This window comes from Protopterus annectens, chromosome 4.part1 (genome assembly GCF_019279795.1).
Source record: "Protopterus annectens isolate FY-2018-M chromosome 4.part1, PAN1.0, whole genome shotgun sequence".
NCBI lineage: Eukaryota > Metazoa > Chordata > Ceratodontiformes > Protopteridae > Protopterus > Protopterus annectens.
Window position 1 is genome coordinate 55897533 of NC_056734.1, and position 144179 is coordinate 56041711.

The following is a 144179-nucleotide window of genomic DNA, read 5'->3' on the forward strand; positions in this document are numbered from 1 at the left end:
TGGGCAGTCTATTCCAGAGTCTGGGGAGTTTCTGGGTCAGGAACCTATCCCTCCAGCATGTTTTGTTTATTGTGATGACAAGGTTTAGATCCCTGGAGTGTGTGGCTCTGAGGGATTGGGATTTCTTTAAGTGTAGCATGTCCAACAGCTCTGGGTTTGACATGGCCTTGTATGTTAAGCAGAGATCGCCTCTGAGTAGATGATATGTGACAGAGTATAACTGGAGTTTTTTAAGGCAGTCAGCATAGGGCATCTGCTTTAGGCCTGTGATTCTTTTAGTGAGGTATTTCTGTGGCCTTTCCAGTTGTTGCAGGTTTCTTGAGAGGTACATACCAAATGGGGCGCTGTATTCTATAATGGGTCTAATGAGGGATGAGTACAGTGGGAAAGTGACCTCCTTTTTTCTGGATGGAAAACCCCTAGTGATGAAGTGTGCCACATAGAAGGATTTCCTGAATGTTGTGGTGATGTGGTTATCAAAGGTGATAACACTGTCCACCTGTGTCCCTAAGTCTCTTATCACACTTTTGGTGTTTATTCTACTGCCGTCTATGTGGTAATTCATGGGTACATGTTTTTTTCCCAAAGGGGATAACTATACATTTCTTGGCATTGAGCTGGAGCCCATGACTCTGGCACCATGCATCTGTTTCTGTAATTCCCATTTGTGGAGTATCCACATCATTTGGAGATTCAATAATGGCTCCCAGTTTGCAGTCATCTGCGAACTTTGTTAGCCAGAGTCCAAATCCTTTAGTATTGACCTGTACTTCAGAGAAGTAGACGCCAAACAAGAATGGTCCCAGGACTGACCCCTGAGGTACTCCACTTGTCACATGCCTAGAGCTGGATTTGGAGTCAGCTACTTTTACAGTGTGGGTTCTGCCAGTAAGCCAGTTGGCAACCCATTGAGTGACACAAGGATCAATGCCCAACTTAGTAAGATTATCTATGATTCCAGAGTGGGGATGATGTCAAAGGCCTTGGTGAGGCCAGATAGGCTGTGTGGACAGCCTTACCCTCACCCACGGCTCTGGAGACTGATTCAAAGAAGTCAGTCAGGTTCAGGAGACAAGATCGGCCATTCATGAACCAAAACTGGGTGGGGTCCAGTGTTTGAAGCTTGCCAAGGTCTTTGTTTATAAGTTCCATGATAATACATTCCATGGCCTTGCAGATTAGGCTCGTCAGACTGATGGGGTCATAGTTCCTGGGATCCAAGGTGGCTTCCCCCTTGTGGAGTGGGATAACTGTAGCTGTGCACCACTCAGTGGGCATGAAGCCTGAGGTGAGGCTATGATTAAACATGACACTTAGGTGAGGTGCCAGTTCATCTTGTACTTCATGTAGTACACAGCCTGGGATGTCACCTGGTCCCATGGATGCTGTATTCGTAGCTTAAGAGAGTGTTTTTTTACCTGTGTGGCCATTATTATCGGAATTTGGCAATCTTCCGGTATTGAGATGGGCCATTTGGGGGGTGAGGGGGGGGTGAAGTTTGCACTGAATCGATCTGCCAGGATATTGGCAATATCCTTGGGATCAGTATATGTAATGCTATTCTGTTGTAGCTCAGAGCAGATCTGAGTATTGCTATTTAGATTCTTGACATAGTTATAGAAAGCCTTGTGGTTGTCTTTGGAATCTTTGGAGGATTTTATGAGGGATCTCAGCTTCTTACTGAGGCTGGTAAGGGACTTTTTTTCATCCTGGGATTTTCCTCTTTTCTGCAACAGTTTCTTCCTTTTGTTGTAACATTTGTTTCTGGCAGGGGACCACCAGATTGGTTTCATTGTTTTTGAGGAGAGCATTTTGGTTCTATTTGGGATGGCACGATTCATGCATGAGTGGATGTGCTCGTACAATGTCTTAGTGTAGGACTCAGCAGTTGAACTTTCAGTTCCCGTCTGCAGTCGTGTCATGAAGTTTGTCACTTCTGACTTGGGTAGCATGAAGTTGGCTTTGGAGAAGTCTTTTATGGAGGTTTCCTTACTGGGGTGGGGGGATGGGGGAGGGATGTGGATGTTAAGGATGATTAGCTTATGGCCTGACCTGACCAACGAGGGGGTGATCATAGGTGTGGAGCATCAATTTCCCATGTTGGTAATGACCAGGTATAGGATATTGGAGCCCCTGGTGGGACAATGGATTAGTTTATCCAGGGCATTGGAATTTATGAATTCCAAGAACCGTTGGGCAAAGGTGTTGGTACACGAGTATTTTTCCCAGTTAATGGCAGGGTAGTTGGTCACCTAGTATTAGGGTGTTTGGTTGTGTTTTAATATTTTCCAGTATGTTTAGAAAGGTGTAGTGAGAATCTTGGGGCATGGTGGTGGATCTATAAACATCTGGTGTAAATATTAAATCCAAGCTAAATGAAGCACAGTGATAAATAATGTAACGGATTGCATATAATGAAAACATAATGTACAGCACCAGTGTGTGTAATTGGACCACCACTGTGCACTTTTCTTATAGTAAGACATACAGCAAACACTTGCTGTACAGTAAAATAACACAGCAATTAAACACAGCTAAGTATAGTAGCACCACACAATATTCAGTAAACCAGTGATTGATGTTCTTTTGCATCATGATGTTGTATAGATGCAAGGGGTAATACACTTCATATAGATATATGTATAACATTGTTATTTCTACAGCATGATGTGGTATACACATGGAAGGTAACGGACTGAACATAGAATATGTGACATAGTTACTTCAAGATTTTATTTTATTTATTTACTTTTCCTTTGGTGGCTGGGTTAGTACCACTAGGTTAGTAACCTCTTTTCATGGGAGAACTGAGGAGGCATTGAAACTAATGATGGTATAGATGCAGAGAGTAATACACAGTTTCTCGTGTACCAGGATATGGTATAGGCATATGTAACATGGTTATTTTTCCATCATGATGATCAAAGAACCAGATAGAGAACTACTGTATACTGCACTGTGCAAGTATTAGTGACTTTAATATAAATGAGTTACTGTACATGGCAATAGTGCAAAACAATCTTTTAAGCTATAAGTCACATGTGCACACTTATGCACTTTGGAATTTTGGCATTGTTCATATACATTTATGAGTTAACTCTTAGCAGTAATATGAATAATATATTATGCCATAAGTTTAACACGTACACAACTCTCGCTGTATTTTATTTCTGTGCAGAAGAATGAAGCAGAACATTACAATATTTTTGGCTACTTGGTAGAATGATGAATTCTTTCAAAAAGCTATTCAATTGAAAGTGGCATGCATTATGAATCCTTCTGGACTAATCCAGCCTTTGCATCCTGGCACATAGCGCTATAATCATATTTTTAATAATTAAGGTGCAAGGCAAAGCAATGCCATTTCAACATAAGCATTGTTTCACTAGTTACAACATTCATCCAAACACGAAAGTTACTCTGTATAATATTCTGCATATACATACAAATGGGAACATCCTGCTGACAGAGATCATTCATTTTCAATATTTCAGTGACACCTCACATGCTTCTAAAATATCCGTAAACCATCTTTTTTTAATAAACTTGTGTTCTAGAGGCAAACTTCAGTAGAATGCAAATTTTGACATTGTATTCACTTGGATCACAAAATTATTGTCATGCACTTCAGAAAAATATATTTCTGAAAAAGAAATAGCAAGAAGTTCAATTGAATAGCATTACTGCATCAGTTATTAACAATTACTGTCAAGAAATAGTAACCTGCCTCCTCCATACTCTACAAAATGGGAAGATTTTATGACAGTGGTTTTCAGTGAGGCAATTAGATTTCAAACTTATACAATGAAAACAAGAAACTAATAATTTAGGTAATCAAATTTATATAGCATCAGGTAGGAAGATTCAAAATCTTGATACAGAATACAGCTCCATACCAAGGTGGAGCCGAGACCCATTAATATGAGGCAGATAATGTGCACATATCATGATCACTTTAATATGAGGCAGATAATATGCACATGTCATGATAACTAACATGCTATGTGACTGGCACTTTGCACATATTCATGAGCCATGCATAATAACCAACATGTAATAGAAAGTCTGTATTCACTGACACAACTGCCTAGTGTATGTGCTGCATTCTTAAAACATATTTTGCATGTTATCATCTGTATTGTCAAGAACTATTGCAAAAGCCTAAACATATCAAGCATATCTCTGATTGCACTGACATATTTTCTAGGTGCCATTTGACTTTCAATGAGATAAAAGGACTATGAACAGTGCATGATTACATAGCACTTAATAAATATCAGTCATGCATAGTGCTCTGTTCATAGATATAGCCAACATATGAGTGAATGAAATCCTGTTAAAATACAACACATATTAACAATTGTCACCACATCCTTTGCTAGAGTGGCCAACATCAGAGCATGTGATATATCCACACAGACAGATGGACAAACACATACACACACCCACGCACACACACGCATGCACACATGCACACATGCACCCACGCACCCCCCCCCACACACACACACACACAAAGAAATACACAAACACACTAGCGCAAAGCCATAAAATCCATGCCTGCACTTGCTATAAAACAAAGCAGATAAAAGAAAAGTTAACGAATGACAGACATTTGAACAGTAGTTGCTTTAGGTATAAAATAAACATTATTTAAACTAAATTATATGTATTCACAGCAAAAAAAAAACCTCAGTCTTCAGGGTAAAGTGCCTCTGCAGTACAAGAGGAAAATTATAGAGCATAAACCCAAAGGCACACCACTGGCTCGGATAGCAAATGAAGCTCTTTATTATTCGTTTGCTATCCAAGCCAGTGGTGTGCCTTTGGGTTTATGCTCTATAAATTATATGTATAACAAAACTCAAACTGCAGAAACATTTTAAGAATCTATACAAAAATATCTTTAAGCCCTCATCTGTAAGGTCTGGAAACATCATGCATCGGTGCTGTCTAGTTAGGCAGTAGTCACTAGTTACAGAGGAGCAGTAGTGAGGTGTTATTGTCACACTTACCACCCCTCAAATGAATAAAGTCCTGATACAGCTAACACAGGTACACAGTATGGGAAAGTGAATGCTGAATAGACACACATGACCCAGTAGATGTTGGGATGCTAAGTCTAGTGAGTGGCAATGGTACAGCTTCTGTGAAAGAGGAGGAGGAGGAGGAGGAGGATAGTGTAGGTGAGAAACCTTTCATTAATATCATGTGAACCAAGATATATGACCTTCACACAGGGTGCAAAGATCATGCATCTCTTGATGCCATAGCTCTGCCATGAAATCACAAAGCCCCTTTTCCATCCCCCTGTGGTTTTTGAAATAGGATGGGTCCTCAAGATGGGAAAGGTAGCAATGGAAAGACAGCATACTTTAATTTATCTTCTGCTGCACTGACACAACCACAATCTCTCTTATTACATACATTCATTTGCCTTTTTCTCTAAAGCTTGATCTGAAAGACATCAGTGAGTAACCTCATCAGAACATGTGCATATTCTGTCTATGGCTGTGGTCATGCTGTGCTATATAAATGTACACCAGCGTATGCTACTAATATTTGACACGTGTTACCTATAGTATGCTCACCAATATTACAATTTGCAAAATGGTATTAGAAATCAATTTTTCTTAGCCTGCAATTATATAATGTGGCCAAAGCATACCATTTCATTATATTTGTATATTCCTGAATTAATGAAAGACAACATCATGCTAAAGTAAATGTACTGCACTGTTTGGTGAGTAACAGTGACCTGTCAGTCATGACAATGTCATTGTTGCTTGAATTATAGTATATTAATTATGAAAAGGAGGACCAGGCAGCTTTTAGCAAAGACTAAAGTCCACAAAATGCTGAAACTGTTTTAATGTATGACTAGTTTATTAAAAACAAGACACATTTTCATCTTTCTAAAAAGAAAAAAAGAAAAAACAATCTTGAACGTTTTAAAAGTTCCGCTTAAAAACAATTAGAACTTTGGTCCAATCAGCAGGTCTCGTTTAGTTAAATGAGGCTTAATGTTTAAAGTGGTATCAACAACAAAGGATATGTGCTGAAAGTATCAGTTAAAAGATGATAAATATAAATATAAATATAAAAGTATAAATATAAAAGATGCATCTCTGAAAATCCAAACACAAGTCCAGTGTTCAAAAGACAAGACAAATATTTTGTCAACTTTGACAACCATAATCAAACCAGCTACTATAATCCATAATAAAACAATGGAAGCTAGTTTGTAACAATGTTCCTATTTTACACAAAATGAAAGAAGGAACAAGTAATTATCTGCTGTGTGTGGAGATTTTTTTTTTCGTTTATTTTTCCTAGTATATCAATTATGTGCATATGTATAAAAACACTAAGTCTGATATAGGTAGTCTCAATCAGTGAGCATAGAAGTGTGGGTATAGGAGTTAAAAAAACTAGGTAGATAATATATTCAAATGTTCTGGTAATTCTCCTCTGACTCCTGCATCATGAGTACAGACAGGAAAGTGGCTTACAACTTAGCATATAACAAATGTTTTTGTTAAATGGATAAAATAAAATATGCAGATTGCACTCGCTTCCTGCATCAGCAAAAATAACAATAGGACTGTATGGCATTCATGCAAAATCAAACATATGAAGTCTGCATATCTACTTAGCTAATCCTTGAAGTGAATATGTTAAAAGCTGGAGAAATCTACGCATTTGTACCATTCCCATAGAAGGCCTACAATATTCTGCTATAGTCCCATATGTCTTTGAGTCTGATAATCTAAGGCCTGGTATGTAGCAGCAGTATGGCAGCTCCAACAAACATTCGTTACGATGTGCATCCAAATCCAAAAGGAACAGTGCAGCAATGCATATTTCTGCATCTGCACAAGTTTCTTTGTGGCAATTATAATGCATCACTTATATGATGATGAATTAAGCAACATACCAGACATAATGCATTATACTATGTATGTGTCACTGCATATCCCCAACAAAGCAAAGTTATGTTGTAAACCGTTGCCACATCTGTGACAATGTCATTGATAGGGATCTGCATCCAGTAGATTCACCTGCCATTGTTATTTAGTGATACAACTACTGTATATCTGTACAATGATTTCTCAAAGGTCACCAATATAACTTTATGTACACTTTTAAAGAACCATCTATACATGGCTCCAAAGTCAAATGACACCTGGAAAATGTGTGCATACAGGTCAATACAACTGACAATACAGATGATATCATGCAAAATTTGTTTTAAGCATGCAGTTGTGTCAGTGAAGAAAACTCAAGGCATATTCTAGCAAGATTGCATGTCCAACAGTTGTATCCCATTTAAATTATCTTGAATACACAGCCTCTCCAGGGGAGACCTCAAGCAATACAGATGCCTTGGCAAAGTATTCCAGACTGGAGGCAGTCAGTGGTGGTCTACCCTTCCTCTTCTTCCTCCTGTCTTTCTGAAAAACCATCACCACTGATAGCTATAGAGTGACAGTAGTATGCAGAGACTAGAATATTGCCTGCCTGCTACAACAAATAAAATTTCAACAACCCTTGGCTGTTCCACTCAATTAAAAAACGGTGCATATTAGGAATTATGCAAACTCATGTCAAATACATCCTTTTAACATCTCCCATTAAACATAAGAGCTCAAAGGTATTGTTGCAGACTATTTCATTTTCAAGGCAAAAAATAGCAACTTGCAAAACAGTATAAGGAAACATTAAATATGGTCATGGAGAGTTCTTTCATTTTCTGTGCATCATGAGGAAAGTTTATCAATACTGCTAGTGAGTCAAGGAAGTATGCATAGGTCTGTGTAGGATACAGTCATTATCAGTTACAGAAGATCCCTTTCTGTCTTATTTTTGCCATAGGAAGTTCACCATATGAATGCCCACAGCTGAAGGCCATTAGCGACTGCAGAGACTTGGGACTGTCACATCTGTAATAATGTATCCAAGTTTTTTTTGCTGGTTTGCTGTAAATCATTCTATGAAGCCCCTCCTCTTGACAGTACACTGAATTGCTATTTTGATTATCAGCCACCTTTAGGTACATCACAATGAAGATTTTTAGATACCTGTCATCTTGGGCCATAATGTAATATGAGGAGTGTTAAACACCATCACAGGAAAACTCTCTATAAAATTCTCATAATGACCTAGACATAAGGCATATTGTTACATATGTATGAGTAGCTCATAAACAATTAAGTATTGTGTTTACACATTTTGCTTAAAGCAACTAAAATCGAATTATAAACTAATCTGGTGTGTGCTGTATAGATAAGCTACAGTGTAAATGTTGCTGCTGGTGGCTCGTGTTGTGACGTTTTCAAAATATGCAAATGGCAAGAGTCCCTAGTTTCTCCATTTTCATAATATAACAGCTATATGTCTTCAAGACAGCTGTCAATGAAACTTGCATTGTGTGATGTTTATGTATTGTGGTATAACAGCAATACTAAGGCAAGATACATTGCAATTTATGTGTGTACCACCAAAGCCAGATCATGGTCAAACGGGGCCCTAGGCAGGGTGATGGATCAGGGCCCACCTATACAGGCCCCCCTGCAGTTATTCCAGAGTCACATTACTTGGTTATTTCTCCCCAGTTACCTTAAACACTGTTCATTCCTCTCAGTGTGCCTACTGTTTTCTGCTTTGCTTTCACAATGATTATTTGGATTTAATTTAAAACTTTTATTTCACAGTTTATATTCCAAACACTGATAAGACCTTTGCTAAACAAAGCAATATTGTGTCACAATGAAAACAGACTTAGCATTAAAACTTCTCTGCCCTTGAAACTCACATTCACTGAAAGAGCATTTAAACCCACATTCAAAGAAAGTGCATCTGGCCAGTGGCAGATAGTTTAGCTTTGGGTTGTATTCACATCATAGGCCTCTTGCACAGATTTTTAGAACCATGCATACATGCATGTGTTCTTTGATTCACCTTCCTGATTGTATTAAATTATATTCCTTGTATAACAGAACACCACTTGTTAGAGCGTGTTTTAAATTTGTTGTTTTGAACATTTTTCCAGTAAGCAATGAAAATGAATGTATGAACCAATGATGATAAAACTGCTCAGTTCAGAACATTTCATCAATACACGTCTACTCAAACTTCTGTCATTACAATCCACCAATCTCAGTCAATATGCACAATCTCTATAGAGGTAAAAGTAATCTGAATAATTCCACATTACAGATCTGTAACTAATGAAGAGGTTGCTGCTAGCAAACAACTTTATATTTCAGTGTTTCATCTACAAATTTAGTGCCTGCTTCACTTTAAAAATAAATTGCTTATGTTACATTAAATAAACGGAAAGCTGGTAATATTACAATAAGGAATGGATGGCAAACTGACAACAGGTTCATATTTACTAGGCATCTCATCCAAAAGAGGACACATTCAGGAATACAGCACCACACTCCCCTTAATTACAACACAGTTTCAGCAATCCAGATACATGTCATGAGAATAGAACCCGCACCCTTTCTGCATCAAAAGCAAGTAAGCTACCTGTTGTGCTATTAACAATGCTTTTAAACTTTTTAGCACAATAGTAATACCATTTGTTAAACATCAGTTGCATGTTGTAAACAGACTTAGCATGAGCAGCACTAAACTTCTCTTCCATTAAAGCATTAATTTCCTTATCAAATGCACTTGACACTTGATTTCTTGTAAAATGCACTTGACTCTGAACCATACCTCTGAACCTTGCAGCACAAGAAATCTGGACAAAGCCAAAACTAATAGAGGGACAAAGGCCCAAAACTAGGAACACATTTTAAATATTGCTTGTATAAGTTTAGAAAGTTTATAGAATAAAAGATTTTGTGTTGCATGCTTTTTCTCTAGGATATAAAGATGGAATCTTAATTGGCTGTCATTTTATGAATTCAGTCCTCACTGATTTGCCTGAAAACCACATTTTATGAGGAACAGACCTAAAATCTGAGGCAATAATCTAGACAGTTGAGAGCCAGGTAGTCGGCTCCTTGAAACTCAAGGTTTTTAACACCTTGGTAATTGGGTTAAAAGACTCAGGTTTTTGCTTCCTGTATCTAAGGTTCAGGGTGTGAGCTTGCATAATTAACCACCAGTTATCCCTATTTGGGGCATTACACACACACACACACACACACACACACACACACACACACACACGCACACACACACACACGCGCGCACACACACACACACACACACACACACACACACACACACACACACACACACAAAACTTACTTGCTGAAAATGAAGCTTCCTTTCATGGAAGCAGCAGAAATCCATACATGCATTCCATGGTAGCAGTATTACATAAATGAAATGTTACATTCCACCTATGAAAAGGAAGAACAGTCTGTGAGACGATGCATGCACAGACACAACAGGTGTGTGTAACGGGATGCAGAGAATAACACCCTCAAAAACACATATGATTTAAAACAGTAAGTCTGACAGTCCCTCAGCAAGCAGGTCCCCTCCCAGTCAGCAGGGACCCCCTCTAAGCCAGTGGACCCTGGGCGACTGCCTTGGTCACCTAGTGCTGGATCCAGCTCTGTGTACCACACCTAACATAGACACTCCTTGAGATTCAGTAAACTCTGTGTGGGCTTAGCATGAAGCCTACTCAGAGCTTAGACTCTTGCAAGATGAGCAGCAGTGCTAATTCCATATGCTTGACATCTGAGACTTCAATAATGAACAGTAACGGGCCTATCACAGAGCCCTAAGGTATGGACCTGATCACTGAACTCTAGCTATAGGTCAGTTTACACACTTCAACATATTTATCTGTCACATATGCCATCCAGTGATATACCTACTTGGTGATGTAGGGGGTTATGGCCACTTGTGACAGTTTCTCACTAATACCTCAGTTTGGATTTGTGCCAAATGCCTTGGTCAGTTAAGTTACTCAGAATGATAGTGTTGTCATCATGCATGCTCGTGTTAACCTTTTTGAAGACATGGAACAGATGTAACATGAAGTAGCATGAACAAATCATACATGCATTTAGTACACAGTTGGGATATTACCTGTGTCCTTTTAGAGATGGTCCATGATGACTTATTGGTCTACCTCACAGATGAGGAGAGTCAGGATGGGTCTTTACATGCATGCATGCATCAGGTGATGTTCTCCCCTAGTCAGAATTATGCATGTTGATGTACACCCTTCTATGAGAACATAGGCTGTCTTGATGTATGGATCCAACTATGTCTGGTAGGTCCATGTTTTGATTCACATGATTGGCAACCTGTGATATTGTCAGAGACCACAAATTCTGTCTAACTGACCATAGGGAATTCACAGATGAGCTGCCCGGCATAGAATAAAAACTGAGTAACATTTTCATGTATACTTTGGCTGATGGCCAGTGGCGACAGGGGAGGTGATCTGGGAGACAAACCGTCAGCTAGTAGACTGCCTGTTTCCTCCAGTTGGGTATGTTTGGTGGCATCCACATACAGATCCATGCTTAGTTGTGTATTCCCCTTAACATTTTCACATTTATAGGAATAAATGATTTGTTTAAAGACCTCCAAATATAGCACTGGTCATTTATCACATTCCACACACTGCTACTGTGCACATAATCATACAACTGTACCAAAGTCATGTGCTTACATCAGTTGTACAACATATGCCTATATGTGTTTCATGGGCAAGCTGTGTCTGAGCGGCCTGATACCATATCAAGACAATTAGAGATCAGTGGTTTGGGGCTCATTCTGAACATTTCCTAACACAAATGGTAATAGTCACACAATGGTGCTGCTGACCACCTCAACAATCCTTGGGAATAGCAACAGAACTGCACATATAATGAATTGGACAAGGTTGCAAGTGAATCAAAACATGTGATACATTGGTTGTGTATATAATAGCACAACATCATGTGTATGAGACAAGACTTATGTGACTATGTAATCAATATGAATTTATATTGACATCTATCACAGAACATTTCATGATGGTATGTAGACACATGTACACCTGTGCTATACTGCAGGTGTCACTGTAATGGTGGAATGTGAACTATGTCAAAGGCTGATCTGCTCCACTGCAACAACACATGTCCTAATACACCAACAATATATGTAAAAGTATCATACCATGTCAACAGTTCTCATGAGGCATATCACTGAAGCTCTTATAGAAGGAGCATGTATTGCAAGGGCAGCAATGGCCATAAAGACATTAGCTCACATCATAGATTACAATACCTTCTTGTAGCCAAACTGTACATTCACACCTCAACACATCATATGTGAAAGACAGTAACATTGATATTATGATGCTAATGGCCAACATCACATGAGATCCTAGCCATTTTTATACCATGTAAAAACAAGTCCCTGTATCTACAGCATATTATGGAAGATAATATGACAATTGTGTGCATGTGTATATTTCTTGGATTTCATTACAGTTTTCCACTATCCATATGGGACATGTGCACCACACCATGACAGAATTAGCAGTCACACATACATTGGTCTGGAGATGGCTTGCAGAGCTTCATGGCAGACTTCTGCTTCATGATGTGTGTATGCATATTTGACATGAGGACATCTTCCACTCCTCTGCAGAAAAAAATGTCATGTAGCCAGAGGAAAAAGGAGGATGCTGAATGCACAGAGCTATGTGAAAGGTTCCCCAAGTGGTATTGAAATGAAGATCAATTTCAAAGATCATACAATGATCATAATGTACCACCAACCACACACACACACAGCAGCAGCAGACTGGGCCTGATTTTAACATTACACATGTGTAGGTATAGAATATGAATGCCATGCAATGTCACAGTACCAACACCACATATGTCAGACTGCAAGACTGTCATGTTGCACTTTATGGAGCATGATAGAATCATTGTATGCTGAGGAGAACATGTTGTGAGGAGTGTAGGACATGGCTGTGGAGTCACATCCCTGTGGAAATTTGTCTCAAAAGAGATAGCTGTATGCATAGACAAGCAAGTTGCCTGCTGTTAGATTAGAACAGCTGTATGTGTAGGTAAAGTAGCTTGCAGACACCACAGTTAATATGGGGTCTATATTACAACGATGAACTAAAACAAGTTCAAACGTTATAATATTGAACCCTAAAGTCCGAAAGTGGAAAATAGCGAAGCCACGGCACATCGACTTTTTTCCCAGGGAAAGAAATCGGTGGGCCATTTTCAGGGCTTTGCTATTTACTCCACTGTGTTGCGATCTCAGAGTTGGTATATTTAAGTAGGGGTGTGTGGGAGGGACAGCCCCTCATGTTGGGGTGTGTGGGGGGCAAAGCCCCCCACTTCAGTTTAAGTTTAAGGTTAAGTTTTTTTTTTGTCATGGAACAGAGATTTTTTTCCCTGGGGAAAAAATCCCTGTTCTGTGCTTTCGGTTTTGTTGGCTTTCGGACATAAGGGTTCAATATTACAACTATCGAACTTTTGTAAGTCTGACGTTGTGATATAGACCCAGTTAATATTATTACCACATTACAAGTTTGTCTTGAATACCATCAGAGTGTATGTAATACATGATGACATAATCACTGTGATCTAAGACAAGATGTTCGAAGGAGGGTTTGATATAGCTGTGGACCCAGATATTATTCTAATATTGTCACCATAGTGATTGTTGAATGCACACACACACAGTTGACTGCAGTGAGAATGAAACCCCTACCTACCTATTTACAAAGCTCAGTAGTTAACAAAAGCACCACACCACAAGTCAGGGGTTTATTGTGTCAAACTACACTTTATAACTGATGAAATCAGCAGGGCCTGTTGAGAAAGGATGATAATAGCAGTGTCCCACATGCTGGTGTAAAATGGTCTCTTGAATGTCAACCAAGTGAACATATACACACACCAGTTGACCAGAGTAAGATTAAAATCCCTACCTAATTATTTACAGAGCATAGTATTTAACACAAGTGCCACAGCACATATCTGTTTTTCATAGTGTCAGAAAACACTTTATATCTAATGTCATCAGCAGTATCTGGTGAGAAGAAGATGGTGATAGCAGTGTCCCACATACTGATGTAAAATGGCTTCTTGAATGTCACCCAAATAAACACAAACACCAGTTTACTGGAGTAGGTTTAGAACCTCTACTAACTAAGTATACCAACTAGAAAACTCAGTATTTAATGCAAGTGCCACAGCACAATTCTGACAGTTGCAATGCTGCTGGAAAATTTATAGTGGATGACATTATCATTGGATGTTTGAGAGAAGATGTTGGGAGGCCTGAATGATGTGGATGTGTAGTCATATACAACTGCCAATGCATTTTATTCCATGGGACTGCATTGATGACTGTAGGATACACAGTTAAGCTCTTCTGACTAGACACACACAGTAGTTGACCAGAGTGAGATTAGAACCATAACTAAGTACACCTACCAGAGTTCTCAGAATTTTACAAAAGTGTCACAACACAGGTTTGATTTTTACAAGGCTGCTGGACAATTTATAGTGGGTGACATCATCACTGGATGTTTGAGAGAAGATGTTGGCGGGCTTGAATTAAATAGATGTGTAGTCATGTACAACTGACAAAATATTTGTAATGTATGAAACTGTATTGATGACTTCAGGATCCACAGTTATGCTCTTCTAACTAGACACACACATACACATGCACACACACACACACACACACACACACACACACACACACACACACACACACACACCAGTTGACTGGCGTGAGATTAGAAACCTTACTTAACTAAGTACACCGACTAGAGAACTCACTATTTAAAGCAAGTGCCATGGCACAAATCTGACTATTATAATGCTGTTAGACAATTTGTATTGGATGACATCATCATTGCATGCTCAACAGATAATATTGGGAGGCCTGACATGGATATGCAGCCATCTACAACTGACAAAATGTTGTACTCCATAGGTCTGTATGATACACAGTTATGTTCTAACTAGACACACAAACACATACATCAGTTGACTAGACTGAGATTAAAATTCCTGTCTAATTATGTACATTGACTAGATAACTCAGTATTTAATGCAAGCAACATGGCACACGTTTGACTTTTAAAATGCTGCTGGATAATTTATAGTGGATGATATCATCACTGGATGTTTCAGAGATGATGTTGGGAGGCCTGAATTAAATGGATGTTTAGTCATGTATATTTGTACTCTATGGGATGGTACTGATGACTGTAGGATACACAGTTATGTTCCTCCAAATAGACACAGACACACATACAAGTAAACCATAGTGAGATTAGAATCCCTACCTAACTATGTACACCAGCTACAGAACTCAATACTTAATTTAAGTGCCACAGCACAAGTCTGACTTTTGTAATGGTATCAGACAATTTATACTGGATGACATCATCATCAGATGTTTGCAAGAAGATGTTGGGGAGCCTGTATGAAATGGATGGGTAGCCATGTAAGACTGTCCAGATATTAAAGTTCTGCATGTTACCAGATTTATGAGTATGCAAAGTGTAGTATTTGCTGTTTTGCTTCCAATGTGTAGGTATACTTTAAGAGACAGTTTTACAATCTATATCCAAACCGCTGTCCACATTACTACAATTATTAGACAATTGGAATATGTATTATCAGTATAAAAATGCATATGGTATTTTTTATTTCTGTAGTGTAGTTGGTATATTTGGGAACAAGTACTGAGATACAAAGTTGCAAGTGTATGGGTGCAGGTAACACATGATTACAGTGTAAATACGTGTGTAGTCATTAAACAGTGCCTTCCCTTTGATTGTGCTTTTGCATAGAATTTAATGGTCTGAAGATCAGCTATGCAGTAAAGATAAATAACACATGCTAATCAGAACTTTTCATATATACCACCAAGCAGCTGGTTTGGGCAATGGATGGCAAAGTATTTGTGCATGCCAGACATACACTTAAAGACTCCTACTTGAAACTAGAGAATTACTTATCCATACTGGCTATGTTAGACACATCTAAAGGATACTATAGTGTTCATAAATAGTTCATATCAGAAATGTGTCATAAATTGTCTAACCATAAAAAAATATTCATACTGCTTTTCCCATTTGTGCGTAGTTTAGTGACAAGCAAATGGGAGTTGTTTCTGCTTCATTGCTAACATTTTGACAGTTCTTTAGGTTTGCTTTAATTCCATGCAGCGCGTTAAGTGGAGAGATGTGGCAGTCAGAACCTTGGTTAGTACTGAGTGTAAGAAACTGAGCTGTTGCTTAGCTGACTCTGTGGCAGCAGGTGTAAGTGCACTGAGATATTTTTTTCTTTTTTTTTTTTGAGTCCAGATGATATAGGATTTAAATTCAGCAGCATCTAATAATTTTAAGTATGTTTTCATAATGCAAATAATTAATTCTGAGTGTGTTCTTAGTGCAGTGGAATTAAGCAATATTGCACAGAGATAACCATGCCATGTCACAGGACAGGAAGAGGCATTGACTGTTGCTTGCCATTGGTACATGATACCAAACTCCATGCAAATGCAGAGGACAAAAAGTGAAAGGCTTCATTAGGAGATTTTTGTATTTATGTGTGCGGTGTATGATTTTATTTTTGGCCAGATTAAAAGTGTTAAAATTGGTAGATAGGAAATTGGTGAAATGGGGGGGTAGGCAAGTAGGGGGAAGAAGAAAGGGAAAGCAATATAGGAATGCGCAGGAGGGAGGTAGGAAGAACCATAGCTATCCATTTCTTAACAGTGTAAAATGAAAATATGTATAGAATATTGACTGAATTTGGACTGTCTCCTCAACAAAGAGAGGTGACAACAACACAATAATATTGTATAGCCATTTGGACCAAATACAGTGTGTCAAGAAGACACATGTGTAAAGTGGAGAGCTATGTATGGGACAATATTATTTTGTTGGTACAGGTGTCCATTTGTGATTTTTTTTATTTTAGTAAGAGAGGAATGTTGGGTAAGAGACATAGGTATTTCTGGGTCAAGTAAGTAGGGTAGGTGAGGATGTGGATGCAGACAAACAGCACAAACAAGACAAGTGTCAGGAATGGTGAGGGACACAACAGCTTGGGGGACACCATGATTGAGAATAGGGAGGGGACATTGGATGCCTATGCCCATCAAACATGGGGCAGTAAGAGTTTAGTCCTCACCCACAGAAATGTCATCACTGCCCTCTTATTCCACTGGGTGTTGGGGTGCTTGATGTCTTTGTTTATAGACCATAATACAGAGCATCATCTCCATTCGGCAGAGGCATGCACCACTGGTAATCGCCATGACCTCATGCACCAATCCTGGCATCTCCTGTTGGGTGAAAAAACTCCCAAGGTGATTAACAGACTGAGCTACTGAGTCACTACCCACCTCTGCCAATACTTCTGGAGGGTACTGCTGCACTAGCTGCCAGCATAATGCTACCTGATGTGGAGGGCCAAAGTAGTGTAGGGGCAGCGGAGGCAGTAATGTCAGGTTGGGTCCCAGATATGCGGGGCATCAGTTCAGAAGCCCGTGTATCAGTGACAGGCTGAGCAACAGTGGTTGGCCTACCTCCCTTTGCTGTAAAGCATTTTGTGAGTTGTCAGAAATTGCTGACATCATTGTGACCACACATACAAAAAAAAAAAGATAAGGGGTGGGGTAAGAGAAAAATCAAAGAGATAATTAGTACTATCATATGTGAAATACAATAAATTAATACAATATAAACAATTTATTTCTACTTTTATGTTTAAGTATAGTTTTAGCAACTACAAATTATAACTGATGATTGCTCCAAGTACTCCTGTCAATATGCATATATTGCACATATACTTGATTGAATTATGGGCGGCCATGGTTGTGCAGCAGTTAGCGTTGTCCTCTCTGTGGTCATGTGGGTTTCTTCCGGGTGCTCCAGTTTCCTCCCACATCCCAAAGACATGCTTTGGGTGGATTGGACGCTCTAAATTGGCCCTAGGCATGAGTGCGTATATATGTGTGTGTGTGTGTGTGTGTGTGTGTGTGTGTGTGTGTGTGTGTGTCTTCCATGGAAGGTTGGGGGCTGAGCTGGCAACTCGACACTGTAAAACTCTACTGCCAATCATGAGCAGACGCGTGATCCGCTGAGGCAACCCCTAACCTGGAAAAGCCGAAAGAAAAAGAAGAAGAATATGCTTGATTGAATAATGCAGATTAAGTTAACAGCAAGGGATGTATGCCACTTCTGTTAAAATTATTATGTAATATTTTTAATGATTTTACAATACATTTCTTACTTGTGGAATTTGAAGCCACAATGTCTGACTACAGTATTACAATTGACTCCTACAGTTGGCTTGTGCTATCAACTGAAGGATACATGTTTAATTTTCTACTACTGTATAGTAGAGCAATATTTTAGATAAAATAATAGTTATAATAATAAAACTGCAGAATAAACTTGTAAAAAAGAATAAGTAAAACAAAACAAGTAAAAAACAGCAAAAAATGTTTATTAATGATTAAACCAAAAAAACAAACAGTGGTAAGTGCTTTCATGGATAAAACCACTTCATCCGACCATATTTAAAATGTATCAACACTAAATAGTATATATATCTCTCCAGAACACAGTGTTTCCACCAATAGAAACAGTTTATCACCATCACATGTTTAAATCACATTATTGAGTATATGAGGTCTCCTACTCTTCAATTTAAGTCTTAAAGGGACCCTATCATCAAAATAATAGTTATGTTGTGCTGCATAGATACCCCTTGCTTCTCTTAGTCTTTCTAAACATCCAGCATGGGCTTCCCTGTTCGCTATTATGTCTTGGTTGGCTATAGAATGAAAGGGAAATAACAAGAGAAGAGCATTATGCATACAAGTCTTGCCTACATGCAGCTTTCTATCTAATTCAAATTCTCTTTATCTGTATACTTACTCAACTGTGGGATGCTAGCACTCCTGAAATCATCCAGCCACTAGTTGAGTGTATCTCATCTGTGCCATTTCAGGTCAATAAGGTGGTGTCTGCACTGATCTCCAGTACCTGGAATGGCAGTCACACTGGAGACATCCTTGACCAGATTATTCCATGTCTCAGATTTGCAATGAGACCTGGTAAAAATCCCCTGTAGCAGACTTCAGATGTGGCATTTTACAAGGAGTCCAATAAAAATTCTGGACTCCTCCACACTTCATCTTTGATCCCTAAATTGGGCACCTTCCCTTCTACCTCCAGACATGCCTGTTCTCCCAATTTGTGTTATCACATTTAATGCTAGTGCACAGACCAAAACAACCATGCCTGCTAAGTTTGTGTGAAGCTAAGTGGAGAGCAACTGTGCCAGAAAGGAAAGCAGTTCATGAACTAAGAAATATAATGTGACAATTGGCATTAGTTTTTGATTTGGATGCTATCGTGACTGTTAGCTGATTTAACTTTGCAGATATGTATTGGAAGTATAAATTATATGACCTGACATTTTTTTGTGTGGCTTTACATATTGATAAAATTAATTTGTACAATGTGGGACTCAAACCTATGCAATATAGACAAAACATATTTTTACACAATGGTGATTTTTATTCTTGCCACAGAAAAAGTTCTTGTCAGGCATGCTCATTAATTATATATAAATACACATGACAGAGTGAGGGGTTAACCATATGTGTGTATGACTTGACATGGTCTGGTTTATACATTCATGATTGCGTGACTATCATTGAAGTTTGAAGTCCATCGAAGACCAGAAAAGACAATTATAATTACAGAAAAAATAATTGTCAGTATATCCTCAATCACACATTAATTCATATGAGCTCCAGTGCTATACATATTTGTTGTTATTTATAATTATGTTTACATGGTTTTATATTTTATAAAAGTGAGTGGTCAAGTGTTATTCTGGCTCTGTAACTGAGCAATTGTCCAACCATAATTGTACTGATACCCACATTTACATGCATAATATATCTCTGTTATCCTGTGTATGCTTAATGCACATGTTACAGACAGTTATTCCTATGTGTAAGAGTTTTCTACTGTTAATTTTATATAAAGTAAAGTGGTACATCAGTAAGAAAAGATTGGGCTTAGCTGGATTAGAACCCTGGGTCACCTATACAATAACACTTAAGTTACAACTGCTGCCACAGGAACAACTAGCCAGCAGCTGTATCTTTTCACATTCATTTATCTTTATGTCTGCTGACTGCCGCACAATGCAGCTTAGCATGTTTGAACGGTGGCAAACCATACCAGATACAATGTATCCATTTTGAAATTGTCTATTATCTGCTTGTTGTCTACAGGTGTTCTGGACCTGCAGGTGTTGTCGCAGATCTGACCATCTCACAATGTTGCTTAGTAGGTTTGCATGATGGTATGCATAAAATGCAACAATGTGTCCTTTTTGAAACTGACTACTGTCTCCTTCCTTCTGCTTCTTGTCTGAGCTATTAAACTGTGTTTGCGGGAAGTAAGTGACATGCAAATGTGACAGGCAAAGCTCACCTTGTTTTATCCTTCTAAGCATTGTTTATTAAGTTCATCCTTAAAAGACAAGTGTGGGACATGAACCATGTTCTACAGATAGTATACACTGTGTGGTTCATTGTGTTTATCAGATGTGCTATGCACACACTTTATTAACTGCTTTAATGGTTCTATATTATAAACTCAAACACTTACCTTATCGAATCCCTAAACGTCGACCCATCCTCATCGAACCGCATAAACACCGAATGCCCTGAACCGCGAAATTCAAAAAGTCAAACTGTCATACTTGTCCCACCCCACTGCCCACTACATACTGCCTACACAAACTAAATAAACCACATACATACACTAACCAAAACCCTACCTCTAACCCTAAACTAAACCCTACTTCTAACTCTAGACTAAATCTTACATATACCACCATGTATGCACTTAACTTAACCCGCACCCTAACCCTAAGGTCCATAACTATCACACACTTACCTTACAGAGCTATACCGCAGAAGGCCAACCATGACAATTCAACATTTCCAGTTTTGTTCTTCTGGACAATCAATGTTTTCGCAGTTCGATGAGGAAGGGTTGACGTTTAGGGATTCGATAATGTAAGCATTTGACTTTACAATATAGACTCACTTTAATTTATGCAGTATTTATCATGCAAGTAAATGAACATTACATTTAATGTATTTATCAGCTTCACTGTGTTTGCACTAAGCAGCCCGCTGAGCAAATATTACTATTAAAAAAAAAACATAAACAGTACAAAATAAATTGTAGCATATATTATAGATTTTTTACACAAGTCTGGCTTTGAACAGTTACAACAATGAACCTACAAAATGCAGTAAATGTGTCTTATCCCTCTTTGCCACAGAAACACCTTTGATGTAATAATGCAAATCATTGTGCATACAAGCAAGTCCCATTTCATCCACAGTATTAACAAGACATATAACACGTGTACACTCTCAGTTGTTTGTACATGTATTAATTACATATTTAGTGCAATGACTGATCACACAACCATTTATGAGTATCGTTTGCACCAATGCAGCTCTGTTTTCTCTCTGAATTGTGTTCATTCTTCTCTTTTCTGAGCAGTAATCACAGGCATGCAGTCTGTAAGGCATTTTGTATTGTTGTCCTTAAAATGTATGAGAATATTAAATGACAGTAATATATGGTTTTCAACAAAGGAAGGGGGGTTTGGATATTACTGAACAGAAACTGAGAAATGTGTGCTCCATTAAAAACCTTGACACAAAAACTTCTACACTTTGTAAGTGCAGCCTGAGTGACACACCCACAGCATGTAAGGGAGTCTGAATTGCTGTTGTGTTTTCCTTCTAACCATCAGTAATCCTTCACAGTTAAAGTGCTTTAGCAACTAACACTGAGGCAGTGCTTGCACTATGTTTACATCTAATACATGGAGCTAAATGTTTAGGATTCAGCAATTTTAATGAGTTCACACCTCATGTGCATCTTCACCATGCTCACAGGACTGAATCTACACTATAGAATGATGACCATGTAACTAGGGAACCTGAAGGTGAGGAGTGTTGTATATGTGGAAAACACAGAAGAAGACTGCTATTACTTTAGCTTTATCTGCACAGAAGAATTCTGATCTTGATAAGGTATAACTGAATTTTTCAATTATATAATAATTCTGCTCACATTGCTAGGAATCTCTCTATACATACATATAAATATATATATATATATATATATATATATATATATATATATATATATATATATTAGCAAATGCCGCTTTGATCTGCATCCACTTATTAGAAGTTTCCTGATGGATGCGGGAGCCAAGATCCATTTGTGTGTGTTGTCACAACAAAAAACTTTTTTAAGTAGGTTTGTTTTTGTTAGTCCTTGTTTTGGATCAAACCTTTGTTTGTGTGTGGCTGTCATATGTTAGAACCACATAGACTTTTTTATTTTAGCACCTGAATTTTGTGTTTCTCCGGTGGGCAATATTGAAAAAATAATAATAGGTGTATATATAAGCAGGGCTTGTATTTATGTGATATTTATGTGTAGTATCCTTCTTTTTTCATTTTCTGTCACCTAGGATTATGGCACTCGAGCATCCCAATTCCCACAACCCCCTCCCCCTTCAGTGAACCTGAGAATGATGTAATTGTCCACACATTTAGGTGTCATGGTGTCTTTCTGCTTGACAGAGGAAGTGAGGATATGCCTGGAAGAATGTAGATTTTGAACCAGATAGTGAACAACATCAATCCATGGGGGTTACAGCAGGACTTATGATCAGGTGCATCATAGAGCCACTGATATGATTTCATCAGCCCAGAGGAAAGCAGCTGCAGTGGCCCATAGACAGTTGGCTGCCAAGGGGGGGTACCTGAAATGGAGCCACCACTGACACAAAATGATGAGTTCCTGTCCACTGTTAGGAATCTAGAGAGCTCAGTGGAAGGTGCAGAACAGCATATTTATGTTGGTGCTGCTGTTTCAGCGAGGACAATTATGTCCCAGGAGGAACTTCCAGGTAAGTTTACATATGTCAATTTTTAACAAATTTCCTGTTTAGTGAAATATTGAAAATAATAGTTAAGTTAGTTTAATTAAACTCGTTTTTTGGAGTGGGGAACCTATTTAAAATTGATACAGTTAAAAACACATTCTGGGTCATTATACATGGGCTTGTGGTGGGTGTGTCAGCCAAGTTTAAGTGAAAAGTATTGTTGATGGATATATAATGGCAAATAATCGGTCCCCTTGTGTTATTGGTATTGTGAGGATGGTGTCCTTATCTTTTGCTTACCTTCTTCCAAAACCATCTTCCCTAGTAAGTATGGAGTCATTTGCACATGGTAAGCCAAACATTATTATTGGAGTACTGATGAGCATTTGACAGAAATATCAATTATCAGTATGTGTGAGGTGGGTGTTAGGAGTGTGTGTGTGTGTGTGTGTGTGTGTGTGTGTGTGTGTGTGTGTGTGTGTGTGTGTGTGTGTGTGTGTGTGTGTGTGTGTGTGTGTGTGTGTGTGTGTGTGTGTGTGTGTGTGTGTGTGTGTGTGTGTGTGTGTGTGTGTGTGTGTGTGTATATAGTGTCTTTGATAGTGGCACATGTGTTAGTTTGGTAGCATGTATTAAATTGTAGTAGTTTAGGTATTCATTTATTTCCTGTGTTTGTTGTTTATTATCATGGTGATCCTGACAGTGGAAGTGTAGGACTCTTAGCACCTGATATCAGAGTATTGGAAGACTCTGATAATGATGGTGGCTAAACACAAGCACAGTTGGGGGGTTCAGAGGTTGAGTTTGACACTGAGGTTGTCATTTGGCCATCCTGTGTATTTCCATCAGACACAGCTTGTAGGTCTACACATACCTATCCCAGTCAGCCCTCAGATATTGGACAGGTGGAGGGTGAGACACTTGATCAGGGTAGTATGGTTATTGAGGCTTCAGAGCCTGTTGACTCTTGTCATAGCCAAAGTGTGGGTGAGGTGCCATGCAGAAGTGTTGTTATGGGTGCTTGAAGGAGGCCTACTGTACAACCTCCAGTGGATCCTGGTGTGTCTTTCCATGCCACATGATGTATGCTTAGAGCCATCATGGAGGCACAAACACATTCCAATCAGCCTTCCAAGGAAATATGTAGGGTTGTAGATGTGCACAGGCTGATGTGTGACTGCCTCCACCTTATTGCTGATTCAATGGAAAGGATGAATGACACACTGGAACGAGTGGCTTACTATCATTTTCTTGATCACACTTCATGCGAACTATCATTTCTACAAACCATAGAAATGAAAAACAACATCAGTGAACAGCAAAAAAGTTGAATGCGGAACTGATGAATGCTCGAATTTGACACAATTGAAACATTCACCACACTTCTGCAAATGGAATTACTGTCCAACACATCCAATGCTACTTATATATACAAACTCCAAGATCGCACTACATTGAAGGAAAGGGTATAATTTCCAGTCCCCACTATAGTGCTATCTGCATGAAAATGTAGGAAGTCACAACATTGCATTCTCTGTTGTACATTTCTACATTTCATCATTCGTTCTTTCATTACTATCGAATGGGTCATTTCGGACTAATGTAAATCGAACAAAGTCCGATCACCCATTTGATAGTAAACCGGAATGAACAGTGCCGGTTATGGAGCATCTGCTGGGAGAGGGATGGCATCCATGGGGACGTAGGTCAGCCATATCATCTGATGTTAGCTGACATGGCTATGCCTGATCACCCTCCCATTATGGCAGGCCATGGGGTTGTGGTCCTGAGCATACTCATGAGGAGAACTCATCCAGCATCCACAAGTCACATTCAAGTAATAGCAGTGCATCTGACTGTGGGCATGGCATGCCAGTACAACTCCTAGCATAGCCAATTTTAATGGTTGGGGATGACGATGATGAACTGTCACCTCTACCATGCATGGCTCACAGCTGTCCTACATATCAGGATGTAGAGCTAGCACAGAGATTGACAGTGTTCATGAAGACCCTCACACACCCATTTTGCCTTGAGTGCCCATACAGACAAACACACACATGACAGTTATATGGGTCAGTCATTCGGCTTACAGCTCATTCTATTCTTTCTCAGTGGCTATTTGCTATTTTATCCAAATGTATTCCTGTCTGTCTTTCTTACTAAGATACACTCACTATCTTTTGAATCAACCTAGGTCTCCTGCTCACCCCCCCCCCCCACATGCAACACCTTGTGCAAATGATGATAACTGTGCCATATCCTTGATTTGATATTGTTTGGATTTAGGGATACATAAGTCTTTTGTCTGATACTCAGGGTGCATAGCTGACTTACTGCTTAGTATATCTATGTTTGTGATGCTGTTTTGCAAATTATAATGATTTCTTACAGGTTTTTGTATTATGTGCATCACTCTTAGCCTCTTAGACCAACAAATCTAGACCAAGACATAAACAAAAGTGTGACAAAGGCCCCAACAATAGGTAACATTTTGAAATATTTTGGCCTTACAAACTTAGAAAGGTGAAAGAATAACAGGTTTTACATTGCCATAAGATTTGTCTTCTAGCATATGAAGTCTAAAACTGAATGTATGTCATTATTTTCTAACATCAATCTTTAATGATTTGCCAGCACAAAACTATGAGGCAAAACTGTGGACATTTTGTAAAAATCTGTGCATCCGTGAGGTATGAATGTGTGAATCTTTGATGCATGATTCCTATTAGTTGATTGAGGACACATGTATTAACATAAGTTAGTGCTGCCTCATATTGATGTCATTTCTGTAAAAATCACCCACTTTATATTTACTTACATTAGCAAGTAACAGTATGTGAGAACATACCATTTATTTGCATTCTTAAGAGATTTATTTTTCTCTTCCAGGTTCAGCACTTACCTTGGAAGTCCGGCAGTTGCAAGAGTTTTAATTTTGGGCTGACTCTGTCTGATGCTAGCAGTATACAGCCATTATATGGGTAAGTAAAGGTTGTGAGCATTGCCTGGCATCAATGTTACTCTATATATGTGCATAGAAGGAAGGTTTTAGCCCCTTAGCTGGTGAGCGTGTATGTTATCCTTTGGTTCTTGGCCAGTACAAGGGCATATTGTGCACACTTATGTCTACCTACTTCCACAGTGGCTGCTGGTTCCCCACCTCACCTGCATGTAGCCATGGTGATCTTATCATTGGTGGTGGAATGTGTAGCCCTTCCCCTTGGTGTTCCTGCTGAAGCTGTTTTCTCAAGATAATACTGTGAAGGATGGCACAGACTGAAACATTCAGCACATGTGTGGGAACTGTACTGCAGAGCTCCCCCAGATGTTTCAAGGTACTGGAACCATGACTTCAGCAACCCAAACACATGCCCTGTGATATTTCTTGTTTGACCATGTGCCTCATTATAGCATTTTTCATTTGGTGTGTGTGCATTTCTGATGGGCATCATCAGTTACTGTTAAGGTATATAACCTACACCCCCTCCCAGTAGATGACCCTGTGGGATATCCCCCTAGAAAATATCTGATACATTTGAGAGCTGTACCAGATATGTGAGTCATGGTAACTGGATGGTTTGCCAGCACACACATTCAGGATGATTCCCTTAGCATTTCACACAACCTGGCAGTTAATCGAGTAGAAGACCTTTCTATTTATGCACACCCTAACCTGTTTCCCAGGTGGTGCTTTCATTTCAAGGTGTGCACAGCCTATGGACCCAAGATTTCAGGGTAGTGTGCTACAGGGTAGAACTCTTGCATAGCTTTGGCTATGTCCTAAGGTGTACATTGATAATATATGGAGACACTACTATATTCTAGCATAGCATTCAGGAATTGATGTAGGATCGTGGATGCTGATGTCTGTGACACTCACAGCATATCCCTTGTTGGTCTTTGGAAGGTTCCTGTAGCTAATATTCTACATGATACACATACCTTAGACTCCACAGTATTGGTTCCCCTCAGTTTGCCATTGTTCTCAATTGAGGATGACAGAGGTTGTAGAGTTCCTGTAATGTGTCTCTATCCACTCTATAGCACTCTGCAATGTCCACCTCATGCTGATTAAATTAAATGGGGTCTAAAGACCCTTCTCCTTCTTGGCCATGGTCACTTTGCAGTAGCAACAGCATAGATCTGGCCTGCTGCACATACACATGAATAAGGGTAACAGCAGCCCTTAACATTCTTTCCATGTAGACTAGTTTCTGTGGCTCTATTCCAATTAAGTTTTGGAATTCACAGAGAAAACCAGCACTGAGTCTACACAATTGCTTTATAACTTGATGAATAGCTCCTCCATCTTGGATTGGTTGATTATCATACAATTCAGCTGCCTTTACTGCAATTAGCATGCCATAATGTTTACCATATTTGCAAAGCTCTACATGCTTTATAGTGCTACTTACTGACTACAAAATGGCATGCTATTATGACTCGTACATGGTTTTAGCAGACTGTATAAGCTTTATTGAATTTTCACCAATGTCTAGGAAGTGTGTCAACATACTAATGTTTAGGCAATTTGCTGTGATCTGCTTGTCAGTGATACATACCTTGTTTAGCACAATGTAAGGGTAGCACAGGTATATGTCTGTAATGACATTGTGAATGACTTTCAACTGTGAATAGTGATGCATAATAGCAAGGCCTGGGGACACTTTGCCATAATGGTTAAGGTCTTCTCCGTTCATGCATAAGGTACAAGGTTCAAGCTTGATTTCTGGCCAATGCTGTTTGTATTTCTGTGGATTCCTCCCACCTCCAAAAAACATGCTGAGTGTTTCCATCTCACACTCATCAATGAATGGAGCTATGGGCAGCAGCACAGACTCAACATGGTGTCCTACAGGGGAAGAGTTGCCTAGACCAACCTTGCATAGGCCATCTGCTTTGGGCATCTAGTGTGGTACGCAGTATCCTCAAGATAGGAGAAGATGGATCAAAGACTGTGCGCTGTGGCAGGGCTAGCCAATTGACAGTGTAAATTAATGGCCCTAGGGTATTTAACCTAGCAGCCCTGGGTGAATAAGCTGCTGGCCAGTGTCCAGATGCCCAGCCTGGGTTACCTCGGATAGCAAGCTGTATGTAAAACCAACCTGCCAAACATGAACTAAGAATAGGTTCACTGATAGCACGCAACTTAGAAGTGGATGACATGATGATATGGAGAAGGCTGGGCATCCTATGTGTCCAAGTAACAAGATGGAAGGGAAGTGCAGCAAAGCCACTTGGCTTGGAATCCAGAGTCTACTACTCAGGAGGAGGACAGAAATGGTATTAGAGTTTTGTTGAGAGAAAGAGAAAGGGAGAGATGGTTTCAGAAGGCAGAGAGGTTTTCAGAAGGCAGTGATGGATGTCATCAGAATTAGTGACAGACTCAATCAGACTCCAGTGTAACTGTGGTAGGGCTAGCCAATTGACAGTGTAAATTAATGGCCCTAGGTGTTTTAGCCTAGCAGCCCTGGGTGAGTAAGCTGCTGGCCAGTGTCCAGATGCCCAGCCTGGGTTACTTCGGATAGCAAGCTGTATGTAAAACCAACCTGCCAAACATGAACTAAGAATAGGTTCACTGATAGCACGCAACTTAGAAGTGGATGACATGATGATATGGAGGAAGCTGGGCATCCTATGTGTCCAAGTAACAAGATGGAAGGGAAGTACAGCAAAGCCACTTGGCTTGGAATCCAGATTCTACTACTCAGGAGGAGGACAGAAATGGTATTAGAGTTTTGTTGAGAGAAAGAGAAAGAGAGAGATGGTTTCAGAAGGCAGAGAGGTTTTCAGAAGGCAGTGATGGATGTCATCAGAATTAGTGACAGACTCAATCAGACTCCAGTGTAACTGTGGCAGGGCTAGCCAATTGACAGTGTAAATTAATGGCCCTAGGTGTTTTAGCCTAGCAGCCCTGGGTGAGTAAGCTGCTGGCCAGTGTCCAGATGCCCAGCCTGGGTTACTTCGGATAGCAAGCTGTATGTAAAACCAACCTGCCAAACATGAACTAAGAATAGGTTCACTGATAGCACGCAACTTGGAAGTGGATGACATGATGATATGGAGGAAGCTGGGCATCCTATGTGTCCAAGAAACAAGATGGAAGGAAAGTGCAGCAAAGCCACTTGGCTTGGAATCCAGATTCTACTACTCAGGAGGAGGACAGAAATGGTATTAGAGTTTTGTTGAGAGAAAGAGAAAGAGAGAGATGGTTTCAGAAGGCAGAGAGGTTTTCAGAAGGCACTGAAGGATGTCATCAGAATTAGTGACAGACTCAATCAGACTCCAGTGTAACAGAGCAGAAAAGCATGCATTCATACAGTTGCATGACCTACTAGATAAAGCAGGATAACATGAATACAACATGAATTTGTGTTGATAATGGGTGGGCTGCATATAGCGTGACAGACAGACCAGGGTGGGGCAACAGGAGGCCATTCTAGACTTCTGTCTGGCAATAGCTTGATATAGCAACCAACACTTGGTTCATAAAGAGAGACAGCAATAAGCTCACAGGTGACTCAGGTAGACTTCCTACTAGTGAGATTAGAATCAATGATTGCAAAGTCATTCCCAGTGAAACAGTCAGTCTACAGCATAAACCACTGTTGCCACATCAAAGAAGGCTGTAAGGTTAACAGAGACCAGTATGAAGACCTTGGAGTTGACTGTAGAGAAATCATAAGCATTCAGGGAAATACTGAATGTTTTATAACCTCAGGAAGAAAAGGAAATAGGTGGAGTGGAAGAAGAACAGATATGTGGACGAGCTAAGTATGGAAATAAGGTATATAAGTAAAGTTGGAATCCAAAAGTCCAGGAAGTCATGAAAAGGAATGCTGGAAAAAGTGGGAAATAAAAAGAGAGTTTGGGCTAATAAGGAATACTGAAGGTGTTGCAATAGCAAAGAATAGGGCATCTGAGGCACCTTACCAGCTTCTGGAAAGTGACTCAGTAGGTGGCACAAAGAAACTCTAACATGTCCCAAGGCAAGTCATTCCCAGTGAAACAGTCAGTCTACAGCATAAACCACTGTTGCCACATCAAAGAAGGCTGTAAGGTTAACAGAGACCAGTATGAAGACCTTGGAGTTGACTGTAGAGAAATCATAAGCATTCAGGGAAATACTGAATGTTTTATAACCTCAGGAAGAAAAGGAAATAGGTGGAGTGGAAGAAGAACAGATATGTGGACGAGCTAAGTATGGAAATAAGGTATATAAGTAAAGTTGGAATCCAAAAGTCCAGGAAGTCATGAAAAGGAATGCTGGAAAAAGTGGGAAATAAAAAGAGAGTTTGGGCTAATAAGGAATACTGAAGGTGTTGCAATAGCAAAGAATAGGGCATCTGAGGCACCTTACCAGCTTCTGGAAAGTGACTCAGTAGGTGGCACAAAGAAACTCTAACATGTCCCAAGGCAAATACAAAACGATGAAGAAGCTAGTTAGACACATCCCTCATAAGGAATGCCAGCAACAACCTGCTCATCAGTCCACAGAACATTAAAGACAGATGGAAGGAGTACTTCCAGCAGCTTCTAAATGAAGAAAACCCTACAGAAGCTCCAAACATAGCTTACAATGAGAGAAGAATAGAAGCCCACCCTAGAAGAAGTAAGAATAGCACTAAGGAAAATTAAGTCAGGGAAAGCAGCAGGCTCAGATGAGGTCACAGCAGACACGGATGAGATAGGGGAGAATGGCTCCTAAGGGTAACGGATATTCAGAGTAGTAGAAAGCAAGATGGGAGATGAGCAGACTGGATTCAGATCAGGATGCAGCACAATTGACCCAATGCTTAGAGAGAGAGAGAGATAGTTGAGAAGAAGCTTGAGATGATGAAAGAGTCCAACTGGGCATTCCTAGATTTGGAAAAAGCATATGACAAGATCCTAAGAAAGCTGATTTGGGCAGTACTGTGGTGGTTTGTAGTCCCAGAAACTTTGGTAAAATTAGTGCAGGCTATGTACAAGGATGCAGTGACTCAAGTACTAACAGTATTCAGTCTCACAGAGGGGTTCCTACTGGGGAATGGATGTACATCAGGGTTCAGCTCTGAGTCAAGTGCTGTTCATACTGGTGATGGACTACATTAGCAAACAGGTTGGAGCTAACAGTTCAACAAAGTTGCTGTACACAGATGATGTGGCATTACAGGCAGACTATGAGCAAGAATGTTAGCAAAGGATATGGGAATGGAATGCAAAACTGAAGGCACATGGGATGAACTAAGTACAATTAAGACAGTGATAATGGCAGCAAATTGGGGAAATCAGAAGAAGCTACAAATTGAGATAGAAGGGAATATAGTGAAACAGGTTAATAGCTTCAAGTATCTGGGAGGGGTGGTTAAAAAGAAGGGAAATCTGAATGAAGAGGTCAAAGCTAGTATCATGGGGCTGCATCCATCTGGTGTAGAGTGTCAGGTGTGGTATATGACAGAAGACTGTCAAATAAACTGCAAAGTAAGGTGTACAAAACAATAGTGTGACCAGTACTACTGCAAAGTCAGTATATGCAGAGCAAACGAGGAAACTACAGGTGATGAAAATGAAGTGCCTGAGATGGGTGGTAGGATGTACTATGTGGGACAGATGAACAAATGAGGATATAGCAGAAGCAATTGCAGAAAAGATCAAAGAGAACAGATTATAGTGGTTTAGGCACATGTGCAGAAAAGCAGAAGACACTCTGGTGAAGAAGATTTGGGACAGACAGGAAGAAGGTATAGGGAAATGAGGATGCCCAGCAAAGAGGTGGCTGAATTGTGTGAGAAAAGATCTGCGACAGTGAGGCATGAGTGTCGAAGAAGGCAGGAGTGTAGCATTGAATCAAGAGAGATGGTGACAGTTAATATGACACCCTGACCCCATGTAGAAAATGGGAAAAGGGGGGTTGATTATGATGATGAATCATAATGTCTTGTCAATGTACAGTGTGCCATAGGCATTTAAATGTACTATGTACAAGTATTACCTGCAGATTATGTTGTATTGCATGTGGAGATAAATAATGGACTACAAATAGTTATGTTCTGCAAGTGAATAACATCTACATTGTATAGTTCAACTAGATGTGGTAGTTACAAAAATATGCTGATTATCACAATCAGCATCTGAGAATTTCAGCTGCAGTGCAACTATATTATGCATACAGTATTTGCATCTGCACAAGCTTCCACGTGGCACAGTTTGAGGTGTTACTCACAGTTCCATAACACCCTTTGATTGTCACACCAGACCTGCTTTACTGTAGGTCATATACTATGTTACTTTTGCAAACCACCCTCCCAAACCCAGGAACCCCACTCGGCCTTCCTGAGAACACTGGAAAATTTGAAGGTCTCTCCAAACACCATTATATTGGGCGACTTCAACTACCCAAACATAGACTGGGAGCATTACTCTAGCTCCAACACCTTAGTCCAAAGGTTCCTAGAATTTATAAACTCAAATGCTATGGAACAACTTGTTACCACTCCCACAAGAGGGGAAAACATACTGGACCTGATCATCACCAACATGGGGACTCTATGCTCCAGACCAGAAGTGTATCCCTCACTGGTAAGATCAGACCATAAACTAATCTCACTGGATATTCACATCCCGACTCCAACCCCTGCCCAGAAAACCACAGTGAAAAACTTCTCTAAAGCAAATTTCACACTCCTCAAAACTGAGGTGGAATCCTTCAAAGCCCCCGGGCCTGTGGAAAATACGGTCCAGACCGCAGAATCCTTTATAAACGCATTCTATGAACACCTTCAGGAATGCATGGATCATGTGATCCCAAATAAAACCAAGACCCAATCCTCCAAAGGCAGACGTCCTGTCTGGTGGATCCCAGCCATAAACAAACTATACAATAAAAGGAGGAAGCTACTAAATGATAGAGCAAAATCCCAAAAAGGGAAGGCATCACTGATCAGTATTAGCAAAAAACTACGGGCACACATAAAATTGTCTAAGGCCAGCTTCGAGAGAAAATTGCACAGAACACTAAGGATAATCACAAGGCTTTCTTTAGTTATGTTAGGAACCTGGGTGGTAATTCCCAGATATGCTCAGAATTAGTCCAAAATGACAAAAAATACACCGAACCCACAGACATTGCCAACATCCTAGCTGGCAGGTTCAGCGCAAACTTCTCCCCCCCACTCCCCACCAAAAGGGCAAATATCTATCCCAGCAGAGTGCTGCCCCCCTGACATCTCAGATGCTCAGGTAAGAGCCGCCCTCTCCAAAGCAAAAAACACAGCATCAATGGGACCAGATGGTGTCCCGGGCTGCGTCCTACATGAACTCCAAGAAGAGCTAAACCCAGACATAAAACTACTGTTCAATCTCAGCCTTACTACAGGATATGTGCCCAAAGAGTGGAGTACAGCAACAGTGGTCCCTCTCCATAAAGGTGGTGCCTCAACGGATCCTGGAAACTATCGCCCCATAAGCCTGACAACTTGGTCTGCAAAGCTATGGAAAGGATCATCATGGACCTCATAAATAAAGATATTGGGGACCTACAAACACTGGATCCTACCCAGTTCGGCTTTGTTAAGGGCACATCCTGCCTCTTAAACCTGGTTGATTTCTTTGAAACAGTCACCAAGGCCATTGACGAGGGGAAGGTGGTCCACACAGCCTACCTGGACCTCGCAAAAGCCTTTGATACAATACCCCACTTGGGCATTATAGATAAGCTCACCAGCTTAAATATAAACCCCTATGTCACTAGATGGATTGCAAACTGGCTCAAGGACAGAACCCACATGGTTAGAATTGCTGGAGCCATGTCAGACTCCAAACCAGTTACAAGTGGTGTCCCACAAGGCTCAGTCCTGGGACCTCTCTTGTTCGGTATATATTTCTCGGAGGTACAGGCCAACACGGAAGGACTGTGGCTGACCAAGTTCGCAGATGACTGCAAACTGGGCACCATAATCGACTCTCCAGCCAACACAAGCATCCTCCAAAAGGGCCTCATGGAAACAGACAACTGGTGCCAGAGCCCTGGCCTCAAGCTAAATGCCAAAAAGTGTATAGTCATCCCCTTTGGCAAAAACAAAGTGCCCACAAATTACCACATAGGTGGTAATCCATTAAGTACAGAAGTAATTAGGGACCTGGGGACCCAAGTTGATAGCAATCTCTCATTTGACAACCACGTGGCTAAAGTGGTTAGAAAAACATTTTATATAGCCCAGCTAATCATGAAGGGATTCACATCTAGATCAGGGGAGGTCATCATGGCTCTTTACTCATCCCTCATCAGGCCCATAATTGAGTACAATGCCCCTTTTGGGATGTACCTTACCAGACACCTGCAGCAACTGGAAAGACCCCAAAAGTACCTCACCAAGAGGATCAAAGGGCTCAAACAGATGCCATATGCTGCCCGGTTAAAGAAACTCCAGCTCTACTCAGTGGCATACCGCCTGTCCAGAGGTGATCTGTGCCTGACGTATAAAGCCATGTCCAACCCGGAATTAATGGACATGCTGCACCTCAGAAAATCCAAATCCCATCAAGCTACACGCTCGAGAGACTTGAACCTTAGCACTGAAATAAATAGGACATGCTGGAGGGACAGATTCATAACCCAGAGGCCCCCTTGACTCTGGAATAAAATCTCAGTGTAGGTTAGGCAGAGTCCCTCATTGACTCTCTTCAAGAGGAATCTTGATGAGTGGATGGGAGATCATAGGTTTACCCCGGGTATCACTTCTGTGTCACTGTTAGACAGAGGCACAGTATACTAACCTCGAAAAAGGGCTTAGCAATATAAATTTAAAATGGGTGGCGAAAGCCAAACACATTCTGGCTAGGCTTATAAATGCCCTAGGGCAGATAGCCTAGTATGAACCTATGAACCTATAATTATTATTTCAGAAAGAAATGCCATCTATAATTAACTTACGCAATACTAGAGGACGATGCCTCTTCTCTGTATCAATTGAACCTTGCAGGCAGTCATGCTGGAGCTAGACAGATTAGGTCATTTATGTCTTCATTGTTCTCCATTTCTTGGTATATCTCCGTCTGCTGATAGTGGAAATTCAATTTTATTTGATATTTTAACCCAAGAATGGACCCAAGTAATAGTCACTCTCTTTCTAAAATATTGATATACAATAATACAATAATATGATGGTACATGACTGATAAACAGCTATGTCTGTCTGCAACCTAGTAGTAATACTTCTGACATTCACAGAGCTCCTGCTATTTTACCAGTATCTATGGAAGAAATGGATGTGTGCACATGTGCCATGATTGGACTAACAGACAGTAACCTTTTGAAATATCAAGATCTGCTGTACCAAGTCCTAAAATGCTGAGACTGAATAGCTAAAAAGGTGGACTTGCATATTCTAAGTCTGAGATGGCATTTCTCAGAATATTCCCTTTTCTCCAAGCATATTTATCTTGGAGTTAGTATATATACATATATATATATATATATATAGGTTCAGGAGGTTCAGTATATTTAAGGGCATGCATGCCCCTCACTGGAGGTGCCCTCCTGCAAAAAAGTAGTTAGGAGAATTGACCTTCAATATTCACTCTTCTCCTATATTATTAGCCTTTTTTTTTGGCATATCGGCACTTGCTGTTATGAATGCCCACATTCCAATAGGGTACCCTATCAAATATAGAATTGAACTGCAAGAATCAGATATTATGTTAACCGTAAGTGTGCCTGTTTTCCATTAAACTTAAAATTAACATCAGTTTGACTGTTTCACTTTAAATAGTACTGCATGTAACTTAAATAAACTATATCCAGTACATTACTCTAGTTACATTGGTGAGTGGATATATATGTATGCATATATGTGTGTGTGTGTGTGTGTGTGTGTGTGTGTGTGTGTGTGTGTGTGTGTGTGTGTGTGTGTGTATGAAATTGCATTGTTTTTCATTCCTATATCATTGCCTGCAAGTGTAACAATTTTTTGAGTTAATTAATCCACCCAGGAAGAGAGTGAGAGATTGTTTTTAAATGTGCTGTTACACTTTTCCAATCAAAGTGCAGAAATGCATAGACCAAAATGAGTCTGGGCCAGCATGAAGTGAATCTTCAGGAAAAGAATAATGTTGATCTTCAGCAGAGGAAAGAAGTCACTAATTAACAGGCACACAGTCTCAAGAATAGATTTGTATGATAGCCTCTCTGCTGACCTCTCCAAAGACTACACCACCACAAAAGAGATTGAGCGAGGATGACAGCATTAAAGCATACTTCGTTGCTTTTCAGAAATGTGTCACCCAAGAGAATTGGGCTTTGTCTGATTGAGCAAAGAAATTATCTTTTCAATCTACATGGGAGAAAACAGAGCAGAATGAATATATGGATGTGTAAGGTACTGGTTACATGAACTATCAAAAATACAAAAAAAATAACTATTATGGCAGGCATGTCTTCTGAAACACAAACAGAATACATTTCATAACTGGATATTTAACTGAAGTAAAATGATAAAATGTGAAATATCTGACCTAAAGCATATCCTAAAGAAATTGAAACGGCTGCAACACAACCTGAAGTAGAACTGTAAAGTATACATTTCTTTCTGTATAAGTGAAACACAAATGCATACTTACGTGTATACTGTTTTTGCATTATAGAACAGGTGCCAAAATAAGTTCCTTTTAGAAGCTACATGGATACTGTAATTGTTCTGGGAAAAATGTTTAATCCTCTAATCCTTTTGTAATCGTGAAAATATTGTGTATGCCTCTGCCTCTCTCCATGAAATTGGTGACCTTATGCTCCAAGTTGGCAATGAGATGAACATATTTCTGTACCAGAAAGAAAGATTATGAATGAAGAGCACAGACTGATGAGATTAACTATATTGTCCACTGAAAACAAACAGTTGTGCAACAAACACCTAATGACCCTCATGACTAGATTCTGCAGAATCCTACCTTGATTAGCCAAAGAGAAAAATCTTAAAAAATACAACCTAAACCCTAACTTAGACCCTTAACCCCAATTAAATGTCACTTAAACCAAGGGATGCTCAACTGCTTAGGCAATTAAGGTTGAATGCCAGCACCCCCTCTTAAATGAATTGATTTCTATTAAAATCTATTTTAAGAATATCTGTAAATAGTAAATACAAATTATATAAAAATAAATATTTTGTTGTTACAGATTTTTAGAAACATTATGTGCAACTAATAGAAAGTAAGTCTCTTTATTTACAAAGTCCATTTTAATTTGATATTTTTAATAGTGATTTTTTTGGAAGGAGAGTGTACTGCTCTCTATTTTTAAACACACCAAGGCTTGGTTTTACCTATGTAACTATAGATACATTTAACATTTTTTATAGCTTTTTTGCATTTATTAGGAAAATTGAGCGTGCATTACTGATGATTTAAAATAAAGTGATGTTAGAGAAAAAGTGGAGAATTTAATAAAGCCTACACATGTTTTTTGTGCAGGTATCGTGCCACAATGCTTACATGGACGTGAACATATTATAATTCAGTAAGTACTGCTGAGCGACGAGCACACACACGCAAACACAGAAAATTCTGTGGCATGCAAATCACCTCATAAAAAGGTGAATGTCAGGTAGAATGATCCAACAAGCAGAAAGGCATCTGTTCAGACCCCTTGTCTGTATCCGTAGTGTACATGGAAAAATCTGCATACAGGAGTCTAGACAGACAAAAGGGGCTGTAAAACTGTAGAACTGTGGACATGAATCCCCTGAAAATGTAATACCACATACACATATGAGAAAAATTATTTTGTACGTCACAAAGAATAAAGGGAATAAGTTAAATTAATAATTTTTTTTAATAATCTCGACATGCTTGCACTATGTGCCACAGTGCACAAACATGCTTAATAGAAAAATTTAAAAAAAAAGGAAAAAAAAAATTATAGTATGTGACAGAAATGTATTACTTGACCTGGCATGGATCCCTACAATGGTGCATTGCTGCTGTTGCTAAAGTGATAGGGTTATAAAGCATGTAGTTTCCCTGTTGTTAGCATGGATATGTATGCAAATGAGGTGGAGTTATTGAATATCAGAAGGGATTAATTGTGTCCACATATCCCCTTCATGTAGGCTCCTATTAGACCATATTGATGTTCACATAACAGGTGGCTGACATCGGGGGAAGGGATGTTCTCTCACTTCTAAGTTCTTTTAAGCTCCAGTGTGCTTGTTTGTAATGCATGCTGCCTGGCTGAGTGTGTTCTTAAAACCTGATGTATTCAGTTATCAATTATGACAGTTGTATAAGCTACACTGCACAGCATGTCACTGTGAGCAGTGTGACACACTGAATTAGAGCCATTAAATGATGTTAATTATATTGTAGGCTGGCAGAATGCATCAAAGTTAGCATGTCACACATTTTTGCCCGACAGCAGGACTGTATGAAGTATGCATACACTCTACAGTCTGATTTTCCCCCAATACTCTGGACTACTGCAGTACAGACTTGGGAATTTTAACTGAGATAATGCTAGAGGCTGCTGCAAGTCTATACATCTGTATGTGCTAGATGCTGAAGTCAATGCTGCTGGTGCTGCTGACAATGGATCTAGCCACTGAAGGAGAAGAGTGTTCAGGCCCAGAGTAATCTTCCAGGGCTACATGAGCTGGAGATTGTAGAGCACTACAGGGTGGATAGGGACATGCTACAAGAATTCACTGAGCTCTGCTGCCCTCAACTCAGACCCAGAGCTAACAGAGGGGAGCCCATCCCAGTGGAAACAAAGGTATGTGAAGCCCTTAGGACACTAGCTACAGGTACTTTTCAAACACAACTGGGGACATGATGGGGGTCTCACAGACATCTGCATCCAGGATACTCCACCAGTTCCTGGATGCCATGTTACCACATGGTAATGATCACATGTCTTTTCCCCTCACTGCTGAGGTGAGGGACAGCAATATGCAACACATCTACAGTATAGCCCACTACCCTGAAGTACTGTGTGCCATAGATTACACTCATGTACACATCAAGGCACTACCCAGTGAGCAGGGCAGAATCTATCTCAACTGCATGGGGTACCACTCCATCAAATGCCAGGTCATGTGCAATGCTAAGGGATTATCCTGAATGCATATGCTGGCAGCCCTGGCAGTTATCACAACTCCCGTATCTGGCACACATCATAGATTACCAGATGTTTGCTAGAGGGACATCCCACACAGCCTTCTACTGGGGGATGCTGGCTACACCCTGGAACCGTGGATGATGACACCCATCAGAAATGCACATACACCCATGGAAGGCAGTCGTAATGAGGCACACACACAAACTAGGAACATTATAGAGCATGTGATTGGACTTCTGAAGTCAATGTTCCAGTGCCTAGATATATTTGGTGGAGCCCTCTAGAACTCTCCAGCCACATTTGCACATATGTTCACAGTATGTACTATGTTAAACAATCTGATCCTGTGGAAACAGCTGCAGCAGGATCAGCAATGGGAAGTGATACACAGCTCTCCACCAGTACCTAGGTCACCACAGCCACAGTCACAGAAGGACTCAGAGGAGCAACCCCCTGCTGATGTCCTTGTAGGCAGACGTATGCATGCACAGTACACCCTGGCTTTTGCTAAGAGACAATGCATAGCACATTCATTGACAACCTAGGGAACTAGGGACAGACACCGTACTCCTACTCGGATATAGTAAAATTGATGCCCGGCAATCCACACAACCTGTAACTATATATGTATTGGCTATGTACTGCTTGCATCAGACAGAGTCAGCCCTGAACTAAAGTTCTGTCAACTGCTGCATTCGCAAGGTAAGTGTCTAACCTACACAGTACTCATAAGGATTAGTATACGATGGTATTGTATGCACGGATCTGCTACATTTATGCAAGCAAATATAGAAGGCTATTTGGACAGAAGCAACATCCACATGGGACTACAGATACCCAGTCCACTATCATGTATCATTTAATATTCATTAGGCCTTATGCATGGAATATTCACTACAACAGTCAAGGGAGATGTTAAACAGTGGGGTTACATGATCTACTGTGTATCTCAGCAGAACATGTGGTGTTGTTTCCCCACCCCCAACACAGCAGTGTTCCCATATAACTGCTTTAACAGTAACTCATCAGTGGTATATCAGCAGTCCAGGCAATCTCAGGGCAGCAACATAGAAATTGATCATACATTGTATGTCACATTTAACGCAGGAATAACAATATACATATTTATGCTATTTATTGTATGATGAATGACTGCTCTATGTCTGGTAGCTTGTGCGGCTCAGTGGACTAGAGAAGTTAGTATGGATGAAAGTGTTAATTGTTCTTATTTAGAATTATCCACGTCTTTTGGATGTGAGGTATTATTATGTTGTTGTTTTTTTACAGACTGTCAGTCTGTGTGTGGTGTAACATTATAAACCTCTGTCACATATTAATTACATCAGACAGCTGAAGAATCCTGTGAACAATTTGAATGAAGTGCAGTACTGTGGAAAACAGGAGCAGATGTCATTGTCCGTAACACACAAAATACTGGAGTACAGGTAGGTGTGGGCTGGACTGAGTTTGTAAGTACTGACAATCCCACTGGACATGCTCATACACTTAAGTTAAACAGAGTGCAATTCTGTTGCTCCTTGCTCAAAATGACCTGTTATGTATAGATATGTCTATACATACATACATACATATATGTATACATATCTGTCTGGCACTATCTCTCTCTCTCTCGCTCCCATAGATAGTTTATCTATCTCTATGTATATACAATTATATAGCTGTATATATAAATTTCTCTCTCTCTCTCTATATATATATATATATATATATATATATATATATATAAAATACATTTCAGTCTCTCCCCACATATCTACATAACACACACACACACATATAATATATATATATATATATATATATATATATATATATATATATATATATAAAATACACACACACACATATATCATACACACACAGCTACATTTATATAAAAATCCCTGTTATATACATACATATGTGTATAGATGGTAATCTAAATAAAATGATAATGGTGAGTAAAGCTGCACTATCACACATCAATAATGTTTCTCAAAGGATCCAAACTAAGGGCTAAACAGTACACAATGCACTTACCTACAGGCCCCTGTGCCTGCTGGATGTCACCACACATACAGCAACAGCTGAGCAGATGGTGTAATGTATGTTTTCTACGCACGCATGGACAGGCACATTGTTCTTGCTCATAGGCTTGCCTATCCAAATGCAAACTGTCACATATGGCCAAACTGGTAGCTGTAGTGACATAACTAGGGTAAACAACTTTTATCTGACTGCTAGGCTACTAGATGCAGATAACAGTATGGAGCAATATCACTCTTCAGGCCACAGGTGCTGTTTAACACAAGCCTAGTTTGCGTAATCCTGAAGTAGTTTTCCTGTAGTCACATATAAAACAGATGTCAGCTGTGGTGTGTGTGATAAGTATTGTGATCTGTAGTGTGTCACTAGACAGATAGGGGTTCTAATCTCACTCCAGGCCACTGTGTGTGTGTGTGTGTGTGTGTGTGTGTGTGTGTGTGTGTGTGTGTGTGTGTGTGTGTGTGTGTGTGTGTGTGTGTGTGCATGTGTGTGCAGCAAAACAACTGAGAATTTCTCATTGACTATCAAACACCTTTTGGCCCTCTAAGTTGCTGAATACTTCCAAACTGCCCTCTTCTACATGGCCTGCTGTCATCTATCTTAAGAATACCAGCTGCAATTGTAATGTCAGACTTAAGCAGTGGCACTTGTGATAAGTACTGCAATCTATAGTGTTTAAAACTTGACAAGTAGGGAATTTAATCTTACTCCAGGCCACTCTGTGTGTGTGTTTGTGTGTGTGCGTGTGCATGTGTGTGCACACGTGCACATGTGTGTGTGAGTGTGTGTGCGTGTATCTCTGTATGACATAAATATGATCATCTTAGAAACAGGTATTGTTGTGCAGTATTGTGGTTATAGCACGTGATGTGGACCTTCAAATGCCTGACCACAACTAGGTGTGCTGATGTCATCAAGCATAACATGTCCTAAAGAGATAGTAATAACAGACTTGAGATGTAGCATGGGCATCACATACTGTGATCTGTAGTGTGTACTGTTAGATTGGTAATTGTTCTAATCTACATGCAGTCAACTTGCAGTGTGTGTGTGTGTGTGTGTGTGTGTGTGTGTGTGTGTGTGTGTGTGTGTGTGTGTGTGTGTGTGTGTGTGTGTGTGTGTGTGTGTGTGTGTGTGTGTATGTGTGTGTATGTATGCTGTGCCATGTCCTGTAAACAGTAATTGGCAATGGTTCTATCCTCACTGTAGCCAGGTTTGTGTGTGCGACTATTAGAGCATTTGACATCAGCTTATGTAATCACAGGATCTTTGAAATTTAGTAGCATAATGGCACTACAGCCCTCAAAATCCTGGCCAAGTGCATACCCTCATTTACATGATCAGCACATATTGCCCCATACAACTGGAACACAGGCAGAAGCCCTGTGATCAAATGACAGTCACTCAGCCAGTCATATAGATGGCATCTGTTGAGGTACACTGAGATGCTCTGTTTGCCATTAGGCAGGATTCTGTTTCAAGTCTGCTAGACAGATATCTCCTACCAGCATGTATTATAATATCACATACTAGGTTAATGTCCTTAAAGTGAGTAATCTATGTACCATGCCACCTACAGATATGCAGCATTTCCAATCAAACATGGTCACACATTATCCCGTATGCAAGGCAGAGATCACCTCTGAGTATTGCATATGACACAGGCTAAAATGACACTGATTTCAGATGATCCCCATTGAAAAATACTGAAGACATGAAGTTCCCTTGTGAGAGACCACTGTATTATGTGGAATTGCCAGTAGTGCTCGGAAAGGTACGTCAACAAACGGCCATTGCACTCAAATATTGGCATGCTGTGGGATGAGTACATGGAGGTTTTCAGCCTGTCAGTTTCGGGTGACTGTGCCCTCAGTTATAGCAACATGTGATTCTCATCTTATCACTGGGGAGACATGGTGATCTCAGGTACATTAGGTGTAAAATTGTGTGGCCAAGCCTGTGTGCCGAGGTCTATCACCTCTGAGTATGTACATGACATGTTGCAACTAATGTGCTACTGAACAGGAACATAAGTGTTACTCATGGAAATTATACTACGTATATATTTGTATGGAGTTTACAGCCATTAGTATGTCAACAGGAATTCTTTAATCAATACCCTCTTGTTGGATATTGACATAACTTCTATGACGTCTCACAGTTTGCAGGCATCAGCCAATGTTGTCAGCCACAGACACTCAGTATTCACTTGTATCATGGTTAAATGGATTCCAAGCAGTAGAGGACACATAACTGGGCCCTGCTGAACACTGCTGTTACAGATCAGCTAATGGAGGTGGATTCACCTATTTTGAGTATGTGTGCCACCACTGAAACACTTAGTGACCCCTATAATGACATTACCATGGATCCCTAACTGGGGGCTTTTGTCAATGATTTCTGAGAGGGGGATAGAGTCACATGGCTTGTCTAAGTCTACAGGTTGTATGCCTTGATGTCCCCTCATTCAGGTCCTTGGTGACTGCCTCTGACATATCCACCAGATTTAGCAGTCATGATCTCCCTGTCAGAAATCCAAGCTATCTATAGTCAACTGTTTGTAGATCACATATATGTTTGCTGATGAGCTCCATGATTATTTGCCCTATTGGCATACAGATATGGCTACTCAGACAAATGGTCTGTAGTTCTAGTGGTAGGTGGATGCACCACCTCTGTGCAAGGGGATAATAGTTGCCATTGTCTAGCCAGCTGTGATGCATCCAGTGGTTACAATATGACTGCAAGGAATTCCCAATGGTGTTAGTAATCCTTGTTGGATCCCATGTAGGATGCAGCCTGGGATGTTAGCATGTCCAATAGATGTTGTGTATCTTCCATAGAGTGGTCAGTTATGCTTTGTAGATATGGAAAGTATGGGACACGTTGTAAGAATGTCATGTGGCATATTTGGTGGGGACAGAGGAGTGAAGTTGATGCAGAACCTATGGGGCAACAGGTTAGCTATGAGTACAGACCCATTTTATGTGGTATCATTAAGTACAAGTTCACCAACAATCTGTGCCTTTCCACTGAGGTTACATATGTAACTGCACTGTGTGTTATGGTTCTGCTTTGTGTGGGAGGCTAATTTTGTCACATACTGTTTCTATATGATGTCACAACTGTGCTTGTTTTAGCTGAGGAGTTTGTGCCTCCATTTTAGGGGGCACCCTTACTGCAACTGTCAGACAGCAATGTCCACCTCTTATTGTGCTGCCTTCTAATGACAGCTGCCCAGAGGCAGGTTTGCTGTGCCATGAAGACCTTGTGTTCCTCATGTAAGGTACAGCTGAGTCTATGCAGTTGTACTGCTGCTTATACAATGCATGGGTTTAGAGCTCTGTATACTTGCCTGTCCCATTTGAGGGGAGCTGTAGTCAACCTATGTAAACCATCCCATAGGAAGTAATAAATTGGTTTGTTGAAGTATATTTCTGCATTTTCTGCAAATGGGGGAATTAGGTCTGATAGTTGTAATGAGACTTGATCTGTGGTCAGATCGCACAAATGAAGACATCAAAGTGGGGGGGCTGCAGTGGTCACCCATATTGGTAAAAATGTTTTTTATTTAACATTTGTTAACCAGGAAAGTCTGACTTGGAATGAGACAATTTTCAGCAGAGGCCTGGAGAGAAACACTCCAGACACATGTCTTTGTAACGTGGGAGGAAACCGGAGCACCCAGAGGAAACCCACACAAACACAGGGAGGACATGCAGACTTCACACAGAAGACAGCCCAGCCGAGAATCGAACTGGAGAAACTCTTGTTGTGAGGCGACAATGCTACTGCTGCACCACTGCAGGTTTTGTATACTTACTCATTAAAGATATATTGGCTCCCCTTGTGAGGATGTCATGCCACTGTCCCAGGGCATTGTAGTTAAGGATGTGAACTAACCTTTGGTCAAGTGAGCTTCAGCACAACTAAGCAACACAGTCGGTGGTTACTTAATATCACAGCAAACCATGGTGTATTGATATATCTTGATAGACACAAGTACATTCAAACAAGCACAATGAGTGTCTGGATTCATAGAGCTGCTTCTGTAGCTGGCAGTGGCTTGATTAGGTGCCCTTCCAGCACTGAATAGCACCTGCAATATCTCAGGGAAATCACAGTGTTTCACTAAATATGGATGTGTATCTATCCTTAATGAATATATATACAAAACCTGCATTAAATTGGCCACTGTCTGTTTGAGGTTTGAATATGTGGAAGGACATGTAGTCTGGCATAGCTGTGGTGCTGTCCACAGCCTTGAACCTGCTGTCTTTGACTGCACAAATGTGGCATTTTCTAAGGTGAGGACACCTTCCACAAAGTGGGGTTTAGAGTTGCCATTCCCAGAGTGTAGCAGCATAACCATGATGTTGTATGAAGATAGCATTCTCATCGGAAAGTTTGCCCTGTAGGCAGTGCCTATAAGGTGCACTGTGGGGGTGTCAGCAGCATTGGCCAGTACTAACAATCCCAGGGGTGAGAGATGAAGACCATCTCTGACAAAGCATTGACGGCTGTTGAGCAAGTCATCCTAGGCAGACATGTAGTGGGTCCCCTTACAATGACACCACACGCTAAGGCAATTATTGACCTCCATCATTTTCTCTGTGTATTGAGCCATCTTCCTAGGGAGGGTCAAATGCAGCTGAAAGCTATGGGCATACCTCTGAGAGACACAGAGTGTCTAAGCTCAGTCATGTGTTTGCATAGAGTCCGGTGATGTATGTCACCAGTCATACACACCTGTAGGAAATATGATTTCTCCATTATATTACCTGATATTCCTTGAATTGCGACAAAGTGTGGTATGGTGTATCATGTCATCCCACAGACAGCTAACTGTGACCTTTTCCATATGTAGCCTGGTGATATGGACATCAATGTGTCTCACAATGTAATCACCTATGAATAACAGGTTTGATTTTGTGTTTTGCCTAAGGTGTTGGACTGGTGACACAGTGGTGCAAGCACTATTGTGTGCACTGTGCTCTCCAGAGGTATGATTTTCTAAGGTGTCCATTGTTAGGGAATGTGTCTGATACAGAGCTGCACACATGCAGGTGTGTGTGATGTGGGTGTGGGTGTTGCAGAAGGTGGGATCTGCATTTTGGCAAAATGCTCTTTGCCATATGTACTGACTCCTGTTTGAGATACTATGGAATCAAGGTTTGAAAAATACAGTCACATCTGTCACACACTGTGTATGTATGACATAGGAGTAGAGGGGTGGGGACACTTTCCACATCTCATCAGCAGTCATTACTAGTGCCATTAGCAATACAGTTATGCTTGTGTGTATGTCACAGCATGCCATTGTTAGGCAGTATCATGACAGATGGTGAAATGTAACATGTCACCTCTATGTAGGTCCCCTAAGGTAATGCAGCACCTGACAGTGTGCCATACAATGCTTTGCCAGCCATGTCATTAGGCTTGGTACCAATACCATACCTACAAATATGACACTGTGTAAGTCCTGCATAGTTAGGGTCATGTTGTCACACCCTTGTGGTTGACAACCTGAAACACAGTGTTTGTAGGCACTCCTTGCAGTGAATATGTTGATGCCTGTGCATGCACAGAGGACTTGTTCAACTTTGCTGACATTACATTGGCCTTGGAAGTGTACAAAGCCTGTCAAGAAACCAGGCAGCCAACTGGTTGTTTGTGAGACATGATGTGGGAACATAACATGACGTGTTCCGGGTACATAATTGTGCAGTATGACATATCTAGGACATGTGGCAGGTGGACACACTTTGGCCAAAGGTGGCCAGTCCTCTGCAGTAGCCTCCCAACCATGTCATGCAGATATCCACTATTAATCTGTTGAAGGGCAGGATGCATGAATTGCTGTGAAATTGTTACCTAAGATGGATCATCACCACTGTGCTGCTTGTTTCAGCAAGCCTGGACATGTATGTCACTGGACATTGCACATTATATTGTGATGCTGCAGCTGTACTTCTAATCACCATCTGGCCAGATCCCTAGTGACATACTACCAACCCTGGTACAGAAGGCATAATACATGCAAAAGCCAACTGATTGCTCAGATTGCTAATCAAGGCATCTACCTGGAGAAGGGTATGTGAAGCCTACAGAGACTTTTATGATGTGGGACAACTATGTGGTTGAGCAAACAAGCTGTGCCCTGCTTCTCATAATGAGCTTCATAGTAACATTTTGTGTGTGATGACATAAAACGTATCAGAGCAGGGTATCCCATGAGAGAGTGCTGTGGTGAGACCAGCATTGGTTGTAGCCATGCACCAGCAATTCAGAGGAATCCCGTGCTTTCCATGTTTTTCACAAGGTAATTGTGTCCTTTCAGTACATACCACTTCAGTAATGTCCAACTGCAGAATACTTGTGTAAAACCTCCCACCTTACCTTCACAGGGTATATATATTAGGCTTCCCTCTATTGTTTGTCTGTGCTCTGTATAGACACATTGGATGATTCTCTTCTTAGAGCATGATTGATGTAACTGCAATACTTAGTTGCACAGAGGACAACTAGCATGTAGTGCCAAGCAGTGTCCCCAGATCTCTCAGTCATCTGATACATAAATCCATGAAAGGAGTTATCATGAATACTGAACCATTGTAGAAAACATGAAAGACATGAAAGACAAAAAAATATATATTTGACCAAAAACCATTGACAAAAAACAAAAAATGCGGACTCATTTGTTTTTGTTTTTGTTTTTGGTCAATGGTTTTTGGTCAAATATATATTTTTTTGTCATTCACGTTTTCTACAAATGGTTCAGTATTACTTTTTTTTGTGTCTTTCTAGCTTTTCAGGTTATATATCAGTGCCTTTTTAAGATTGCTTTTTTTTAATTAACAGCCCTCATTCAGTTCCATATTTTAATACATTAGTTTCTATTGATATCCATTATTTAAGAATTTTTCACTATTTTGTTTCTCTTTTTAGTTTCTGTATCTTATTTTTTGGATATCTGCCTGGTTCTTATTTTTTGGTCTTATTTTTTGGTTTTCTAGCCTGTTTCTTATTTTACATACATGTTATTTTACATACATGTTGTTGCTAATTCTCTAGTACACTTTGCTTTGCTTATTATGCTCTTTTAGGTTGTCCACCATCCTGATGAAGATTTCGAAAAGTGTAGCCTAACAATGTATTTTACCAGCAAGGGTTGATTTTTTTTCCAGCAAGACTATTTTGTTAACTACATTTTTTTAGCTAATTTTAGCTAATCTCCGAACTTCACTATTGTAGGTTTAGAGTGATTCTACTAACCACATATGAGCTGGCTCAGGGTATCTAACCTATCAGATTGTAAGGTGTGATGTCAAGTTGTCATGCCCAATCACAATAAAGGTTTTTTCACCCACACTTGATTGGCTCCCACTGACACACCCCCAGGTAATCTTATAAAAAGGAAATCCTCAGGATCACTCTTTCCATTAAGGAACTACGGTTCGATGGTGATTGTACTTCTGGTAATTTTTACTTCAATAAAGTACGACCTTCTAGAATCTGAACTTCGACTACGTTGATTTTTTGCCACCATGGCGAGCAGAGCTCCTTAGCCAAGCCACATTTACATTGTTTTGCCTGTTTTTTCTGTGCGTTTCATCTTTGATTTCTAGCTGCCACACTAGCGGTTCCTCTCACCAGGCGACCTGACCAGCCAGAACTACGACCTGCATATGAAGCCTTTCTAAAGGCTTTACTCAGCCTTCAACCACAAGCGCTCGGGTACACACAGCCTTTCTCCAGGCTTTACCGTTAGCCCAAATTCTTCACCAACATCCCACTGTACCTTTATTAAGGCAGCCTACCTGGTCATCCATTTATTCTTGGCTTCCCTAGGGTATTTTATTCTTTGACATTTTTCCTCCTCTGCATAGGAACTTGAATACCCAGGTCCCACAGACAATCATTTTCCTGCTGGACGTCATCATCAGACTGAATAAACACTAAAATTAGGTTGTGTAGGGGACAGAGACCAACCACCTGTAATAAGAAAAGGAAAAGCAGGCCTTTAATACCAGCACTATTAGGCTCTGCAGTACTATGTTGCAATATATGTAAAGATGTATATACTGTTGTCACTATTACAGTCCTCTTTAACCCCCAACCTCATGTAGTAGGACATGAGGACATTACTTTTCCCACACATATCTGTAGTTACTTGTAAGTAAAAGCTCTTTACACAGCAATCTCATCAGCAACAATGAGGTACATTGTTGACATTTGTGAAGACTCTGCACAGTTGTCACATATGGCAATCTCTAGTGTCCTGACAATACTGTCACATCTATCAGTGTGGTCATACCTACAAGGCATAGGTATGACTCTAAAGTGTGTACAGTCAGTAATCTGTGCAGTTGGCAATCATGCCGACAGTACACAATCCAGCCAACAGGACTGGAATGACACTTTAGGGAATACATTGCAGTAAATCTACATCAGTAACAAAATAGTGTTGTGCTTACCAGGAGCAGGACCACAGTCTTGTCCAATTCCTGATGGACGTGTGAAAAGTTGAGGGAGAGGTAATGTAAACACCACTGCACTATAACAGGGTAATATGGCCATATATCTCAAATTTACAGTGGCTACTTTGTTAATTGTTATGTTGGTCAAAATCTGAGCATGAGATTCAACCTGCAGTTAAACTCCTCCTCCTCAAAGAACAAACACCTGACACCCGAGTAAAAGTATGTACACCCTGACAAACTGAATGCTACTGTATTCCAAAACTGATCAAACTAAGCCTACCTGGATGCTCCTCTGGCATGGAAACTGTGGCACCTACATCCACAATATATGGTGTGGTGAATGTATGAGCTGGCTGTCGTATGTTCCTAGGTTCACCAGGAATTCCTCAGTGGCTGAGAGCGGTTGATCCACTGCAGGCCCTCCACTGGAGACACCACAATCCCTGGCCACATCTGATGCTCTTTTGCATGCAGAGTTAATTATATCTGTCACACGGTGTCCAACCTGCTTATATGTTCTGCTCTGGTGACCTATGGTATTAACATCATGGACATGGTCAGCCCACAGTGCTGCCTGCAGTTCCCTGTTTTGCCTCCCCCTGGACAGTAGACGTTCATGGTGTTGATAAAGGCCTTACAGGATTATATCATTCTCAGCATTCTTAAAAGGGGCACAGCATCTGGCATATATGTTTCCTGAAAGACAAAAAAATGGGAACACATGCCAGGATCACATATGTGGAAGTACACTATGCAGAGATACAGCAAGATCAGAATGGCTGGCCATATCCACTGCTTGATCACATATGTCATATTCCACAGTGTGCAAACATACTAAGCATGTAGATACAACTTAGATATTAGCAATAGTCATCTATTCCCATTTGTCCTATGACAGATACTGCTGTATAATCACACACCCAACAGGGGAGTCCATTGTAGTGTGTCCCCTAGGGGCAGCCCCCCTGATAATATGTCAAAACAACAATGCCAAACAAATAGCAGTGTGCTATTACCACCACTATAAAGGGAAATTCCCACAAGACCGGTGTGCCACATTGACAAAAAGCATTCCACCCTTGATGTATTGGACATCCTCTGTAGTTGTAATAAATCTGGAGATCAATGAGATGTCATCATTACAGTTCTAAGAAAGGCTTAATGCTGTAATCCCCATTCCCTCTAAGTATATTCACACATATGCATCATGTTGTAAACAAAAAGCTTACATACCTGATGGAGTACTATAGTCCTCTGTTGATATGTACAGATATATAAATTTTTTGATAACGCGTTTACTGTGTGAAGAAAGTCTCATACAGACTGATTCCCCAAGCCAGCTGTTTGTCTTTTTAACATGGTTTTCATTAGCAAATGATTGGCTCTTAACCAATCTGTGGTTCTGAAATGCTAATTGCAGCCAACACAGCTGATTTGCAGTATAATCAGCCAATGATATGCAAGCACTGAACAAGATAAAAGGCCTTCATGTAGATTAGAAGCCTTTTCTGATATGTTGTGTTGGACATCGCTGGGGTCAAGATACTACATCATTGCAGAAGTTACGTCTGTAGCAGCTACTTTTACATATACATGTGTGCTACAAACTGCAGCTAATGCTGCAGGCAATAGGCATAGGCAGAGAGTGGGAATACTTTGGAGGACAACAAGCTGTAAGAGTAATTGTGGGGGCTGTGGCAGCCTTGTTGTGCAGGCAGATCCAGAGTGATATCACCCATTCCACTGCAAATTAAGGCATGTGTTTAAGGTAAGTATGTTAGGCAACTGTATCACTGACAGAGTAACAGGCACCATGTTTGTTGTGTCCTTGGGCAACATAGGGGGTAAATACATGATTATGTCATCCATTTGGGCAATTGTCAGGCCATGTGTTACATTATAGTCATCGGAATGTGTGTGCTAGCAGTCCTTGTTACTAGCAGGACCTCCATATGGGTATGGTAGCTGCATATCTGTGCTAATCTGTAATATAATTAAGCAATTATTGTGTGCTGCACTCTGATATTAGTGGGTCTCATGTGCATTACCCAAGTTAAAATCATCCTTGAATGCATATTAATGCATGACCTGACACTTTATGCACTTATGACGTTGCTATAGTGATAAGTCAGGTGTGTTCCTATCTGCAGGCCTGTGACTTCCATCACTGAAAAGCAGACATTTCATTTGAAATGTATTGTGTGGATAAAGAGTGCATGACTCAGTCATTCACCAATGGCTTCACCATAATGTAATTTAAAATTCTACACACCACTGGATTTGAACCCAGGAACATGTGTGGCAAAATGTACTGTTTGCAAAGCATTTAACAGACTGATATACTGAATCACTGTTACAGCATGTGTATTTGTTTTTTTTTCAAAACAGGTTTATTGTTTTAACATACAAGAGAAATATCATAACAATTTTATACAAGTAATTAAAAATAGATATGATTATAACATTCAACAAAACAACTAAAGTATTTACAAAGACATCCACTACAATCAGATCAATTAATTAAACTAAAATACCATGCTATTGAAATTAGGATTTTTTTAACAAATTTTGTAAATTATCCCATACAATATAATAAGATGTTTTTCTAGTTGTTCTTGACCTAATTGTGTTTATTTCCATATGGCACACTATATTCATAACATTTTTAAATTCATTGAACGAAGGAGGTGTATCTGAAATCCAATTTCTGGTTATTATTTTCCTAGCCACTGCTAGAATAGACAATAACAAGGGAAGCTTAACCTTTTTAACACTTTGAGGTACAGGTGTGTTGAATAATATAAGAGATTTAGAAATAATGAAATTATCTGTAAAAGAGCCTGCAAAATTCATTAATTGACTTCCAGTATTCTTTCAATTTTATACAGTCATAAAACATATGAGCCCAGTCAGCATTAATTTCTACATTACATCTCTTACATAGATTATTTTTATTATTTATTTTATTCATCATCAAAGGTGTATAAAAGATCTATGTAAAAATTTCCATGTATAAAGTCTCCAGACAATGGAAGACGTAGTTCTATAGGCAGATTCCAATATATATTGTTTATCTTGTTGATTTGGTGGGTCCCCATTAATAGAAGTGAAATAATTCCAGTATGAATCTATACTGTAAAAGTTTCTTGTCTGATAATTTTATGTATGTATGAAAGTTTACCTTTATCAGAAACTTTATGTTGTAAATTTAATATCAAGTAATCAATCAGTGTTGGAATAGATTCTTTAACTGTTATAGACATTAGATCTATTTTATTAATGAGATGTTGTCTAAAGGTCTGAACCTCTAACCAGCAAGTTTCTCTTAGATCAAATTCTTGTTTTAAGAAATCTAGATTTTTAACTTTATTATCAGATATCAACTGATACCAGTACTTTAGATCATTATCTATAGCTAAATGAGTTCCTTCAGAAGTAGATGACAAAAGCATACCCTGAGTATACATTATAGGAATATAATAAAATTCCATTCCCTATACTTAGGGTGCATGAATATAAAGTTACGATAGCTAATAATAATATTTAATGGGTAACAAACCATATGTTTAGGTGTAATAGGTGAAGTACAAAATTCCTTTAGTAACCATAACATGAAGTTATTTACAATCATATTTTTATGTATTAAGGAGATTTTCATGAAGTGCATACTAATTAGCTCCCAATAATCTTTCCATTTTGCAACATATGACTGATCTATTAATAAAGTAACAACTTTTACAATAGAAGAGATAGTATATAAATTAAAGTCTGGAAAAGAAATACCCCCTTGAGACCAGCTATTAGTATGTTTCTTTAATGCAATCCTAGGTCTATTAGGTGCCCATAGGAAATTTAACATTAGTGTATTCAGTTTCTTGATAATTATTTTTGTAGGTGGAAGTATTATTGATTGTATTAAGTATAAAATCTTGGGGAATATTATCATTTTAATAATTGTAAGTCTCTCCTCCATAGTAAAAAACATATTATTCCAGGTATTAAAAAGATGTTGTATATTAAGAAAACATGTATTATAATTATTATATATAATAGATTTAATATCTTTAGACAGTATTATACCTAAATAAGTTATCTGACCTGAATTGGGTACATATTTAGTAAAATCACTAATGAGAATATTTTTTTGTGTATATATAGGTAGTATTTTAGTTTTTTCTTCATTGAATAATAAACCAGAAATACTTTTAAAATTCATCATTTTATCAAATAGAGACTGCATAGAAGAATTAGATCCTGCTGATGTAATTAGAGCATCATCTGCAAAAAGTTGAATTTTGGATGTTGTATTTTCATCTATTTCAAAACCCTCTATGTCAGTACTGTTTCTGATCAAATTAGCCCAAGGCTCCATTACTAAAGTGAATAATAGTGGAGAAAGTGGACATCCTTGTTTTGTACCTTTAAAATGGGTATTTTTTTGTGAAACATATGTTCCTACCTTAATATAAGCCAATGTTCCTTTGTATAAATGCTCAATTAGATTTACAAATGCATCTGAGAAGTTTGTGCACTTCAGTAAGGTAAACAGATAGTCCAAACTTACTGAATCAAATGCTGAACATATATCAAGACTAATAAGTGTTAAATCTTTCTTTTTCCTATTTGCAAAACCAATTAATGTTAAAGTTCTTCTTATATTATCAAAAGTATTTCTATTTACAATGAAGCCTGTCTGATCTATATCTATAATGCCGGGGATGATTGTCTTCAATCTATCAGCAAAAATACTCATAAACATTTTATAATCAACATTAAGTAATGAGATGGGCCGATATGAAGTACATCTAGTTGTATCTTTATTAAGTTTTAAAATTGGCAAAATAAATGTATATTGCCAAGATGGGGGGGTTATTAACTCAGTTTGGGCCAAAATAAAAACCTTATGTATTAATGAATATGTACTTTTTGAAAGGATTTTATATATCTCTGGTATAATACCATCATTACCCGGTGCTTTGTTTGATTTAAGCTTATTTATTTGTGTAATAACCTCTGTATATGAAATACTTTTGTCCAATAGTTTAATCTGTTGTTTATTAAGCTTTTTATTCATGTTTGTGGTTATAAACTCCTTTATTTTATCTTTAGGTTCCATGTTAATGTTATTATGGTTAATTTTGTGAAAGTGATTTCTAAATTAATCTAGTATTTCTGGTATACTAGAAACATTCTTATTTTTCCTTAGAGAAAAGATTTCTTTGATATGGTTTTGTTTATTAAACCTTTTTGTTTTATTTTTAAGTCTATGTAAGTATTTGGGGCTTATTGAATAAGACAAAAACTTGCATTTCTCTAAAGTTATTTTAACTTTATGAGTTAAAATTTCTTTGTATTTCTCATTTAGTTTGTTTATTTCTTCAATAACTTTCTTGTCCATAATATTTTCTTTATTATTATGTTTATAAGAGTCTAATTTACTTTGAATATCTAACAATTCCTTATCCCAAGATTTCCTTTTATTATTATACCATCTGATACTTTGTCCATATAGATATGATTTTAAGGCATCCCAAACATAGACAATGGAGACTTCAGGAGTATTATTTATGTCTAAAAAAATGTTTTACTTCTGAAAGTATATATTCTTTATAGTCTTTTAGTTGAGTTAAGTATGCTGGTATCCTTTTGATCTGAACATTATGAGTATTTTTTATCATGAATTCAAAACAATTGAATTATGATCAGATATAGGACATGAAATGATTTTGGAATTAATTAAATCTGTTACCATCTGGTTAGAAATAAAGACCCTATCTATTTTTGAATAAGTTTTGTATCTGTTAGAAAAAAGGTGTATGGTAATGATTTTGAATCTATCTGATTATTAATATCATTCAAATGATAAGAATTAGCAAAATCATTTAAATGTTTTGCATTAGATGTAATTCTTCTTTTCCTATAGTGGTAGTATCACTTTCATGTAGTATACAATTAAAGTCACCAGCTAAAATAATATCTCCTATAGAGAATGATATGATCTTATCAAGATGATGTTTCACTGTATTAATACCAATTCCAGGTATCCAATATACATTAATTAAAGTGTAAGTCTTCCCATTAATTTGTATTGTAACCATACAAAACATTCCTTTGTCATCCTGATAAGACTTAATGGTTTTAGGAATGGGCATACTTTTATTCCATAAAATAGCCACTCCTCTTTTTTCTGAGTGTGCTCTGAACTAACCAATACTGTATATTTGTTTGTGGCTAGTTTATCAATATCTTTTTCAAGAGATGGGTTTCTTGCAGGAAGACTAAGTTGGCCTTATGTAAATTAATGTATCTTATTAGGCTTGCCCTTTTACACGGATTATTCAATCCATTAATGTTTAAAGAAATTCCTTTTAAAGATGTCATTTGGCATTTTAAAACTTAAGAATCTTATGATCAAAATAACAAATAACAACATAAGTAATGTTACATCTCCTCCTTTAGGTGTACCTTTAAATATAGCTGTACTTATTGAATCTCTTATGGGATTTTGTATAGGATTCAATTTTGTTTGTAGTGACAATGAGTGTACAAAATATATTGTGGATGTCAAAACTATATACATATAACAATGAACAAGTGAAAATAATGTAAGGATTAAACCTTGCATCCAGCCTGGAGTTAAAAACTCCAACTTAGAGTAGTATTTACCACTCAAGTTAACCCCCTACCCTAAGCAGCAGTACCTCAGCTACCACCTTATCAATTTAATACTGATTATATTTAACTTAAATTAACAGCTTTCAATTCAATTATCTAGCAAGACAAGACTACACATTTGATAAAACAGCATCATATAAACTAAAATAAACTTTTTTTTTTTTTTTTTTTTTTAAAAACTATTCATACTACTATATACATCTATGTAATATAATACACTTGTATTCAAATAGCATTCAAATAATCTTGATATTAGGAACCAAGAGGAGAGAGAGAAATAAAAGACGTGAAAGAGGGAGAGAGAGTGAAAGAAAGAGAGAGAGAAAAAAAAGGAAGGCATATTTACATATTAATTTATTCAAAGTATGTAAAAATAAGTTCTAACATTCATTTAAATCAAAAACTTTGGCTAATATGGTTCAGACATTACATATATTAAGATGCATCTATTTTCTGTCATGTAAATGCAGTCAACAGCTTCCAAAAAAAACCTTGAATTGCTTGTATATGAGCATTTTACTCATACTCATTATTGTCAATAGAATAAAATATTATATTTATAGAAATTGTTATAAATCATACTGTATAGTTATGCAAATTCTCAGAAACACTTGCATTATTGTAAAAATAGCCATCTGTATTTTGTATGTCTATACTACTGCTTTAAAATATATCACATGACAATTTCTTCCAGAATAGAGTTATAAAGTTATTTATGCTTGTCAATCAGATGAATTAAATGAGTTATAGTAATGTATATGTTTGGAACATAAGTTTTTAACAGATTAGTATGCTGCAGTCAAGTAGATTTTCAAAAACACTTGAATAAATGTTTCATTTTCTATGCCTTCTAAAATAAGACATTTACTTACTACAAGAAACTGCATCATTTAAAATCATTATAACTGACATATTTTATGAGTTATAACATAGATATTTAAGTAATTATATAAAATAACTCACATTTAGATGTTAAAGAGTTCATTTTCCTTCACATAGTCGCATTTGCATCAGTTCTACTTCCTGGTAGAGTGTTCTTCCTGAATCTGCAATGTGTCAGTGTGATATCTGGGTCAAAGGTCAAACTGACTACTTTCATCTTCTCTGTGAGAATTCTGAGAGTTGAAGCTTTTAAAACAACTCAAGGACACTGTTCATGAGGTAGCCCACATCCCAGATTGTCTCCCTTAACATTTTGGCAGGAAACTTGTTAAAAACTAGTGACAAACATTCATTTAGCAGTGTAAATGCATCTAAACATGACAAAACCTCCACAATGTATTTTACAGGTTATTACAGCCTCTATGTAAGTGAAATTAAGCCCAAAGTTATTAATAAGTAATAAAACTCAATATTTATGTCCCAACTCAATTTTTATGCAAATCTTATTATTTACTGTGTCTATATGATCAAAAGCATTTCTATATATTAATATGAAAAAAAAATAAAGAGAAAGAATAAAGAAAAGAAAAAGAGAGTAGAAAATAAAAGAGTGTAAAGCAGAAATAAAAAAATGTAAGAGAAAGCTATAAGATGTATATACAATGGAATATTACTTACTGTTTATATTAATAGAGTTAAAATAAAACATATTATTTACTATTATTTAGTTCTAATTATTATTAGTTAAAGCATGACAGATTATTTACAAACAAGCATAAGCAGTATAATCAAGAAAGTATAATTAGGAATAGCATTTGAGAAACATATAAACTTTTTACAAGGAATAAATATGTTATTATTCTATTAATCATATTTTCATTACTCTTCTCTCCCTGCCCTCCCCCACCCTTTACCCACTACATAATCTAAATAGAATGTCATTGTTTAAACAAAGAAAAGAAGAAAAGGAGAAAAAAAGAAAAAAAAATGTATCAAATTACTGACCTTACTTCTCTTTTTCAGAAAGAGAATCAAATTGAATAATAGCTTGTTATTAGTTCCTCAGATATTTTGACTGGTTATGAAACAAAACGTTTCTTTGCACACAGAGAATAACTTTGATTAAATCTTTTTCAGAATATTTGTGGCTTTCTGGAAATGCAGGAACTATATTTAAAAAGATTAATAATGAAGTAAAATGATGAGAGAAAAAAAAGAAAAAAAAACATAGAAAAAAAACATTTGTTTTTTAGTCTCTTCTTCTTCTCTGAAGTCTTCCACGAAGTTTCAGTTGCCAGTCTCTTTAATGAAGGACTAGCCCATTCCATTTCCTCTATTTTATCCAAAATCTTATTTTTTTTGATAAACAGTAAAGCAGAGTCTAAGTCATCAAAAATTTTAGGACCATCAGAAAGGAAGATTTTTAGCTTGGCAGGAAACAGAAGGTATGTTTTAAACTGTGCTTTTTTAAGCTCCCTTATTAGTGGCAGAAAAACTTTTCTTTTAGCTATTACCAAGGAAGAATAGTCATTGTCAAAATGCACAGTTGTCTCATTAATCTTAACAGGAGTTTAGCCCAAGCAGATTTAAGAACTATCTCTTTATCAAAAGATGATAGAAATCTAACTATAACTGATCTAGGATAGTTTTTGTTAGAGTTATTATTAGCTATAGATCTATGTGCTCTTTCGATACCAAAAGAGAATGCTTCTGGTAAGTCTAAAGTTTTAGGGAGCCATGTTGTTAAAAAAGAAGTAATATTGTTACCTTCAATAATTTCTGGCAGTCCAAAAATCCTAATGTTATTGCACCTAGATCTATTTTCCAGGTCATCCAGCTTTGTTTGTAAATGTGTATTTTGTTTCAGCAGAAACTCAATGTTGATTTCCTCTTCTTGGATTCTATTTTCCATGTCATTCACAGCTTCTTCTATGCCTGTCATCTGGATCTTCTGTTGTTGCAGGTCTATATGTAACAAGTCTATTTGTTTTGTAGTTTTTCTATGAAGGTATCTATTTTAGTATCCATTTTATCCATCTTAGCAGTAAGTTGCTGGATTATAGTTATCAGAGACTGAAGTTCTTTCTTGATGCTGGAGTCTTGAGAATTTGTCTTACTGGAACTCATTTCAGACTGATAAACTGACAGGAAAATTTCCAAAGTGATTTCTGACAGGAATATTGTTAACATTTCCTTTCTTTTTTAGATATAGTTCAAGAACTATATAAAACAAACATATTTAGAAAGAAAATTACTTCAAAAATTAATTTTTAAGTAATTAATTCCTGTCAGTGTAATGAAATTGGTGGAGCTGAAGAAATCTGCTGCTATCCTGTGTTCATCCTTGGCCACGCCCCCTCTGCATGTGTATTTGTGATGGTATAAGTACACACACAGGCTGTGACATACCTTCATTACAAACATTATTAATGCCTGGCTTTATAGAGATGTATTTCTCCACCAGTGTCCCAGTTGAACATGTATTTTGCCATTAATGTTTTAGCAGGTGTACTTGTACATGTTGCTGATAAAAGTGCCCATTTACCTGCTATTAGAGACTTCACTTACATCCATTAGTCTGTGTCTGGCTTTCTAGTGGTGTAGTTGTGTACCAGACTCCAAGTTACACTCCCAGTTTGTCATTACTTTTTCAGCAAGTTTGCATGATGCAGCACAGTGCACAGCTCTGTTTAAACATGCTTAATGATGGCAACTTGCAATTATTATGTTTTGCTTAAACCACCTGTTAACAGCTGTGTGGTGTGGCAGGTTAATGCAGTGGTCTGCAGGTGCGATTGTCTTGAGTTCGAAATAGGGGACTGGAATTTATTCTGTACGTGTGTATTATCATTTAAATCACATATATCAATATAGCTCCATTTAGCTGAGCTTAGAGACACTGTGCGACATGCCGTGTTGGGCAGCACCACACAAAAAAATCTTTAAATAAATGAAAAAAGGTCAGATAGGACAGTGGTGAAATGGGGTGCAAGCAGGGGGGAAAACATAGTGAAAGGAAGATAGGTATGTGCAGGAAGGGCATAGGAAAGAACCATAGCTATGCATTTCTTGTACAACAGCAACTGTGCACTTTGACAGAACTTGTAGATGAATTTGGACTGTCACCCCCAGAAAGAGGGCTGAGGACAACATAACTGCATTCTCAAGCCAACTGGATGAAATTACATGTGTCTGGTGACTTATGTGTGAAATGGAGAGCTATGTATGGGATGATATTCTTTTTTCGAGAGGTGCCCATTTTTTTATTTTTTTTTAAGGTGAAAGTGGAATGTTAGAGAAGGGACATAAGTACATGTGGGGGAGGTAAGTTGGGAAGGTGAGGAAGCTTTTGCAGACAGACAAGACAGCAGACAGGGGAGGTATGTGACACAAGAGGCGGTGAACACCTTGGATGGGAAGGATGTTGTGGAATTCAAGTCTCAGGTGTCTCCACAAGGTAGCAGCATGACTCGTCTCTACCCATGGGACTGTTGGCACTGCTCCTTCACTGCCCCTGGGGTGGCAATGGTGGAGGGTGGTTTTTGGGGTGAGGCTGTCCCACCAGGGTGGGGAGCATGCCCTCTATCTGGTGCAGGTGGTGTCCAAAACCATGGAACACTGTCCTGTGCTCCAATCCTGGCAGTTCATCATGAGTGACAACACCTCCTCCCGCTCCCAGAGGGGGGCCCAGTCCGGGCCTGTGGGGCAGAACTACCCAATACCACAGGTAGTGCAGGATCAGCAGAGGGGGTAACACCAAGCTTGGTCCCAGATATGCTGAGCCCTGATACCACAGCTGGAGGAGCCAAGGTAGGTAGATCACCTGTAACTGGCCTACCTAGTCATGCTGTAGTAAATTAGATATAAAGATAAGTTAAGGTTAGTAATAACTAAACCAATGTTTGTATTAACATAATGGAACATAATATTGATTAATCCAAATACATATTAAGATATATTATGTGGAGCAAGACACTAAATAACATAACAGTAAGTATGTTAACAACAAGCCAGTATGAAATAACAAATAAGGCCAACATAACAGTTAGTTTAACAGAATATATTAATATTAAATCATAATAATAAATAACATTAATAAATTAAAGAAGATAAGGGATGGGGAGTGAGAGAAAAATATACCATTACTGAAGTCACAGATGATATTAATACACAGAGTACTAATACATACTACTACAGGTGTGCAGTGTTAGATGTGAGTACAGTGAGTCAAATTCTTCTATAGAGGATATAGCACCTACATACTTCTCAAGCTGTTAGCATGAGACAGTATGGGCCAAGCAGTAACAAATGCAGGTACATAACTACATGGAACTGTTTTACATAATGTGCATGTACATAACTACCAAGGCGTTCTGTAAATGGATTTGCAAATACATTGCATTCCAGATAATAATTTATCTGTTAATCACAGACCAGACAGACTGGGCAATTGTCATCTCATTACAAAAATCATGACAATTGAGAGGTATGTTTGTGTATTGAGTAGACTAGACAGCTGTCATGTCTTAGTTGGCAAGCATGGGAGTAGTACCCAAAAGCTATGACTCCAGGGGATGTGCACATAATATAACAATTGACTGCAGTGACTTTAGAATAGACATGCAATGAATACAGCCATAACTCACTTATATGAACACACTACTTATAAAACCACAACCCTGCTTTATACTTTATTTTTATTGCTCTTTAGAATCTGTGAAATATACAAATATCTGCCCAGAATGTGGGCTACTGTACCCATTTACTTTGTTCCTGCAGTGGGGGAAATAGAGAGCATTATGTGACTGAAAGTGGCCTGAAGGCAGCCTTGAACCATACTTTGGGTTGTACAATACATTTATCAAGGAATTAATTTTGCACTCTTTATTTACTCTTTTCCCTATAGTTTGTATTACCCATTAATCTCATCACCATACTGTATTCAGTCTAGTTCTTTCTGTAGTATTATTAGCAAAATTGTTTTTCTTGTATCTGTATAATTGTACAATTTGTGTATATATTAAGAATTATCTACTGTAACCTATGTACTGGAGCTTTTCTCCCCAGGACTCCATTGAAAACAGGTTATTTTGGCCCAATGGACTATCCTGGCTAACCAACTGCAAATAAATAATAAAATAAATAAATAAATTTATTTCACTTTTACAGTTGACTGCAGTGGCATTAGAACATGCATGCAATGAATACAGCCCTACTACAATTATTTAATCACATTGGTTATCAAACCACAATCATGCTTTAAACCTTATGACTTATTGATATTGGTATTGTTTATTGCACTACAGTTATCAGAAAATATATTTTTAGACTCGTAGCTAAGCATAAGCTACCTAAAGGCATTACTATTTTCCTACTCTGGTAACAATACACTAGGTCTTTTGTTTTAAAATTACTCTCTGATTTGGTTGTACAAAGATAATTACTTCTAATATACATAATTATCACAAATAACATATTAACTTTAATTTCACACACTTTGATATTTCACTACTCAAATCAGTAACAATTCTGAAGAGTAACCTTTTATTTTTCTCACTTATTACATTCTATACAGTTATTATAATGGCAGTAGCACAGAATGGACGTAGATTACTGTTCATTGGATCGACGAAGAAGGTTTTCAGGAACTTCTCATTAAACCAGGAATTAAATATTCCATGTTTAGACGTAAATAGTTTTAAATGTTTTACAGTTGTACTCAGTGTTCATGTTATGTTCATAACAGAATCTTTACTAACACAATCTATAGGAATGTTTTCATATAAATGTTTGTTCTTAAATGTAAATGGACTCAATAATCCTATAAATAGAGGAAGCTTAAACAAATATTTGAAAACTAAGAAAGTACATATTGCATTCTTGCAAGAAACTCATATAACAGAAGAAGGTTTGAATAGGATGTCTTTAAATGGCTATTTTATACTTGCAGAATTTCATTTTCAGACCAAAAGAAGAGGCAAAATAATATTGTGGAGGAAAACACTATCAGTACCTAAAATAATCAACACATATTCAGACAAAAGTGGGATGTTCTGCTTAATTATTCTAGAAATAAATAAAAAACTAATCACATTAGCCAAGACTTATTGGATACCCAGTGTCGGTGCTGCAACAGCCAATAAATATCTTGACTTACTTGCAATCAAATCTAAGGGAGAAATAATATATGCAGGTGATTTTAATTGTATTCTCTCCAGAAGTGACTCTACTAAATGTGATAAGTTTAAGATATCTGCATCTGCTAAAAGATTGAACAACTTCATCAATAATTCATATATAGGAGATATTCATGAAAAACTAGAACCCAAATCCCTAAAATACACACATTACTCATACAGATTCGGTACACAAACTACCATCAATAAAGTATTGATTACAGATGATTTATTCTCAGAAATTCAGTAATTTTTCATTAGCTCCTGTCCAATGTCTGACCACAACGCTATATTCTTTAAAATCCACATGAAATCTAGTAATCTAGTATATTGGTAAAGAATTCCAGCATACATTGATAAGATAACCAGGTTTAAGGAATGGTTACTGAAAGAAATCAAAATATTTTTAGACATAAATGACAGTGATAGTACTTCTAAAGTTATTGTCTGGGATATGCTGAAATCTTACATTTTTGGTAAAATCAAAACCTGGTACCTACACAAACGAATGGAATGGGATAGTACGCTATTGAGAATACAATCAAAAATTGAACTAAAAAGAAATTTAAATAATAAAGGCATAAACAAAAATACAGAACTGAAACAATTAAACCTTGATTACATGGAAATTCTTAATCACAAAGTGGCAATAAATTTAGAAAGGATCAAATTACAGTCTTTCTATGTTAACCCAAAAAACATGCATATATTAGCTGTGAAATCAAAAAACTTAAGCAATGTTAAACATATAAGGGAATTATTGATGAAACTAAAACTAAAACTAAAATTGTAATAGATTTAGAAGATATTCCTGAGATTTTCAGAAAATATCACAAAATAATAAATAACATAAATCCAAATATTAATAACAACATCCCAAAAGACAACTCCTTAAATGAGAACATAGGCAACAAACTATCAATATAACAGAATATCAAACTTCTCAAGCCAATAACATTAAGTGAACTAAAAGAGAGGATTCAAAGCCTTAAGAACAATAAAGCTCCAGGATTAGATGGATTAATAGGATAAATTTATAAAGTACTCATAGACAATACAGTAAAGATACTTTTACAAGCTTTTGAGCAATTCAGAAAAAAGACACGCTCATTCCCTTCCTGGAAATATGCCATGATTTCCCCTATCCTAAAACGGGGCAAAGACCCCAAAATAGTAACTTTCTATCATCCCATTTCACTATTAAATGTGGACTATAAAAATTTTACATCAATATTAGCTAACAGATTAAATCAACTGATGCCTAAGTGATGATCAAACAGGTTTCATCCTAAATAGAAGAGTACAATACAATGTTGTCAGGCTCCTTTCCTTAGTAGATCATGCTAACAGGAAAAAAAAACGACCTATCAGTTATTAGCCTAGACTTAAACAAGGCTTTTGACTCTATAAATTGGTCCTATTTATTTAAAGTATTAGAAGTATATAACTTTGTACCTTCATTGAAGGTTGTGTGTCAGAGCTGGCAACTCGGCACATAAAAATCTACTGCCAATCATTAGCGGACCGAAGTTCCGCTGTAGCAACCCCTAACTGGGAAAAGCCAAAAGACACAACATTAGAAGTATATAACTTCTTTCCTGACTTTATTTGCATAATTAACAGATTATATGTTAACTCAATATCATACATCAAAATTGGCGCTTTTTTATCAGGTCCGCTCAACATCATAAAAGGCACTAAACAAGGTTTCCCACTCTCTCCCTTATTATTTGTCCATTCAGTAGAACCTCTAGCTAACATCATAAGAGCAAATTCTAATATAAGGGGATTTTCTGTTAGTCCAAGCTACATTTCTAAAATACAACTTTTTGTGGATGATGTCATGCTAACAATTGGAAATATAGATTACTCTATAGATCATATAACAAAATCCCTGCAAGTTTTTGAAGAGGTTTCAGGCCTAAGTTTTAATCACACCAAAACAGAAACATTATTAATAAATAAAAAAGTAAACACTTTACTAAGAAAACACAACAATTTTAACTGGGCAAACGACCATTAAGTACTTAGGAATATACATAAAGTCAAACTGGAATAATACTTTAAAAACAAATTACAAATGCCTATTATCCACAGTTAAGGATTTTTTAAATAGTTGGAATAAAATGTATTTCACAATAGAATAAAGACTGTCATAAATAAAAATTATCATATTACCCAAAATTTTGTTCTACTTCCAAACTTTAATTGCCTCCCCATCCACAAAGTTAATGAAGCAACTAAATTCTATGTAAATAAATTTCCTATGGTTTCCTCAAAAGCCAAGAATCAGCCATGCTTGACACTACAAAAGCTGGGAAGATGGGGGAATAGCATTCCCAAATTTAGAACTTTATGCAGAATCGACCATACCTAATGTGATGAGCCAATGGTTAAACTCTAAATATAGTTCTAATTGGAAAAATCTCCATGTAAGTATCTTATTATCTGACATTGACAGAAATATTGACAATAATATGTTGTCAGAAAATAAAAAAATCTTCCTTGTTGTCAAAGAACATTTCTACAATACCGATGAGAATAAAATAAATTCTCTTTTCACTAATTATATATTAGATCATTTTAAAAAGATAATAAACAACAATTATATGACAAAAAGCTTAATATTTTTAATATTTCCCATAGCATACACAAAGACCTGTCTGGACTCTTTCAATGTATCTAAAATAAAAGTAATGGAAGAAAATGGCTTAGTTTTCTGGCACTAGTTTCTCTGCAATAATAATATCCACAAACCATGCTCTCTTATGGCCATGTATAACATAAAGCACAACAACTGGTTGAACATGCAAATATTTAGAGAATACATAGTTAATGAATTAAAAATATGCCATATCACCAGCACAACACCTTTACCTAAAATACTTTCTCTTCTTTGTGAAATAAACATTTTGCAGGTTAATAATATTCTATCCTTGTCAAGTATATATAAATCTTTAAGTACCAATATGCAAATCCCAGAGGACTCCTTATGGAATTTCACAGAGAGAATAAACAAATCAATTTTTTCAGATAGTTATAAAGAATTAGTACTTAAATCAATTAGTAGCACAATGGCATCCCCTTCTTGGAAAATCTTCACTTGGAAATACATCCATAGGAGCATTTTTACCCCACATAAGATGGACTTGATATCAAAAAATAAACTTAATAAATGTTGGAGATGTGAGGAAATACTTTCTGCAGATTGGGTACACATGTTTCTTACATGTAAAATAGTAACTCCATTCTGGATAGAGTTCAAAAGTTTCATAAAAGCATTGTGGATGGACAAGTGTGAAGTATCTGACTCATTATTACTTACATTATTTACATTCTTAATGCACCAATACCAACACATATCCCCAAAATACAGGTCCACCTTCTTTGGTCCTTGCTTGCAATTGCAAGAAAAATCATTACGTCAAATTGGAAGTGTAAAAAATCCTATAATTTACAGATTTTTTTACTATTAGCTAAACTTGTATGTAATAGGGAGTTGCAAACTATTTCAGAAAGAACTACTAAGATGACACATAAGAAACTAACTTGGTTGAAGCTTGAAAAATTACTAGATAAAATGTAATCACAACAATGACATTATATCTGTTATGGAGATTGCAAATAGTTATTGTTCCATGTTATGATGTTTTTAAGACATACATTGTGCATATTTATGCATTCACCATTTATTCTTGACATTAAAAATGGAGATAGAGTCTGAAAAAGGTTCTATGCTGTCCACAGTTCCTTTATGTTTGGACAAATGTGACCTATAGACCTCCTTTCAAGTTCCAGCTTTAGAAGGAAAGATGTTTGGAAGGGGAATTCGAATGAGAGGCCCAAGGATGAAAGTAAACAAAGTACTGGAGAAAAAGATTTAGGATTCCTGTGTGAGCTTACTACCTAGGACATTTTTGTATCTAGGTCTGGCCTAATTAATGTTCTAACGAATGGGATGTTTGACATTCTCTGTTTTTTCCACTGTTTGTACTTTATGAGATCAGCGGACATTGTATTTTTCCAGTGGGTGTTTGATTTGGATTAGACAGTGAGGGATGGTGTATGTTTTTATGTAACTTGCTTGCCTCAATAATTACTGAATAACTGACTGTACTTTATCCCTACTAGGTGGTTAGTGCACGCACCCCATCAGGATAGCCAGTAGCCAAACCCTCCAAATATTGTCCCCCACTTACTCCTTATCCACTCACTACTACAACTGCCTTTTCCTCCCTCCACTGCACCCTTCTATATCCCTGTGAATACACCCTCACACATTTCATTCTAATCCTCTCCTCTCAAACTTATTAACCATCTCTCTTTCTACACATCCTTCTCACTCAACTCATACTCTGTCTCCCACCATGCAAACAAAATCTGCCTATGCTCTAATACCCTTATTTCTAAGCCTAATCCACTTCTGCTTACTCTACCTTACTAGTCTCCCACAGTTTCAGCACTCCCCTCCCTTTCATACAACTGCGATTTACATTAAAAAAGACTTTCCCTTTACAACCCACCCCTACCTCTACAAACATAATGAATCTTTTCTATTTTAAAGGAAGCTCTGCCTTACCCCTAGTAAACCACTTCCCATACCCACCAAACTCACCTCATTAGGTTCCAATATCTACAACTATGACCCATTAGAAAATAGATACCTATCCATACTCTACTCAAAATGTATCACCCTCCTCCTCAGGTTCTGGAGATGTACACCCTAACCCAGGGCCTTAATACAACTCCACCTCTAAATCACATACACAAAGATCTCCCCTGCATCGCAAATCTCTTCTCCTTGCCACACTTAATGCCAGGAGCCTTTGTAATAAAATACCGTCCTTTCATGCCTGGATCTCTCATAACAAACCTGATATTGTCTCTATCACAGAAACCTGGCTAAAACTACACATAAAAGATACCAAAATTATGCTCCCTAACTATAAACTTACAAGAAGTGACAGACCTCAAAAGAAAGGTGGAGGAGTATCCTTACTCATCTCCTCCTCCTTAACAGTAACACCCTATACTAAGCCCATACCCTCATTTGACACCGCCAAGCTAACCCTTGCCTTTCTCAAAGTAAATAACAATAAAACTTTATGCATTGCCTCCCTGTACATTCCCCCTGGTAGCATTATCCCTATACTGGAAGATATTCTTGCCTGGTTCACTTCCAACATAAATAGTGAGACTATAATCCTAGGCAATGTCAACATAAACTGGTCTTCCAATGACTCATCTACCCCTTCTCAAAGCATCAACCTATATCAAGTCACACAGCTAATCAAAACCGCTACTAGACCAAATAAAGATTACACCACAGGTAGCATCCTTAACTGGATACCAGTCTCCCACCCTAACCGAGTTTCTGTTAGTGGTACTCTCGCAGACTCCCTTAGTGACCATCTTCCCACCTATACATGCCATTCCCCCTCCCACATCCTCTTTCAACACAGGCACATTTCCACCCACAACATGCAAAACTTCAATCCCCTAATTTTCCCTAGTACCTTAAAACAGATAGACTGGAACCCTCTAAAGTCCCTCCCTTTAGATGCAGCAGTTTCACATTTCAATAGAATTTTCACTGATATACTTAGCCACTTCGCCCCCAGTAGAACCAAAAGACTCAGATTCAAAACAGCCCCCTGGCCAACTAAAGACACAGAACTACTTATGCATCACCGAGATAAAATCTGGAAATACTATAAAAAATGCAAAACTCCCAACTCTCTTGCCAGATACAAGCAACTGGGAAATCAAGTAAAAAAACAAATAGCCACTGACCACAAATTCTACTACCTTAAACTTCAAAATAATCATAAAACCAACCCCAGAAAATTTTGGAATAGTATTTCATCAATATTATCCCCAGGCAAAAAAAGAGAACCCTTGCCCTTACCCAGAGACACCAGATCTCTACCTAGCTACTGAATTTAACTCCTTTTTCATTGACTCCATAGGCAAACTCACCTCTTCTTTCCCTAACAACATCCCCCCTCAATTTAACTGATAACAAAAACTTAACATCCATGAACCCTAAGTCCTCCCCTTTTACTCTCAAATCCATTCCTACCCACACTATAAAAAAGCTCCTACAAAAGTTAAAACCTTGCTCTAATGCCCCATATGACATTCCATCCAACTTTCCCCAACTAGCTGCTGATGGCATAGACCTTCCAATCAGCATCCTTATCGATCACTCCATTCAGGAGTCCTATGTACCATACATCTGGAAAAAAGCCTTCATCATCCCCCTCCATAAAGGAGGTACAAACTGTTCAATCTCCAACTTTCGCCCCATTGCTATCCTATCCCATATCTCTAAGATACTTGAAAAATCTATTCACCTCTAAATATTACCCTACCTATTGGACAACCAACTCCTAACTCCTAACCAACACAGGTTTATACCAGGACATAGCACCACCACTGCCCTTCTTTCCTTCCTCGAAATCATTAACTCTGCTCGTAACTCTGGGAACATAGTTTCTATGCTCCTCCTCGACTTATCTAAAGCTTTCAACACTGTCTATCATGTGCTTCTACTTTCTAAATTCTCCCATCTTAATCTCAAGTCTTCGTCTATCAAATGGTTCTCCAGCTATCTCTCAGCCAGGGAACAAGCTGTAAAATGGAACTACTGCACTTCCTCTTTCCTTCACATCCCAACAGGTGTACCCCAAGGCTCTATTTTGGGTCCTTTACTATTTAACATTTTCATCAATGATTTCCACCAAAAGATCCCCAATGCTATACTGGTGCAATACGCAGACGACTCCACTATCATCTGCTCAGCCAAAACCCTTCCTTTACTAATAAACCTTACGCAAGAAGCCTTCTCCTCCATTGAGTCCTGGATGCTTGGCAATCACCTAGCCCTAAATGCCACCAAATCTAAAATAATGATCTTTACCCCTTCTAGACATACTGCTGCTGACAAAGCATCCTTCTCTATACGTAGCCTAAACAAAACAACTATTGAAATAGTTCCCCATATAAAACTTTTGGGCATTCTTATCGATGACCAGCTAAATTTTGATATCCACCTATAAACCAATATTAAAAAGACTCATCAAAAACCTGGTATGCTTTATTGACACAGGTGCTACCTTTCTCTCTCTTCTAGACAACTCCTATCTACCACCTACCTCCTACCCTCCCTTTTGTATGGAGCTCCGCTACTCCCTAACCTCCAATCATCCCTAAAATCCAAACTTTCCTCATGTTATAACAAAATTTCAAAGTTTGCCACAGGATACAAATCCTCTACTCACCATTGCAACTCCCTACATGCTCTAAATTGGTTGGAACTCCCAAGCTACCTAAATTTCATTCAACTAACTACAGCACACAAGCTAATTTTCAAACCTTCTAACTGTCCATCACTCTCCTCTTCCCTAAAACTTCACCAGTCACATAGAACACTTAGATCCACAAATCAGAACCTCTTAGAACTTTACAAGCCTTTACACGCACCAGGGCAACTTCTACTATCATTCTCCCTTGCCAAATTATGGAACTCTCTCCCCCCTTACATTAGAACTACCCCTAACCTACCATCCTTTAAAACCCTACTCCACTCTCACCTCTACTCCCTCTGGGAGTGCTCCTGTACCCATCCTACCTGATTCCTGATACCTATCCCTATTCTGTTCTACTCTAATCTCTACCACTGCTTCAATTCATCTCTCTAAAATTCCTTTGCCTAAATACATGTAGTGTATTAAATGAACATAAATTTATTGTTTTTGCTAATATCTTATAAGTGATTGACTCAGCTCATATATTTCAAGATATGTACAATCTTGCCTTGCTATATATTGAATGTTAAACTGTTGTTCTGATATGCTGTACTAATATATTGTATATTTTATATTGTCTTTCTGTCTGGAGCTTTTCTCCTCGGACCTCCATTGAAAATGGGCTACCTTGGCCCAATGTACTTTCCTGGTTAACAAACTGAAACAAATAAATAAATACTTATTTCTTGTATTATTTAATTTCATGAAAATCAATAAAAAATGTTAAAAAAAAGAAAATATCCATACTTACCACACTCATTGCACATCCTGGTCAGGCACCTGGCATAAGACTGAATGTTGTGAGCCCATTCAGCTGCAGCTGTTGAAAGAGAAGCACACCATTATGCATACCAGTTTTGCATAGATTCAGCTTGTATTTTAGTACAGCAGTAACAAACATACTTACATAACTGTGGGGTCTGCCCAGCCCTAGCCTCTTGGACCCAGGTTTCCAAGGTTCCCCTCTTCCTTCACTTCAGGTCATCTTAGTGGTGAAGACACTGTTCACCAGTGTGGGGGATACCAGTAGCACTGGTAAGATCTCAGGCCAACTGATCCCAGGCTTCCGATTTACATTTTGAGCTCTTGTAATCAGCCTGCAACAGCCAGGGTTCATAGTTTTGGATGAGGAGTCCAACAAACACTCTAGACTCCTGCACAACCCACCTCTGCACCCAAAAGCATGCTCACCCACCAACACTGCCAGGCATATTGGCAGATTAATACAACTCCAACAAATATTGCAGAATTTCCACCTATTGGCCTTAATATAGGTGGTTTTCCCACCCTTACACATCATACTGTAACATTCAAAAAAGTGAAGTGTTGCTTAGCATCACCCAAACTTGCTCAGCAGAGCTGAGCATCAAGTAAACTCATATAACTATGTTTTAGCAATGCTTAGCAACATGCAAACAGGAGTAGCCATTGACCATGTTTAAGAAGTGCTTAGCACCACTCAGCTTTTCCAAATGTAACATTTTTTTTTAAATTAAGCCACCTTTTAGGTCACCTCACACATTTCCAAAGCTATAAATGCAGAAAGGTATGACTGCTGGGGACTTAAACCCAGGACCTACAACAGTTTATGCCATTACTCTACCTATTTAGCTACTTGGATAGCAAGAAAACCAGTATACGTTCACATATACTACTAAACTGTCTGTTAGCATTGCTAAGCACCAAGCCATGCCTCACAAATGGCCATTCAAAAAATAAAATAAAAAATATGTAGACAAAACCACATAATTAATTACATCTGGGTTCTATTTTAAAATTTCTGGCAGATATCACCTGTGCATGTGTAAGTGCAGCTCAGCATTGCTGTGCCTTGCTCCATGCCACACAAACAAGCATTAAAATAAAGCAAAATAAATAATGAATTACATCTTGTTTCTATTTTTAGATGTCTGGCAGGTGTCTGCTGTGTATGTAAGTGTAGCTTGGCACTGCTGCACTCCATGCCATGGTAACAGGCATTAAAAATAAAATTACAAAAAAACTCCAAAAATATTAAAATTCAAACATATTTCTGCACTAGCAGGGTACATTACAGAGATTCTTATCCCATGCATAATATCTGTCCAGGAATTCCCTGGCCCATCCACAACCGTGGGACAGTCTCTACCCTACTGCCTACATGGATTCAATATCCCTGTTACTATGATTAACCTCGCCCGTGCTCCATGATTAAGATGCATGGTGCTCTGCTGAGGGGAACCATGGCCGTGTAGATGGGTGCATTCCATGTAGGCTGTACATGGAACCTACACGGATTTTATGGAATCCTGGGGAATGTGTTCTGATGAAGTACAGTTCTACTACTTACAGACAAAAGTGCTAAACCATTTGTAAACTGTTCATAGAGTGTGTGTTTTTTAATTAAAATCCTTTCTAGTGAAATCATCTCTTCTGTGGGTAGACTTGCATGTATTTACCACAAAGTGCAGTTTTGATTGTTTTAAATTTAAATGCATGGGTATTCATGGTATGGTTTATCAATGCATTTATCACTGAAAATATGTATAAGCTATGAGAGATAGTGCAGTGCAACCACAGCTGTATATGAGTAACAAGGTAATGTATGTCTCTTACTCACACACTTCAGTAGGAAAAATTACATCACTCACAACAATAACAGCAACAATTCTCTGAACCAAATTATCAAACACAGGATACAGTACTACTGTGAGAGTATTCATACAAAATAATGTGCTGCACTTGTTACCAAGTTATATCCAAAGGAATAGTAAAAGGAATAATAAGTTGATAAGCATTGCCTAGAAACTGATGTCTAACATAATTTGGCAGACAAACAATATCCATCATGACAGCCAAAACCAAGAACCAAAATACCTGCAAAGGTATAGCGTAAGAAGAAAGCTCAGCGTTCTCGGTAGGACTGCTGTATCACTAAATGGCTGCTGGTATACCAAAGAAACGAATCCAAGGTCCATAAACGCAAAAAAGTATTTATTGTTGCAAAAACCAGTTGAAACGTCGACCTAGGTTTCATTCGTGTCACCGAACTTCTTCAGAACAATAAAAACAATACAAAAACCTCTTAAATACTTGACTAAGGTTGCAATTAGTGCCTCAATTATTCAATTGACTTCCCGCCAAAAAATTATTATATATATACACACACATATACGTACCAGCAGCATCAAAAAACCTCATGCTATCTTACAAATGCAATATAAATTATTAAAATGCCTAAAAACAACATATACATTGTACATAAAACATTAAACATTATACATTATTACATTATTCATTAAAAACATTGAAAATGTATCTGTCTGCTCACAATATAATATAACCCTAATAGAAATTGTATAAAGTCAAACTAAATGCAAAAACACTACAAACTGCTCATAATTTACAAATTACATTGCCACAAGTTGTTCACATAAAAAATATATATACATAAACCAAAATCAGTAACCTTTTATGTTGTTGAACCGTAAAATAGGTTTTATACTGATATATTCATTAAGTCCGGGGGACTGATGAGCATTAAGGTATATTTGCATCCTTAATTCTGAAATGTCCAAGTTAAATTTTGTAACTTTGCCCTGTGCGTCAAAATGCAAATGTGTTACTCCAAAAAACTTAAAGGAATGATCTGCATGTTGATTTATATGTCTGGCTAAGGCGTTAGTTGTTTTATGATTTCTGATATCCAGTAAGTGTTCCTTAACTCTGTCTCTTAAGTGCCTACTCGTCTTGCCAACATAAAAACTTTCACATTGTTGGCAGACTGCAATATATACAATATTGGTGGTGTAACAATTGATGTATTGACCTATATTTATATTCTGATTGTTAACTGTCACCACTCTATCTATGTTTATCATGTATCTACATGTCGAACACCTACCACACTTGAAACTACCCTTGGGTTTATTGGAAAAATCCTTGGGTTTGACGTTCAGGTTCTCAAAAAGTTCCTTAAACGATATATCTTTTCTATACACATAGGTTACACACCCTTTAAAATTTTCCCCTATTGTTTTATCTGTGCTAATAAAATTCCAATTTTTATTCACTATATTTTGAATTTTAATTGCTATATCGTTATAAGTGGTGATATATAAGGGAATATTGTTGCAAACAAATTTCCTAATGTCCACAAGATCGCCAACTACACTATCAACTGATATAACTTCACTGGAATGCAATAAAGCTTTGTAAAATCCTTTACATCTTTTGTCTGTTACCTCTTTAGCAATGTTATTGCAAAGATCTTTTGGGTAACCTCTATTCAAAAATAGGGTGACAATAAAATTAACTTCCCGTTCAAAGTCCACCTCCTCACTGACCATTCTAGCCGCCCTCACCATCTGACCCTTTACCACTGCCTTCTTTTGGTGGTGAGGGTGCCAGCTGTCGTAATGTAAATATGAGTTTGAGAAGGTGGACTTCCTGTGTATATTGGAAACCAACTTTTTTCTACTTCTGTCATATGTCAAGCTAATGTCCAAATAACTAATACTTTCTTGACTAGTAACATATGTAAAATTTAGGAACCAAACGCTACTGTTGATATATTCCAAAAAACTGTTTAAGATAACTTGGTCCCCTCTCCAAATAATAAATAAGTCGTCCAAAAACCGACCATAAAACTGAACATGTTTAAAATATTCTGAATTAAAAACGTAATTGGTTTCCCAAAATGTCAGGACAAAGTTAGCAAAATTGGGGGCACAAGCTGCCCCCATGGCAACCCCACTCATCTGTTTATAATGTGCCCCCTCAAAAAATATAAAGTTATTTTTCAAGACAACTTCCATTAACTTGACTATCACATTCACTTTATTCTGATCATATAGTTTTGTAAAATATAGTTGTTCTTCCAACCACTCAAGCCCTCTATCATGGGGAATGACGGTAAAAAGATTACACACATCCAAAGTAATGAATGTGTCCCCTTCATTAAATGCTATTGATCTAATTTTACCCAAAAAGTCCCATGAATCCTTCAATATGTGTGGAAAAAACTTTATACCCGGTTTTAAATGATAATCTAGGTATTGACTAATAAAGTGTGTTTTACTCCGCTTTCCGTCCACTATAGGTCTAAATTGCAGGTTGTCAAGGCCTTTATGTATTTTGGGGATTCCAAAAATCCCACTAGTAACTGGGTATTCATTCTTTAAGAATTGCCACTCCTGCTCATCTAACTCGCCTTGGAAAAGCATATCAAATAGAGTGTTGTCTATTCTGCCATACGCTATATTAATCTCATTCCTACTAACTTCTCTGTAGGTATTACCCAATAGTAAAGTGTTCATGTATGAAACATAATCATAGTGGTCCACAATGACTATCCCACTTCCCTTATCGGGTTTCATAATTCTGATGTTTTTAGCTTTCAATATACTACTCAAATTAAATTCTTCCTTAGTGGTCAGATTCTTATTGTTAATGCTAGCCTTGTTGTATTCAATAAAGGCATTCCTGATGTCATTTTCGGTTACTTTCTCAAAAATAGCAACACCCTCATGCATTGGTGGGTTATAGGTACTGGGTTTTGTCAATGTACTACCATTATTATTAATGCCCCATGAATTACCTTGGTATAAAATTTTCAAATTCAATTTTCGAGTGAATAATTTCAAATCTAGAATTGTGTTCACTAAATTACCCCTCCTGCATGGTACAAAACTAAAACCTTTGGAAAACAAATCCACACATTCTACGTCAAAAAGTTGACTGGTGTAGTTGTATAATTTAAAGTCCCCTTTGTTGTTGATCACAACATTGGGCTTGCAAAACAAACTACGTCCCCCCTCATTATCCAGTTGAATGCTGTGGTCTTGTAAGTCCACATGATTATCAGACACCATATGGTAAACTTGATCAGTTGCACTCAAAACACATTCATTATTTAACATGTGAACATCAGTTGTCAACAAATGCCCATCTATATTATAAACTGATACATCAAGCAGTGAATTAATACCATCATCACAAGTTCCCAATGAACTGCCAATTGTACAAATCCCCAAATTGTCGTAGTTTTCGCCATACAGTACATTAGTCTCATTCACTTCTTTTGATTGCTCATGTGAGCCGCATGCACAATCATTACATCCGCTGTTAGCCTGTTGAATGTGATGATTGTCAAAATCGTGTATATGTAAAACCTGTGTGCCCAAAGACAATCGTTGCTCATCACTGGCATTTGAAAATAAATCACAAACAGTGTTGCGTGAACCCGTATTGTGTGCGGAAGTCAAAAAATTACTGCAGTTGTCTAAACCACCTTGAGCCTTGTTGTCTACGTAAAGAGCATCAAAGGAAACGTCTTCCCCTGAACCAGTATTGTTCAAGGGATTGTCCAAATTAGTCCCTATCGCCCCAAGAAGCGTAACAACATGCCTACTCGTGCCAAAGTCACTCAAGTTCCCTGATGGTATAGTGTTGGAATCAATGCTAAACTGGTAATTAGAAAACTTACCAAAAACCTCTTCTTGAGGGACGCCAACGGCTACTTGCGCGCCCCCCACACGTTTTTTGACTGCTGCTGTTGTGGAAAATAAACCCTCTTGTTGGGATCAAATTCCCTTCTCGGTCGTGTCCCCAAATGTTCACCTTCTTCTTCCACTTCATGTGTATGCTGCCCTCTTATCCGTTTGGATCTTCCATCATGAATGGCAGACTGGTAAACTGACATTTGCAGTAATCAAAACCCATAAGTAGGTCAAGTTTTGCAGTACTCAACATCATACAGCATAATTAAGTTCCTCTTGATTCACTACTGTTTACATGTCGATGATTAAAGCAATAGCCATAACCTGCTTGGCTATTGCTAAAGTGTATTGTCAAGGGGAATGGGATAAAGATAATAACTGCAGAATATTTACTGTTATGTTACTATAAAACTGATACATGAATAAAGGACATGGATAAATACCACAAATTAAACATCATTTAGATAATATTGTATTAAAGTATCAGTCATGAGAACTGACTATAATATTACATAACTGATTCAATCACTGTCTTGCTGCTATTGTAGCAGGAACATAAATTCCCTGACAATATTTGAAAACTATCACATTCTCTCTTAAGAAAACCTAATAAAGCCCACAGTGATTTCAACATGAATATAAATCACAAGGATATCTATAATCATTATTAGTGAATTCAAAGTATCAGGCAAAAATGTTGCCAATCAACAATTATTTATTCAGAAGTTTTATTGTAATTGAAAAATTAAGGCCAACTAGCCCAAAGTGTACCCCTGAAAATTAACAGCTAAATTAGTATGTTCACAAATAGCAAAGTAAGCACACTCCATGAATAACACTAATGGTAGGTTAAGAATAAACAAAATACACTTGTGTAATGTCTTGAACAGGTGCTTTCTATTAGTAGTTGTATCATATATTGAGAATAATAGTTCCTATCCAGTAAACATGCAGCAAGAGAGTAACATCTGGTCCAGCACTAATAGGTTAAGTGATATAATGATAAACTTAACCAAAGAAACTCATATCATGTACAGTACAACTGGTGTAACTAGTGTAAATAGCAGAAGTTACCTTGACCAAAGAAATACATACTTGTGAAAGATTATCAGTAAACACCAGTCCAATGTGAGCCAAAAACCCAGAGCACAGTTCTATAAAGTAAAATAGTCCCAACAGAGGTGAGGAATCCAAGGTATAAACAGCCAACTCAATCAGCAACAGGAATAAATCCAAATAGGCATTGTAAAATCCAAACTTCATTAATAACAAGAAAATGTGAGCGCTTTAGCAGTGAAACACTGCTTCTTCAGACAACATACACCAAGTCACTCTAAATATTTAAATACAAGTCAATTACATTATCAGCCTATCAGAAGACAATCATAATTGACACACTAAAAACCAATTTAAAACCAGTTAAAACCTTAAAGGGTACAAGTCTTTACCTCTACTTTACATAGTACTATCTCAATTTCTTAGCTTTAAGCACAGGTTTCAGGGACACACTGTCATTAAGTCCCAGGCCTCTATGCGAGGCCAACCATAGAATCCATTGCAACTCTACGTTTTCTGTTTTATTAACAACATCACCCATTCTCTTGTTGGTCTCAATTATCTGTAGAACCTGAAAAAAAAATGTGTGTGTAATGTGTTTTGCTAATGTACTATAATCTAACCCTTTCTTAATATAATACAAATGATCTTGAATGCGCTCCTTTAACCTACGGTTGGTTTTACCAGCATAAAACCTAAAACATACTGTGCAGTGTGCTACATACACCATGTTTTGAGTGTTGCAATCTGCTATAACCTTAAGCTGCCAAAGCCAACCAGTTCTAGGTGCTTAAAGAACGTTGATTCGTCTATGCTCTTATAATAATTACAGCATCCACATTTACATGTGCCCCCCACAGTAAATCTAGCTGTTATTCTCTTATGGTAGCAGACGTGTTGCTTGAAGTTCATTCTATTCTTAAATACAAACCTAGGTTTAGACCTAGTCACTGTTGAAACTCATCAATCTGTAATATAGGCCAGTTCCTGGTCAAAACCTCTTGTATATGACCCACATCCTGTATATATGTCAAGACAATTGGAACCACAGAGGTACCAGTACTAATTTTACTCATAGGGTCCTTCCCTTCCAAGTAATAGGGTTTGCCATGGCCATAACGCTCATTTAATACTTTATTGTGGGCTCTACGAATCTCATGTTCTTTGTAACCTTTGAACTCAAGGGCTGCCTTGAGCTGTTCCATCTCATGTATAACTTCACTATCTTCACAAGTTAAGTGAGATGTGCATATGGCCTGACCTCTCAAAATATTGGGGAACACATGCTGGGGATGCATGCTATCCCTGTGTAAATAGGATGGAACATAACATTCCATTCTGTAAATCTTAGTACTGAAAGCATTGCCCTTCCTATAAAGTATTATATCAAGAAAATTAATTGAACTAGCAGAGAAATTCATGGTAAAAGAAACCCACTGCTTGAATTAGCCATGTCCAAAAATTGTCTAGTATCAACTCATCACCATGCCATGCAACAAAAAGATCATCTACAAATCGACGGTAAAAAATGTACATGGTTACCATTGAATGCTGTCATAAAACATTGCTCCCAACGTACCATAACTAAGTTTGCATATGAGTTGGTGCAGCTTGTCCCCATTGCCACACCAGAAACTTGCCAGTAACATTGTTTATTAAAGAGAAAAATGTTACTCTCCAAGTACCTTTTCTAATAGCATACATATGAAATCAATGTCTTGATGAAAATTTATTTGAATTAAGAAGCACTTCCTTAACCATAGTGCTGCCATCTTGATTAGGAATACAAGTAAACAAGGACATGATGTCAAGTGTCAATAAATAATCAATTTCATTCACATCAACATCATTCATGAAATCATAAAGGTTATGCAAAAAATGCTCCATGTCTCTTACAACAACAGGTGAATCTGCAAGCACCATTTTGAGTTGAGAGTCCAAATAAATGGACACTGGCTCAGTGAGCCAGCTGCTACCTGGTACTATTGGTCTAAAGCTAGGGAAATCTGGATTTTTATGAATTTTAGGCAGGCCATGTAGCTGGGGAATAACAGGGTAGTCCACTCTGAAATACTCAAATACGGATTTGGTGATCAACCCCATACATAAACATTCATTCAAAGTGCTCACAATACCATCCTTGATCTGCATTACTACCTTGGTATCTACTGCTCTATAAACCTCAGTATCATTCAACATGGAGCTCATAGTATTTAAGTAATAAGTGGAATCCATCACAAGTACTGGCCCACCATTGTCAGCAGGGCAGATAACTATATTACCATTAACTTTCAACTCATTAAGGGCTTGTTGTTCCATTCTGGTTAAATTGAACTGATAGGCATTTGTATTCTGGTTACCAAACTTGTCATATATTTCTTTTTCACATAATGTAAAAAGTTAATGGTGATATAGTTATCCGCCCTGCTGACAACGGTGGGCCGGTAGTTGTGATGGATACCACTTATTATTTAAATACTATAAGCTCCATGTTGAATGATACTGAGGTTTATAGAGCAGTAGATACCAAGGTAGTAATGCAGATCAAGGATGGTATTGTGAACACTTTGAATGAATGTTTATGTATGGGGTTGATCATCAAATCCCTATTTGAGTATTTCAGGGTGGAATACTCTGTTATTCTCCAGCTACATGGCCTGCCTAAAATTCATAAATATCCAGATTTTCCTAGCCTTAGAACAATAGTAGCAGGTAGCGGCTGGCTCACTGAGCCAGTGTCCATTTATTTGGACTCTCAACTCAAAACTGTGCTTGCAAATTCACTTGTTGTTGTAAGAGACATGGAGCATTTTTTGCGTAACCTGTATGATTCCACGTATGATGTTGATGTGAATGAGATTGATTATTTAGTGACACGACGTTGTGTTCTTGTTTACTTGTATTCCCAATCAAGAGGGCATCACTATGGTTAAGGAAATGCTTCTTAATTCAAATAAATTTTCATCAAGACATTGATTTCCTATGTATGCTATTAGAAATGGTACTTGAGAGTAACATTTTTCTCTTTAATGAACAATGTTACTGGCAAGTTTCTGCTGTGACAATGGGGACGAGCTGCACCAACTCATATGCAAACTAGGTATGGTACATTGGGAGCAACATTTTATGACAGCATTCCATGGTAACCATGTACTGTTTTACGATCAATTTGTAGATGATCTTTTTGTTGCATGGCATGGTGATGAGTTGATACTAAGAACATTTTTGGACAAGGCTAATTCAAGCAGTGGGTTTCTTAAATTTACCATGAATTTCTCTTCTAGTTCAATTAATTTTCTTGATATAATACTTTATAGGAAGGGCAATGCTTTCAGTGCTAAGCATTACAGAAAGGAATGTTCCATCCTATTTACACAAGGACAGCATGCATCCCCAGCATGTGTTTCCCAATATTTTGAGAGGTCAGGCCATGCGCACATCTCGCTTAACTTGTGAAGATAGTGATGTTATATATGAGATGGAACATCTCAAGGCAGCCTTTGAGTTCAGAGGTTACAAAGAACATGAGATTCATAGAGCCCACAATAAAGTATTAAATGAGCATTATGACCATGTCAAATCCTATTACTTGGAAGGGAGGGACCCTATGAGTAAAATTAGCACTGGTACCTCTGTGGTTCCAATTGCCTTGACACATACAAAACATGTGGGTCATATACAACAGGTTTTGACCAGGAACTGGCCCATATTGCAGATTGATGAGGGAGTTTCAGCAGTGACTGGGTCTAAACCTAGGTTCATATTTAAGAATAGAATGAACTTAAAACAACACCTCTGCTACCATAAGAGAATAACAGCTGGATTTACTATGGGGGGGGGGGGTGGGCACATGTAAATGTGGCTGCTGTAATTATTGTAACAGCATAGACGAATCAAGGTTCTTTAAGCACCATGGAATTGGTAGGCTTTGACAGCTTAAGGTTATAGCAGATTGCAACACTCAAAACTTGGTGTATGTAGCACACTGCACAGTATGTTTTAGATTTTATATTGATAAAAACAACCGTAGGTTAAATGAGCGCATTCAAGATAATTTGTATTGTGTTAAGAAAGGGTTAGAGTATAATGCATTAGCAAAGCACATTATTCAGGAGGGTAACACACACACTTTCTTGATTCAGGTTCTACAGATAATTGAGACCAACAAGAGAATGGGTGATGTTGTTAATAAAACAGAAAATGTACAGTTGCAATGGATTCTATGGTTGGCCTCACACAGAGGCCTGGGACTTAAAGACAGTGTGTCCCTGAATCCTGCGCTTAAAGCTAAGAAATTGAGATAGTACTATATAAAGTATAGGTAAAGACTTGTACCCTTTAAGGTTTTAACTGATCTTAAATTGGTTTTTAGTTTGTCAGTTATGATTGTCTTCTGATAGGTTGATAATGTAATTGTCTTGTATTTAAATATTTAGTGTGACTTGGTGTATGTTGTCTGAAGAAGCAGTGTTTCACTGGGAAAGCGCTCACATTTTCTTGTTATTAAAGAAGTTTGGATTTTACAACGCCTTTATGGATTTATTCTTGTTGCTGATTGAGTTGGCTGCTTATACCTTGGATTCCTCACCTCTGTTGGGATTATTTTACTTTATCTACTCATGAAAGATTGTTCATCATACACAGCTTATAATTGATCCACATCCATGAGCATGTCACTGAGGAAGGGTATGATATTTTAAGTCTAAAGTTGTGCTGAATCAGTAATCAAATTGCAGGTGCTATACTTTCACCCAGATCAGCCCTATAGATGACATTTTTTTACAGCTAAAGGAACCCGGGAAGCACTTGCTGTGCATAACAGTTAACAGTTTCATGGATCTACTACAGGTGCTGGCATGCTAACAACATGAGATAAACAAGCTTGCTGCCACTTGTTTGAAAAAGCAAGTGCTCTAACTCCCACTAGCCCAATTTCCCTTTTCTGCATGGCCCTCCCAATACCCAGTCTTTTAAAGTACATAGTCCTTCATATACCTAAACCTTATACCTGTAAATCTTACCCAGCTCTTACCTCAACCCCTCATTCCCTTACCTTTAACCACCATTTTCACTCCTATACACTAAAATCATGTTAATACTTGGATCCTAAAACTCCAATCAACTTCCTTAACCTAAATTCTCCAATCACTTCCTAACCATAAAACGCCTTTCTGTTCCATAACCCTTAAACTACATGCCCCTCCATAAACCTAAGTTCTGAAATAACTCCCTAAGCAAAAAAACTACCTTCCTGCTCCATAACCCTAAAGATCCCTTGCCTTCCCACTCTCTAAAATCCCTCCCCCACTCACTAATCTTAAACAACCCTCCTGTTCCCTAATCCTAAAACTCCTCTCCTGCTCCCTCCCTGCAGCTGCTTGCCCAAACTAATATTCAAGTCTGAATGCAAGCAGCACTCCCTCTCTAAGGCTGCTTGCTCCAATTCATATTTGAGTCTGAGCACAAACATCAGCTTAGCTGAATGACAAGGTACTCAAGTCCCTGGCTTCAAAATGAGTGCTTGGAACATGAGTGCCTGCAGTGAACTACAGTTTTCCATACAGAAGCCTTGGAGACTGACTAGGTGGAAGGAGGCAGGAATGAAGTCAAGAGGAAGGAGGCAGGAATAAAGGTCTGTGCAGACTCTGTCAACAAGAATTGGACAGAAAGTTCCACTTAACTCCACTAATTTATTATTTGTGTCACCTTCTCTAATGATGAGATTACATCTCCTTCTGCATCTCTTTATTGAAGTAAGGACTTCATTCAGAGAAACAGGCAATGTATGTATATGGTTACATTTATGAAGCCTTTTATTCATATCCAGATAGCTAAGATTCTAGGCTCTGCAATTAATTTTTGAGGTCTGCTGTGCCTGCCTATTTCTAAGTTACAGACTGGAGTGGATAGGGAAGTTAACTCTTTTTTATTGCAGTTGTTATCCACTTGGCAAGCTGTTGTAACATTTTAAAGAAGTTCCTATGTTATTAATGTTATTCTGAGGCATACTACTGGAATGACATTCCAGATAGCAAATATTGCATCACCACTGATAAAATTATCCTTTCTTATATTTGCATAATTATCTGGCACTCATCTTGGTGATAATGTAATAATATTTTATTTTTTTATCAGATAAAATGAGATCATTGAGATTTAAGTTGGTTGTGCCTGTGTATTTTCACAATTGTAGTTGCCCAATTTTTCTTAGCTATCAGTTAAAGAACTAACTCAAGGCATTATCCTTTATCATCCTCACCAGAAATCCATACTTCATGTTAATATTTCATGGTTTACTATGATTTTTGCTTTCATATATATTCTATTAGTAAAGAGACTTCGCCTTTAAACTGTATAACAAAAAATAAATAAATAAATAAATAAACACTTTAAATGGCCACTAGGAGCTGTTGAAAAATAAAGACATTATTTTAATGTTGAAAAATGAAGACATTATTTTAATGTTGAAAAATGAAGACATTATTTTAACCCACTGAATTTAAATGTAGCTTGGTAAATTGAGCAGAGTGAACCAACACACAAACATGACTGATCACAATGAAGCCATTATGCTGACTCCTTTTTTCTATTTATTTTAGAGCCTACAATGGTCACAATATGTTTTAAAAATATTAAAATGTTAGTCACAGAAGATAAGGTTAAGATTTTACTCTTAAGGAAATGTATATTTATCAACTACCACTGATTTTAGGCCCCAATTTTCCCAAAGGTTCACTCTTTCACTGAGGCCAAGGCATTTTCATGGTACAATGGATATGTCCCTTCACTAGGTGAGAATCATCCTTATGGGTTGGATAATATCTCAGTCCCTAGCTAAGAGAAGGGAGGAGAGGAGAGAAGAAAATGGGGCCATCATACTAAAGCTAGTTGGGATCTTTGGTTAAATCTTATATCTGCTGTTATGCTGAGTTGACATCACTTAGTGGGCATACAAGGACACCATGAGGGAAACATCCAAACCAGTGTAGTGACACAGCCCTCCTTTTCCTACCCACCTACGTAGGTTCATACATTCATATAATGATACTAGCCTATTACCCAGGAGGCCCTTATAAGCCTAGCCAAGAATTTTGCCCATGTTCTCACAAAGTCAACACCTGTTTCCCCATCCATTAGGGCACAGATGGTATTCAGAGGTGTGTTTTGTGTTTCCCATCCAGTCATCAAAGTTCCTTTTAAAGAAAGCTAGTGAGGTACTTTGCTTGACATGAAGAGGGAGTCTATTCCACAGATGGGGGAGTCTTTGGGACACAAATGTATCCTGTCAACAAGTTCTATTAATGTCACATGCCAGGTTGAGGCCTTGTGTATGAGTTGCTCAAGTGGAGTTTTACTTACATCAAGGCCGGGTCTCAAATGGCCTTGTATGCCAGACACAGGTCACCTCTGAGTAGTCGGTACAAGACGGAGTAGAGAAATAGGGCGTTTAGCCTGTCTGTATAGGATAAGTGTTTGAGACCTTGGATTTTCCTGGTCAAAAACCTCTGTTGTCTCTCCAGCTGCTGCATATGCTTGGCAAGGTACGTGCCAAATGAGGCATTGTACTTGATAATGAGTCTGAAAGGGGAGGAGTACAGGGATGTTATGAGCTCCTTGTTCTTGGAAGAAATACCCTTACTTATGAGGTGGACCATGTAGAAAGCCTTCTGTACAATGGAGACAACGTGGTGGTCAAAAGTCAAGTTTCTATCAACCTGGGTGCCCAAGTCCCTCATAACTGATTGCATGCTTAGTATGTTGTTATTAATGTGATCATTAGTGAGGACACCACCAGGAGATAATGATGTATTTCTTGGCATTTATTTTGAGGCCATGCTTCTGGCACTAGTCATTAGTTTGGGTACGGCCCTCTTGGAGGATGTTCACATCACTAGTGCAGCACTGGTCCTAATGACAGCCCAAGAATCAGCAGTGATACTTGAGAAAAGACAATGTTCCTAGTACATTCCCACACCCTCCCCTGAAATAGAAGTTAGAAGGCAGTTCTTCATCTCTCCATGTTAATTAGTGCAAGCCCCATCAGATGCCTGAGGTAGTAGCTGGGGTCACCTTGTTGTCAGGCCGTTATTCCTCTGCACAAGGGAAGATGTCTGATAAAGGAAAAACATGTGCTTGTCAGCTTAGCTGAAAGGGTTAAGAATATGAGCTGTAATGAACTTCATTTATTGTCTCTGGACCTGATTCTCTCAATTCTCATTTACAAATATGTGTGACTCTTAACATGCCACATAACCAGACAGCGTTCCTGGGACACACTTGAAGAAGATTTTACTTCATTTTGATGTTAAGAATCACTCCCATTGTCCTGGCCCAAAATGGAAAAGATAGGTAGCCAGATTTTTTAAATTTTTCATTGCATAAAGCAATGCAATTCATGAAAGATTTAAACATTTACTATTAAATGTGATCAGTGAGGGAAATGTACCAGTTTTATGAGAATATTAGAGGAATTTGCTAGTTTACTGATATTGCATATAAATTATTAACATATTTCCATTCAAAGAAAAATGTACATGCTGATACACACACACATACACAAATATCTATATCTATATCTATATCTATATCTATATCTATATACTGTTTGGTAACATTTGACTGAAGATACATTTCATTGAAAGCAAAATCAATAGGTGTGAATGACTGAAGGTATGTTTCACTTAAAAGCAATTTGACTAAAAATAGATTTCATCAAAAACAGATATATCATAAAAACACTTTGTATCCCCCACACCCTCCTTAATTATATCTTCTAACTCCACGGCCCCCCATACAGAGAAAAGAGAAAACACCACATACAATGAAGCAGAGTTGCCGCATGAACACAAATATTTACAAATCTGAGGGGATAACCTAATGATGGGTGTTACCAATCTATGCTAAATCTTCTAAATTAATTGAATTAAATTAAATTAAATTACTATAATAGCAATTCTCATGATCAGAAATGATACCATAAATACCAACTCTAGACTTCAACAGTTTTTGATAAAATGTTTTTTTTTCTTCTATTAAATGGCTGTTTATTCAAATATACTTTCAACTTTCAATCTTTTTTTCCCACATTATATGGTTCAGTCAAAGTTACCATCAATCAAATGTGAAGTAGTCATATATATGCATATATATATATATATATATATATATATATATATATATATATATATATATATATATATATAAGCGTTATATGGGTTGTCACTGTACACATTTTAACACATGGTGAACTGCTGCTTTTTGTCACTAGTACAGTTTGTCAAATTATGTAGCAGTCAAAGTTCATTATGTTAACTGTTAAGTAATTCAAGTTTTTTTGCCCTTTCTTCAAGTTTATCTGACCCTGTAGTTAGTATATTACATTTCTAGGAGTGAGGGAGTGAAGGCTCCTCCAGGTAAAAAAAATATTTTTTTTTGTTTTACTTTTGGTAATTGGAAATGTAATCTAATGGTTTATATTTGCAATTCCTTTACTGATGATTTTAATGGCAAGTCATTGTAAATGCATATGAGATTTGTTCATTGTTTTGTGTTTTGATAAAACTCACTGGTGATTTTTCTTTTTAAAGTCATACATATAAAATGTATAATGAAAAGTCACTTGTATGAGCATACACTTTTTGTATACTATGAAAAAGTGTTTGTACATGAGAGTTTACTCTTTCAAATGGTAACCATATATAAATACACATACACTCACACACACAGACATACACACACACACACACACACACACACACACACACACACACACACACACACACACACACTTGCGCGCGCGCGCACACACACACACACACACACATATATATATATATATATATATATATTTGTATATATATATATATATATATATATATATATATATATATAAGGAGAGAGAGACATGTGTCTACTTTCAAATATCTAAACTCCAAAATATTGACAAACTTGAATTTATACTAAGGAAGAATCTACACCCTTTTCCCCAGTGTTGTGCGACCCCATAGTTGGTATATGTAATTAACAGGGGGTGTGAGGTTAAAGCCACCCCCATGCACAAAAGCACTGCTTTTTGATATGGTTAGATTTGTAAATATTTCATGTTATACCCCCCACATCCTCTGCTAGTTATATAGGTTCATAGGTTGGTGCTAAGCTATTGGCCCTAGGGCCTATACAAGCCTAGCCATAACAATTCCATGGCTATTTCTTCCCACACTATTTACTTCCCTGGACCCCTGTCTAGCAGGGTGACTGACATAACCCCCGGGGTGAATTCCCTTTCTCCTATCCAATCATCAAGGTTCCTTTTGAAGCGGGCTAAAGAGACACTCTGCTTGAAATGTATGTACCAACTTTGAGGTGGCAAAACAGTTGGGAAAGGTATAAATCCTTCTTTAGTGTAAATTCAATGTTGTGGATATTTTTGCTTTAGATATTTGTGAATTTATATACTTGTGAGTTTAAATATTATTTTCTTGATATATATATATATATATATATATATATATATATATATATATATATATATATATATCGACACATACATACATATGTGTACATACATAAAATAATTGCTCCACAAAATATCAGACTACATTCTCTTGAAAATAAATGGCTTCCACATTGCTAACAAAAACACTGGTTTGGATGTGGTAGATTTGTAGACATTTCATGATTTACCTTACATACCCTTATCTAATTATATATACCAGTTCAGCAAAGGAACCTCACTTTTGCCTTTTGGATCCATGCTTACCTTCTTTCAGTTACTACCAAAACCACATGGTGATAAATAGTTAAGGAGACACAGATTTACTTGAAACTGAGAACATTGTCCATCTTTACCACATTAGTCTGCTGTTCAGTTTCTCAATCACTTCTCCCTTCACTCATGAAATATGAGATACTTCACCACTCACCTGGAAAGAGCAATCCACTATTTTCCAGAAGAGAACCTTGTCGTCTGATTTAAAGGTGATGGTTTCATCCCAACTGCTTCACTCTCAACTGCAAATAACGACATTGCTTTCTAGATATCATAGCTTCTAGGAGCTAAGTGCGTAGTGATTTTTGCTGGGTGTGAAGTAGCTATGATGAAAACATAAGATGTCATGGTTCTCTACCAGGAAATATGGCACAAACCTTCCAGGGTTCCTGTTTTTGGGTGCGCTACTTTTCTTTGTAACTCTAAGAATATCAGTACTAGGATAACTTTTCATCCCTGGAATATTAGTTGTCACTAAATCTGACAATAGTGCTCCTTATAAATAACAGTTTGCTGCCAACAAGACATCCATTATGGACACCTTTATGGCCACAATAATGGTATGGTAGAAACGTTTATGACTAATGATGGGAATAAGTCAGAATAATATGCATTAAAAGAATATTATGTTGGTGGCAGGTACTTTTACTTTAAAAGTTTACAGAAGCTGAATGTTTTTCAAGACAGGAGTAACCCAGCCAGTTTGGCCCTTTAATAACATAAATATATGCACTTCTAAAGAATGCAACAAACAAAATGTAGCTGTGAGGAAAGACCTTAAATGAAAATTGCAACTAGCTATGGATATTCTAAAGGTCTGGAAGGCCAATGATATTTTCAAAAGGGGCAGTCTGATCTGCTGAAACATCTTAGCTGGAATATACATACCCTAGTATACAAACCAGCACCATAGCATGTGCAGTATATAAAGGGCTGTATAAAAAAGATACCTAATGAGAGTAAACCCACAGCAGACTCTGCTCATTTAATCTATATTAATGAACATTTTTATGATTATGATTCTGTACAATGACTAGATATGGCAATTTAAAAAAAATGTAAAGGATTATGCTAGTTATTCTTGCCAAGATTTTGCAAAAGAAGCATATAGGAACAGTTCATCTTAATGATTATGTTAGGAAATAACTCAAAAAACTTCTTTATACATCATTGAAATGTGCATTTCACCATTTACCTCCCTACATAACTACTGTATTTCTGGCTGATCTAAAAAAAAACATTGAGGACTTCTAAAGGTGAATGCAGTATCTGTTTATTGATGACTACATATAAATGACAACAGTTACACAGAAAGAAAAACTGTATTTCTGTTTACTTAAGGATGGAAGTGGTGTGTTTTTGTGCCGTTTCACCATGCAATACATAATTCGGAACTGAAAAGCTGCAAATCCTAACTGTTGAACAAAATCTAACTTGGAGTTTCTCATAGAGAAGATACCCAGCTGATTCATGCTGAGTGACTGGCCTTTTCTGGACATCTTCAAAGAGCTGAAAGTATGACTATTGCCTTTGGAAGTCCCTGATCCATAGACACAAAAGGAGCACTATTATTGATAAGGTAAGGATGTAACAGGCACATCACTCTATGTAGTTGATGCATTCTAGCTATGCAAGATAATCGTTTTATAAATTTCAGGATTGGATAGAATTTGTTAAATGTTGCAAAGAAAATTTTGGATTCATTTTAAACTAAAATGCATTAGTGTGATTTGGGTCTATATTACATCATCAAACGCTTAAAAAAGTGAATGATGATTAATCAACCCCATGTAAGCAAAATCTTACAATGTCGAAACCTCAGAACAGCAAATAAAAAAAAAAAAACTTTAAAACATTACATAAAGTGGGGGGCTTCACCCCCCACCCCCACACCCTCCCTACATAAATATACCAACTCCGAGATCGCACTACAGTGCCAAAAACGGCAAAGTAATGGAAGCGGCCAAGTGAATGCTTTCCCAGGGAAAGAATTCACTTAAAAGCCACTTCACTATGTTGCCTTTTCATTCTTTTACTTTCGATCAAGATGAATTCGACAGAATGTGTTTTTGATCACGTAATAGAAACCCTTGTGATTTCATTTTCTGTCTAAGGTTTTATGCAAAGGCATCCATAAACAAGTTGCTCTTTACAAACTTAAGTTTATGCCTTTTTAATGATTATTTGCCTGTGAGGTGTCACTAATACATACTAGAGTTAGCAGTGAATGAATCTGTGCCATACTATAACAGCATTTTATTCTGACATTTTTTTTTTCTGTCAGCCCACCTTTTGCAGTCTGTTTTGGCCCATTTCATTTAACTGAATGAGAATACATTCATTCAAATCTGTACATTTATGTTTCAATTTTAACAAAGATTTTGCCCCAAGGTTAGTCATATACTAACAATTTTTACAGATATTAATTACTGAGACAAAATTTAAAGTAGCCAAATTATTCAATTCTTATGGTATAGCTATTTATGATGTCACTTAAATATTTGACCCAATGCATATATAATGTTTTTATATTTTGATTACTGAAATAATTTACATAAACATACTACAGCTTCTGTATATTTGACTGGAAACATTTCTTCTATTTTTAAACAACAGCTAGAGAGACACAAGGCTGTCCACCATTCATCACTAATTTATTCTAGCTGCAAATTGTGTGGTTTTAATTTTTTCTAAATGCAGTATAAGTTCTTGAGATTTGTGAAAAGAAATTTACAATTTTTCATTCTATTCACTTTAAATTGTATGTATGTATGTATGTATGTATTTATTTATTTGATTACTGGGAAAGGATGTCACAGTGTCACAGTGGATAGTGTTGTTATCTCACAGAAAGAGGTTCACTGGTTCAATTCTTGGCTGGGGCTCCTTCTGTGTGGAGTCTTCATGTCCTCCCTGTGTTCATGTGGGCTCCCTCCAGGTGCTCCAGTTTCATCCCACATTCCAAAAGACATGCAGTAGGTGGATTGGATACCCTAAATTGGCCATATGTGTGAGTGTGTACGTGAATGTGTGGTGTGGAACAAGTACCATGGCAGGGCTAGCCACCAGGCAGTGTAAACCTTGCTTCTAGGTGATTATCTCTGTTGAAGTGACACCCTGCCTCATGTGCAAAAATGGGAAAAGGGGGTTTTAGATGGGTGGATAGTGGGATTTGATTACTGGGAAACTGAGAAAGTCTGACTGGGTCGGAGTCCATTTTCAATAGAGGCCTTGGGAGAAAAGCTATATATGTATTTATATATCAACTATTTTTGAAACTGGACAAAGTACTGTAAAATTAATAGACATAATTTCAAGTCTCATCATTCAATAACACAATTATTTACATAAGTTATGGATATATCTGGCTTACCAGTAGGCTGTACAATGATTACTACTGCTCAATAAACCTGTTTTTTTTTCTCTGACTTAACAACTGTATAACATCTCTTATGGAGATGTCCTCTTTTGTTGAAATGAATTACCAAACATACTCCGCATAAGCATCAACATCTGTAAGTATATGCACTACACTACTAGTGTTTGGTTTGTATGACTAATACTGTGCCTCTGAAAGAGTGTAAAAGAAAAAAAATGCAGTAATGTATTGCTATGAAAGCCTATTTAAGTACTTTGTATTAATGGTACAGAAGTAATGCTAACAAATTCAGTTAGCCTTCTCTGCTGCTCTAAACAGTGGTTGTAGATTATCACTGCTAGAAAATCTCTTGTAACCAAATAAAAAAATGATGAAGATGAATACATTTAAAAGCAGTTTGCAACACAAAATGTCTTATTGACATTCATTTAATTTCTGAGATTTACTAGCACTGTTAAATTAGAGTTGCATACTTTTCTGTTAAGTTCATTTAATATTTTAAGCACCTACACTGTTCCATTACTAAGTTCTCCTCTTGTGTTATTTTATGTTGTTGTGTCTTTCGGCTTTTCCCAATTAGGGGTCGCCACAGCGGAACTCTGGTCCGCTAATGATTGGCAGTAGATTTTTACGTGCCGAGTTGCCAGCTCTGATACACAGCCTTCAACAAAGGTACACCCATTCACGCATGTCTCCATACAGAAGACGCTTTCGCTGAAAATCAAACACGACAACATCTTACTGTGAGGTGACAACGCTACCGCAGCACCACCACTGCAGTTATTTTATGTAATCTCCTTAAATGGGCTAATTCAAAGGAGTTCTATAAAGCTTCTATGATTTGGATGTTCATCAAAGCTCCTGGTAAACTTGCATTGAATTCTTCAAAAGATAATGGCTTGACCTTTACAGTCCCTATAAATGATGTCTTGACAAGGCTTTTTATTCAAATGAGGAAATTTGGCATGTTACTACTCACACATTTGCCCAACCCAATCTATTTTATATAGCAAAAGAAAAAAAAATCCCACTAGAACAGTCGTTACATATTTCACATCAAACATTACTCTTAAATGTAAATTACTGCACATGGTTTAATTATTTAGTTTCTTATATCATGCTATTCTAATTTCATGGTTTAGTGCTAAAATAAGTTTATATGTTCTTATTAAAGAATGCAAGTAGCTCGTTAAGGAAATACTGTATGAATGCTTGCTCTGAAGTGAATAAATACAGTTCATTCTGATGAACAAAGAATAATACATAAAGTTCTGTCTGAAGGTACTGTTTGATTTCTATGCATTGTACGTGCTACAAAATAAAGACTGTAAATTATGATTAAAAATTAGGAATTGTTGATCATTTATAGTGCATGCAGTACACTTTTAGGACTTCAAGCTTGATGAGATAAAATAACTGAGAATCATTTCCTTCTAGATGTAAAATCCATTAGTGGAATAATATTCCTTTTATTGAAATCATATACTCATGTCATTAAGAAAATCAGTTCAGCTTAAAATTACTTACAGTATTCTTCTATCTCCTTGGAGAGTTTATTTTGTGGTGCCTTTCTCTTCATCCCCCTGTGTATGGTATAATATAGCTCAGGCCTGAATAACTCATTGTTTGCAGTTCTGCAAAACACTATAGATTGGTGGGGCTAAACCAAAATTAATCACTAAGTTATGGAAGCTACAAAATTTTAGCACTTATGCATGTTTTGTTGCAGATCTTGAATTGATTTTTCATTTATACTCAGAAACACTTGCTGTAGCCGTTCTGCATGTATAATCATGTGTTCTGTATTCTGAGAATTTTTTTGTATTCTAACTTGACAAATGCACAAAACAGTGACTGGTTGTGAATGTTATTGGTAAACCTACGAAACTAGTAAACCACAACGAAAAAAACAAAAAGAAAAGGTACCAACTACAGACCAAACGAAATGTTAAGACCAAAATGCTTTACTTGCTAGCGCTTTCATGCGGATAATCACCACACTTCTTCAGACAAGTTTACAAGCATGTGACATCAAGTATATATACTTTACATAAATAATTAGACAATTAATCTAAATAACAATTAAAACATTAATTAAATCATTTGTTTAAGAAATTTATAAAAAACACAACCAACACCTTATCTTATTAAAAATATACAAAATACTATTAATCCATATAAATCTAACTAATATATACTTAGACTGAATCAGTAATGCAATTATTTGGAACAACTAAATCAAACAGCTATCTCAAAAGAGCTTTAAGTTTTAAAAGACATTTAATAGAACAGGTCTCGTTGAGACCTGGAAATACATAGGCATTCATTTTAAGTTGCCATAGCAACTCTTGTTCTTCAAGTATCAAATTCCAAGGGCCCCCTCTTGGATTTATACTGATTTTTTGAACCACAGTAAATAAAAATTTATGGTTTTTATTCTCCATAATATGCTTGGCGAGAGCATTAGTAATAGTATTCTTGGAAATGGCGTATAAATGTTCGTAAATACGCTGTTTAAGTTGGCGTTCGGTTTTACCAAAATAATAAGCGTAACATATTTGGCAAACCGCCAAATAAACAACCCCTTCAGTCTGACAATTATATTTGTTGTTAATAAAATATTTTACCCCTCTACTTTGGAATGTGGAACCTGTTTGAATGTATTTGCAATAATTGCAATGTCCACATTTATACATGCCTTTATTTGGCTTGTATTGTTGGGGAGGACGTTCCAATAATGTCTTTAAAGAAGATGTTTTTTTTAAAAACAACAAGCGGCTTCATACCTAAGACTTCACTACATTGTGAGTCCTGTAGAATCAAATCCCAATTAATGTTTAAGATGTTCCTAAACTCTAACATGAGTTCATTATATTGTGTTGACAAACTAGATCTATAATTAATAGAACTACAAGGCACCAAGCTATTACTAATATTAACCGATGAATTGTCTAAATTGAAAAACGACGAATCGATGTTATTTTTCATTAATAAGGGTGCTAGAGATCCATTTTTTTCTCTTCCATTCAACCTCCTTCATCAAGTTGTTGAATAATTTACAGGGGTAACCTCTGTTTAAAATCATTTGTTTAAGAAAAAAACATTCTTTATCAAATAAGTAATCCTCAGAACACATACGTGAGGCACGGACCAATTGGCCTTTAACAATGCCCCTTTTTTGAAAATAAGGATGATGACTAGAAAAGTGTAAAAAAGAATTACTATACAGAGATTTCCTATAAATACTAGTGACAAAGCGTTCTCGAAATACATCCTTACAAATAAGAATATCCAAGAAATTAATGGATACTTCTTCTAATGTAAAAGTAAATTTTAAAAAGAATGTAAAAACATTCATTGCATTCATTAACTCCTTTATCTGTTCATCGCTGCCATTAATAATCATGAAAATATCATCTTGGTACCTTGTGTACCATACAACCACTTGTTGAAATAAGGCGTGTTTAAACAAGAAAGAGCGTTCCCAGAACGCCATAACAGAGTTAGCGAAGGTGCCCCCACATGGGGAGCCCATCGCAACACCTGTTTGTTGCAAATAGATTTTATCCTTAAACATGAAGTAATTATTACTCAACACCAAATCCAATAAACTGATAAGCAAATCAATATCCTTGCCAGGGTAACGTTTAAGTAAGAGAAATTCTCTTACCCAATCAAGACCTATGTCCTGTGGGATAACCGCGTACAAATTACAAACATCCGCAGTAACAAATTTGTAATTACTATCAAAAGGAATGGTGTTCAAATTCTTTAATACGTGCCATGAATCTATACATATCTGGGGTTCAGTTTTCAGAATTTGCTTTAATTTATTATCAACCCATTTTGCGCATGCGTAGGTAATTGATTGCCTGCCGTCAATTATGGGTCTGAAAGCTAAATTACTAATTCCCTTATGTAACTTGGGAACCCCAAACATGACTGGTATAAGGGGTGCTGGCATACTCAAGTAATGATATAAATCCAAGGAAATACTTCCTTCAATAAATAGATCACTCAAAGCATTCTTGATTTTCTGATATGCTTGATTAAGCTCGTTTTTGGAAATCGTTTTATAGTTGTCCAATGACAACATTAATTTAATCCTACTGTCATAGTCATCCTCATACATGAGAACTGCCCCCCCCCACCCTTATCTGGTTTCATGACCCGTATTTGATGACTCTTGACCAACTGAATCATATTCATGACTATGGTGTTCTTTTCGCTACTAAAAAGGGATTGGTTATATAAACCCCTCAAGTGGATTTCAGATATTTTTTCAAAAACAGCTAAATGGTTGTTAAGGTGTGGGTTGTATGTGCTGGGTACACGCTCGTCATTTAAAATATTGTTACACCCTTTAAATAATACATTTAGATTTAACTTACGTATATAAAGCTTTAAATCACATAATGCCCGCCCTATATTCAAATTATTGGGTAATGCGAAATTAAAATCTTTAGCCAGCAACTCTATAAATCCTGTAACAGGTAAAAAAGAAGTATAGTTGTAAACTTTAAAGTCTTTACTACTATTGTAGACAATAATGGGCGTACTATTAGAATAGTCCGTTGTTACTTCTTGCGTCGGTTGTAAACCTTCCTGTTCTGGACTTTTTTGTTGTTCCGGTTTGCGTTCGTTTTCATGTGATTGCGATGTTGCTGTTGAAAACCCGAAGAAGACGAATCCTGGTTATTCGCACCTTTTCTTTGATGATGAATCCTTTCACTTCGTCGAACCTCAGATGGTGTGTTCCCATTAAATTGCTGCTGCTCTTCTAACAGTTGTGGAAACTCATCAAAGTCAACGTCAGACGCCGAATCGGCGTCGTTGTTGTCAATTACATTATGATAGCTGTTTGATTTAGTTGTTCCAAATAATTGCATTACTGATTCAGTCTAAGTATATATTAGTTAGAGTTATATGGATTAATAGTATTTTGTATATTTTTAATAAGATAAGGTGTTGGTTGTGTTTTTTATAAATTTCTTAAACAAATGATTTAATTAATGTTTTAATTGTTATTTAGATTAATTGTCTAATTATTTATGTAAAGTATGTATACTTGATGTCACATGCTTGTAAACTTATCTGAAGAAGTGTGGTGATTATCCGCAAGAAAGCGCTAGCAAGTAAAGCATTTTGGTCTTAACATTTTGTTTCGTCTGCAGTTGGTACCTTTTCTTAATGTTATTGGTAAAACTTGATGTAGCTTTTATTTATTTATCTTTTTTTTTTTTTTTAGTTTCATCAACATGGGTAACAATGCATAAGGCGGAGAGCTGCTTTTGTAACAGCATGTGCCTGTCATCAGACTGGAGAAACTAAGACCTGAATAACACTTACATGTACGCATGAATTACACACACAGAGCACAGAGGCCAGGGGATCAGTGGTAGTAGAATAAAGTAATTCAAAACATGAAAGCAAGTCTAGACATAAGGGCTAAACTGAAGGATGGTTACTGGAATTCAAGATAAACTCAGATAAAAGGGGATATAGTGTAGTCAGTCTAATCCTCATAGAAATGAAAAAAAGAGATTGTCTCACAGGACTAGGAAGCTCATGCTCATGAACAGTAGACCTCGGAGGAAGGGCAGCAAAGGCACAGACTAAAAGGGGGTTTACTAATGGAATTAAGATGGTTAACAAAAAGATTTTGTAAGCATGTGGCATAAAGAATGAAGAAGGGACAGACAGGACCAGGCTGAACAATGAGTGGAGGAAACCCCAGAAGGCAATGAAAAGCAGAGTCACTGAGGAGACCATGACATAAAAAAACATCTACCTGATCATCATAAGTCTATATTTTAGCGTTATAGTGCAGCATACAATGCAGACAGGACAGCATCTGTCTGATAGAAAAAGTTAACAAGAAAGTAATCAGAAAGATATGTCAGACAAAAGTTAAGGACATGATAAAAGATGAGATGAGCCAGTGCTCTATCTAATCATATCCAAAAAAGTGGACTTGATATGGGTGACCAGTATAAAAATAAGTGCATAATATGGATTCACAAAATTATGTCACATCGTTGTGAAGGTTTATCCTGACCAGAAAAAATGAAATGATGAGGAAGACATACAGGCAGCAGACTTTCAAGAGCAAGTTCTTCTGTAAAGTACTGTGGGAATGGGTGGTCCAGAGGATTCCACAAAAATGTTCAGAAATGCATGAGAAGAGGAAAGAAAGAAAGAAAGAAAGAAAGAAAGAAAGAAAGAAAGAAAGAAAGAAAGAAAAAGAAAGAAAGAGAAATGACATGCAGCAATGAAGACAGAGAACAGTGGTAAATTCATTTCAAGGGAAAACTACATGGGATAATTGTATCCTTCTTCTACCAAATCCATAATTAACTATATAGTTATACAAGTCTAAGCCTAGTTGCACTAAATATGAATGTAACATTTAAATGTGATGTTTTTCAGACCTAATCAGAGCAGCGATGTTGAAGTAACTAAGTTAAAATAGAACATTCTGCATTCCATCTGTTTTTTTCTCCTGTATGTTTACCTCTTTATTCTCATGAAAACTAACTTGTCTGGTTTAAAATATATTCTTCCTACTAAATGACATGTTATCTATTTAGGCAGATGACTTTATAAACATGGAAAAATAATTCTGTGCTTTGTACTTGATATTTTATAAAGTTAAAAATCATAAAAATTAAAAAAAATAATAGCAACTTTATAAAATAATCCTGCATGGCAATTTGTTTATGGTGGCTTAAAAATTATCTGGAGAGCAGAACATTGCTGGTATACAACAACAGTATTCTGTATACTACAGGTGCACTTCCTATTTGAATTCCCCAGGGGTCTATTCTTGACACCTTAATGTTCTTATTATTTATAAATGAATTACCTCATGTCTTACCCCATATCAACAGCACTGAGTATGCAGATGGTCTTCTAGTTTTATCAAATAACAAGTAATCTCCGTGGTATCCCCGAAGTCTCAAAACAACCCATTAAAGTGTAGTGGGTCCAAAAACAGTGTAAGAAACATCTCTGTGTGGAAGATTTTCAGTCCATATATTTCTAGTTAATCACTGTATATTAATCAAATCAGACAATAGTAGTAGAAGTAACATACTTAAACTCATCTTAAGTCAAAACAAAACAAAACAAAAAATAATAATAGAAAATATATAATTGTATTCACAAGTAATCCAAGTAAGGCAGGCAGTCTGTTTCCAGTTGAAAATCCTTTATTAAGTACACAGACAAGCGATACAAGTAAAAAAAAAATAGATTAATAATTTCCTCACAAGCTTTCTAAATATATATATACTTTTTATCAGGCATAGGAGTAGTTTATTGTGCTGTAAAACAAACTGTTATTGGTACACATGTTAAATTCACATCCCTTCCCCTATCAGTGTGACATTCAAGCTGGTCCTGCCCTACTTAGTAGCTGTCATAATAATATATAACCCTTATGTACTTTAAATAAAATTTATAATGATGTGGTACCTCTTATTTAACAAAATTATTAAGTAGATTATTAAGTCTGTGATTTTATCCAAGACAATATATTACATGGCTGGAAATCTATCAACCTTAGTTCATTTGGCAATCAAAAATATATACATATACATTTTGCATGTAAAACTCAATTTCTATTTCCATAACCTATTGTTAACAAAGATCGCTTTCATCCTTCTAGACTTCTTCAGGTCTATGTACAAGAACACTAAAAACAATCTATAAAAATATATATAATTGTATAATTAGTTAGTATTGTTATTACACATCATTTTGAATAAAGTGGAAAACAGAACCAGAAAAAAATAAAAATAAGAAAAAATGTATGTATGATGATGGAAACAAAATATACACTTAAATTTCAACTGATTTAAAATGTTATTTAAAACCAGTTTGTAGAATAAAATAAAATAAAATACAATTAGTCATGTAAACAATGTGGCAATTTTCTAAGTTCCAGTGCACTTTTAATTGAATAGTAGTAGTTTAGTCCAGGCTTCCTAAAAGAGTTCAGCTTTAATTGCCACATGAGTTCATGTTTCTCCAGAATATTCGAGATGTCTCCTTCAAGATCACCCATGTATATGCGATCCAGGATCTGGAACTTAAAACATGTGTGTCTTTTATGATGAGAAAGGTGTTTGGCTAGTGCATTATTTTTACATCCAGAGCGGATTTCTGACAGATGACATGAAATCCTACACTTGAGTTTATTTACAGTCTTGCACACATAGAATGCATCACATTCATTGCACTGTGCCCTGTAAATTACTTTTGTAGTGTTACAGTCACCCTTGCACTAGTTTTAATGATCTTCTTTAAATAAGGGCAATAAAAACTATCACCTTGCTGTATAAATATACAAAATGTACAATTAGTTTCACATCTTTTAGTGCTTTTCTCACATAGTCTAGGTTTAAATTCAACAAAACTTCTAATGTTCCTGGCCTTCCTATAAACAAATGATGGGGTTTCACCTAAGATGTTAATAAGAAAAGGGTTTCCTGTGACAATGTTCCAGTTTTCTTCAATAACATTTTTGATACTGTGATAATCCAAAGTGTATGTCAGGATGCAGCTATTTTTGCATTCGTTATTCTCTGTGGAATTACTTAACATTTTTCTACTGAGAGGTTGAGTGAAGGTGCTTCAGTCCTTTTCAGTTCTATAATGGGATCCAGGATGTTTTTTAACATCTGACTTTCATAGCCTCTCACTAGAAATTCATTCTCTAAGTTGTTCAGGTTTCTCAAAAATGGTTCCATCTCTGTGGTAATTCTAGCTAATCTATAGCCTTTGGACTTCACTACATTATACTTGTTTTTTGTAGGATGTAGACTTTTACTGTGGAGTAATAAGTTAACCCTCATTGGTTTTCTGAATAGATCAGTGGTGATTCTGTTGTTGTTGGTGTCCTTGGAAATCTGCATATCTAAGAAAGTGGTTGAAGTGCAGCTATGGGAAGAGGTAAACTTCAGGAAGGGGGTTGTTTGATTGAGGTAAGTGACAAAATCTCGAAGCTGCATGGTGTCACCTTCCCACACAATAAAGATGTCATCAATAAAACGTAAATATCATGTGATATGCTGCATGTAGTCTGTGCTGTTTAACACAAAGTCCTCCTCCCATTTACCCAGGGCTATGTTAGCTATGCTGGGAGCCATGGCAGCCCCCATTGCTATACCAGTTTTTTGTTTGTAGTGTTTGCCATTGAAAGTAAAGAAATTGAAGTCCAGTACAAGATTAATGAGCTTGCTTAACTTTTGCAGTTGTGCCTGTGTACCCTAATTATGTTTCTTGAAAGACACCATAGCTGCTATTATACAGTAATTGTGAGGGAGCACTGTGTACAAGGATTCCACATCAATAGTTAATACAATACTGTCAGCTTCCACTGTAATGTTTTTTTATTTTCTTCAAAAAATCCATTGAATCTCTTATGTATGACTTATTCTTTTCTGCTAGAGGTTTCAGCAAGTAATCAAGGTAAATGGCTGTGGCTTCAGTAAAGGAACCTCCACTTGCTACCACTGGTCTATAAGGTGGGTCTTTTCTGTTCTTGTGTGGCTTTGGTATTACAAAAAAGTAAGGTACACGTGGGCATGGGCTCCATAAATAATTATAAAGATTTTCAGTGATAAATTGCTCTTCCCATAATGTGGTGAGATTAGTGTTCCATAAATCATATGCTCTTTTTATGTCATCCATGGTAAATAACTCATAAAATCCGTTATCCTCCAGCATGTTCTCTATCTTTTGGTTGTAGCTAGTGGTATCAGTCACAAGTATACCTCCTCCCTTGTCTGCCTTCATTACACACCTGGATTTATCATTGCCTAACTCAAGCAATGCTTTTCTTTCTCCCTGTGTTAAGTTATAATTTTTTTTCTTAGGATGTTTTTTAATCAGTTTCCTGATATCCATCTTATATTTCACTTTGAAAGCAGCTAGTGTTTGATGAAGTGGTGGACAATAGCTGCTAGGCCTTTTTATAGTTTCATCAATAGGCTTATTTTCAATGTCATTACTTTTGCCATGAAACTGTACCCTTAAGTTGAGATTCCTCACAAACATTTTAAGGTCTATCAGCACCTGAGCAACCTCACTCCTGCAGCTTGGTACAAAAGTAAGTCCTTTGGACAACACACTTTTTTCATCTTTAGTCAGTGCTTTAACAGAGTGGTTCCAGATAAGTGGAGCACCTGTTATTGTGGCACCTGTTGTTGTTGTTATTGTACCTGTTATTGTGGCTGGTTCCTCCGTTTGAGCCTGGGACCTGGGTTGTAGTCGAGGTTCCAGTCAGGATTGACAATGTATTGTATTTCCCTCACCCTGTCCACTGTTTGGTTCTCCTGTCTCCCTGGGAGTTTGTGGATAGAGTATGAGACCTCTGGAATTCCTCCTCTGCTTTCTGGAATCTCAGTGGGTTATAGTAGTATTCCTCACTGTGGCTGTGGTATGGGGGAACCTGGTAAGAGGGACAAGCTCTGGAGCTCTGGTGGTGGTCATTGTTCTTGTTCTGGTACTGGTGCTGGCTTTGGTATTGGTGTGGTGGTTGATGTCTGTGCTGTCGATATTGGTCTTCCTGAAGAAACTGGTCTCTGTGAAGGTTCTGCTTCTCCTGGTAGCTGAATTGTCTGTGGTCCCGGTTATCCTGGCAGTCCTGCAATTCATCCTGTAGAACTCTCTGTTTGTTCTGGTTGCCACTGTGGCTTATGTTCCTGTCCTGATCCTTCTGTGATGTCAAAGGCTTCTGCGGAGTGTTGATAGCCAGAGGGGATTGGGACTGTGGGGAATGAGATGTTGGAGGGACAGTTTCCTGGTGGTCCTGTACTGTGCCCCTGTCTGGTTTTGTGTGAGGATCTCCCCTGGGAAAATCCCATTGAGGTCTGCTGGCATGGTTGTACTTTCCCTTATATCCCCTGTAATAACTAAAATCTTGTCTGTTGTTGGTTCTCCTGTTGTTGTTATTATTATTGTACCACCTAGTAAGTCTCCGAGGATCATCTTTGTCCAGTTGATCTTGCTTCATTTTATTAATCTTTCTTTCTTTAACGGACTGCTCATATCCTTTCACTCTTTCTTTATGCAGCTCAAATTTAGCATCTAGGCCATTGTGGTTCTCATTTTCCAATGTTGTTTTTAAAGATGTGATGTCAGCCTTTGTAGCTTCCTGCACACTAAGGTTGTTCCTTACTAGCAGATGAATAAGTTTGTAGCTGACATCCTCTAAAATATCTTCCCATTTCTTAGACAGTGAATCATCTATACTTTTTCACATCGGTCTTTTGTTCAATCTAAGTCCCCGGGGTCGTCTCTTCTTATCTATGCTTTGTTGTAAATAAATGTGTTCCCAGTAGAGACGCTGCATGCGTTTTAGTTGCTTTTCTAGTTTAGAAAAAGTCTCTGAGTTCATATTTTCTGGGCCCATTCTTCCCTGTCCATTTTCTGTATCAGTTTGTATCTGATCTGCTTCTGTATCATTCCAGATAGGTACAGTTAGTAAATCTTTTAGCCTGTCATTATCCATGTCTTAAAATGCTGGAATTCCACAACAATTCAGGGATCCTTTGACGGAACAAAAACCTTGGTCTCAGAAACCAAAGTACCAACAAAAAACAATTAATCTCCGTGGTATCCCCGAAGTCTCAAAACAACACAATAAAGTGTAGTGGGTCCAAAAACAAAACAGTGTAAGAAACTTCTCTGTGTGGAAGATTTTCATTCCATATATTTCTAGTTAATCACTGTATATTAATCAGATCAGACAATAGTAGTAGAAGTAGCAAACTTAAACTTCTCTTAAGTCAAAACAAAACAAAACAAAAAATAATAATAGAAAATATATAATTGTATTCGCAAGTAATCCAAGTAAGGTAGGCAGTCTGTTTCCAGTCAAAAATCCTTTATTAAGTACACAGACAAGCGATCCAAGTAAAACAAAAACAGAGTAATAATTTCCTCACAAGCTTTCTAAATATATATATACATATACTTTTTATCAGGCATGGGAATGGTTTATTGTGCTGTAAAACAAAGTGTTATTGGTACACATGTTAAATTCACATCCCTTCCCCCATCAGTGTGACATTCAAGCTGGTCCTACCCTACTTAGTAGCTGTCATAATAATATATAACCCTTATGTACTTTAAATACAATTTATAATGATGTGGTACCTCTTATTTAACCAGATTATTAAGTAGATTATCAAGTCTGTGGTTTTATCCAAGACAATATACTACATGGCTGGAAATATATCAACCTTAGTTCTATTGGCAATCAAAAAATATTTATAAATATATACATACACATTTTGAATGTAAAAATCAATTTCTATTTTCATAACGTATTGTTAACAAAGATTGCTTTCATCCTTCTAGACTTCTTCAGGTCTGTATACAAGAACCCTAAAAACAATCTATAAAAATATATATAATTATATAATTAGGCAGTATTGTTATTACACATCATTTTGAATAAAGTGGAAAAAAGAACCAGAAAAAATAAAAATAAGAAAAAATGTATGTATGATGATGGAAACAAAATATACACTTAAATTTCAACTGACTTAAAATGGTATTTAAAACCAATTTGTAGAATAAAATAAAATACAATTAGTCATGTAAACAATGTGGCAATTTTCTAAGTTCCAGTGCACTTTTAATTGAACAGTAGTAGTTTAGTCAAGGCTTCCTAAAAGAGTTCAGCTTTAATTGCCACATGAGTTCATGTTTCGCCAGAATATTCGGGGTGTCTCCTTCAAGATCACCCATGTCTATGCAATCCAGGATCTGGAACTTAAAACCTGTGTGTCTTTTATGAAGAGAAAGGTGTTTGGCTAGTGCATTATTTTTACATCAAGAGCGGATTTCTGACAGATGATATGAAATCCTATGCTTGAGTTTATTTACAGTCTTGCCCACATAAAATGCATCACATTCATTGCACTGTGCCCTGTAAATTACTTTTGTAGTGTTACAGTTACCCCCTGTACTGGTTTTAATGATCTTCTTTAAATAAGGCCAATAAAAACTATCACATTGCTGTATAAATATACAAAATGTACAATTAGTTTCACATCTTTTAGTGCTTTTCACACATGGTATATTTTCTCATAATATACAGTGATTAACTAAAAATATATGGACTGAAAATCTTCCACAGAGAGAAGTTTCTTACACTGTCTAGTTTTATCAAATAAAACCCGTTCTGGGCTACAAGACACATTAAAGGAAAATTTCATTAAACTCTGTCATTGTCTACCTAATAATAGACTAGTAATTAATCCTAAAAGGCAGCTCTGGTGGCATAAAGAAATAAGACCCTAATTACAACCTAGTCAACCCAGGTTTTATTAGTTACTCAGGAGATTGGCTGAGTGACCTTAAGATCGACATGCCCTTACTGGGTGACAAGACTTTCACTGATGATGCTCCCTTATGGGAGGTGTGGTTCAAAGAGGGGAGCTGTACTTGCACATGATCAGTGAACATGGGAGGTAGGCAGGGATGTGGATAGGGCATATAAACAAAAAAATAAAATAAAATAACCCCCGTCCCCAAGACAGACGTGGAGACAGTCAAATCCCTGAGATGTTCTTATGATTCATGACTAGCCCTAGCACTATAAGAGTAAGTACAAGGGAGCTAGGAAATCAAGCTGGTAGACCTGGTGTGGACATGGGACACTGGGGGCCCGGCCAGTTACAAGATATCCCAAGGTGGGCCAAAAAATAATAATTAATCCTAAAACATCTATAGTATTAAATTATTTGGTACACCTCTTAAACTAACCAGTCTCCTCACAATTATAATACGGGATAACTCAAGTGATCTAATACCTAATTTTATACAGAAAAAATATATATAGGATTCCTCCTTGACCCTATATTAACATTCTCAAAACAGACAATGCAGTCAACAAAACATTTTAAGAACTGAAACTTTGCTACAAAAGTTGACACCTATTATTACTAAATACAGTGCAGTCTATATCAAGTCATGTTTTCATTCCCAAAATTGAATAAGCCTTGCCTTTATAAATATTTCACCTTAGCACTAACAATCAAAAACAAAAGGCAATCGAAAACTAAATCTGCATTTGGTACTTCTTGATAACAGGCATACCCACTACTGTGATCTCTTAAAGAGATTTCATTGGCTAACAGTAACTAGTTGAGCTATTACACTACTGAGTACTCATTTATTCAAAATTATCATGGAGGATCAATCCCCCCGCAAACAAACACCCACGCACACACTAAAATCAACCCTACCAATAACAGAATCATCATACTCATTGGGAGTAAATCAGGATGATGGCATTACCTTGATGAGACCATGTTTTGGTACTACCATAAGAGAAAGGGCCTTCAATAAACTCAGGCCAGCAAAATGGACTTAACTTTCCCGAGAAATATATTCTCAAATAACACTGGATGGTTTTAGTGCTAAGCTGGAGGGACATCCAACAGAAGAAACTGCCTGTAAATGTTTGCATGACACTGGACAAGACGCTCTAGGCTTTTAGACATATTGTAACCAGAATATTTACAAGTACTGCATATAAGTGCCAATTTACTAAGAGAACACCACCCTGCAATTTCTGTATCTATTGTACACATTTCCACATTGCTTGAAATATTGTAAATATTGCTGCTTCTTGCTACCATTTTTCTGTATGTATTTGCTTATGGTATGTATTTGTTGTTATTGCATGATGCATGCTATGCTTCCACTTTTGATATCATTTTTTTTATTGCTTTTTCCACTATGCCCCTCTGCAGCCCAGGTCATGGCTGAAAGGGCTCAATCGACCATTCCACTTACTTGGTTACCAAATTCTTAGATGAAACTAAAATAAAATAAAATATTTTTTCTTAACCATTAGTGTTGAATCTATGTAATAAATTAGACACATTTCTCTGCTACTGCAAGACGTAATTCTGAAAGCTCAACATGTGTCACTTCATTGAATCCTGTTTATGTCTTAGCAAACTAAGATCACCCAACAATAGCCATATAATGAAGCCATATAAAGAAATCCCAATCCCTCCATACCACATGCTCCAGAGGCCTCAACCTCATTACCACAATCAACAGAACATACTGGAGGGACAGGTTCATAACCCAGAGACTGCCCATGCTGTGGAATAGACTTCCCATACATGTCAAGCAGAGCATCTCGCTGACCCTCTTCAAGAATAATCTTGATGAGTGGATGGGAAATAGAAAATTCACCCCGGGGATAACTCCAGTGGCTCTACTCGACAGAGGTACTGGCAACTAAGGTCAGGTGGCACGATGCCAGGATAATCCTATGGCTACGCTTGTAAAGGCCCAAGGGCCATTAACCTAGTAGACACCTATGAACCTATAAAGAATATGGCTTATTTTTGAATTCTTTCAGGAAATTTTAATGAGCTAAATTCCTTTAACCTACAGCATTATAAGATTCCATTAATCTCTCATAAACTTACTTTACCTCCCACACTACTTTGCTTTCATTCTATTTTGTCTTGTGCATCATAATGCAGTAATATGTCCATCCTATGCCAGTCAGTTGTCTATTTTCTATGACCAAAGTTCGTACTTATGGAGTTTTTCACTGTTTTCATCATATTCACTTTTCACTCTGCCCAATAATGTGTTGCATGGCATTATAGAAATAACCGACACAGTTGGTGTGGTATATTGAAAATTTACTCATGGTTGGCATGGCTTAATCATGAGGGTGAAGCCCGAGTGATAATTTAAAGGTGGTGGTGCTGCGGTAGCGTTGTCGCCTCACAGTAAGATGTTGTCCTGTTCGATTCTCAGCTAAAGTGTCTTCTGTGTGGAGACATGCGTGAATGGGCGTACTTTCGTTGAAGGCTATGCATCAGGGCTGGCAACTCTGTACATAAAAATCTACTGCCAATCATTAGCGGACCGCAGTTCCGCTGTGGCGACCCCTAACCTAGAAAAGCTGAAAGGTACAACAACTGTGGGTATATTTCAATATACCATAACCAAGGAGTCGGTTATTGCTATTATACAATGACATTATTTAAGAAAAAAATACTTACTTTTCTTAAATAATGTCTTTGCATAACACCACATTACTGTTCTTCTGTGGCTAGTGGTATACTGCTTCCTTGTGTTGATGTACTGCGCATGAATATGCGACTTGCGTTCCTACACATGCCCAGTACATCAGTGCTTGGGAAAGTAAGCAGTGGAGAAAAGAAGATCTCCGTTGCTCCACTTTTCCTTTTTTTTTTTTAATTAATAAAAAAAAAAGGTTTGGGAAGTTTAGGGTAGGAGATAGACAGAATGGAGAAAATACAAGGGAAATCAGGTACGTGTCTTTAGTTTTAAACAATGTACCTGATTTCCCTTGTATGTTCTGCATGGTGTCTCTCTCGTATGTCTGGAATCCTCCAGACTACCAATTTTGTTTTTATTTTTGCTGAAAAATGCTAAAATTAAAGAATATACAAACGGAAAGAAGTCTGGGCTACCAGACATTTTTCCGTTGGTATATTCTCAGATTTACAACAGGCACGCTGGTTGGGCTGGCCAATCAGCGTGTTCGTTTTAGAATGTTAATGGCCAGTCATTGTATAATATGCATTAATTGCTCATAATTTAATTTCATCTTACAAAGAAACCTAAGAAAATATTCTGTGAAGTACCTATTGTTACCACAAAATTTCTCACAGTAATTTAGTGTGTTTAAAAGTTTTACAGCTAAAGCATTTGCCTCTAGCAATAACTTGGCATTGCACTAAAGTGTTGCTGTGTCACTTGTTTTGTTTAAAAGCCATACAATTAAACATACATGATGCATGCTTACTATGACTAAGTTTTTGAACAGACTAGTTTATCTTTCCTCCCCATCCCTACCTCAGAACTTGGAAAATTGATATATAGGACAGGTCCAGGAAGTTGGCAAGAAGTTGAAATGGGAAGTGAGTGCCAATCAGATGTCAGACAGGTGTGAGCATGGACTATATAGATCAACTCAAAGCCCTGTCACATTACTCGGTAACCTACAGACTGCTAAGTGGTGACCAGTGTCTGGCATACAAAGCCAAGAGATGAGAAACATCTCTAACTAAATGGGATAGGTTAAATAGAACACAAAAAGGGAAATCAGCTAGGCTTAAAATGGTCTTTAAGGGCAGATAGCTTAGTACTTACCTATGAACTGAAGATAACTTCTGCTGTGGTACGATTGTTTCCAGGTGGATATAAGATACTATCATGTACAAGGATTTGTGCTGATTTAGTTTGAGAGTTGGTATGAGGATTTCAGTTTTGTCAAATGTGTGGAGTGTTAAAGGTGATAATGTGAGCTGTAGAGTGTTTTTACAGAGTGTTGGAACTCCACCAGCTCTCTTATGTTTTCTGTCTGCCCTGACTGGTGTATCCTATTATTTTGTTTCACTTTTAGCCATAACTGTGTAATTATTACAAGGTCAGGTGATTACACCGTAAGGCATGTATGGAATTCTTGTAGCTTGTTATAGATGCATCTAATGTTAATATGGATAATTTCAGGAATCTGTTGAGTATCATGTAGGAAAGATGAGATAGGCAAAGGTAGTAGGGTGGCATGAGTGACGGGTCAGGTTTAGGGTGTATATCATGACTATGTTTTACGTTTTGGGGCATATGAAAGACTGTCTGACATTTTAATTTGATTTTTGGTTTCAAGTTGAGTTTGTTGATTATGGGGCTATGAAGGTTTATATTATACTTAAGGAAGTCTAGAGTTTTGAGGAGAAATTAGTTGGGAGCTATATCTGGTGAGGTCAGGTGGGAATTTATTTTGTTTTTTGTAAGTGAGGCACAGGATGAGGAGGACTGAATCTCATGAAAGAGTACATGAGTGACAGGATGTTAGGTGAGGATTAGAAGGAGGGCATTTATAAGCCTAGCCAGAGGGTGTCGGCTTTTAGCACCCCATTGATTAAACTGATCCTCTGTCAAGCAGAGCCAATGAAGTGATCCCAGGGGTGTATTTTCTGTTACCCATCCACTCATCAAGGTTTCTCTTGAAGAGTGTTAGTGAGGGGCTCTGCCTAATGTAGTTTGGAATTTTGTTCCAAAGCATGGGGAGTCTCTATGACAGGAATCTATCCCTCCAGCATGTTCTATTTATTGTGGCGAGGTGTAGATCACTAGAGCGCGTGGCTTGCAGTGACTTGGATTTCTTTAGGTGGAGCATATCCATCAAGTCAGAGTTGGACATGGCTTTGTAAGTCAGGCAGAGATCACCTCTGAGTAAGTGATATACCACTGAGTACAGCCAGAGTTTTTTCAGTCGGGCTGCATAGGACATATGTTTGAGGCCAGTAATCCTCTTGGTGAGGTACTTTTGTGGTCTTTCCAACTGTTGGAATTGTCTTGTGAGGTACATCCCAAATGGGGCATTGTACTCTATGATGGGTCTGATGAGTGATGAGTAGAGGGGCACTATAACCTCTTTATTTCTAGATGTGAACCCTTTAGTAATTAGATGGGCCACATAGAAGGATTTCCTAACTACTTTGGCAATATGATTGTCAAAGGAGAGATTACTATCTACCTGGGTCCCCAGATCTCTTATTACCTCTTCTGTATTAAGGAGGCTGCCACCTATGTGGTAATTCGTGGGTGTTTTGTTTTTACCAAATGGGATGACTATGCATTTTTTGGCATTTAGCTTGAGGCCATGACTTTGACACCAGGTGTCTGTCTCAGTAAGGCCCTTTTGGAGGATTTCCGTGTCAGTCAGAGAGTCAGTTATGGCTCACAGTTTGCAGTCATCTGCAAACTTGGTTAGCCATAGTCCTCCTGTGTTTGCCTGTACTTCTGAGAAGTATATGCTGAACCATAGGGGTCTCAGGACCGAGCCTTGTGGGACACCACTTGTAACTGGTCTAGAGTTGGATCTGGAGCCCGCTATTCTTGCCGTGTGAGTTCTGTCTGTAAGCCAGGTAGCAACCCATCTTGTGACGTAGGGGTTTATCAAGATAAGATTACTTGGTGTTCAGGATGCTGATGTAAGGAATGCAAGAATTTGCTTAAACAAACCTTTAAATTCCAACCCACATAGTTATGCTAATAAATGAAATAACTGCCCTGCAGGAAAAAAATATATATTTTATCTAAATAGCAATTTGTATGAAGGAGACAGATTGAATAAATTGTTTTCAGATCACATGGCTATACAGTCATGTCTAGAGAAAGAAAACTAAAAAGCATTGCCCTCTTCCCACTGCTTGTTTATATAATTATTCCACAATATTAACTTTAAATGTATACAGTTTGCTGACACTATACAATATAGAGAAAACATACTAATGGGCTAAAGAAAAGAATGGAAGGAAGAAGGAAGGAAAAGTGGTGCAAGAAGAAAAGGAAAAAGAAATGAAGGGCATTTTCATTACTTCCTAGTCATTTACCATAAACTTAATTTGCATAATTTGTGTTTTAAATCAAAAATATTTTACATTTGGAAGTAGTTATTTGTAGCACTCCATGCCTATCATCTAATTTCTGACCTTTAGAAATATTCCTTGTTTTTATGCCATGCCTAGTACTTATTCTGTATGGATTCTTAAAATAGCAGTTCTAGAGACAGACAACTCCAAAATGAGTTTCATATTGTTTTGGGAATTGCAAAAGGCATTATCGGTAAGAGCAATTTCCATGAATTTCATTTGATAAAGAAAAGTTGTGTATTTTCCATAACATTAGATTGTTTTTTCTCCATGTTCATTCTTCCTCACTGATGGGTCTCAGATCTGATCCTTGGTCTGGCTTGGACGCTTTTTCAAGACTTTGGATCCCAATCTTGAGCTCCTCCCTCTTCTCATAATGTACTACAGCCTCCCTAACTCCTCAGGCTGAGTTTGCTGCCTTCTCCCCACTGAGGTTTAAAGACAGGACAGATGAAGAAATATTAATATTCAAACCAGAAACATGAAGGTTCCTATATCGTCCAATATTCTTGTAGGAATGCCAAGGTCGGTGGATGGCTAGGAGGGAGGATGAAGTATGAAAAAGGACAACACAGATCTAATATTGTGGTAAGTACATAACATTTCTGTCTGATGTTGTCCTATTCATTATTCCTCACTGATGGTTCAGAATCCCCAGCAACATGACTCTAAGGAGGTCCTCAGGAAGGATATGTTGGAGCACTGTCGACCCAGAGGGAAGTCTGGTTCTGGAGACAATGCCCAACTTGTAAAATGTCACAAAGGTATGAGTCTTTGACTAAATAACTACAGCACCAATGACATTAATAGCAGATCTGGGAGAAAAACAGATGCAGTAGCTATAAATCTGGTAGAATGGCTCTAGAATGATGAGGCAATTTCACACAATATTGAGAATAAAACAGCAAAATACAGTATGTAATCTATTTGCCAGTGTGTAACTTTGGAGATTGTTCAACTTAAGTGGTTAGAAGGAAGGAAGGAAATAAATGACTGGTCAGACTTTCTGTATTGGTTGTTTCCATGAAAAATAAACATAGATATGTATGAAAATCATGCAGTAGTAAGATGTGATGGCTAGGATTAGTTGTTATATGACAATACCTCACCAGATAAAGGATTTCTATTACACACCGTAAGACATAAATGTGAGGTACAAAGGAGAAGAGGAATCTTTGATGGGAGGTCTAAGCAGGAAGATTCCTCTGCAAAAAGCTTGACATATTCCGGAAAGTTGTCAAATAAAGAAATTCATTTCCAGAGTAGAGAAATCAAAAAGGTAATGTTTTCCATTTGCTTATATAGGCTCTCAAGTGTATTCTTATGAGAAACCAAATAACCCCAACAACAAGGAAAAGTAAGGATGGACTATAGTACTATCATTGGACTTAGAGGAATCATGCAGTTAGTTAGCAGGTATGGAAAAAGAGATAATATATCTCTACCAAATGAAATAAAAGATCCAGATTGAACTCCAGAATTACTGGTGGATATTTTGGGAATAAACCAGAAAAGAGGAAAAAGAAAGAGAGAGACGGAGTGAGAGATAAGAGGCATGCTTGATGATGCCAGAACAGGCAATGAGACTGAGCCTGCTGACTTTTGCAGAAAGTTTGGGAACAATGGAAGAAGGAGTGTTGTCAAATACTAAGCCTGCCTGAAAATATCTAGTAACATTAGAAGAAAAGCATCCATGGGTACGGCAGTGACAAGAGATTTGGTATCCAAGAGGAGAACTATGTGGTTTTATCATCTTCTTACTCCATAAACATTTCCACCTAGGTAGGAAAATGTGTGAGAACACTGTAGAAAATAAAGGAGGACTAGAACAGTTGCTTACAGAAGCGTCACCATAGAGGCTCCACCAGGAATAAAAAACTTGGCAAGTTTGGGTGCATATTACAAGAGATGATAAAGGCTGGCAAGGAACAGACCACTGATCTATTAAGGGTATGAGAGATACACAAGAAAACTTGTAGCTAGAAGAGTTAGACAGAAGATTGGACAACTAATTTATCAAGTAAAACTGAATATGAATTTTAGTACTCAGTTGTGTTTCTGTGAAAATCTGAACTCTGCACGGAATCAGTTTTGATATGGGAATATTTTCCATCGTACCCAGGGAGTTGGAAGGTGCATAAAGAAAAAACGGTAATACCTAGTTTGTAGACATTCATGTCTGGTTGGGGTAGTGAAAAAAAGGCTTTGAATGTGGGAAGAAAGGGAATAATGGTAGGATTGCTACTAGTCACCTGTGAGCTGCCCCAACCACACTGTATTAGGTAAATGCCCTGGGGTTGTGGGGGGGATAAAGGATGGTAATCTGAATGTGAGTGACTGGCTGCCAGTCAAAAGATGCAGATGACTCCTGGAATGCCTATTCATTTTAATGTGGTATTGTGCATGTTGGAGACCAATGGAATACTCTCCTTCAACCATGAACCCAAGTATCAGGATGGACTGAACTGTAAAGTATCTAGAGATTCGACTGCTTAAAAACTGATATAGAATAGATATATTTAAGATTCTCATTTTTTTTGTAGTAGTAGTTTTTGGAGTATATTAAACTGTAAAATCTTCCATGAATGACTAAAGATCGGTTAAATTTCTGCAATAAGGTGGGGTAGATGGGAAAGGGTGGATGTAGGAACCTGCTGTATTTATTATCCTAAGCTTTCTCTGTAATAATAGTACAGGTGTCTGGTGGGAGAAAAACAGGATCCTCAACAATTTCAAAGGTAGACAGTTGTGTGGTACTTTGGTACACTGATAGAGCCTATCAAGCAGGAGTATTTGGAACTGTGTTGCGTTGGACTTTTTCTGTTTCTGTGGGGACAGCCATAGTTGAAGAAGTCCTCTGTTATCCTTGTATGATGCGTTTACACATAAATGCAAGGAACCCCAAAAGAGGCTTTAGTTACATTGACTTACTGTCTTTGTGTTCCTGAGAGTATGTCAAGTGGAGAAAATAGATTTGACTCCAGTGATAGCCATGACCTTGTCCTCCTGTTTGTTAGCTGTAGGTGGATCCATCCTTCACTGATGCCTGGACCCAGGAGGGGCCATCTAAGGGGCATTAGTTAATGACACCTTAAGGAGTTACTTGACAAAACATGGTGTCATGCAGGCACAAATGATAACAGCTAAGCAGGGATGATTCTCTTGGAAGTGTTAGAAATGGGCAACGGAGTAGCCAGTTGAGGAGAGACCTTCATGAGGTTGTCCATAGATTGGAACCAGTAATCATTAAGGAAAGAATAGAGGGCATCAAGGGGATGCCATTAAAAAAATTAAATCTACAGACATAGATTTGTAAATTAGTATTAGGCTAACTGCTCTTGTGGACCATGTTAAGCCTAGCCAGTTACCCCATATAAGAATGAAGCCCTACACCTTATATCTATAAGGTAAACACCTTAGCTAATATGGAAAATCACCCATTGCTAGACTAACATGATTTGTTTTTAAGCTGAATGTATAACATTCTTTAGTGATTTAAATCCCCAGATCATTCCAATAATTTGTTAGAGAAAACACACATTTCATGAGGAACAGACTAAGGAAAAATATAAGGCAGAGATCTGGACATTGTCTGAAGATCTGGACAGTTAAGGGATATAGCAAGGCAAAGAGACAATGAAAAAGAATAAACAGTGAAGCTATCAGGTCCAAGGAGCACACTGGATCTGAAGTAAACTATATTAGTTTATTACTTTCAGATCCAAATGTGTTGGAGCTGAAAAACTACCTATTTCTTTGTAGAAAATAGTATTTGTCAGATCCTAGACTTAAGGATAGGAAGGAAGAAATGGTTGAAGCAATCAGATCTGAGGGTAGGGGAATTAGCAATCAAAGTGGTATGTAGATTGTACTACTACAAGAGAGTTTATCTAATGCCTTGAAACTGGTAGTAAAAAATATAGGCAGAAGGATCCAAAAGCTAGGATACATTGAGAATCAGTAGACATATGGAAAGCATCATAAGGACCAAATCTATTAGACCCAAGAAGAACTTGGGATCTGAAGAAGGTCCTAGGTACTTTGTATTAGAGGCATCGGATCTCAGTTCCTCATTTAGAAATCCATTTGTTCCTTTCTTTATACCGGTGGCGGCGGGGGGGTGAGCCCTGAACGAAACCAATAAGGAGCCACAATGGAGCACGATGATAGCTTCCAAACTCCTCTGGTCACAGTAAAACAAATTAAATTCCTTTAACATTGATTTAGAGCAAGCTGACCTGTAGAGATTCTAGAGCACCTGAACCATAAGAAGTCCATGGTACTTAATGGTTTAAAACTTCATATCACTCAGCCTGTAGTTTAAAATGTTGTTAATAACAGGGCATAGCTGAGTGATAACTAGTTATTTTTGTGAAGTGTAGTGCAAAAATCTGGAAATAGAAAATATCTGGATAGTTCAGAGGTATGATAAGGAGTAGGGATTAAATCAATAACAATTAAACCTTTCGGTCTGAAGAAAGTCAAGCCAGTCAATTAATTCTAGATCCAGAAGTGTTGGATCCAAGAAATGTCTGGCTTGATAGCTGTGTAGCTCAACAAAACTATCATCTGTAGTATCCAAAGGATTAAGTTCTGGTGACTATAAGCAGATAAGCATAAAAACATAATGGGACCAAACCTTTCAGAACTGAGGAGGACTTGAGATCTGAAGGAGACCCTAGGAACTTTGGATCTGAGGATATGGATCTGAGATCCTTGTTGTTGTTCCATTTCTACTTTATATGGAGAGTTGAGCCCTGAAAGGAATGTTATATTTTCTTTTTTTTTTTGGCACAAAACATACCTCGCAACACATCTGGACAAGACAAAACAATGTGGGAGACAAAGGCCAAACAATAGGGACAAATTTCAAATCATGCTCTTATGAACTTAGACAGTTGCTAGAATAAAGGGCACTGAGTTACCAAGCATTCTATGAAGGCTATAAAGTCTGAAATTCAAATGTCCTTCCCTATCACATGAACTCAGTCCCCACTGCTTTGCCAGAAAACCACAATTTTATGAGGAACAATCCAAAAATATGAGGTGAAAAATTGGACAGTTGAGAGCTATGGCACACAAGTCAGCAACTGACACAAACCAGCAGCAGACTGTGACACACTTGTGACCTCTGAAATAAAAGAAATCTGCCAGTCAAGAAGGTCGAGACGTCAGCTAGATGGAACACCATGCTGTTTAACTAGAAAGTCGGTAGCATAATAGGTTTTGCACAGCTGGGATTTTTTTTTTTTTAATAAGAAAATGAACCAAGAAAAAAGGGGCAAAAATCTGAACATTCTACTAAACTCTGTACAGTAATAGATATGCATGAAAACTGTGAAAATCCTTAACACAAACCGCACTGTCTTAACAAGAATGGGACAGCTGCCCATTTGCTATCTCTATTGACTTGTATAAAATCTCTGAGGGATGATAAGTCAGAAAAAGAAAGCCTGCCATTTGATAAACGGGAGACTCCTAAGATTACCAATGAACTGTCAAAAAAAAAAAAAAACAACAAAAAAAAAAAAACAAGAGAGCGGACCAACCAGCTGGGGGCAGAGTAAGTTCCAAACATAAGTACTGGAGGGGATAATGACTGTATCAGACAGTATAACTGATTATTGACTCATGGGCTGCATGTACCTAGAAAGCATATAGTACAAATTGAAAATAATTTCTGGATTTCATCAAAGGGCTTCATCCTGTGGAACAAACCAAGCCTTTGGAGGCATTAATGTTTTTGTTACCGGCACTTGGTGCAGGGACTACATGAAGCGATGATTATAAATCATGATGCTATAGGGTTGGATCAGGCTTAGAGACCAATGGGAAAATCAGAGAAAGCCACTGGGGAAGGAGTTACTTCCTGCGCTCATGGAACGAGTGCAAATGATCAGCCTTACATATGATGTCTATGTGGTACAAGTAATGCTAACCACATGCATGTCCAATGGTTCTTCAGAATCAGCAAGGTCTTGGGAAGTCAAAGGGATAGAGCAAGGTGGTCAGTGAGGTGAGAGATATGATAGTCAAAAGGGACACTGTTTGCATATGGTTGAGAGAACTTAATGCTAATAAGTTGGTAAAGAGCAAAGGATGGTATTAAAAATGATGACTAGAAACTTAAATTTCAGGTCACAGATGCAAATACTTAATTTCACTGGAGTGGGTAGTAGCTGGCTTCTTTTCAAATTTTTATCACTAAGTGAGGTACTGTTATGATTGCAGCTTCTTTTGAAAGACTGATGAAGAAGACATTAAGACTAATGGGGACTAATTCACACATTTTGTTACTCAATCCTTCAGAATTTGGCAATACTTCAAATTTAGTGAGACTGGAGATCACAGTGGTTTCATTGAAGGGTAAGAATATGATCATAACAAGCTTACTTGCACTATGCTAGTTAAAAAGTGATGGCAAAACAGTGTGACCGGAGGCTACTGTCATTTTCCTTTTTTGCCAGTCCTAAAACAATTTCATAGTGCATTTATTCCACATTATCATATATATATTTTTTAAAAGTGACACACATATAAAAAGTGCTTTTGTAGAGAAGCAAGCCCTTCGGCAACCCCCTAGGGAAGACTTCACTTTCAGACCTCCATAAATTATAATTCTCATTCCTTGAAAGACAATATAAAACTTGTCACCTTGTTTATCCAAGAGATTACAAGATCCTACTATGTAAGCACAATGTAAAGTCAGCAGAATCAACCAATTGACTGCCATATCAAATCTAGTAACTAGAACTTGAGCTTGGATGAGCAAAGCAAGTAGTAATAAGCCTATCCTCATCAAACTTTTCAGCAAATCAATTGTAGCTCCATTAATGTATCACAGAATTTTAATGCATTCCCATGCTCTATTAATAACTTAAGTGATAACTTTATGATTGTTATCATTAGCCCTTCTCAGATTATCCATCTACATTGTTCACATCCTTTAGCCCATATACAAAATGTTCACACCTTCTTTGCTTTCTTATAAAATAATTTCCATTCTGTATTTGCTTGCCCCAACTGGTGATTAATTTGCATAAGTCTAGATTTGCATATGTTTCCAAAAGTCAACATTATATTTTATCTCATCATTTTATTTTATCTCATATCTCTCGGGCACCTTTATACTATCATCATTTGTTAATCTGAGATACGTATCCTTTTTGTATTCCTTCACATCTCTTCCACATTTCACTTCACTCTTCTTAACTGTTGATCAGCATTTTGGCCTTTCGCCATCTTTTCTACTTGCAATATCAAAGTGTTTTCTTTCTGATCTAGAAGCTCTTTGTTTGATTATATCTCCACTAGCATTTGTCATTCTCTACTACTCTATATATGGCACAGCCTAATCTTCTTTGTTTCTTATGAACATCATACCTGTTTTGTCTTACTGCCTGTAACTAACATGGAATAGTCACTGTGCATTATGTGTACCCATTTCCTCATTTAGTATTTCTAATTAGATTAAATAGTTTCATTTTTTTATCTTTCTCTCTGTGTCCATTCCAGTGCACCTTTTGTTTTTATATTTATTTCACAGACCACTCAGACAATACTTACTGATAAGTCCATATCTTTTCCTTAATTCCTTACCTTCATTTCATATGCAGGCATTTAGCTACAGTTTCTTTCCAATTGTGTCTGCCATCTTCATTTATCTCATATAGTACCAGTCTCATTTTCAAGTAGAGTTTTGTATTATTGTTTTCCCAGACTCTCCTAACTTCTCCATTTCTTCTACTCTCCAGTATATTGTACAGTACTGAATGCAGCTGTGTAAGTTGAAAAATGTAGTGACCCCCATTTATCACCTCTTCTATCAACTAGCATACTTTGTGCTGTCCTATGGCCCTGTTATTGTTCAAAGTGCATGAATTGACATGCTGTATGTTTGTTAAACCTTTATAATTATATGAGATAGGTCACTTATCTAATGAGATAAAACACAATTGAAGATATTGTGTTCCTTATGGCATTAATTCTTATTATTCTCTTTTGTCAGATTTTTCTGCATTTTCTTATGGTGATCTGAATGTTTTTGCTTATTGTATCTCTAAATCTTGACCAAATTGTAGACCTATCAGTTTGGGTACTAAGTCATTCAAATAACTACTTAAAGAACTATTGTTTAACAAACTTTCTTAAAGATATATGCCTAAACACTGTTACTTAGGAATCAGCACAGATTCTGGGCAGGCTGCAGTATCATGGCAACCACCTGAGCTTTAACTGATGGCATACTGATGGAAATGGACAAAACTGATAGGAACTCCATTTATACAGCTAAAAAATGCCTTTAACTTTGTTGAACACCAGTTCCTCCACAATGCCCTACTAGCACATGCAATTTGCAACAAAGCTCCTCAACTGTTCTATAAATGTCTTTCCCACTAGACAATAGCTATGAAAATAAGTTCCTCCACCTCCTGGCTGTTAAACAACTAAGAACTATTTTGCATTTCTTTAACCTGGCCATAGACATTTCTGCCTGACTACATAGGCTCTACAGTGGCTGATTGTTATTTACTTACGTTAGAGTACAAGATGAAGACTGGTGCATACCCGCACTGTTCAACATCACTTCTCTCTGGCCACTCTGCTCCCCTACCCTACTCCTATTCCCACCAACCCCCAATTTCATTTAGTTTATTCGTAACCAAATTCATCACTTTATACCTTCACCAATCCACACCCTGTGATCTCAATTTTCTGCTGTTCCTCCTTGCCTCCCCCCTCCAATTTACACTCCTAATTCAACACCTCTCTCCACACTCTATCCCAGGCCATTTTTCTTAACTCTCTCCACTCTATCATCCATCCCACTCATTTCTGCTCTTCCGGCCCCTCATACTTCCAATATGCACATCTACTACTCCTTACTGACTAATACTCTCTGACTTCAGTTTGTCTACCTCACCTACAACCACACCTCTCTCCACATCTACCATGTCAACTGCATCCACTCTCCAACACTTCCTACATCCTCTTCTCACCCTCAACCTCACCCACTCTATTACATTAACCCACAAATATATAATAAATCTACCTGCCTGCTAGTACCCTTCAAAGACTTACAAACACACTACACTAATTCCTCATCATTCTGTTACCATAAACTAGTTAACAAGATAAGACATCTGTTGCTACACTCCACCACTAAAATTAAACTTTAGGCAGACATCTATCCCAACCCAGGTTCCATTAATATCCCCTCTCCCGGGACTAATTCAACCCCTCGACTCCCCTCTTCTGTCTCTCCTCTCACTCAGTCACACTCTCATCCTTACCCCCCTCTCCCAAAAACTTCCATCACTGGCCTACTATTCATCAACTTCAACCTACATAGCATGATAAATAAAACTATTGAATTTCAAGCTGCCTTATACACCTACTCCCCTGACATAGCAGTAATAACCAAAACCTGGTTAAAGCCCCACATCAAAGACAATGAAATCACTCCAAGTGCTTATAACATTATTAGGCTAGGCAGACTCAACAAAAGAGGTGGTGGGGTTGCTGTATTATTCAAAAACAAACTTAAAGTGGAACAGCTACAGTGCTCTCCCCAACCTACCCAACTCTGAAATTCTAACCACTCATCTTGAAATTAACTCTAACAAAATAAGAACTATAATAGTTACCTACCTCCCTCCAGGCAACAACCTATCAATAATAGAAAGTCTGCTTTCTTGGCTTCCACAAATTTCAACCAAGAAACTATTATTCTTGGTGATTTTAACCTTGATTGGATATCCTGCACAGCCACGCACCCATCCAACTTCTTCAATGTGTACATCTTCACCCAGACTATAAATTGTCCAACACGCATTGACAAACATACCAATAGACAATCCACATTAGACTGGATACTTACCAACAGCCCCATCCAATGTGATCATTCACCTACTTTCCTCTACCGAAAATGGGTAAATACACATAATAACATGCAATACAGATACAAAATTCTCCCCCACAAATTTCAACCTCCTACTCTAGCAATGTGATTGGACACAACTCAAAAATCTGCAGCTAGACCTAGCAGTACAATATTTTAACACTACCTTCCTTACAATACTCAATAATCTGGCTCCTTCTAAGACAGTACACTCAAAATCCAAGCCTCTACCCTGGTTAACCAAAGAAACCAAACACTTATTAAAACAGAGGGACAGAGCCTGGTCAGTGTCTCATACCACCAAACTTATATCAAACCTCACTACTTATAAACAATTGTGGAATCAAGCAAAAAAACAAATAAAAAAGGCAAGTAGATATACTTCCAATCCTGCCAACAAAAATACCTAAACAACACCCAAAGGTTCTGGCAAAACATTAGCCATCTCCTCAGCCCAGGTCAAACCCACACCCGAACTCCAGTTACCAATAACTCCACTGATCCCATCACTACCCAAATTAACTTAGACTTCATAAATTATATAATCACCCTCCTAAGCAACCAGTCAAATATACCTCCCACTCTTTCCTCTTCTAAGCTAGATTATCCTAACCCCATTTTCATTTACCACCATGCAAACAAGCTACATAAAAGCTCTCCTGTCTAAACTTAAACCCTGCTGTCTTGCTGCCAACCAGCTCTCCAACAAATTTCTAAAAATCACTGCTCCATCTATTGCTTACCCCATATCTGTTTTAATTAATCAATCTATTGCTGAGCACTACGTCCCATTCCTCTGGAAAATATCCCATATCATCCCACTCCACAAAAGTGGTCCCTCCAAAGACCTAGCCAACTACCATCCTATTGACATTCTGTCCCACCTAGTGAAAATCCTAGAAAAATGCATCCACAAACAACTCCTTAACCATTTTCTCACTAACAACCTATTATCCTGTACTCAACATGGCTTTAAACCTAAACACAGTACTAGTGCTGCACTAGTCTCTTTTACTAACACCATATATCACCTCCTAAATGAAGGCCAGGCAGTCTCCTCCATCTTTCTGGACATGTCCAAAGCCTCAACACCATCTACCATCACCTTCTACTTAACAAACTCTCAGCCTACGGCCTCAGCTCATCTTCCCTTACCTAGATCCAGAGCTATCTTACCAATCAGCAGCAAGCAACCAGAAGGGAAAACACTGTCTCCCCCTACTACCCATCTTTGTTGGAGTACCTTAAGTTTTTATTCTTGGCCCACTCCTTTTTTATCCTATTCACCAATGACCTCAGCTCATCTACTAACCAAGCCTCCATTGTCCAATATGCTGATGATGCTACCCTTATATGCTCTGCCCCCCACCCCCACCACTAGAACTCCAAGTAAAAATGCAATTTGCTTTTAAAGATATAGAGAAGTACCTATCTGAGCATGAACAAATTCTAAACCCAAAACACAAAATTAATAAAATTCAAATCTAGAAAGCCCAAACCATGCCAGCCCCCCCCCCCACAGCTATCCTCTCTTGTAATGTCACCAGAATAGAACCAACAACTCACACAAAACTTCTATGGGTCACTATTGATGAGAATCTAACTTTTGACAAATATGATGCCTCAGCTATCAAAAATGTTCACTTCAACCTTGGCACACTATATAGAGCCAGACCATATCTTACTTACAATGCCAGACTAGCCACGGCTTGGTCTTACCTACTTTTTATCCTACTCAATAGATCTCATATTCTCACTAGTCTCCAAAAAACTGGCCTAAATAATCTAAAATCCTGCTACAACAAGATTGCAAAGTTTGCCACTAATGTCCCCCACAGGACTCATCACTGTACTGTCCTCTCTCAGCTCAACTGGTTAGAACTCCCTAACCTTCTTGCTCTCAAACAAATCACCATGATCCACAAGCTACTTCCCCAATCCAACACCAGCCCTGCTCTACCTAATCTGGTCCAACCTAGTCAAAACCCCAGGCCTCTTAGATCCTCCAGCAAACTGATGCTAATGGTTTCCTTTTCCCAAAACTATCATGGAAACTGCCTCTGTTCTAATAAAATTTCTAAACTATGGAATAACCTTTCTCAAAATATAGCTAATAATCCACACAGCCATGACTTCAAACAACTACTCTGCAACTATCTGGCTAATTATTGGATTTGCTCCTGTCATCCTCCATGCTGACTTCTCTACCCTCCATCTCTTCACCTCTATCTGTTTCATTTGTCTTCACACTTCTACATCTTTTCTCTATCCCAATATCTTCACTTGTTCACACTGCCTTCTACTGTATAGCACCACTTGAAGTTCGCTGTTGTGATAATTGTATTCAGCTGGAAATTGTAATGTTCAAGCCAACATTACTTGAGAGCATGTTCTCAAGGAATACTTTTTATACAGTAATTACTATGATAGGTAATGCAAACTCAAGCCAATACAATCCTAGAAAATTATTTTATTTAACTTTAACTGTATAATATATATTTTAGTAATTCTGTTGTTTGTAGTTCAAACCTTTACATGAATTTGTGCTTATTTGCAACTAAGTGCATTGTTTTTTTTATATTTCTACTTGTCTCAAATATCAAATGTAAACGATGTACTGTTTTCTGGAGCTTTTCTCCCCAGGCCTCAACTGAAAATGGGCCACTAACCCAGTCGGACTATTTCCCGGTTAACAAATGTAATAATAAATAAATAAATAAATAAATCCAATCTCTCCTGCAATTGTTAAAAATGGTATGTTATTGCCATTTAGAATTCTCACACATTTTAAGGACAATGATACAAAATGCTTTACAGTTTGCTTGTCTCAAATTACTTCTCAGAGAAGAGAAGAATGAACACCATACAGAGTTAAGACAGAAGTTGCGTTTCTGCAAACAGTTTTAAATGGTTGTGTGATGACTCATTGCACTACATCTGAAATTAATGCATGTATAAACAACTCAGAAGTGTGTACACGACACGTCTTAATACCATAGATGATTTTGCACTTGCATTTATGCACAATGACTTTCATTCTCTAATGCAGAGCTGTTTCTGTAGCAAAGAAGGTTTTGAAGGTTCATTGGTGGAGATTTCAAATCCAGACTTTTGTAAAACTCTTTCATCTGTACTAACATATATTTTGTAGTGCTCTTTATTTTATAGATTTCTTTCTTTTTTTTTTAATGCCAGTATTTGCATGTGCAAGGCTTAATGCAAACATGAGAAACAGATAACCAATACATCAACTCCACCTGTGAATCACTTGTGTGTGTAGCACATCTGCTAAACACATTGATCTACACAACATATGCTATCTGTAGATCATGGTTCAAGTCCCACCTTTGTTGTTTAATGATAAAATGTAATAAACACTGCTCACAAGACTAAAACAAGTTAAGCTTTACTTGTCTGGTTTGCACGATGCTTACCATCATGAAAACCTGGACTAATGGCCCACACAAGAAACAGACAGAACTCCTGCAGAGAGGATGAAAACATTCTCAATTTCAAGAAGGATACATTGTTGTGTTTTTTGTTACTCTTTATCAAGTATGTTGGACACAGTGCAAACATGCTAAGCAGTGTTGCATGGCAGATAACAAAGGGAAGTTAATAATGAATAGGAAAATATGCAACTGTTATTTAACTATTCCTGTGGCAGCAGGTGTAACTGTAGGGCTGGAATACAGATGGTCATGGATTCTAGTACATGAAATTCCAAGTATTATTACAATTGCTCCAATTCACTTAATATTAAATATCACATAAAAAATGTAAACATAGTCATAAATAATAAGTATATATAGCAGTGGAGCTCATATGAATTATATTAATGACTGAGATTATACTGAGTATTATGTTTCTGTAATTATAATTGGGATATCTCACCTTGGATGGCCTTTAGATGTCAGTAAGACTCATACACACATGACTATATAAACCAGGACCTTGTCAGGTCACACACACACACACACACACACATATATATATATATATATATATATATATATATATATATATATATATAAGGCTAACCCCTTATATATAGTTCAAAAGTATGACTGAGACACACTTCTACTGTGGCAAGGGTGGAAAATCACCACTGTGAAAGAAAATGTTTTGTCTTTTTTTCATAGGTTTGAATCCCTCATTGTAAAAATTAATTTCCTCAGTGTATAAAGCCAGACCTAAAATGTGTCAGGTCATGAACTTTATGCCACCAGTATATGTCTGCAAAGTTAAATTGCCTAACAGTTACAGCAGCAAACAACCCTCAAACTAATGTCAAGTGTCAGATTAACCTTCCAATTTCCAAAACTGCTTTTCTCTCTCTCTCTCTGTTTGGCACTGTTGCTCTCTGCTTAACATTGCACAGATGTGGTTGACATCATTGCTCAGGTGTGTGCACTACCAGTAAATGTGATATCATGCACTGGTGGGAAATCATTCCTAGCTATTGCTTTTCTTCCTGATTGGACATGCTGGTGGTAGAAGGGAGGGTGCCCAATTTAGAGTGCAGAGGTGGGGTGCTAAGGAGTCCATAACCTTCACTGGACTCCTTGTAAAGTACCACAACTGAAGGCATTTGCAGTGGGGACTATACCATATCCTAGTACAAGTCTGAGGCTTGGTATAAACTGGCCAAGGCTTTCTCCAGTGCAACTGGCATTCCACACACTGGAGAAAAGTGTAAGCATCACTTTAATGACCTGAAAAGGTGCAAGAGTGATACACTCAACCAGTGGCTGGAAGAATTCAGAACTGCTGACATGCCAAATGTGTGTAATTTACTGATAAAGAGAAATTATAGTAGATATAAAGCTGCATGTATTCAAGACTGGTATGCATACTGCTCTTCTCTTTTTCTCTTCTCTTTATTCCACAATCAATGCAGAAATTATGGTGAATAGAGAGGCCCATGTTGAGCATCTAGAGAGGCTGAGGGAAGCAATGAGTGTGTATGCAGCACAACAGAAGTATTATTTTAGTTTTTAAATGTATTTCTTTTCCATACAGTTGTTGCAAAGTAAGCATGCATATCTTAACTGCAAAAGCAAGCTTGCATTCTTCAGTCTGTAGCACAAGCCAGCTGTAGAAGTCAGGTCTAAGACTGCAGTCAGGCATTGTGGATTCAAGTACCACAAGTAACAGATATAAATGAGTAAAATCCTTTAAACACATTACACAAATTTAATTATATGCAAGTGGTATAAATGCCCTGCTGTTAACTTAGTCTGTATAATTGAATCAAGCATAAGTGCAATATATTGTTTCCTGCCTTGTTTCCCGCCTTGTTTCCTGAATTTTCTGAACTAGAGTAGTCCAGATTTCAGGTTTTGCTGAATTTTGGGCTGTGGTACAAGTTCCTGTGTTGCTCATATCCTTACTTGGATAGGAGGAAGCATCTGTCTTTGCCACTGAGAGTGGGGAGCTTTGAGCAGCCTAGCTGTCCCTGGAGGAGTGGTCTCAGCCCAGCAACTAGTAGCTTATTGGCCATTTTGGGCTAATTCCTATCTCTTTCAAGCTCCCTGCCATAAAACCCGCATTTGCACGGTTTTGCACTTGCTTCAGACTCAGCACAGCTCCACGTGGTCCTGCAGAGTGTTACAAGCAGCAGAGAGATGAAAAGAGAGACTTTAAACAGATTAAGTATTTTTTTCTCTGCCTTTCTACTTGCGACTGCATATTCTCGCCGAAAAGCAAGTTTCTAGCTACTCTAAGATCTGAAAAAAATTGTTTTTGCATTTTTACTGTTCCTGCACTTCTTTAAATCATTTGTGTGTTGTTTAACTGTTGTAAGTTACACACTCAAGTGCACTAGCCTGTTTAAAGCATGTGCAGTGTTTTTTGTTAAGTTACTGTTGTTCTGTTGAAAAAAAGCAAACAAAAACAAAAAATATCCTTGTTTCCCATCTTTTCTGAAATAGAGTAGTCCAGATTGAAGGTTTTGCTGAATTCTGGGCTGTGGAATAAGATCCTGTGTTGCCCATATCCTTACTTGGATAGGAGCAAGCTTCTCTGTTCACCAGTGAGAGTGGGGAGCTTTGAGCAGCCTATCTGTCCCTGGAGGAGTGGTCTCAGCCCAGCAACTAGTAGCTTATTGTCCGTTTTGGTCTAATTCCTATCTCTTTCAAGCTCCCTGCATTAAAACCCGCATTTGCACGGTTTTGCACTTGCTTCAGACTCAGCACAGCTACTCTTGGTCCTGCAGAGTGTTACAAGCAGCAGAGAGATGAAAAGAAAGACTTTAAACAGATTAAGTATTTTTTCTCTGCCTTTCTACTTGTGACTGCATATTCTTGCTGAAAAGTGAGTTTCTAGCTACTCTAAGATCTGAAAAAGCTTGTTTTTGCATTTTTACTGTTCCTGCACTTCTTTAAATCATTTTTGTGTTGTTTAACTGTTGTAGACTACACACTAAAGTGCACTAGCCTGTTTAAAGCATTTACAGTGTTTTTTGTTAAGTTACTGTTGTTCTGTTGAAAAAAAGCAAAACAAAAAATATCCTTGTTTCCTGCCTTTTCTGAATTAGAGTAGTCCAGATTTCAGGTTTTGCTGAATTCTGGGCTGTAGTATAAGTTCCTGTGGTGCCCATGTCCTTACTTGGATAGGAGGAAGCTTCTCTGTTCACCAGTGAGAGTGGGGAGCTTTGAGCAGCCTCTCTGTCCCTGGAGGATTGGTCTCAGCCCAGCAACTATTATCTTATTGGCCGTTTTGGGCTAATTCTTATCTCTTTCAAGCTCCCTGCTTTAAAACCCGCATTTGCGTGGTTTAGCGCTTGTTTCAGACTCAGCACAGCTCCTCATGGTCCTGCAGAGAGTTACAAGCAGCAGAGAGATGAAAAGAGGGACTTTAAACAGATTAAGTATTTTTTCTCTGCCTTTCTACTTGCGACTGCATATTCTTGCCGAAAAGCAAGTTTCTAGCTACTCTATGATCTGAAAAAGCTTGTTTTTGCATATTTACTGTTCCTGCACTTCTTTAAATCGTTTTTGTGTTGTTTAACTGTTGTAGGCAACACATTCAAGTGTGCTAGCCTGTTTAAAGGCTTTACAGATTTTTTGTTAAGTTACTGTTGTTCTGTTGAAAATAAGCAAACCCCCCCCCCCCCCAAAAAAAAAATCCTTGTTTCTCGCCTTTTCTGAACTAGAGTAGTCCAGATTTCAGGCTTGCTGAATTCTGGGCTATGGTATAAGTTCCTGTGCTGTCCATGTCCTTACTTGGATAGGAGGAAGCTTCTCTATTCATCAGTGAGAGTGGGGAGCTTTGAGCAGCCTCTCTGTCCCTGGAGGACTGGTCTCAGCCCAGCAACTAGTAGCTTATTGGCCGTTTTGGGCTAATTCCTATCTCTTTCAAGCTCCCTGCTTTAAAACCCGCATTTGCGTGGTTTAGTGCTTGTTTCAACTCAGCACAGCTCCTCGTGGTCCTGCAGAGAGTTACAAGCAGCAGAGAGATGAAAAGAGAGACTTTAAACAGATTAAGTATTTTCTTCTCTGCCTTTCTACTTGTGACTGCATATTCTTGCCGAAAAGCAAGTTTCTAGCTACTCTACGGTCTGAAAAAGCTTTTTTTTTTTGCATTTTTACTGTTCCTGCACTTCTTTAAATCGTTTTTGTGTTGTTTAACTATTGTAGTCTACACACTCAAGTGTGCTAGCCTGTTTAAAGCATTTACAGTGTATTTTGTTAAGTTACTGTTGTTCTGTTGAAAAAAAGCAAAAAAAAAAAAAACCCCAAAAAATCCTTGTTTCTCACGTTTTCTGAACTAGAGTAGTCCAGATTTCTGGTTTTGCTGAATTCTGGGCTGTGGTATACGTTCCTGTGTTGCCCATATCCTTACTTGGATAGGAGGAAGCTTCTTTGTTCACCAGTGAGAGTGGAGAGCTTTGATCAGCCTATCTGTCCCTGGAGGAGTGGTCTCAGCCCAGCAACTAGTAGCTTATTGGCTGTTTTGGGCTAATTCCTATCTCATTCAAGCTCCCTGCCTTAAAACCTGCATTTGCATGGTTTTGCACTTGTTTCAGATTCAACACAGCTCCTCGTGGTCCTGCAGAGTGTTACAAGCAGCAGAGAGATGAAAAGAGGGACTTTAAACAGATTAAGTATTTTTTTCTCTGCCTTTCTACTTGCGACTGCATATTCTCACCGAAAAGTGAGTTTCTAGCTACTCTAAGATCTGAAAAAGCTTGTTTTGACATGTTTACTGTTCCTGCACTTCTTTAAATCGTTTTTGTGTTGTTTAACTGTTGTAGGCTACACACTCAAATGTGCTAGCCTGTTTAAAGCATTTACAGTGTTTTTTGTTAAGTTACTGTTGTTCTGTTGAAAAAAAGCAAAAAAAAAAAAAAAAAAAAAAAATCCTTGTTTCTCATCTTTTCTGAAATACAGTAGTCCATATTTCAGGTTTTGTTGAATTCTGGGCTGTGGTATAAGTTCCTGTGCTGCCCATATCCTTACTTGGATAGGAGAAAGCTTCTCTGTTCACCAGTGAGAGTGGGGAGCTTTGAGCAGCCTATCTGTCCCTGGAGGAGTGGTCTCAGCCCAGCAACTAGTAGCTAATTGGCCATTTTGGGCCAATTCCTGTCTCTTTTAAGCTCCCTGCCTTAAAACCCGCATTTGTGTGGTGTTGTGCTTGTTTCAGACTCAGCACAGCTCCTCATAGTCCTGCAGACTGTTACAAGCAGCAGAGAGATGAAAAGAGAGAATTTAAAAAGATTAAGTATTTTTTTCTCTGCCTTTCTACTTGTGACTGCATATTCTTGTCGAAAAGCGAGTTTTTAGCTACTCTAAAATCTGAAAAGCTTGTTTTTGCATTTTTCTGTTCCTGCACTTCTTTAAATCATTTTGTGTTGTTTAACTGTTGTAGGCTACACACTCAAGTGTGCTAGCCTGTTTAAAGCATTTACAGTGTTTTTTGTTAACTTACTGTCGTTTTGTTGAAAAAAAGCAAAAAAAAAAAAAAAAAAAAAAAATATATATATATATATAGATATATATATATATATATATATATATATCCTTGTTTCCCGTCTTTTCTGAATTAGAGTAGTCCAGATTTCAGGTTTTGCTGAATTCTGGGCTGTGGTATAAGTTCCTGTGTTGCCCATATTCTTACTTGGATAGGAGGAAGCTTCTCTGTTTACCAGTGAGAGTGGGGAGCTTTGGGCAGCCTATCTGTCCCTGGAGGAGTGGTCTCACCACAGCAACTAGTAGCTTATTGGTCGTTTTGGGCTAATTCCTATCTCTTTCAAGCTCCCTACTTTAAAACCCACATTTGCACAGTTTTGCACAATTTTGCGCACCACGCAGCATTGTGCAATGTGGTGCAGTGCCATTTAAGCTGTTTTAAACTATTCCCGGCTCCACAAAGTCTGCTCTTCAATTTTTCCCTTTGAACTAGTCTAACTTTCAAAGTAAGCACTCTGCGTCCCTTCTACAGCCCAGCACTTGCTCAAATTCCTCAGTAAGCACTAAAACACTATAGCACTACACCCCATTTTACTACCCAGAAGTACAAGGCTTCCTATTCGTCCATTCCGGACAATCAATAAATCAGTTTTTTTAACTATCCAGGCATGTCCAAAGTGCAGTTTCAGGTATACTTTCCCGTCCAGCTGGTGAATCTGGGAATCTTGAAGCAATGTTACAATTGCCTTATGTACACAGACAACCCTCTCCTCCTTCCAACAAACTCAAATGTATGTGAGAGATGCAACTATACAGCCAAACTGTAGGCCAAGCTCTCCCAAACCAAGACTGGCACAGTCAGTCAGGAGGAGAAGGAAACCACTCACACCACACAACCAGTCTCACATAGACCAATCGCATCAGCAAACATGACACATAAACTCACAAAAACATACTTGGAGGCTCTAAATAAAAACCTGCCAAAGCAGCAGAGACCTCCAAAGCAGACATCCAAGCAACCACTAACCCCCAACAACTTTCATGTATCACATACTTCACAAAGTCAGTGTGCCACACAGACGCCGCCCTTACGGCTAAATAACACACCTAATACACTAGTAATAGGAGACTCTATTGTCAGGCACACTGAAGTCCCACTCACCAGACTGAACAAGGAAAAGGTCACTGTAAGCTGCCTGTCGGGTGCCAGGATCCACCACATAACACAAGCACTCATGTCACTCCACAGCAGGTACAAATATGACTCTGTCATTGTCCATGATGTGAATGACCTGAGAAGTACCTCCCTGGACTACATGAAAAGAGACATAGAGGAGCTCTCTGATCATGTAGCCCTGGCCGGTATGACTCTGACCCTGAGTAGCATCTTGCCCTCACCAAGAATGATGCCACAGTATAAAGACAAAATGATCAATTTTAAAAATTGGCTAAGCTATTGGTGTCATTCAAAGGGGATCCGGTGTCTGTCAGTCTGGGATGACATGCTCAACAAGCCACTTTGCTTCGCCAGGTACGGCTTGCACCTGTCACCCTTAGGCTTTTGAATACTGGCTAAGGCTCTTGCCACCCCCCATAGTGCCTTTTTTAGGCAAGGCTCAAAAGACAAACCCACCTCCATAGACAATACCAGAAACAAAAAAACTAAGGGTAATGCTATTCGACGCCAGAAGTCTAAACCTCAAGATGCATGCACTCGAAGCACTCCTCAGTATGGAGAAAATTGATATCTGTGCAGTAACAGAAACCTGATTTAAGGCTCCAGAGAGCACCCCAGTACTACCAGGATTCAACTCATACCATACTTTTCGGCCCCAAAACTCAGACCAAAATACTAAAGGCGGGGGAGTATCCATCTTCATCAAGGATACCCACATCTCCTGGTTAGTGGCACTGCAAAAGGCATCGGAGACCCCCCATATCCAACTAACAGTGGGAAAAACTGCTTTTCAGTTTGTAGCCAGTTACAGATCACCCACCTTGTCTCAGGACCCCCACTCAGCATTCCTGAGAACATTGGAGAATATGAAGGTCTCACCAAACACCATGATATTGGGGATTTCAACTACCCAAACATTGACTGGGAAAACTACTCAAGTCCCAACTCTTTTGCCCAATGGTTCCTGGAGTTTTTAAATTCAAACTCCATGGAACAAATGGCCCCTACACCCACAAGAGGGGACAGCATATTGGACCTGTTCATCACCAACATGGGGGATCATTGTTCCACACCAGAGGTAAACCCCTCATTGGTAAGATCAGATCACAAACTAATCACAATGGACATCCACATCCTGACCCCACCCCCAGCCAAGGAAACCACTGTGAAAAATCTCTCAAAAGCAAACTTCACACTTCTGAAGACCAAGGTAGAAAGTTTCAAAGCCTCTGGGCAAATGTAAAATGCTATCCAAACCGCAGAATCCTTTACAAATGCACTCTACAAGCACCTACAGGAATGCATGGATCGTGCCATCCCAAGTAAAACCAAGACTCACTCCTCCAAAAACAGGAGACCAGTCTGGTGGACCCTGGCCATAAATAAGCTATACAACAGAAGGAGGAAACTATTACATGATAGGGCAAAATCCCAAAAAGGGAAGGCATCCCTGATCAGTATTAGCAAGAAACTTTGCTCCATCATAAAATCATCAAAGGCTAACTTAGAAAGAAAAATCGCCAAAGACTCTAAAGATATTCACAAGGTGTTCTTTAGCTACATCAAGAATCTGGGTGGCAACTCTCAGATCTGCTCTGAGCTGGTGCAAAATGGAACAAAATACACTGAACCCACTGACATTGCCAACCTCCTGGTGGACAGGTTCAGTGCAAACCCCCCTGTTCCCCCCCAAAAGGGCCTGTGTCTATCCCAGAAGAATGTAGTCCCCCAGATATCACAGACACAAAGGTGAAAGCAGCCCTTTCCAAAATAAAAAACACAGCATCAATGAGACCGGATGGTATCCTGGGCTGCATCTTACACGAGCTCCAAAAAGAACTAAACCCTCACATAAACTCACTGTTCCAACTCAGCCTTACCACAGGTTATGTACCCAAAGAACGGTGTACAGCAACAGTAATCCCACTCCACAAAGGTGGTGCCACTATGGATCCTGGGAACTATCGCCCCATAAGCCTGACTAGCCTGGTCTGCAAGGCTATGGAGTGCATCATCATGGATCTCATAAACAAAGACATTGGGAACCTCTAGACACTGGACCCTACCCAATTCGGCTTTGTTAAAGGCAGATCTTGCCTCCTAAATCTAGCTGACTTTTTTGAAATAGCTACCAAAGCCATAGATGAGGGAAAGGTAGTCCACACAGCCTACCTGGACCTTGCAAAGGCCTTCGACACAATACCCCACTCTGGCTTCATAAATAAGCTTATCAGCTTAAATATCAACCCATATGTCACAAGATGGGTTGCAAACTGGCTCAGGGATAGAACTCACATGGTCAGAGTTGCAGGGTCACAGTGCTCAGTCCTGGGACCCCTCTTATTTGGTATATACATCTCTGAGGTGCAGGCAAGCACAGGAGGACTGTGGCTGACCAAGTTCGCAGATGATTGCAAGCTGGGAGCCATATTCGACTCTCCGGCCGACACAAGCATCCTCCAGAAGGATCTTACAGAAATGGATACCTGGTGTCAGAACCATGGTCTCATGCTAAATGCCAAAAAAGTGCATAGTCATCCCCTTTGGGAAAACAAAGTACCCGCAAATTACCACATAGGAGGTAATCCACTAAGTATGGAAGAAGTAATTAGGGATCTGGGGACCCAAGTAGATAGTAACCTCTCCTTTGACAATCACATTGCCAAAGTGGTTAGAAAAACCTTCTATATAGCTCACCTAATCACAAAAGGGTTAACATCTAGATCAAGAGAGGTCATTGTGCCCCTCTACTCATCGCTCATCAGGCCCTTAATTGAGTACAATGCCCCATTTGGGATGTATCTTACCCGACACCTGCAACAGCTGGAGAGACCTCAAAAGTACCTCACCAAGAGGATTGTGGGCCTCAAACAGAAGCCCTATGCTACTCGACTAAAGAAACTCCAGTTCTACTCAGTTGCTTATCGCCTACTCAGAGGCAGTCTCTGCCTGACGTACAAGGCCATGTCTAACCTGGAATTGATGGACATGCTCCACCTCAAGAAAGCCAAATCCATTAGAGCTACACGCTCCATGGATCTAAACCTCAGCACAACAATAAATAGGACATGCTGGAGGGATAGATTAATATCCCAGTGGCTTCCCTCACTCTGGAATAGAATCCTGGTTCATGTTAGGCAGAGCACCTCACTGACCCTCTTCAAGAGAAATCTTGATGAGTGGATGGGAAATCATAAATTTACTCCTGGGATCACTTCTATGGCCCTGCTGGACAGAGGCTCAGGAATCTAGTCTAAAAGGGTGGCAAAAGCCAACACATTCTGGCTAGGCTTATAAATGCCCTAGGGCAGATAGCCTAGCACCTACCTATGAACCTATGAACCTATATGCACATTGCAAGGATTACTTTGAGCAATCCTTACTTATAGTGTGCAGTTGTTAAGAAGCATACTTAAATGCAACATTTTAGATAAAATACGTTCTTATTGTGATCATGCATTGTATGTCACATACAATGGTACTAATTTTATCTCTTTTCTTTTTTTCTCTCACCCCAACCCTTATCTCTCTTTTTTCTATGTGTCATCAAAATGTTTTCATGTCATCCATCTCTGAAAAATCACAACATTCTTTACAGCACAGGGAGGTAGGTCAACCCCAGTGAAACAACCTGCCCCCAATCTACCAGCTATGGCACCAACACCCAGCACATCTGGGACCCAACCTGGCAGTTCTACCTCTTTTGCCTCTTCACTACCTGTTCCCTTGGGTAGCACACTACCCCAGCAGCTGGTTTTGTAGTGCCCTCTGGGTGTACTGACAGAAGTGGTGATTTTATCACCCACCAGGAGATGCCAGGGTTGGTGCTTAGGGTTATGCAGAGCACCACTGGTGCACACGTACACTGGATGGAAAGGCTGCTGTCCCTTAGGGTCTGTAGGGGAAGAGATCAAGCACTCCAACTGCCTATGGAGGAAGGAACCTGTGATGACAGTCCTGCGAGTGAGGACTGGATTCTCACTTTCCCCATGTTTGACAGGCATGGTCATCTGTTGTTTCCTCCTTAACCCCAATCATGGTGTCCCCCAAACTTTTGTGTCCCTCACCAACCCTGTGTCTTGTTAGTCCTGTTTGTCTGGATCTGCTTCCTCACCTTCCATACTTACCTGACGCAGAAATACCTACATCCTTTACCCAATATTCCTCTTTTACTGAAGTAAACAAAAATGTGCACCTGTCCCACAAAAATATCATCCAATACATAGCTATCAACTTTGCACACACTTCTTTTTAACACACTTGATTCAGTCCAGTTGGCTATACAACATGACTGTGTCGTTGTCACCCCTCTTTGTTGAAGTGACAATCCAAATCCAGCTAATATTCTGTACTATATTTTCATGTTACACTGTTGAAGAAGATGATAGCTATGATTCTTTATTACCTGCCTCCTGCACATTCCTATATTGCTTTCCTTTGTTCTTCTCCCTACTTGCCCCCATTTCACCACTTTACTATCCAACCCATTTTAACACCTTTAATCTGGTCAAAATATAGAATCACACACAACACACATAAGTAAAAAAAAACAGCAGTGGTACAATTTCATCCATGCAATGCCACTTAAACAGGCTGTGCTAAGGTAGCACACAGTGCATGTAGAGTAAAGAATTATTTCATTGTACTATAAATACATATGTAAACCTATTACATGCACCTGGATTCAAACTCTATATCATTTGGACTCCAAAAGAAATGTGTCAATGCATTTACACTTGCTGCTACAGAGTCAGCTAAGCAGCAGGTATGTTTCATACACTCAGTACTCTGAACTCTCATAATCTTATCAATGAGGCGTATGTTTGCTTGGCACTTAATTATGCTCAAACAGGGAAAAAAGTAGAAATGTGCATCTAGCATGAGCAAACACTTTGCTTTCGATTGTGCAAACCAGCTGTTAGGGTGTATGCTATTGAAAGTTTACATTAACATGTATTACTATGTTTACTGTCCATTTAGTCTTCATGCCATAAAAGTATATTAAAAACACAAACTAAGGGAAGCCACTTTTTAAGGAAAGAACACATATTTATACTGCATCCCTCTGTTACCTCCACCCAGTGTACTTCAAACTTTATTTTATTTATTTATTTTACATTTGTTGACTGGGCTAGTCCAGCTGGATATATGTCCATTTTCAGTGGAGGCCCGGGGAGAAAAGCTCCACAAATTACAACAACATAAAAGGTCAAGACAAAGACAATAACAGTATAATTTGGTACATAAGTTTTAACAATTATAGTACAAGCCTAAGATTATATATTTTATATTTCAGTAGGAAAAAGGAAAAATGTATCTAAGAATATATGAATAAGACTAATACATTTGTATTAGAAATGGTGTAGTACAAATATTTATAACATATTACAAAATTAGATACACCTAGTAATTTATGATAAGAGATACTAAGGTCTCACAAAAACCTAAGAAAGAAAAACACTAGAGATCAATAGATAGAGTATAGAAGAACAGCAAACAAGGATGGATTTCTAGTGTTATTTAACACATAGGTTGTGATATCATATGAAGGTGTTTGATCATTCTACAGTATATACTTATTTACATGAGAAAAAATCCTAAGGAAGGTTAAGCTCACTAAAAATTAATGAGACAACACAAGATCATGATCATGGGAGGCTAGGAATTGTGGGAGTCTAGTTAATAGTTAGGTACTTAGTCTCGGTTAACACAGGGGCATAGCCAGTGTGATTTGAGGTAGGGTTTAAGCTTGCTTTTAAATAAGCTGACAGAGGATATTGAGGTTAGCTGGCTTGGGAGGATGTTCCAGGCTTTACCTACTGTATTGGAGAACAAGGTGTCACCAGCTAAGTTGTTGGATTTTGATATTTGTACAAGTAGGTTATTAGCTGAGCGTAAGGTCTTGAAGTTATTATAGGGGATGACTAGGGATGTAAGTATGGGTGCATTTTGAGGTAAATACAGGATCTTATGGGCTACTATTAATTGATTGAAAAGTATTAAATTTGGCAGCTCTAACCATCCTAACTGATTCAGATTGATACAGTGATGAGTTCTATAGGAGGACCCAGCTGCAAATCTGGCAATATTGTTGTAGGAGGATGTAAGTTTACTCAGATTACTTCTACATATTTTGGTATAGAAAAGGTAGAGATGAGGTGGGTACGAGCAATAGTAACCCTGGCTGTAGGCGTAAGAAAGGGTTTTATTCTATAGAGGGAACCTAGCTTCTTGTTTACTATTTTTATGGTGTTATTAATGTGAGGTTCAAAGGACAAGTTGTTATCTATTAGTACCCCGAGTAGTTTGGTGGTTGGTTCAGAAGATATTATAGTTTCATCATTTGAAGTAATAGTAAAGTTGAGTGGGGAGGTTCTGCGGGTGGGGGTAAATAGTAGCATTTTTGTATTTTTGGGGTTAAGGATAAGACGTCTTTGTAGGAGCCAGTTTTCAACTGTACTAAAGATCATTTGGGTTAGTGACTGAAGTTCTGATTGAGAAGCAGCAGCGCATATGAGTGTGGAGTCATCAGTGTATTGGATACAGTCAGCTTGAGGAATTACAGAATGAAGGTCATTTGTAAAGATGGAGAAGAGTAATGGGCCTAATATAGATCCTTGCTGGACCCCTACAGTGACTTGGGATGTGGGAAGATAAAGTATTTTCCCATAGTACAGCCTGTTGCCTGTTATGTAGGTATGATTGGAACCACTGTATAGTATGGTTGTCCAATGACAGGTTTTTTGAGTGTGTCTATAAGGAGGTAATGATTCACCATGTCAAATGCTTTGGACAGGTCAATAAAAACAGCTGAGGATAGAGTATCAATATAACGATTACTGTTAATATGGTTAGTGAAGGATAAGAGAGCAGAGGTGGTGCTATGAAATGGTCTAAAGCCATGTTGACAGGGTGCTAATAAATTGTGATCGAGTAGGTAGGTTAACAGTTTTATGTGTGTACATTTCTCCATTATTTTTGCCAAAGGAGATAGAATAGCTATGGGCCTATAATTGGACAACTCTTTGGAGTTACCGCCCTTATGCAGGGGAATTATGTGAGAGACTTTCCAGATTAGGGGAATAGATCCTTCAGAAATAGTTCTGTTAATGAGGATGGATATGGGGTAGGCTATGACATTGGCAGCTTTTTGCAGGTATTCTGCAGGTAATTTATTAGCAGAGAGAGTAGTGGGTTTAAGTTTCTGTATGAGGTTACAGATAAGTGAAGTGGGCACTGGCTGAAAATTGATGAGAATTATTGGTAAAGGTTGTGGCAGAACCTATATGCTAGGGGATAGCTGGTTGGCTAGGGATTGTATGGTTTCAGTGAAAAAAGTATTAAATGAGTCAGCTATTTGGATGGGATTGTTGTGATCAGAGCCAGAGGGAGAGGGAGTACTTGAGCATCCAGGGTGTAGGAGGTTATTGATACCTCGCCAGAATTTTTGGGGATTATTTTGGTTGGTTTGTTGTAGTTGGTAGTAGTAGTAGTTTCTTTTATCGGCTAATATGGCTTTTTTTGTTTCATTTCTTAGCTGTCTGAATTGCAGGTGGTCTGAGGAGCTTTTTGTTGAGCGCCATTTGGCCCATTGTTTATTTCTTTGGAGGATTTTTTGTTTGGTCGTTTTGGTGAGCCATGGTGCCGGTTTGGTTCTAATTCTAACTTTGTGTAATGGGGCATGGCTGTCTAAAATGGTTAGAAATTTAGAGTTAAAGTATTTCACGGCATTATCTATTGGGAGGTATTTCAGGGGTGACCAGTCACAGGTGACTAGTTCAGCTTGAAAGTGAGCAGGGTTAAAATTTTTGGTAGTGCGAATAGTTCTACAGATGGCAGAGTTTAGGATGACAGTTTTTGTTCTGATTAAATAGGTAAGCAAGTGATCACTTATGTCATCAGGGAGGGTGCCTGTTTTATAGTTTAGTTGGGGGGTATTAGTGAGTATCCAGTCAAGGGTACTAGTTTTGTTGTTAGTTTTATTGGTGCGGGTTGGGGATGTCATAGTTTGGGTAAAACCATATAAGTTGATATGAGTAGAAGGCTGCTCAGATATACAGGAGTTCCAGTTAATGTTAAAATCTCCAAGTATAATGGTTTCTTGGGGGTAGTTACTTGAGACCCAGCTGAGGATAGCCTCAAATGTGTTGATGTTATTGCCTGGGGGAAGATAGACACATGATAGATATATGGCTTTGCTTTTGTTAAGCTGAACCTTAGTTAGAAGAATTTCTGCATTGTTGCAAAGTGGAGGTTTGGAGTCTAACAAGGTAACTTGTAATCCATTCTTATAAAGTATGGCTACGCCTCCTTCTTTTTTAGTGTTACGGTCATGTCTTATGATATTATAGCCAGGTGGTAGAACTGCACTGTCTTGTATTGATGGATTAAGCCATGTTTCAGACAGACAGAGGATGTCAAAGGAATAAACATCAATAAGGGCATGCAGGTGAACTATTTTGTTATTGATGCTACGAATATTAAGATGAGCTATCAGGAGAGAGTTGGGGGGCCTGGTAAGTGTCTGTGTGATTGAATTTGTTGGTGTATCAGGCTGTGTAGCTGTGATAGTGGTAGGACCTGGGTTAGGGTGTATATCACCATCTAACAGGGAGTGGACCTGAACTTTTAGGATGAGTTGTAGAAGTTTAAAAATTAGGTTCTTATTTTTCTAGCTAGTGGGTTACATTGAGAGATGTGATGGAGTCTATGAAATATGGCTGCTGAGTACTTAGCTGAGCTGGGAGGTTGCTAACACTATGAGTGGAGCTGGGGGTAAGGACAGAGGTGTGTGTGATGTGGGTATGCAGTCCTAGGAATCTATGGTGTTTGTAGAGAGTAAGTAGATAGGGAATGATAAGTATAATTAGGAGTAGTAATAAAGGTAAGGGTTTACAGGATCCTTGAGCCATTTGTTTAGGTTAAGGTGGTTAAATGTAGGGATATTTGTGGATAGAGTGGTAGGGTAATGGATAAAGGTAAATGAGTGATGGTTCTTTAAGGGGAGGAGATAGGGGTAAAGTGAGAATATAATAGAGGTAATAGCACTTTAAGGGGAGGAGTTAGAGGTTGGTCCTAATGCATAGAGGTGTGGCAGTTAGAGTATAAGTTTAGGACCACTGGGGGCGGGTGAGATTTGGGGGCAGGGTAGGGGAGCGGAGTGAGCCCGCAGGGTGAACGGAGCGGGATGAGCCACAGAGGAGTTCACCCTAGGAAAACAATCAGAGGAGCAGTAAGCAAAGGTAAGTAAAGCAGCAGAGGGTAAGGTGACACAATGCCTTGTTAATAGAATATGCAGAGAGGGTTGGCAGTGAAGAATATTAGAAGAAAGAAAGAATAGAGTGGGAGTATTAGCTCTTCCAGAATATTAGAATCCAAGAGCCTGTAAGTTACTTAAAATTGGAGTCAGAATGGTGGTCTAAAGGAAACTATTGCCCTCTAGCGGACAAAAGCTGTATAGCAGAGGCAATATATACTGAGAAAAGAGTGCAGGGCAGTAAGTATGTTATAGAGGATTGAAGAGGAAGAACAGTAAAAAATACTTGTAGTCTAAGAAGGGAGAAGGGGTGACAGGTATGGGAGCAGATAGTAAAGGCTGCCGGCTGTCCTGGTTGGTGAAAGTAAACTTACAACCTAGGATATCTCACACTAATTGTCTTAAGACTTTGGTTTAAAGTACGTACTTTACTTATAATTAAATTCCCTTGGGGACTGTAGCAGAGGGGAGGAAAGGTTAAGTTCCTTAGTTAGGGGAAACCACAGTGTGTTGAGGAGAATAGTTGTTTTCAGCACGCAGGGCAAGTCCTCCTTAATACTGGGAAACCAGGTTGAGCAGTTTACTTATAATTAAATTCCCTTGGGGACTGTAGCAGAGGGGAGGAAAGGTTCAGTTCCTTAGTCAGGGGAAACCGTAGTGTGTTGAGGAGAATAGTTATTTTCAGCATGGCACAAGACTTCGTTTTCCAAGGCTCCAAGGTATTGAGTTCTCTAATCTATGTACTTGGTCTCTCAGTACTTGTTTACAAGTATATCATCTACACTACAGAAATAAATAAATGTTTTCTTATATACCCTGCCATCTTTATAATAATAATAGACATTCATATTTTCCAATACTTGTAAAGTGGACAACTGTTTGCATATAGTTTGTAAAGCTGTCTCTTAAAATATACCTGCTCACTGGAAACCCAGCAGCAAATACTACACATTGCACACTCATCAATCTGGTAACACGCCGGACTTTAACATATTGACAGTTGTACATGGCTAGCTATCCATTTCAGGCCTCCAAACATCTTCTCTCAAACATCCAGTGATGATGTCATCTGCAATAAATTGACCTGCAGCCTTGTAAAAGCCAAACTTCTGCCATTGTACTTGCATTAAGTATTGAGTTCTCTAATCTATGTACTTATTTAGGTAGCAGTTTTAATCTTAATGCAGTCAACTGGTGTCTGTGTGTTTGTCCAGTCAGGCAAACATAATTTTATATCCTACAGTCATCACTACAGTCCCATGGAGTGCCAATAGCTTGACAGTTGGTTGGACATGCCTACACATCCATTTCATGCAGGCCTCCCAACATCTTCTATCAAACATCTAGTGAAGATGTCATCCACTATAGATTGCCTTGGAGCCTTGGAAAATGAAGTCTTGTGCCATGCCACTTGCATTAAGTGCTGTGTTCTCTAACTTATGTATTTCATTAGATTTCCTTAGGTTCTAATCTCACTGCAGTCAATTGGTGTGTGTGTTTGTGCACTTGCTTGACATTAGAGAGAGCATTTTACACCAGCATATGGGATAATGCCATTGCCATCTTCCTTTCACTAGACATTGCTGATGTCATCACTTCTAAAGTGTTGTCTGACACTATCCAAGTCAGACTTGTGCTGTGATACTTGTGTTAAATATGACAGTTTCTAGTAAGTGTATTTAAATAGGTAGGGGTTCTGTCCTCACTGCAGTCTGCTGCTGTTTGTTTGTGCACTTGTTTAATGTTAGAAATGGCATTTTACACCAGCATGCACTATACTGCTATCACCATCTTCCTTTCACCAGACTCTGCTGATGTCATCAGCTATATAGTATTCTCTGACACTATAAAGGCCAGACTTGTGCTCTGGAACTTGTGTTAAGTATTGTGCTCTGTAAATAGGTAGTTTTAGAATGTTATGTGAGTCCACAGCTATGTCCAACACTCCTCCAAATACCTTATTGTAGCATACAATGATTGTATCATCCTGCAAAACATGCACTCTGACAGTATTCAAAACAAACTTGTGTTGTGGCAGTAACATTAGCTACTCTGTTTGCAGTCTAGCTTAACTATACATATACATGTTCTAATCTGAAAGCAAGCTACTTGCATGTCTATACATACAACTATCACTTATGAGACAATTATATACAGAGATGTGACTCCACGACCATGCTCTACAGTGCCCACAACATGTTCTCCTCAGATACAATGATGCTATCATACTCCATAAACTGCAATGTGACAGTGTTACAGTCAGCCATTTGTGGTGTTACCACTGTGACATTGCATGGAATTCATATTATATGCTTACACAAGTGAAATGTTCATATCAGACATGGTGTATAGTTATGTGTTTGGTTGCTGGTACATTATGGTCATTGTGTGATCTTTGGAATTGCTCTTCATTTCATTACCACTTGGGGTACCATTCATGTAGCCCCACGCATCCTCCTTTGTCCTCTGGTCATATGTCATCCTTCCTGCAGAGGAGTAAAGGATGTCCTTGTGTCAAACATGCATACACACATCATGAAGCAGAGTCCTTCCATGAACCAATGCAAGCCATCCCCAGACCACTGCATGTGTGATCACTAATTCTGTCATGGTGTGGTGCACATGTCGCATATGGACAATGGCAGAATATAATGCAATCCAGCAAATATACATATATGCACAATAATCTTACTATCTTCCATAGTATACATATTGGCATTTTCACTTTCATTGTATAATATGGCTAGGATTTCATGTGATGTCGGCCATCTGCCCAATAGTGTCCAATGACCCTATGATAACTTGACATATCAACATTGCTGTCATTGACATGTGGCATATTAAGGTTTGGATGTACAGTATGGGTAGTATAGGGTATTACAATCTGTGATGTGAGCTAATGTATTGATGGCCATTGCTGCTATTACATTATATGCTCCTTCTATAACAGCTGTAGTAATATGCCCCCTGAGAACTGTTGATATAGGTTCATAGATTCATAGGAGGTTACTAGGCTAGTGGTCCTACAGCCTTCACAAGCCTAGCCATGTTAATTTCAAGTATCCCCAATTGTCCTTATTAGATGGATGCAATTCACAGAGAGAGTCTATGGTCATAACCAACTACCCCTCTCCATGAGGGACA